Below are 144,179 nucleotides of genomic sequence, written 5' to 3' on the forward strand. Positions count from 1 at the left end.
GCCTATTATTATATAGGTACTAGTAGAGGGTGTAGTAGTCCTTAGTACTTTATATTAAAGGCCTTAGCGCGCTTATAACCATAATAAGCGCCTATAAAGCGTTTAACTAAGTCTATTGTTTTTAGCTAGAAGTAGTATTAGCTAAGAAGCTCGTAGGTTCCTCCTTTACCTAAATAGCCGCTTAATTGGAGGTCGTAGGCCATTTAGATTAGTTGCTGTTATAAATTTTCTAAGTTAGGGATAAATAGAGCCTGTTCTCTTTTACTTTTAAGGCTATTATATTAATCTGGCCTAAGCTTTAGAGGTTAATAGGCAGCGTATAGGCGCTAGCGGTCTTTACGGTAATAAGTTAATATAGTAATAGGTTAATAGAGGTGTTATATGCCGTAGTAATAAGCTTATTAATTTTCGGAGGTAACTTTAGTTTTATAGTATAAAGCTAAGATATAGTTAGCTCTATTATAAGTAGTATGCCTAGGGCCAAATTTCGTGCTTTTAGGATCGTTTATTGTTGGAACTAATTATAAGGGGTATTTTTAGACTAAGAAAGGTCTTGCGAGCGGCGTATTAGGCTATTAGGTTTAGTACCTTATACTTTTAGTCTATATATAATTTTAAAGTTAAAACTAAAGAGGAACTTGTTTTAGCGTGCTTAGCGTCGGTTTAGCTACTTTATAATTATAAAGTATTTAAAATTGCGATAGTCCGTAAGGACTTTAGTTAGCTAATTAGGTTTTATTAAGGAGAGTTCTAATTAGAATTCCTTAAACGCTTATATAATCGCGAGAAGTTCCTTATTATAGATCTTGTAGTTATACTCTTATAGTATAAGCTTAGACGAGTAGAATGCGACTAAGTAGAGAAGGCCGTTATCGCCTATCTAGGAAAGGATGCCTGCGTTAACGTAGTCTAAGGAGTTAGTTTTAAGGTAGAGTTGTTATCCTAGTATAAAGTAAGCTAGGATAAGTGCTTTAGTAAAAGCGTTTTTAAGGTCTTAGAACACCTTGTATTTAGGCGTCTAGGTAAAACATAGGTACGTTTTTCTTCCTTTTACAGAAAGGCCCTTCGTTCATATTATTGCTATAAGTGGTACTATTACGCCTAAGAAGTTATATATAAATTTCTAATAGAAGTTAGCGAAACTAAGAAAGGCTTATACGTCCTTAATGCAGTTAGGGGCTTACTATTCGGTAATTATATATACTTTTTTAGGGTCCATATAGATACCCTTAGTAGTAGTAATTAGTTTAAGGTATTTTACTTCTATAGCTAAAAATTTACACTTCTTTAAATTAATATAAAGTCCTACGTCCCTAAGGCGCTCTAGGACTTTTTAAACGTGCTTAGTATATTTAAAAGGGTCGTCGCTATAGATATGTATATTATCTAGGTACGCAGAGCAGAAGTTATTAAGGTAGTCCTATAAGGCGTTATTAATATAACTTTAAAAGGTGCCTAGGCCGTTATATACGCTAAAGGGCATAATAGTATATTTAAATTGGCCGAAATGTAATATAAATGCGGTTTTCTATTCGTTACCTTCCTATATTTAAAGATAGTTAAAGGCGGCGATAATATTAAGCTTAGTATAGATTTTAGCTTAACTAAGCCGCTTTAAAGTCTTATATATAAGCGGTATAAGGTATTAGTTCTTAATTATAATAGCGTTAAGTCCTCTATAGTTAACGTAAAATTAAATACCTCCTCCTAGCTTCTTAGTAAGAAGGATAGGGGCAGCTATTAGGGATATGCTAGGGCGGATAAATCCTTTATTAAGGTGTTTGTTAATATACTTTTTTATAACTAGAAGTTCGTCTTTAGATATTAAGTAGGGTCTCTTATAAGGTAGTATTTTTCCTTATTTAATATTAATAGTATAGTTATTAGGTTAATGTGGGGGGAGTATATTTACACTCTTTTATAAGCATATATTAATAAAGTTGTAATACCTCTTAGGGAGGAGCTTATAGAGTTCCTTATTAGTAAGTCCTTTTTTAAGCTTTATAAACTTCTTAAAGTCTAAAGGTAAAAGTCTATAGAGTTCCGCAGGGGCGTCGTCTTCTAAAAGGTTAACTATGTCTATCCTATTACTATAGAGGACGTAGTTTTATTCTTTATTAAGCTTATATAGTTATAATTAGGAGGCTATAGTAACGGTCTAGCCTTTCCTATATGCTATGTGGTAGAAGGCCGCGGTACTTACATAGTAGTAGTTAGTCGTAGATAGGGTAATAAGGGGTTTCTTAAGTTAATATCCTAGTAAGTAAATAGAGGCGGCTAGGCTATGTTTTAGGTAAGTCTCTCTATAGTATTTAAAGTTAAAGGTTACTTCTCTTTTTTCCTAGTTAATAGCGGGATTATATTATTTAAGCTAGCTTATTTTAAGGATAATAGGGTAGTTAGTAAGTGGTATAATATAGGCCTAGAGCTCTTTTTGGTACCCGTTTATATTTAAATAAAGTTATATTATATAGGTAATCTTCTATATAGTAAAACTACCGTTAGCGAGTTATAGGGCGTAGGCTTTAGTAAGGGGTAAGGTAGGTAAGCTATAAGTATATATAAATTAGATATCTATAAATTTATTAATAGCTCCGCAGTTAATTATAAAACGGCTTTTATATTATTTTTTAGCAGTAGTTCCTATTATAGGTAAAACTATCTATTTCCGTCCGTTTATTTCTACTAAGTTATCTATTAAGTAGGCTGATATATAGATCCCTCTATTATTAGGGCGTCCCAACCCACAACTTAGGGTAAGAACTTAGTATTTTCCGCTTCCGTATCCAATTTTACTACTATTACTACATCTTTATCTTATATGGTAGTAGCGTATAGTAATATATTTAGTATTTAGGGCATTAGGTTAGGTATTAGGCGGTAGGTACTAAACCTAACTATTAAGCAGTTTAGGTTATTATAATAATAGCCTTTTTAATAGCATCTATAGTAGCGTCCTAGTTTTTAGAGTAACTCACGCTCTCTATCTAGGAGTTTTTACGGAAAGGTTAGTATAAAGAGGTTAATGTTAGCTTTAGTAATACTTAAGGTAGTAGGTATTAGTGGCTTAGTATATATAGGTTTAGTAGGCCCAGAGAGCTTCTATAGAGAGGTCTTTAGGCAAGGGTTAGTAGTAGTAATCTAATTTAGTTGTCGTTTAATCTTTTATAGGGCTGCTACTATCTTATAAATATTGTTGTAGTTATAGCTAACGGCTGCGTAACTAAGGCGATAAGTAACTTTTTTAAGGAGATCCTTTTAGTCTTTAGTATTATCTTAAGTAAGGGCTTCGGTATATTCCTAGAACTTAATATAAAACTTATTAAATAATTTAATAGAGCTTATCTTTAGGGTATATAGTTTAGCTTAGTTAGTAGCCAGTAGGTTATAGTTATGGTATATTAGGTTAAGATTATTAAGGACTTTTTAGTAAGACTATTACTTTTAGGGGCTACTAGTCTCCTATTAGGCGAAGAGTCTGTTAAATAGTATACCCTTTATTCGCCCGATAATATAGCTAATCTTAACATCTTCTATAGGAAAAAGGTAGGCGCTCTAAGTTAGTTTTTTGCGGATTTATATCTTCTAGTAGCTATATTCCTTATAGTCTTTCTAAAAAACTAGGGGATCTAGGTAGCGTATATTAGACCCTATAGTAGCAGTTTAGGTCTAATTATTATAGCTTTTATTATTACTGCTTTAGTAGGGGTTCCTATTAGGTAAAGCTGCTTAGCGCTAACCCTCTATTAAATATTAAGTAGGTAAAGTTGCCGGGGGCGTAGAGACTTAGGTGGCGTTATATATAATAAAGAGGTATCTAGCGTTGTTACGAATATGCTTATTAAGTTAAGATTATAGGTATTTAATTATACCTTCTTTTTTAGTAATTATAGTAATTAGTATAATCTTATTCTTCTTTAACTATTAGATATCGCGTTTAAACACGCGGAGGTTATCTTTAGTTTCTTAACATATATTGTTAGTAAGCGCCCTATAAGCTTATAAGTCTTAGATAATATCGCGATCTTAAGCAGTATATATCTTAGCTTATATAAGCTTTAGGTAGTAGTTCTATAAAAGGCGGTAGTATTTATTAGGGTCTCGTGCTACCATTTTTATAAATGTTTTAGCGTCTTATATTTTAATTTTAATGGGTAGTAGCCCATCTATTTGCTTGTCCGTAGTTATATAGTTAATAAAAGATAAGATACTATTAGTGTCTATCTCCTTAGGGGTTAAGGTTAGAGCTAATAAATTAAATTCTTCTAGGATTAATTAGCGTTGTAGGTTAAGTATAGGTATTAGATTATTCTTTATAGGCTAAGCGTTAGTAGTAAAAAGGCGCAACGTAATGTTATAGAACGAGGGCAGTGGCTATAGAGCGTATATATTCGAGGAGTCTACAAGACGTTGCGCGATCGATTGTAAGGGTCGAGGGCGTAAGGAGGTGATATACCTACGCGTAGCTAATATAAGCTATACGCGAGGTATACGCAAGAGCACGGGGCTCACCTATAGAGGACCCTGCGGTAGGGTTTCATAACACTTACTAATCTTATCCTTATTAAACTAGAGAATAAAGGGCCTAAGCTAAACAAGCTAGCGCCGTATATAATTATATTAATAATATAGGGGAAGTAGAACTAGTATAGTAAGATTAAGTATATAGGCTATATGCGGAACACTAACTCTATTCTCTACCCTCTCTCTATAATAGCCTTCTACTTCTTTAACCGCTAGAATAAGGATAGTGCTAAAAGCTTCTTATCCTTTTAGTAGCTAGAGGACTACTATAACCTATACGTCTTTTTTAGTAGTGTTAAAGTACCGTAATAGCCGTTAAGCTATTATACGCAGTTTAAATAAAATAAGAAGATATTCTAGGGAATAGGGATTTACTTAAAAGAGAAAACCTATAGCGTTTGTAAGTAGAGCGTCTAGTATACTAAGCTTAGCGGTATTAAGGAGACCTAAATTAGATAGGCCGGATACTAGAATATAAACGCGATAACGGGAGCCTACCTTAGCTATCTACCCTATATGTTTATACGGTCAATTACTAGCTTCCTAAAGAAAGGAAAGGACTACTTTCTTCTCTACGCGTAAGAGGTGCTAGAGAAGGCCCTCTATTTAAAGATATAGCCTAAAACTAATATCTAGCTAAAACGTATAGAGATCTATTACCTAGATAGGGCTAATAATAAGGTTATATAGCTTAACCTTATAGGCTTAGGATTTCTATACCTCCTCTATACGCTTAGGGTAATTCTATTATAGGACTTAGTAATCCTATATAAGCAGTTCCCGCTCTACCCCCTATAAAAGGACTCCCTCTTTAGCTATAAGAAGTACTAGAGGTTTGCTATATAGGTAGAAAGCTTACTAGCTAATATAGTTACGCTAAATAAGCTAATAATATGAAAATACTAGCCCGCCTATAAGGCTGTAGCTAAGCTAAGATATAAGGCCGTAATTTTAGAGATTAAAGGTATTTAATTATATATATATATATACGATTTTAGAACGCCTTAGTAAAATAAAAAGGTTATTAGTATTATTTATATCTATACCTATATAGATCTAGTAAGGAAATAGAGGTATTTAGATAAGGCCTATAGAGTTTATATATCTACCTTTAGGCGGGCCTATACTATCTACTATAACGTTTACTATATCCACGCTACCCGCTTAGCTATCTACTCTACCTATACCCCCCACTTAGCTAATACCTATACCCCCCACTTAGCTAATACCTATACTCCCCACTTAGCTAATACCTATACCCCCACTTAGCTAATATCCGCACCCCCTATTTATGTTAGATAACTTATATAGAGCTATTTATTGATAAAATGGGTTAATTAATTGACGATCTTAATTATGTCTAATCGTTTATTGACCTAGGGTCCCTAGGCTTAGACAAAGATATTTACAATATATGTGACCCGTATATGTGACCTGTGTATATCCTACGCTACAGAGAATATAGATTATCTAACACACCCCCTTAGCTTTAACCTGGTTGAGGATGAAGCTAACCACCTTCTTATGTTTGTTAGTGCGTTAATTAAACTGTAATCTTATCTAAATCCTTCCGTCTCGCTCTAATATTCTCCCTTAGGTCCTCTAATTACTTTTTCTTATTTAGCTGCTCCTTAATATCCACCATTCCGATTATATTGACAAAGCTTTAAAACCTCTGCTTGGGTAGGGCCTTTATAAGTCTATTAGCAATTATCTCCTTTATCGCTGTCTATTAAAATCATACTCGTCTTATTGCGTATTCCTAACGTAGCTAGTGTTAATAGATATTAACGTGTCAGAGCTTCGTGATTAGCTTTGCCGTGTCTTTTATAATTAGTTAGAGCGTCTAGGTGTTATTGCATTTAATAATTAAGGGCTTGTTTAGCTGTAATGTTATTGCTTTAAACAGCCTGCTAATAAAGATAGCTTTTTTTACTATCTGTAATAGGGCTAACAGCTTGGCTTTTATGCTTAATATCGTAACTATACCCTACTTATTTGCTCTCTAGGCGATTAGCCCCCTAAATAGCTTTATAATATATCCTTGCAAGCTCTTTCTATTAATAGAGTTGTCTGTAAATAATGCGTCGCTAGTATAAATAAATAATTGCGCTTTACTTCTACCGTCTCCGTCGTCTCGTCCTTAGTCGCGTATTCCTTTATCTCTCCCTCTACTGTTTATTCCTTCCTTATCTCCTCTATAGTAGATTACTCTGCTCCTTATGCTATATAGGTACTAGATAACTCTATTTGCCGCTTAATAGTGCTCTTAGCTTGGGTCCTAATTAAACCTTACTAGCCGTAATATTGTAAAGGCAATATCTGGACGCGTTATAGTGGCTATATAGAGTACTAAACCTAGTTTTCTCTAATATAGCATTATAGAAGCTGGTAGGGATATAGGATAGACTAATAGGTCTATATTAGGGGACGGACGCGTTAGACGGATTATATAGTAATTAGTAGGGAGGAGTTCTAATTCTACCATAGGAGTGTCTAAAAGACGCCCTCTAAGATCTATCTTATACTAGTTAGCTATCTTCTCAATATAGGCTTTCTGGGATAGCTATAGGAGCCTCTAGCTATAATTGTGTAGTACGTAGATTCCTAGAAACTATTTTAGCTCGCTAAGGGTACTTATCTAGTATTCCTTGCTTAGCTCCTTAATTGCTTTTTAAGCTTTCTTCTTATATTACGAACGCTTTAAGTACGATGTTACGACTACTTGGAGAGGAGTCGAAGGAAGCTAGTTAGTTAATACAAGCACGGTCTAGGATAGAACCCGTGGAACCATGTGACGAGGAATAGTAAGCAGAGTCACGTAATGTGATCCGTGTAATCTGTGTGATCTGCGAGATCTGTAACAGAGCGAATAGAGTAGACAGAGCAGACAGAGCAACGACTTTCTTAGGAGTACAGTTGTGTATTTAAGGACCCTCAGTCCCTACCTAGATAGTTCCTTCCTTGTAGTAATTCTCAGAATATAATTAGAGTTAATCTATTAGGTAACCACTCCACCAGTTATTATTTACGTTGTTGACTTACTCGCAATACCTATATACCTAGCCCATTAACGAGTCCATCGTAGTTCCTGCTACAAGGCTCTGTTACATCTTATCTATCTTTTAGTAGCAGAAAACAATATCGTTAACGTAGAAGAAGATGACTATTTTATCTTTTAGCATAACGTATGGCTTTTAAGGGACCTCTTTAAAACCTAATTCGTTTAAGGAGCTCGTAAGGTTCTTTTGCCATAACAGTGGTGATCGTTATAGTCCGTAAAGGGCTTTTCTTAAGCGTAGTACTTTATCTGTCTTTCCTTTATTAAACTCTGGCGGTAGCTTTATATAGACAACCTTGTTAAGATTATAATAAACAAACGCATTAACTGCATCTATCTGTGTCGTCTCTAGGTTAAATTTTATAGTGATCGCTATAAGGGTTCGGAAGATCGTACTAGCTAATATAGTAGCTCTCGTAGGTAGGTCTCCTAGGGCCTGTTAATTTCCGCAGACTACTAAGCGTGCCTTACATTTCTGGAGAAATCTATACTTGTCCGTCTTGTAAACAAATACTTATATTAAGCTGAGGACCTACTATTCCTTTATGTGCTTCTTATCTGTTTCTTAAAACGACTTTATTTAATAATAAGATTAGAGATGGGCTTGTTAAGCCTCTTATAACTGATCTCGAAGAGGATATGTATTAAGGTTGCGGATTAACTAAGGTGGCGGAGGTAAGTTCTTCCTTTGTAATCTAATATTACTTATTTTATTTAATTTAAGCTTGCTGTCGTTAAGTTAACTATTAAGGTTAAACTTCCTTCCTGTTAAGAAGGCGCCGTAATAGGCTAAAGTGATCCTTTTGGTAATAAAGTCTTTAAACCTATAATTGCTGGCTTCCTTAAATAAGTCTTTAACCAAGTTGTTAAATACCCCCTAAGTATAAAACCTATTTCCTACTCGGTTAATAATGTCCTAATTAGTATCTTATATCTCTAACTTTATAGGATACTTAACGTAAAAGGTATATAGAGATTCTTTATCTTCTTCTGTTGGAGGTGGCGTATAATACGCGTCTTTAAGAGCTCTTATAAGCTTAAGATCTACTAACTTATTAAAGGCTTAAACTGGCTTATTATCGACGTTATTATCTTTCTCTTAACTTAACGGTTTAAGTACTTCTTTATTATCTTTTAGAAGAACCTTATTCTTAGTTAGGGTATTAAGGAGTTAAATCTTCTTAATTAGCGTGTCTAGCTTAGCGTGTAGGTCCTTTAAGATATCCGTTCACTTGCCGTTAAAGAACGTCTTCTTGTTAAAGATGACGTCCCTAGTAGAGATAACGATACCTTTATATGGGATCCAGATCCTATAGATATTGGTAGAGTTATAGCCGACGAGATAGCTAATATGGGCTCGCGGATCTAGCTTGCTTAGCCTTTTCTTCTTTAGCTAGGCATCCGACGTTATCGCGTACGCCCTATAGCCGTAGGCTTTTAGGTACACTAGTTATGGTTTTTTTGGTCTTCTATTAGCTAGGAAGGTATAGAACCTCTTATATAGCGATTTCCATCTATTACTTTCCTGTGGCGTTTAATCTTAAAGGTAGATTATATAGTTAACTATCTCGTTCTATAGATTGTGTGGTAGATTAGCAGCAATTCTTATTACTTATGCTCTCTTAATAATTACACCCCCTAAGCGTTTGGTGGTACCATTTTAAGCTTAAGTATATGGCGCCGAAGGCTTAAATATAATCCCTTATGTCCGTAGCTATTTAAGGGTTCTCCTTCTCCCTAGCTTATTGTTTAATCTAATAGTATTAACCTTAAGGTTATACCTTAGACGAATCCACTAAATAAAGTCTTTAAGCACTTATAGTGTCTCCTTCTCCTCGCTATATGTTGTTATAAAATACGGGAAGGATCTTCCTAAGAAAGTGTTATAGATAAGTATAACTTGTATAAATCTAGCATACGCTTCCTTAATATTAGTCCAGTTAATATAGAGGTTAAAATAAGGTTTATTAATTTTCTGTTTTAGGAACCTTCGTAAGATCTAACGCTTAATTTTGGCGAGACTATAATGTTAATATTCCGTTATCTTTAGGCCTTAAAGCTTAACTCCTAAGGCGTTAAGATCTAAATAATGAAGGCTTATAGGTCCTGGATAACCTAGACGCAGATACTATAGATATGCATCTCCTTTTAAATCTAGATAAGCGTCTCTTAACAATACTCTACGCTTCCTTTGGCGTAGTAGTCGGCTTATATTAAACGCTAATAGATTTCCTAATCGGATGTATTTAATAGTCTATTATTTATAACATTCTTCCATTTAATATAGGACTAAGTTATCCTTTTAAACTAGAAGATTGTTCTCTCCTTTATTGTTCTAGTAGTACCCTCGTTTTTAAAGTAGACGGAATAACACTAGATTTATATTAAAGTCCGTATAAAAGGCAACGTCCTTAAGACGTAGGATTCCCTTACTCTTATCTAGTTTTATAACTTAGACGGTAATATTACTATAGCCTAGTATAGGCACTTCTAAGCTGCCGGCAATAATGTATTTAAGTCTTAGAGCTTTCCTAAAGTTATAGAAATAAAAGAGGTTATTAAAGATATGGAGAGTGGTTCCTAAGTTAAGAATAGTTAATAGCTTTAGTGGATAGATTTAACCTATGTGGTACGATTCTAGGAATATTATATTAGCTTCTCCCTTAATCTTAACTTCCTGACTTTTATCCTATTGTTATTAAGCCTTATCTTTTTATTCTTTAAGTCTAATCTTTATAACTTGGTTAGTAAAATCCTTATTCTTTTTTACCTTCTTTAGCACCCTTTTAATGCGAGCATCTCCGATTATGACTCCTTTGGGTCTCTTATCTTTAAATAAATACTAATAGTCCTGTAGGGAATATCCTTGTTTCTTACACGCTAAATATATAGGTAGTAGCTTCTTATAGGACGTCTCCTTATCTACTAGTAACCCGGCTCTCTTTGAGCGTCTAGTACGTACTAAGGTTCCTTTCCCTAGACCTTTAGTAGTATTAAAGTAATCTATTATGGCTTGCTCTGCGAAGTCTGCATTAAAGGTACTCCCTCTTATAGTAGTATTAGCTTTCTTTAAGGGTATTCTAAGTTCTTTTTGCAGCTTCTTTGCTACTCTATGGTATTTAAAAGATCTTAACTTCTAAGGGTTATTTAACTTAGTAGTATACTTTATATAATAGGCGTTGTTAAAAGGTTAAATAACTTCTGCTAATTCTTAAAGCCAGATTCTATTAGATATTTAAGGGATTTTATATTTCTCTCCTAGTACTATTATATATTCCTATTAATCTAACTACTAATTTAATTTTGATAAGTGTTTAAACCCCTTAAGGGCTTCTGTGTATTAGTGTTATACCTTCTTCCTAATAAACAACAAGGTAGGTTCTGTGTTCTCCTTTAGTTAAGATAGCCATTCTTGACCCGCGAAGCCCTACTGCACGCGTCCACGTCGCCGCGGGTGGAAACATCATCAGGAAATCGTTCCTTTTGATGGCCAAGTGCAGAGGCGATGGTAGGGAGCCGTCGCAGCGCGTGCAGCGCGCTGTCGTCGCGGTTCTGTGGTGTTGAGCCTGCGACGCGTACGAAGCATCGCCCTCAACAACACCAGGAGCCCTACTGCCCCCGCCTGGGGCTCCTGCTCTACCATCTAGGGGGGCTATCAAGGGAAACTGGGATACGAAAACCACCCGATGTACGACTACCTGGCTCGTAGCCAGGCCCGAAACTGGCCTTATTCAGCCAGTCGACGTGGACGCGACCTAGACGTACAACAGGACACCCTTGGGCTTGCACTAGCTCTGAGACCGCAAAGGAACGCGGCGAGGGCGTAGGAAACCTCTGCTTATAAGAACTTGTTAAGGTTAAACGCGTCGCAGAATCGTACGAAACTTGTTAAGGCCCCAAGGCCACCGCGAAGAACTTGTTAAGGCCCTGCCTAGAGAACTCGTTAAGGCCCCTCTACGAGGGCCTATCTGGTATCCGGTACACCCAGGTGACTCAGAAGAGGGTCTTAATAGGCGTGGTGCGCGCGACCTGGACGACAGGACGCGACAGCGACGCGACGGCGACGCGACGGCAACCAGACGGCTCAACGAGGTGGAAACACGGGCAAAGCTCTAGGCAGCGGAAACACAGGCCAGCTTCGACGGCCCCATGGCGTTCGACCTACGGTTGACCTACAGGTGACTCACAGGAGGGTCTTAATAGGCGTGGTGCACGCAACCTGCGCATATATTGGGGGAGGCTCTAAGGAAACACAGGCCAGTCGTACGAGGACTTGACAGTTAGAGACACAGGCCAGCTTATACAAAGGGGGGACATAAGCTTGGTTAGTAGAATAGGGTAGGGTAGGTCGCCTGGCACGGGACCTAGTCTATAACCTATTCTGCAAGACACGGTCGGCCTTGTTATGAGGAGACTCTTACAGGCAACGCGAAACGGGAATTAAAACCTCCCGCGGGGCGTAGTGCGTAGTAGCCACTGCTGGCTCTAGGGACCTCACCCCTTAGCTGGGCTCTGACCCCTAGTGCACCTGGTAGGCAGGCAGGATCACGTCCTGGCCGAAGAAACACCTACGTGGCTCGAAGAGAACGGATGGCCGTGTCGGTGTACCAATAGATAGGACTGTTCGCTAGGGCAGTACGACTGCTCGCTAGGGCAGTACCGCTAGTGAGGTACGCTTAAGGAGCAAACAGGAGTTACTCAGGCGGGGGAGGCTTTGGCTGGGCCTCAACCGTAGATGGTACCTAAGGCTTCAACCACATTGCAGGATGCAGCTACGACGCCCTTGTAGGATTACGTCAGTAGGCGCGTGAGACGGAGGTTGCGACCCCTGCAAATGGCAGCTTATGCCCGTGCCGGCGGAAACAATGAAAAGAGGCGTAAAACTAGAGGCTATGGAAGGCTCCCAAGCCGTGCAAAAGCGTACCAACTCTAGAGGAGACTCTTATATAGACTGCTGGGGGGCAGGCTAGTACTTAGGCTAATAGCCTATTATAAGATATCCGAGAGAACTGGTGAAATTTCCCCGTGTTATGGGGTGGTAGCAGCCAACTGCTTGTGGAAAGGCCTAGGCCCTCGGGCCTAGATAAATAGGAAAGCTACTAGAAAACTGGGGTAGAGGCCTGGATAAGCAGGCATGTCGAACTCTACTATATAACTACCCTGCCTGTCTACAGCCATCAAGCTGCAGACGACCTCCCGCAACCTGTCTACAGGCGTCGCAAGCTGCAGACGACCTTCGCAACCTATCTACAGCCATTAAGCTGCAGACGACCTCTACCACAACCTGTCTACAGCCATCAGGCTGCAGACGACCTCTACCACAACCTGTCTACAGCCATCAAGCTGCAGACGACCTCTACACAACCTGTCTACAGCCATCGGGCTGCAGACGACCTTCGCAACCTGTCTATAGCCATCGGGCTGTAGTCGACCCTTTCGCAACCTGTTCTATAGCCATCGGGCTGTAGTCGACCTTCGCAACCCTGTCTATAGCCATCGGGCTGTAGTCGACCTTCGCAACCTGTCTACAGCCATCAGGCTGCAGACGACCTCTACTATCTACAGCCATCGCGCTGCAGACGACCTCCACAACCTATCTACAGCCATCACGCTGCAGACGACCTCTCCACAACCTGTCTACGGCCATCGCGCTACAGACGACCTCTACCACAACCGCCACCACCGCCACAACATACCATACAATACCGCACTATAGGCGTACCGCAGATGCGCAGATAGGGTGGCTATAGTGGGGGGAGGGGGAAGGGCCGGCCCGTGTTACTTTAGCACGTTAAATCTAAGGTGTATAGGCGAATTGTGTTATACCCTATACAAGACAACTTCGTGAAAATTTTCCTATGGGAGTGGGTTTTATGTAACGAGGTTCGCCCTTATAAAATACCATTAGTAGGTTATTTTTAGGGAGAGTACCTATTAATTACTAATTCCCTACCCATTTCTTTAGCAAGGAGAAGAGATAGGGTACAGGATAAAAAGTCGCTTTAGGTAATTGGTAGCTGCTTCCAAGCTAGCAAGCTATTGTAACGCCTCTTATTCTAAGTGCAAAACTATTTAATAAAAATCTTCTTTAGAGCGCTTTTCTACTCTAGGAACGGCAGAATACGGCAGAAATAGATAAAAGAGCCAGGATTCCTTTTCTTGGTGTAAACTGGACCATAGTAAGCAAAATACCAGAACGAAAAAACACCAGTCGCTAGAGCTCCCCTAGCATTTTTAAAACGGGCCAGAGTGTCCACTTAGCTACTAGTACATGTTAAGCTGCCTAGGAAGGATTCATGTATATAGAACTATAGCGCCATAGCCTAGAGGCTGCATGCGCAGTATTGTACGTAGTATAATACAACGGATATAAAAAAAAAAAAAAAAAAAAAAAGATAGCCATTCTTTAACTATTAAGGAAGGGTTAAGCAGTAGCTTCTTCTAAATTAATACTATGGACGTAATTTAGGTGTAGATCTTTTAAAGGTGCTCTTCTTGTTTTAGGAAATACTTTATATCCTAGTTATAGTATTATCTGCTATTCTCGTACGCCCTCTGTTAATTTGTTAAGAGCTATATATATAAGGTTGCATTTTTGTTAAAATCTATAACTTCTAGATAGGCTAGTTCTTATAGTAGACCTTATTAAGGTGCTTCCTTATCTGGGTTAATATGGGCCCAAATTCGTTTGTCTATAAGGGCTTATAGTTGCCAGATCTATTGCTCCCAGTCTTCTAGCTTATTAAGGATAATCGTGGTAGACAAACTTAACCTTAGTGGAGTTATTTAACTAATAGGCAGATAGGAATTGAGATAGAATTCGTCGTTAGGATCGTCCTTGTCGCAGGATCGTCCTTATTATTAGGATCGTCCTTATCGTTAGGATCGTCCTTTGACGATTAAGGTGGAGTCTCGTGGAATCTCGTGGAATCTCGTGGAATCTTATCCTGTAACAATTGAGGTAGGATTTTAATTAGGGTCGTCTTGTGACAATAAGGTATTAGAGTCTGACGATAAGGTAGAATTTCTTTAAATAACTAAGTAATAGCTAAATAGCTTCTTGTGTCGGCGGACCGGGCTTATAACTGTTAGATAACTTATATAGAGCTATTTATTAATAAAATTGGTTAATTAATTGATGATCTTAATTGTGTCTAATCGTTTATTAACTTAGGGTCCCTGGGCTTAGACGAAGATATTTACATTACACGTGACCCGTGCACGTAACCCGTGCATGTCCTACGCCACAGAGAATATAGATTATCTGACAACTTAGCTATCTACTATATCTACACTACCCCCGCTAGCGTAGGCGTAAGTAAATACTTAACTACCTTTCCTATTTATCCTTACCCTATAGGCGCTATTAAAAAAATATAAGATGCTTTAGGGCGGTAATTTAGTATTTTAGCTCTAGGTTAAATAAACTTTAGAGCTAACGGGTGGGCTATTAATTAAAGCTCTTAATTACTACTAGGGGGCGCGCTAGCGGGTTAACGGCGAGGCTATATTCTATAGCCATCGCCATAGGATAATTAAGGATATAAGATAGCGCGTAGAAGATAGTATAGTAAGAGATAAGAAATAGGCTATTAACCAGCTAGAGCAGCTGTAAGGCTGGCGTTCTTTAGATTAGCTTTATAAGAATATCTAACTACTAGCCCTTAGGGCGGGGGGGAGGGAAAGGGAGGGAAAGGCTCCGTATTAAGCAGTATATATATATATATATAATACTATCTTACTATAGGACTACTATAATAACTAAAACGCCTTAATATAAGACTACTATATTAACTAAGACGCCTTAATGTAAGACTATACTATAGTAACTAAGACGCCTTAATATAGGACTATACTTTAGTAACCGAGACATCTTAATATAGGACTGCATTATAATAACTAAGACGCCTTAATATAGGAGTAGAGCGCGTTTAGGTATTGTAAATTTAGAGCAATATTACGCAACCGTCTAGAAGTACTAATCTAACATATATTATATACCTTTTCGCCTAAAATCGCGTGCGAAGGTACTTGGGGGCGGTCGCTACGCGACCTTATATGGGGTTTGGGCGCGTTATTAGTAGGGGTAACTTTAACCTCGTATTAACCCGGGTCGTAACTACGCCAAATTAGCCCCCCTAATATGTAATAGGTATCTATAATTAAGATAATAGAAATTAATTAGAATAAAGGCTTTAAATTAAAAATAATGTAGTAGATGGTCTAGGCTTATAACTGTTAAACGGACGATTAGGAATAAGAACTCTGTCTATTAAATATAGCTTTAGGGCCTCTGTGTATATATAAGGTAGTTATATATAACTAAGACAGGTGGTGAGACCTATAAGGGTAAGCAGCTAAAAATAGTAAGCAAGTCCTATTTAGGTCGATAATATATTATAATTATAGCTATACACTTATCTTAGCAAGCTTAAACGTGATTCTATTAGTGCGGATTTTCAATCAATCCGTAAGCTAACTAACTACGTTTATGCGAAACCACTAGAATTATATCTAAGCTATATTTCTAAGGTTTCTTACGCGTTTTAATAATATCCGTATTACAGAGATTGCGGAGATTAAAATAACTTAATTTTATATTACTTTCTAAAGTTAATTAATTATATAATAGAACCTAGGCTTTTAGAATATATTATTTTTATTACTTAGGTATTTTTAGGTCTTGTAATTATTTTTATTAAAAAAAACGCATTATTAGGAATCCCGTAACTATATATAACTTTATTAAATGCTAGCTAATATATATAAATCCTATATAGATCTATAATAGCTACCTTAAAGAACCTATTATAGCCTAGCGGATATATAAAAGGTTATTAAAAGACTATCGCCAGTTATATAAATGCTCTATAGAACTATTATTACATAGAACCGTCGTATATAAAGCCGTTATACAGAGCCTCTATACGCGAAGCTTTATATAGAGCTTTATATAGAGCTTCGTATAAAGCCTTATATAGAGATTTATATAAAGCTTAGTATAGAGCTTTGTGTAGAGCTTTATATAAAGCTTAGTATAGAGCTTTATATAGAGCTTTATATAGAGCTTTATATAGAGCTTTATATAGAGCTTTATATAGAGCCTTATATAAAGCCTAAGTAGGCGAATTGCCTACGCTTTCTGCTTAACATCGTGGGGGCTAATAGGGTAGATATATTTATTGATTATAGAGCTGCTTCTGCGGATTAATTTAACGGTATTTTTAAGATAATAGCTGCTATAGGGGTGTAGATTAATTTCGTTAAAAAAGGTAACTGCTCTATATATAAACAAAGTTAAATCGCTTAAGAAATGCTAGAAAAGTCTCTCAGACTATAGAATTACCTTTTTAACAAAAAAGGTTAGCGATATCCGCTAATTGATTCTACGGTCTAAGCTTGCTAAGGCAAGCCATATAGCTTATACCAACAATTTTACCTTAGCGAGCTTAGATGTGATTTTTAGCTAGAGTCGGAATAACCTACGCCGTCTTCCGAATTGCAAAATCACGTCTAAAAGGTTACCTTAGTAAGCTTAGACTATAGAATCAATTAGCGGACATACGTATATCCGCAAGCGGATATCGCTAACCTTTTTTGTTAAAAAGTTAATTCTATGGTCTGAGAGACTTTCGCAAGGTTTCTTAGGTAATCCAACTTGTTTTATATATAGAGTAGTTACCTTTTTTAACAAAATTAATCTATACCTCCACAACAGCTATTATCTTAGAAATACTGTTAAATTAATCCGTAGAAGCAGCTCTATAATCGATTAATATATCTACCCTATTAGCCTCCGCGATATTAAGTAGAAAGCGCTACCAAACGGGTAATATATTAACAATTGAATTGCCCACCCCCTCTATAAACATATTATTAGTTAACCGGCGGACGCCTATCTAAACACTAACTGGAGCATCCGCTAAGCGGATATCGCGCTCGGTAATAAAGGAAGAAAAGGTTGGAGTTATTTTAGAGTATTTACGGGACTAGCGATGGTCCTTTAGTGACCTTTCTTTAGCGTAGCTATAGCTTAATACTAATAAAAGAGAAGGCGTAAAAATAGATAAGGTATAAAGAAAGAAGGCAAAAAAGAAGAAGGTAAAGAGGCTTATTGCTACCCTTCTAGGAGACAAAGAAATCTATAATGCGATTATAGAGACTACGGATATCCATTTAGAACTAGTTAATGCGGTCGTAAATATCCTTTATAAAGAGCTTTATAATCTTCAGCAGAAGATAGTTATCTTTAGCCTATAGAAGTTAGATCTAGAGTTTAAAGACGTTTAACTCTCGTAAGGCTATAAGGTAATTAGCTAATATGCCCCTCTACTCTACTAACTAATGGAAGGATTATTGGCATAATTAAGAAGTAATAAATCGCGGAATCTATACCTAGGGTGGGTTATTCTTCTTATATCTATTCTTTCATTAGGCCATACTCGAAACTCCACTAACTGTTTTACTTAGCTTCTTAGTCTCTATCTTTAAGGTATAGGTATAAAGCACTAGGTTCTATTACTGCTTTATAGACTAGGACTTATTAATGGATATAAGACGCTAAACTACTAGAAGATGGGATTAGCTAAACGCTTTAAGGAAGGTTATAATACCAGCGGCGGATATACTAGTGCTAACGTTATTAAAGACTTACCTCTAATTAATGTCCACTCTTAATAATAACTATATTATATACGATAATTTTAACTACCTTAAGCAAATACGATATTAGTTAATTGGAGACACTGGTGTTTTCCATTCCTATACTACTAGAAAGCTTATCCACGGATCTTATATCCCCCCTAGTGGCCTTCTTTAAAGTATACTGTATAACTAAGTGCAGCTTTAGATTAAGGATATTACTAAGGCGCCAGGTAATATATATAATAGCGTTTAAAATTGGATATCCATATTTGTAATTATAGATGCTCTCTAAAGCGCATATCTAACCGCTATAAGTGGTATTTTTAAATCTAATACCGAGCTTAAATATCCGCGTATGCCGGAGATTAAAATTTTACTATTTATAAAGACAACGTATATAAACCTAGGCCCTATTATAGAGAGCGAGGCTTCTATAAATGGCAACTACTATATACTTAAGATAATCTTCCTAAATTAACTATAGCTTAATCGCGACAATAATTTCTAGAACTAATTATATTTAGCATATAGTAACTAGAAAACTGTAAAGCTTATATACGCCTATAAGCGGGAGCGGGCGGAGGCTGCGCTCCCATATAATAGCTATTGTTAGGTACTACCTATTCTAGGTCTTTAGCACCTCCGGTTAAACTTCCTATATACAATTATAAGGACTTTCTTTAGTAGTGAGTAATATACGCAGTAGTACTCTACGCTCTATACTTATATAAATTACCTTAGGCGATAAAATATTCCCGTAGAGCGCCCTCTCTTTTACTATTTTAAAGAGCTAGTACTGCATAGTTTTAATGCCCGCATTGTTGCACTCTTCTTAATATATATCCGCGATAGGCTTAATATCTATAAAGAAGGTGCGGTTAAAAGATATATTGGATCCTTAACGCCTAAGCAGTTTCTATAGCATATTAAGAATATCCGCGCAGCGGGTTTCAGCTTTAAAGTTGGCCGCGAGGCTAATAAATTGGTTTCTCCGCAGCCCTCTGCCCACAGAGGTTCTCGGATTATAGATTAATTACTTATAGTACCCAGCTCTACTACTACAAGCTAGCCTGCTTAGATTGTTAACGTGGAGTTCTTTAATTATATTTAGTATCTATAGGTGGTTAAAATATATAAAGTGTTAAAATATACTATTAAGCATGCGGATATCGGTTTTTTAAAGCGTATAATTACCCGCCTTTGCCTTTACTTTGCTAGATTAAAGAGCCATAATTATATATTTAAAATAATGTACTTCTAGAGGTTAATTACAACGAAGGCGTATAATTTAGTACTTTAGCGGGCTATACTTGTAAATAGGCTAATTAATAATCGCGGAGAGCTAAATAGCTTTTTTAAAGCTGATTAACTCAATAAACTACTAAATCTTTAGCTGAAGGAGTTACTCCGATTACGTGGAAACTCGACCTTTAGAGTAAACTCTCTATTTAGGTAGAGTATTTTTACTATAAGCTATACTGGACCTCTTTGTGCTAAGTTTAAGAACGCGTTTAGTAAGCGGATAATATCCAATTATATAATTAAGTCTCCTGCGGTTAATATCCGGTCCCTTACGGATATAATTGCTAAGGATTTAATTATACGTTAGCGTGTACGGGACGTTGGGTTTAAGGCACCTACTATTCTTTAACTTAGATTAGAGCGGCTCTTATAGGGCAGTATTGCTGATTTTAATATACGGATGTCTTATATTAGCAGTTTACTATACAACCCTTATAAGGACGGATTTAATAAGGCTACAGATAATATACCAGAGGACTTTTAAATGCTTAGGCTTATAGTACATTTCTGTCTTAATATATTAAGCAAGTTCTTTTTATTAATATTAACTCTAGCTAGCGTATAATCTTCTTAGCGCGTAGTATATAACGTAGCGGTAAGCTGTTTTATAGTGCAGATATATAAATATCTTTACCTTAGCTTATGCGGATATCTTTATATTAGCTTATACAGATATTGTCATCTTAGCTTATACGGATATTATAATATTAATTAAATATATCTATTAAATATAAGGTAGAGACTTAATTCCTATATATATAGTAGCAAAAAGGTAAGAGCTACTATTTTATTATTATAAACCAGTAATAACAGCTAACCCGCAGTAATAGCTAACTTATATCTACTTATATTCGATATCTGGTAGCCCAGTATTGCGTATAAATATAATAACACCATACCTTAGGAACGCAAGCTTATCCTTTATCTTACTTAGAGAATCTTTAAATTTATTAAACTGGCAATCTATAGCTCGAACATCTTTCGCTATATTAGTTACCCGTTTATAAACTATATTAATACGCGCGGAAATAGCGATTGCTAAATATACCCTAATAGACCCAGTGCTAGCGGAAGCGGCAGCAGTACCTAGCGTACTAGTAATCGGCGAAAGAGTTAAAGAAGTAGCGGCAGAGCGGGTGCCTCTACGGCCGCGCGTACTGCTATAAGTAGGAGTCTTAATTAGGGGGGAGGTCTTAATGGGGGGGAGGCGTAGTAGTGCGGGCGGGGATAGTGCGAGAATAAAGCTATGCGGATATTATACCTTCTTAGTAGGGGTTTCAGCTAGACTATCGGCAGAAGCTAACTTCGCACGTTTTTTGCCCTAAGGCGTAACCGGCTCTAAATTTAGTAAACTTTCCTATACGCGTATTAGCTAATAGAATAACAGTATACTATTAGCACGTACCTTTCCGCACGACCTGCTACCTATATAATATCTTAAGCACATACCCCTAAAATAAGGCCTAGAGTCCTTCTTATAAACGTAACATTTGTGGTTATACTTCTTATATAGAGCATATAGCGGGTTACGCAGCTTACTAAAGCTACCCTTAATATTTTAGACGTATATTAATATCCGCTAGCAACTTTCCTTTATATTCTCCTAAACACCAGCTTTTAGAGTGTACCATTTATTTGCTAACAGTACTTAGATAGGAAGGCGCTTGTTTATATTTGTGGTATTGCGGAGATTATAAGGGCTATGGAGATTATAGGAGTCGGCGTTATTAAGATTTTCATCTTTGCCGCTGTCTGAAGATTCGCTATCTAAAGAAACCTTATAAATGTCTAGGTTACTATAAGAGGTAAATTAGTAGATAAGACATTAAAACGGTATAACTAACACATACGATTTAATGGCTATTTTAGTCTTTAGATTCGTATTAGCAGCCTTTTTAGCCTACTTTTTAAGAAAAGAAGATAAATAAGCCTTATTAAGCCTCCTTTTAAAGGTATTAGGTGGCGGCAGCAGAGAGGCGGATGGTGAAGAAGTAGACGGCAAAGAAACTAACGGTAAAGTGGTTTATGGCAAAGATATAGGCAGCGAAAAGGTACGCGGATTTTTAGCGGATTTTGCTCTATCTATATTTTTGTCGTCTACTAAATCCTATAAAGAGCGCTTTAGTATATATTTTCTAAAATTATATTAGCTATAGGCACAATTTAGTATTAGAAAGCTTACCCTTTAGGAATAGAGCCTAAAGGCTTAGTAAGAGCAGCTATAGCGTGCTTAATAGCATCCTTATTTATTTTGCGTATATTAAGTTCCTTAACCGCCTAGCTGCTGTTATTCGCATTAATATCGTTTATAGGTGTAAATAAAGGCATCGTAGATAGTAGAATGCGAAGGGATAGTAGATAAAACAGCAATAATAAAGTTTGCGGTGCGGTACTATAAGGTAAACGGTTAGTAGAGGAAGAAGAGGTATAGAGGCTAATTAAAGGTAAATATCTACGCTACTGATTTTATTAAATTAGCTTACTAACAAATAATTGCTACTATAGTAACTTACCTTAGTAATCATTAACGGTGCGGATATATAAATATCTTTATCTTAGCTTATATAGATATATTTATCTTAGCATATACGGATATCTTTATCTTAGCGTATACGGATATTACAATATTAATTATACCTATTAAATATAAGGTAGAGACTTAATTCCTACTTATATAGTAGCAGAGAGGTAAGAGCTACTATTTTATTACTCTAAACCCGTAATAACAGTTAACCCGCAGTAATAGCTAACCTACAGTAATAGCTTACCGGTATCTACTTAAATTCTATATCTAGCACCCGGCGTTATATATAAGTGCTATAATACTACGCCTTATAAACATAAGCTCATCCTTTATCTTACTTAGAGAATCTTTAAGCTTACTTAACCGGCGATCTATAGCCCAAACATCTTTTGCTATCTTAGTTACCTATTTATAAACTATATTAACGCGTACGGAAATAGCAATTGCTAAATACACCCTGACATTTTCCGTACCAGTAGGAGCGGTAGTAGTGCTAGAAGTAGTACTAGGCGTACTAGGAATTAGTAAAAGAGTAGGAGGAGCAGCAGTAGAACGGATACCCCTACGGCTACGTATATTACTGCGAGTAAGAGTTTTAGGAAAAGGGGAGGTCTTTAAAGGGGGGATAGTGCGGGTATAAAGCTATATGGATATTAGTAATATCCGTATTATTAAGATGCGGATATTATACCTTCTTAGTAGGCGTTTTAGCTGGACTACTAGCAGAAACTAATTGCGCACGTTTTTTACGCTAAGGTGTAACCGGCTCTAGCCTTAGCGAACTATCCTATATGCGTATTAGCTGATAGAATAATAGTATACTATTAGCACATACCTTTTTACACGGCCTGCCACTTAAGTAATATCTTAAGCACGTACTTCTAAAATATGGCCTAGAGTTCTGCTTGTAAACGTAATATTTATAGTCTTACTTTACGTATAGAGCGTATAGCGGATCGCGTAGCATACTAGAGCTACCCTTAATATTCTAGACGTAGGTATATATCCGCTAGCGAGCTTCCTTTATATTCTCCTAAGTACTAGCTTTTAGGATGTACCATTTATTTACTAATAGCACTTAAATAGGAAGGCGCTTATTTATATTAATATCCGACATTATAGCTTAGGCCGTTTATATACTACGGAGCTTATAAGGGTTACGGAGATTATAAGAAGATAGAGGAGGGCTTTTAGGAGAGTCGGCGTTATTAAGATTATTCTCTTTATTGTTATCTAAAATCTCTAATATTTTTATTAGGTTACTATAAGAGGTAAATTAGTAGATAAGATAGTAAAAGAGTATAGTTAACATATATAATTTAAAGGCTATCTTATACTAAACATCTTGCGTAGTAGTTCTATTAGCCTACCTCTTAAGAGAAGTAGAAGTATAATAAGGATTAAACTTCTTAAAAGTAGTAGGCGACGAAGAAACAAGCGGCTTAAAGGTAGGCAGCGAAGAGGTAAGTGGTAAAGAAGTAGGCGGTAAAGAGGCTGGCAGTAAAGAGGTAAGCGGATTTCTGGCGGATTTCGTAATAACCTTATTATAGTGCTCTGCTAGATGCAATAAAGAGTGCTTTAGTACGTATTTCCTAAAATTATATTAGCTACAGGCATAATTTAGTATTAGAAAGCTTACTCTCTAGATAGAGATTCTAAAGGATTAGTAAAAGAAAGAGCGTCCTTAAAAGCGTCCTTAATTATTTTATCGTCAACGTCGCGCGTATTAAGTTTCTTAACTAAATAGCTATTAGACGTATTTAGAGGTATAAAAAAAGGCATTATAGATAGTAGTATGCTAATAGACAGTAGATAAAACAACAATAATAAAGTTTGCGGTGCGATACTGTAAGGTAGAAGGTACAGAGGTTAATTAAAGGTAAATATCCGCGCTGTAGATTTTATTAGATTAGCTTACTAACAAATAATTACTATTATAGTGACTTACCTTAGTAAATATTAACTACCTTATATACGCTTATTTATAACGCGCAAATCCTTTATAGTTAAATTACCGCTAATTAAAGTAAGTAGGCGCCGTTTAGTTAACTTGCGAAGTAACATTAATATAAAATTACCGCTTAATTAAGGTGCTGGAGAAGGGTTGTAAACGGATATTAGGTTTACTTAGTGAGCGGATTTCTTACTTTTAAAGTGTATAGACACGTCCTTTTATTTTCTCTTACTGTAAGGGGGATCTAATATTAGCTAAGAGGCTTAAGGTATAGTAGCCTAAGAAGAACGGATAATATCTAGTTAAAAGGATTATAAGATACTTAAACTAAATGGCTAATATAATATAGGTTCTATGGGTTTTAGGAGCTTTAAGTATAAACCTTAGTATCTCTTTAAATAAGAATCTAATAGACTATTTAAATGCGTATATGGAAATCGACACTTAATACCTAGATATTAATTAGAGCTCTGCCTAAGTCTTAGTTAAGTTAATAAATAAGTAGAACTCTAAGGAATATTAAATACTAACCTACTAAAGCTGCGTTATATCTAAAACTGAGGGCGGAGATTAAGCACTAGGCTGTAGGTTCTAAGCTGTACTTAGTTTAGAGAGTGGAGATTAAATATTAGATTATAAATTCTAAGCCGCACCCAATTTAGAAGGCAGGGATTAAGCATTAGTACGCGAATTCTAAACTACGCCCAGTTTAGAGGGCGGAGATTAAGTATTAGTCTACAAACCCTAAGCCGTAGAGTTTCCTAGGAGTAGAGATCTAGTATTGCAACTTAAATCCTAAGCCTTAGGATTTTTTAGGAGCGGAGATCTAATACTATATTACGAATTCTAAATTTCCGGATTTCCTACTACCTGGGAACTGGTGCTACGGTGCAGATCTTAAACTTTAGAATTTTTCGTAATTAGAGATCTAGTGCTATATTACAAATATTAAACCTTAGGCTTATCTAAAAGTTAAGACTTAGTATTATACTATAAGCTCTAATACTTAGACTGCCCTAAGGATTTGGATTTAATGCTGCGCTATAAGCTTTAATATCCGGATTGCTCTAAGGGTTAAGATTTAATGCTTCGCTGTAAGTTCTAATATCTAAATTGCTCTAAGGGCTAAGACCTAATACTGTGCTGTAAGCTCTAATATCCGGATTATTCTAAGGGTTAAGATACGGAGCTGCCTTATAAGCTACAATACCTAGCCTACCCTAGAGACTGGTTTCTAATACTATAATATAGACTTAGATATCCGGGAGCTATAGGGAGTTAATGTTTATTATTATAGTATAGACCCTAATATCTAAGAGGCTAATACTTAATACCTAATAACTAACGCTAATTATTGCCCTAGGGCTGTTAATACCTAGCCTAACTTTGGGATTCTGGATATCCGCTCTGTGTTAAAAACTAGACCTAACCGTCGCGTTACTAGGACTAATATCCGTTATAGGGTATTGGTGTACTTAGCCTAAAGGTGTTCTACTAGCTAGAGTTTAAGCTAGCTAGCTACGCGTTCCTGCTAGATGTAGGCTGAGAAGGTAATAGTGTCGGCAGCCCTACATGCGGATTTTCGGCGGATATTAATTGAGGTAGCTAGGCTACTTGTGTTTACGGACGTTGAGCTACCAATACTATACGCCTCTCCGCTACCCTAGACCGTGGTAACATCCGCTCTACGCTATCTTTTAATTTGCTTATTGACGCTAATAGCTAGCTTTTTGCCTAATTTGCCTTTTCTACCTTTGCCTAAATAAAGGTAATAAACTTACCTAGATTATTACTAAGCTAATTATAATTCTAATTAGGTAGGTTTTTCTTAAGCGCCTTATGGCTGGTTATATACTAGGCGTAGCTATAAAGGGTGGTAATTTGCTTATTGGATATAATGTAGCTTAAGGTTAGATTCTAAACAGCGTGTTAATATTTCTTCTCCATCTAGTTATAGAACTAGTTTTTTATACTTACAGTAAAGGCCTTTTAGTGCACCTTTCTTAGAATCCCCTCTATATATAACTTGCGAATATTAAACTCTTTAAAAGCCCGTAAAGTAGGATTATAGTTAAAGTAATAACCCTAGCCACTAGTGGACGGAGACTATTCCTTATAGTTCTCTAATATAATTTTTTATAAGTAGCCCCTTTCCTTATTTATAAGAGCATATATATAATAGGAGAGGGCTGCCCTTTTCTTAGCTTTAGTTTTTAGGCGCCGCGCTGGCTTCTTTAGTAGAATATCTGTAGGTAGGACTATAGATATTCTACCCGGACTAAGCTTTTGCCCTATATTGGATGCGGATGCATTAGAATTAGTATTACTGCATATAGACACTCTTAAAGATATATTGCTAGTAAAATTAGCAGCCCCGTCCTTTTATAATACCTATTACTTAACACAATATTTATGGCTAAGTTAACTTAGCTAAGATCGGAAGGCTCTACCAGTATAACCGCGATTTTTAGCTGGCCTAGCAATATCCTTATGTAGACCTTTATACTAATCCTTAATTAGAAATATTGCCTTACCTATTTAACTAATACTACAAGTACCGCGTCTAAGTCGTTGCTATAATATGTTAATGAACTTGTCTTTATATATGCAATACTGCGCGATATAGTTAATATTAGGAATATTAGCGCCATAGGTAAGCGCGTTAGAGGAGAGTAAAATGCGGATTTCCGAGTTAGGCTTTCTAAACTCCTTATATAGCCTGTCTTTATCCACAATAGCTAATAATATATAATAAAGCCGAACAGCTCTTCTAGCCTATACTTCCTAGTACCTATAATATACTAACTATAAACGAATTAAGTCCCTGCCTAGTAATATCAGGTCCTTTAAATTAAGAAAGATAATTGTTTTTAGGATCTGGTGGGGAGTTGGCGTATATTAGATTTTTTGCTTAGTAGATATAGCGGTATACGCGCGGTCTATAATAAAGTATAAGCTTTTAAAGGACTTCTTATTTCCTTGCTTAACGTATTCTCTAATAATTAATAGATCTAGCCGGTTAGTTAACGTCCGTACTATATTAATATTATTTTAAAAGCCTGCCAACTCTTAAATAATCTTAAATGTTATATTATTAAGCGTTGTAGTATAAGCAAACTAAGGCTTCCGCCCTAATAATAACCGCACTTTCTATAGCTATGTATACGAATTCCAGAACGAACCCCCCTAATTGGCCATAAGGTGAACCTTATTAATTACTACTAAGCCAATATACGTATAAAAGGTAGGGTTTATAAGAGTTTTATAGAACCTTTTACTAACTAACAGCTCTGGCGATATTAAAATATAGGTATATACTCTAATGCGGATTTCCTATAAAAGACGTATAGATATTATCTTAGCGTATATATAAACCGGCCTTATTCCAGAAAGCTCCTTAATTTTTACCTTCTACTCCGCGCCAATTGCATTAAGTAGTAAGATAATAATTACTACTAAGGCCCGAAGAAGACATAGCATTACTTATATTATTATACTCTTACCAAATAAGGTTTTTACAATAAGTATTATATCTTTTTTCTTAAACAGTAACCACCTAAGGGCTTTAAGCTGCTTTGCACGTCCGTGATACGGATATAAAAAAGCAATAGCCTTATTAACCTTGCTTAGCTGCTGGGCCTTACTCTCTCCGCGAAGCGTAAAAAGCTAATCTTAAAGGTCCTATAGCCGTCGCTCCTAGTCCGTTTTACAACTCCTCTAAGTCTAATTATTTAACACCTAATGCGGCCGCGGCTGTTCTAGTACCTTATTTAACTTCCTCCCTCTCCGCCTAGTAGGTTTTGGTGCTAGCATACGGTAGGTTTGCCTAGATATCCGTGACTTAGTAGTTAGCGCGCGATAAGGTTTTAGTAGGTGTTACACACTATAACACTAACACTATATATCCGCCAGGCTATAATGGGTTCTTTAGGGTGGTTATTATAGATCTATGCGGGTTTTATATATATTAGCTAGCGTTTAATAAAGTTATATATGGTTATAGAATTGCTAATAACGCGTTTTTTTTTAACGAAAATTATTATAAGACCTGAAAATACCTAAGTAATAAAAATAATATATTTTAAAAGCCTAGGTTCTATTATATAATCAATCAACTTTAGGAAATAATATAAAATATTGGTGTTAAGTTATTCTAATATCCGCAACCTCCGTAACGCGGATATCCGTAGATTTACTAAGAACTGTCGCGGAACACGCTTAGACGTAATACTGGTGGTGCATTATAAACGTAGTTAGTTAGCTTGCGGACCGATTGAAAATCCGCATTAACAGAATCACGTCTAAGCTTGCTGAGGTAATCTAAAAGGCTTTAGCGAGATTTATTAAAAATGTAAGCAAAATCTATAAAACAAATATTGCGGATATTTAATTCATTTATTTATATAACGCGTTATTATTACCAAAAGTTAATATAATATTTTTAAGACTTAGGGCTTCTAAATGGTATAAATTTTATAATATAGCTATTGCTTCGTCCTGATATTAATTTTATTAAAGTTAAAAAACGCGTTATTAAAAGCGTAAGCACGTATTATATCTTATTAAATAGTCTACTAATATAGACAAAACTATATAGATATATAGATATCTACTACTTAAAGCTATTACAACACCTAGTAGGTGCTATAGTTAGGTCCTTCCTTAAAAATATCCTCCCTTAGCCTAGACTGCCTCTACTACTACTAGGCATTATATCCGCATAGAAAACCTACTATAGGTTAGAAGAAAAGCACTAGTTATTAGAGTTAGAAGACCGTAGTTAAATAAGAACACTAGTAGGTCTCTTAGAGCTTATAGGAGCTAGATAATTATATATAGGAGAATCTTATATCCCTGGCAGAGAGGTAGTTATAGGACGTATAAGATAAGCTTCTGGCCTTACAGGAGGTAAGTAAAGACAAATAGTTAAGCTTAATAGATAGAGCTATTAAGCTTCTATATCCGTACAGCGGATAACCTAGTTAAATTAAGGTGTTAAGATGGGTAATATATAGGCGGAGGGACTTATTCCTAGCGGTAAAGACATTATAGGGTAAGAGTATAATAATATAGGCGATTCTATTACTAATTTAAGCTTCCGTTACTATTATTATATTGCCTTTAAATATAATTAGAGAGGAGTAGCTGTTAAAAATACGGGCTATTCTAGGAGTAAATCCCGTATTTATATATACGGAGGTAATAAAAGCGTATATAGATATCCTAAAACATATTAAGGCGGGTTAGTTTATATATATTCTAGTATTACTAGAGTTACTATTAAGTAAACGGTTCTATTATATCCTTACTTAGCCCGCTTTTTGCTTATATATTTCCTTAGTTATAATTAAGAAGTATTATCTAGTTACTAACTAGGGTAAGAGCTTCCGGCCCTATTACGCATAGCTCTTTAAAGTGCAATTACTGCTTAGTTTAATAGTGCTATAGGTTATATATACTGCAACACTTAATAAGAAGACGTATATAAAGGTAATAAAGCTAGTAGGGTTTTATTAAAGTATAACGGATTTTAAATAAACGGATATTAATTAGCCTAACCTATTTATTATTGAGGGCTATATTAAGAGGAGGGATAAAAATAATTATAAGGCACTATTCTTTGTTATTAAAGAGGCGTTTAAGAAGGCGGTAGTAGAGGAGGATTATATATCCGCGACCCTTGGCTAAATATCCGCATTATCTAGCTAAACGCCCGTAGTACTTAGTAGGATATCCGCATCTTCTAGTTAAATATCCACTACCTCTATCTATTAATTAGTTGGGCGGATTTAAAATCTAGTAGGAGGTACTATATAGCTAAAGGGAAGAAAGGTTTTAAGTCCCAAATTAATTCCTAAGATAATTATCTTTCTTTATGCTAAAAATTATATTTATAGGTGTATAAATACTATCTATTTATAGCTTATAACTAAAGGCTATACTATAAAGTAGGCTAAAATAGTAGTGCGGAGTTATTATACGATATTATTCAAATATAATATTAGCGACTCAGTTAATCGAGGCATAGGCACGGCAAAGGGGACGCGCAAGCCTATACGATTGGATTGTCTATAAACGAGAATCTAAAGCTAGGGAAAGGAAAGGAGAAGAAGAGTAGCGCCGTTTGATGTTTTATAAGATCTTTACATTACATAACCGCAATATGCGGCAATCTGTAGCAACTTGCTAGTGTGAAGTTCTACTAAGTTCTACTAAGTTCTACCAGTTCTACTAGTGCCGTAACATTACCCCCCTCTCCAAAAAAGCCTGCCCTTAGGCTTTGTTGTTAAAAGTTTTAGTAAGAGGATCTAACTAATTAAATAACTTTAACCGCCGGTTAAAGTTTCTGGATATCTTAAGACCTTACATAACTAAGAAATTTCTAGGGCGTTTTTGTCCTTATATTCTTCTAGTAGCTTATTATCTTTATTATACTAGCATTCTATCTACTTATCTAGGTACTTTAGTGGTCTAGGTTTATTAGGGTAATAGCTATAAAACTCCTAAAGCTTATGGGGACTACCTATAAAGTTCTATATAGGGTACTAAGTGGGGTCTGGGTTATATCCTTTCCAACTAATATAATACTTTAATGTTCCCTTTACAAGTTTACAAGCTAGTATTTCTTTAATTTCCTATTTATTATCGCCATTAACTTAAATTAGTAGGGGAGGTTCATTCTTTTATCTAGGTAGTAGGTTATTTATAGCTTTCCGTAACTTATCCGGTAAAAAGATAGGGTAAACTTTAATTAAGTCTGGGAGCTTAACCTTATACAAGTTGCCTACTTTATTAAGAATCTTATACAGTCCTGCCATCTTATAGTCTAACTTATGGCTAGGCCGTTCTATCTTCTAGTTCTTTATTATAACCTAAACTATATCGCCTATAGTAAAGTTAGGCTCGCGCCTATGCTTATTCGCCTACTATTTCATTAATTTCTAGGCCCTTTTTAGGTTTGTATGGGCTACTTTCTAGGCTTTTTCTAAGCGCTTAGCGTACTGCTGGGCTTCCTTATAAGATAGTTTTTCGCGTATAGTCTNGGGCCCTTNTNGTCTTTTCTAGTTAAAGCTTATATAGGGTAGGTAACCTATTTCTAGTTAAATAGGGATAAATCCAGTAGAGTTATGGGGTAGGGTCGCTTAGGTGTAGTCTATTAAGGGTAATAGTTTGGCCTAGTTATCCTAGAAGTAGTTAATAAAAGGCCGGAGTCTCTAGTCTAAGTATTAATTTATAATCTCCGTTTAACCGTCTATCTAGGGGTAATATGCTATAGAAAGCTTTAGCTTAATACCTAGGATCTAGGTAAACTTATTCTAAAAGGCTAATATAAACTACGGCCCGCGGTTAGATATAATAGTATTTAGTAGTCCGTAAATTCGGTAGACGTAGTAGATATATAGTTGGGCCGCCTTTTTAGTATTAATATTTTTATAATAAGGAATTAAGAACGGGCGCTTGCCGAAGCGGTTAACTAGGATTATAACCATATTATATCCGTTATGGTCTAGAGGTAGCTTATAAAAGTCTATAGAGATATATTACTAGGGGCAGTCGGGTATTAGGAGGGGTTTTAATAATCCTAGGGTCTTATCTTGTGAAATTATAGACCTATAGCAGTTATTATAGTTCCGTATATAGCGGTTAATATCTATAATTATTCCGGGCTAGTAGTAGCGGTCGATAATAATCCTATAGGTCTTATTTTTTTAGGGTAGGCCGTAGAGACTTAGGTATGTGCTTCGGCAATAAGCCAAGTCTATAAGTTCTATTCCTCTGCTACTACTAGCCGTTTGCGGTGCTTAAGTAGTCCACTTTTAAGGGACCATAGGCTAGAAACGTTCTTTGCCTTTTCGCGGTACTCCTATAGAGAAGGGGCCGTACGGTTTACCTGTAGTAGTTTATTAATAAGGTCTAGTTCTATAGAGCCAATAGGGCATATCTTAGTATCTAAAGAGTCTATATTTAGTTCTGCCTATATTTAGGAGTTAAGGTGCTCTAGTTATTGTAGCGCTTAGGTCTATAATAAGATCTTTATAGCTATCTAGTTATTTATATCCTATTTACTCCTTATAAAAGCGTCCGTATAATTGGTGGCGCCTAGCCTATATATAATTAGGAAGTTAAACTAAGATAGGGTGTCCGCCTAGCGCGCCTATTAGGCCGTAAGGGCCTTTATTATTATAAAATATTCTAAGGCCTTATAATTGGAAACTACCTAAATAGACTTAGGGGTACCTTCTAGTTGGGCTCGCCAGTACTAAAAGCTAAAGATAATAGCTAGCATTTCTTTGTCGTGAATTAGGTAGGGTACTATTCTCCATCTACAGTGCCAAGACATTAGTCTGTGCACACGCGAACCAACATCACACGATCGCAATATTGTCACCAAATTCAATCATTTACCACATCACAATGCAACGCTCGTTTGGAACGGAAATTAGTAGAAATTGAAGGCCTGGGGCAGAGCTTTCAGATGCACAAAGAGCTGGAATCCTTAGTGCAGTAGAGGCAGGGGAGGAGAAGACTAAAATCGCGGCGAGGTATCGCGTCAGTCGTCGCGTTATTTACAATACAATCGATCGATAGAATAACCACCACACGCTTAAATCTCTACCAAGACCCGGACAGCCCGAAAAGCTTACTCAACGACAGAAGCGTCTACTTCTTCGAATTGTACGCAGGAACCCTTAAATCGACTATGCAGCTCTTAAGTATCAGGCTGTAGGGGTTACCGTTAAGCATAGAACTTTATAACGTCTATTCAAAAAACACCATATTACGAAGTGGCTCGCCAAAAAGAGACCAAAGCTGACGCCAGCGGTAGCTTAATTAAGGTATCTTTGGGCTCGAAAATATAAGGGATTCCCTTAAAGACGTGTTAAGTTTTCTAATAAATGCTTATACGAACGAGGCTTAGGAAAGAAGCCTGTTTAGGTCTTCCGGACGTCTCTACAAAAGTAAAATTATAACTTTATTACAGAGGTGTCCAACAGAAAGGATCTTACATAGATAATCTACGCCGCTTTTTGGTACGATGGCCGTTCGGAGTTAATTACTATGGAAAGAGACGTTTTAGCGCGGAAGAAAGGCTATAGCGCCCGAAGCTATATTTGGGCCTTAGAAGAAGGTCTTATGCCAGTCTATAAGCCTTTAGATATCTACTAAATGGATAACGCTCTAATCCATATGTCGAATCTTATAAAGAAGTGGTTGAAAACGCACGGTGTTTGGACGCTTAATTTCCCCCTATACTCGCCCAATCTTAACCCAATTAAGTACCTTTAGCTGGTACTAAAAAGGAAGATTCTTAAGCTTTATCTAGAGCTTATATAGATGGGACAAAGTAAGGAGGATTTGGAGCGTTTAATTAAGGCGTGTAAGGAGGCGTAGTTGGCTATCGATTAAGGCCTTATGCGACGATTAATCGACAGTATAGACCGAAGGCTGGAGGCAGTAAAAAAAGCACGTGGCTAGCAGACAAAGTATTAACTATAATTAAACAATCTCATACTGATTTGGCTGCATTTGATTGCTGTGGCGTTGTGCAATTGTTCAAAGTTGTGTCGATTTTGGTGAGAATTCGTGTGTGCACAGACTAATGTCTTGGCACTGTATCTGCTTTTGGGAGTTTTTTTTTTTTTTTTATCCGATTGTATTATACTACGTACAATACTGCGCATGCAGCCTTAGGCTATGGCGCTATAGTTCTATATACATAAATCCTTTCTAGGCAGCTTAATATGTACTAGTAGCTATGTCCTAGTAGTTTATAAACCCCTAAATTAGGAGTTTATAGTTTCCTAGTAAAATACTAAGATACTGCAACTACTAGGGAATGAGAAGATNGTAAGAAAAACTATAAGAAATCCTAACCCCTNTCCNTATCCTTTTGCAATTTATTTCTATCCTTTTGCTCTCTAATATCTTTTTAAGAGCCTAGTAGGAGTTGCCTCCTTCTAGAATCCTATCTGTTTTATTCTTCCATAGAATCTTCTTTACGTACTAGCTTAGCTGCTTTAAGAGTCTTATAGTCTTTACTATTAGCAAAGTGTTTTTCTTTACAATTAATGCAAAGAGGGGTGGTATGCTGGCAAGGCTTGCCTATTATTATACAGGTAGAACAGGAATGGTCTTTAAATAAATATGCAGCCGTACAGTATCTATAGGCCCTAGTAGAGCACCTATCTCCTATATGGCCAAATTTTTGGCAGCTCGTACACTGCGTAGTAGGAGAGACTTTGAGGTATTTTACTACCTTAGTAGCTGTACCTGCAATTGATATCTCTTTTTGCTTAAGGATTTCTTGTCTTTTTTCTTCGTTCTCTATAGTAAAAACTATAGAGCCAAATCTNGTCTNTNNATTGTGTCTTTTTNNACTANATNAGATCCATNTAGGTAGTCCTTGTATCCTTATAGGATTAAAGGTCTCGATTTCTTCCTTTAGGAGCTTAGAGCCCCCTTCTCCTAGGAAAGGTAGGGTAGGAACCCCGTGGGCTATAATTTGAACCCATGGTTCTAGTTTTTGTTCTCTTTAAAAGGTAAAGCAGTTATACCAGATCTCCTTATATTTAACCAAGAAATCTGCATTATACTCTTCTATAGTTATAAGGAGAATATTTTATTTTCCTTTTGTTCTAGCTATAGATGCTAAAACTGGCTTTTTTACTTACAATTTTGATGCAAATAGTTGATTGACTTTGTTTCGTATAGAGAAGGTATTTAGGGGTTGGTCCTTTTCGTCTGTAATTAGGACTAGCTTCCTTTCTTGTAGCTGCTTTTTCTTACTTCTAGTAGAAGTAGAAGGGGTAGGAGATGGTATTAATAAGGAAGGTAGTGAGGATGAAGAAGAAGGAAGGTCCTTCTTTAGCCTCTTTGCGTAGGTTTCTTTAATAGGAGCCACCTCCTTACGGAGAGCTCTTACTTCTTCTACTAGTCCTTTTAGGACATCGTTTGTCTTCTCTTTTTCTTTTTTTTCTTCTTCTTCTTCTTGTATAAAGGGATTTTCTCCTAATAGGATACTTCGTGTATAGTACACTAGCTGTTCAACTTGTTCTTTTATTCCTTCTCTTTCTTCTTCTTCTTCTTCTTCTAGCCCTTTATAGGCCTGGGTTAGGCTTTTTAAAGCGAAGCTTAGATGTTGTCCTGGAGAAAAGGAATAGGAGGGTATATCATCCGTATTATCCGTAGTAGTTATTAGTTTTGTTGTCTTTTTTGCAGGTTTTTAGTTTTCTTTTTCAGGAGAAGACTGAGGATGTCTTCTTTTTTCTCCTGCCCTAATTGGGCCAGGAGAAGGAGAACGGGGAGAATAAGTAGATGTAGAGCCTTCATCACTTATTTCTATAGGAGGTTTTTTTTTTAGACCTATTAGGCCTTGGCACATCGTATCTTATATAGGGGTTCCTAGTTTTACTATCCTTATACCCTTTCTCCTTACTAATCCTACTAGAAGATTTCTGGGGAGATTAGGCTAAAAGGTAGTAGAAAATCTAGCCTCTATATTTTGTAGTTTTGGTATTTAGTTTTAGTGTTCCTGTCCGTGCCTCGCCTACAAGCTAGGACCACCCCTAAGAAGAATTTTCTNTTNGGGGAANGGGAGTAAAACGACAAATAAATCCACCTCTAGCTCGCTAGGCAGTAGGAATTAAGTCTTAAAAGTTGGAAAATCGATTGTTTTTGATAGTAAGATGGGTATGCGTAAGTTTTGAAGTGTGGCGCTACCTTTTAGTAAGGTTGTATGTGCGGTGTAGGTTTTTGCTTTTAGGAGTAAACGCCAGCTATAATACTATCTAAGGCATCGGTTTTTAGCATTAAGGGCCGTTTTAGGTTAAAGTAGGTAAGTAAGGGAGTAGAGACTAGTCGTTTCTTAAGCTCGTTAAAGGCCTGCCTATATATGGTATTAAAGTAAAAGGGCCGGTCCTTATAGGTAAGTAGGCTTAGTAGCTAGGTAATCCTACTATAGTTCTTAATAAAGCGTTAGTAGAAGTTACAGAACCCTAAGAATAACTATACCCCCTTTACGGTCCTTGGGGGTACCTATTAGTTAATTATAGCTGTCTTTTTTAGGTCTGCCTTGATCCCGTTTATACTAATAATAAACCCTAGGTACTTTATATGCTTAATACTAAATTCTAACTTCTTAATATTGGCTTAGAGGCTAGCTTCCTAAAGTTATTATAGGACTTTATAGACATGCTCTTTATATTCTAGTTTATTTTTAGAGTAGATTATAATATTATCTAGGTATACTATATAGAAGTTATTAAGGTAGTTAAATAGTATATTATTTATATATCGTTGGTATGTAGCTAGTCTGTTAGTTAGTCTAAAAGGCAGTACTTTATATTTATACGTTCCGTAATAGGTCTAAAACGTAATAAGGTTTTTTAATTTAGGGTTTATCCTAATTTAGTAAAAAGCCTAGCGGATATTAAGCTTTATAAAGATCTTAGCTTTACTTATTTGGGCTAAAGTCTTATTAAGTAAAGGCAGTAGGTAGCGGTCTTTAAGGGTTAAATTATTAAGCCTATGGTAGTTAATATAGAAATGAAGTCCTCTATTTAGCTTTTTAGTAAAGAGAATAGGTAAGTTAAAAGGGGCTTAACTAGGCTTAATAAAGCCCTTATCTAAGTTATTAATAAGATACTACTTTATAGCCTATAATTTGGTAGTAAATTATTGTTAGAGGGGGCTATAGCTAAGAGTAACTACCTTGTCCGGCTTAATTTTAATTATATAGTTGTACGGTTAGTAAGGCGGGAGTATATTAAATGCTACTTTGGAGAAGGTATTTTTAAATTTCTAGTATTAGCGGGGCAGTTTCTGTTCTACTAGCTCCTTATCTATAAGCTCGCCTTTCTCTTAGGCTAGGGCTTCTTTTTCTTTAATTATTTAATTAATTTTGTATAAGTTAGTTATAAAGGCAACGGTATTAGGCTAAACTAGGTTCTAGTAGAATCCTATAGCGCCAATATAGCAGATATTAACTAGTAGGAGGTCCGTGGGTTTCTTTATGAATATTTATTAAGCCGTATTTTGCGGTATAGGGTTTATAGTCTTCCTTAGCTTACGTTCTATTTTCTGTAAGTTATCCTTCTAGTTTATTAGTTTAGTGTATTATCTAATATCCCTAGCCTTTCTTTATAGCTGTATAGGGCCTAAGTTTTCTATTTAGGACTTAGCTAGGCCACTACTAACTTTCTAAGTCTTTAGTGCGGGTGGTATAATATAAGTAGTCTAGGGGCGGCGTAGTATAGATCTGTTGCGGATTAAGCTATATATCCTTCTTAAAAGCCTAGTCCCTATACGTCGCATTGGCCTAGTAAATGGTGTTTATCTACGGCTGTATAAGGTTTTTTATTGTAATACTAATCTCTTTTATAAAGGAAGGCGTTAGGGGTATAGTTTTGGGCTAGAAAAGCTGCCTATTCCGTACGTTAAGCTATAAGCCTAAATAGGCTAGCCATTTTCTCCCTAAGATTATATTATAGCTTCTAAGGTCTATAATAAGGAAGGGGATATTATACTACCTTTGTCCGTTAACGCGGAGGTAGATCCGCAAGATAGTTATAATAGGTAGCCCTATTTGTCCGTTATAACCGTAAATAGGGATTAGTTTAGGCAGTTCTTTAAGGGGTGCATTTAAAAAGCTAGCTAGTTTTATAGCGTACTTTATGTTAATTAAGGTAAAGCCATTTACTCCTAAGTTAGCTAAAGTAGAGGTTAAAACTTAATATCTATTGCGAAATAAAGTATAAGGGATAGTGTAGCTTTTTCTATTAACTAGTTGACCTAGATTAATATATAATATATTAATCCCTTTTAACCCTAGAGAGGAGTCTTTCTCTAAGGTTCCTCTTTTTCTAGCTTTATACTATTCTTCTAAATTAATAGGACCTTATTTATCTTTACCTTTATTAGGCAGTTCCTTATAGGGTAGCCTATTTAACCGTATAAGAAGTAAGCTTCTTAATTATTAAAGGCCTATATATAGGGGTCGCTATATATAGGCTGGGTATATACTAGGCCCGTAGTAGGGGTAGCTATATAGCTAGCTGCCGGGTTAACTATAGGAGTTGTCGATTATGCTAGGGCACTATAGGCTGTACTTGTAGTACTTGTGGCCTAGTTTATAAGGTTTCTAGTTTTTAGCTAATTAGCGCGTGCCTTAATTTAATAAAGGCCTTAGTTAATAGCTAGGTAATAGTCTATAAGTTCCTTTAATATTTATACTGTAGTATAAGCTAGTAATACGGCCTGCTATAAGTTTAGGGTAAGCTTATTAAAGAGGTCTGGCAGTAGGTCTTCCTAGGGGATTTAGGCCTATTTGGCTAGGTATAGAAAGCGGGTTTAAAAGGCTGAAAAGGTCTCTATTATTTTTATGTTTAGGTATTTATAGCTAAGGTAGGCGTTTTATACTTTAAAGGGGTCTTTATAAATAGAAGATAAGTATTTAATTATTTCTTTTTCTGAGATAAAGGGGTCTACTAAGTCTTTAGTATATCACGGGCGTAAATATATCTAAGCGTCTCTACTAGTACGGCTGAAGACGTAGGCTATTTTGGCTTAGGCGTTAGGGAAGTAGTTTATATTAACTTTAAGCTTATCCTATAATTAAAGCTTCTAATTATTAAATATAGGGTCGGTTCCGTTTATAAGTAGCGGGGGGTCTATAACCTTTACTAACCGCTTTAGTGCTATATAGGCCTTAGTAGGTCTACTAAGGCACTAAAATAGGGCCTAAAGGACTATAGTAAGTCTTTAGTTGTTTAATAATAACTTATTATTAGATATAGGGGTATCTCTAGCTTTAAGTAGCTCTTATAGTTATTTAATTTTGGTATTAGTAGCCGCAAGCTCCGCCTAGGGGGTTAAAACGTTAATTATTTCTTTGTCTAAAGTATTTAAGGGTCCTATAGCTGCTTTACCTACTACTGTGTTTTATGGCATAGTGGTAGGGGTATTAGGTAATTCTAGGTAATTTCTTTAGGGGTTTTAGTCTATGCGTGTCTTATAGGTCCTTTCCTTAGGGTTTTATTCTTTTCTTTTAGGTCCTGTCCTTATAGTCCTAGTAATATCCTTAGGGTCCTATTCTATATTCTTGTCCTATTTATAGTCTTATAAATATATTTAAGTTCCCCCCTAGGAAGAAAGAGTAGAGTAAGCTTTAGATAATATTAGCGACTTAATTAATTAAGGCATGGGCACGGTAAAGGGGACGCGCAAGCCTATACGATTAGATTGTCTATAAACAAGAATCTAAAGCTAGGGAAAGGAAAGGAGAAAAAGAGTAGCGCCGTTTGATGTTTTATAAGATCTTCGCATTACGTGACCACAATATACGGCAATCTGTGGCAACTTGCCGGTGCGAAGTTCTGCTAAGTTCTGCCAAGTTCTGCCAGTTCTGCTAGTGCCGTAACATATAATAAGAGTAGGGAGTATTAAAATTTCTATATAGAAGACTTACCTACCCATATTCTTATTACGTTAGACGCCCTAGCCTATAATGCGGATATTTTAGATATTATCCGTTCTATTATATAACGTATTTTATAGGCGAGCTGGTCAAACGGGCGAGCTGGTTAGTTTGCCAAGACCACGTATTAAAATATTTGACAATATAATGTCTCCACCTACGAATTTACAATCGACTTCTAAAGAAGCTCGAATATAGCTTGCTATCTAGGCTCTCGATATAAAGCAGATTTACGGCATTTAACGCGCTGCACGCACTTTTAACGTCCCCCTCTTAAGCCTACAGACGCGACGCGCCGGAACTACCCCACGACGTAATACTAAGCCAAATTTAATGAAGCTTACAGTAACTGAAGAGGAGGCGATAAAACGGTATATACTTAAGCTAGATTTAAGAGGATTTGCCCCTCTGCTTAATGCTGTTTAAGAGATAGCTAATAAACTATTAGCCGAGCGGTGGATGGACCTAGTGGGTATAAACTGGCCATATAGCTTTATTAAGCGTACCCCAGGGCTTAAAATAAGATATAGTCGGAAGCTAGACTACTAGCGTTATAAATAGGAAGAACCAATAATTATATAAGCCTAGTTTAACCTTATACGTAATATAAAAGCTAAGTACGGTATCTAGGATAAAGACTTATACAACTTTAACGAATCTGGCTTCTAGATGGGTATAATAACCTAGTAAAAAGTTATTATAGGCTCTAAAAGACGGCATTAACTAAAGGCTATATAACCAGGTAATCGTGAGTAGGTTACAGTAATTTAGGGTATTAGCGCGTTGGGCTACGTGCTTCCACCCTTTATTATTTATAAAGATAAAAACTACCTCTTTGCGTGGTACTAGGAAGCTAATATACCATCTTAATGGGCATTTGGGGTCTTTAATAACGGCTGGATAATAAATAAGCTTAGTTTTAAGTGGTTAAAGCACTTTGATAGGCATATAAAGGGGCGTACTATTAGCGCGTATTATCTACTAATTATTAATGGCCACGAGAGCTATAACTTGCTATAATTTACTAAATATTGCGAGGAGAATAAGATAATTACTTTATGTATGCCAGCACATTCATTATATATCCTGCAGCTACTAGATGTGGGTTATTTCTCGCCTTTAAAAATGGCGTATGGGCGCTAAGTTAAGAAGCTAATGCGTAACCGGATTAACCATATTACTAAAACAGAGTTCTTACTAGCCTTTTAGGACGCGTTTAACGCCTCTATTACTAAGAGTAATATCTAAGGAAGCTTTTAAGGCGCTGGCCTGGTTCCTTTTAACCCGGATAAGGTAATATTAAAGCTTAACATTTAATTGCGCACGCCTACACTACCCACTACTAAAGACACCCTATGGCAGTTAAAAATCCCTAGTAACCACCTTAAATTTGTGTCGTAAATAGAGCTAATTAGCAATAAGTTGGGTAGCTCACCATCTTCATTAAAGGAAGGGTTTAATTAGCTTGTTAAGGGCACCCTTTTAATGGCTTATTAGATGGTGTTACAGCGCGATTAAATTACTGAGCTTAAAGCAGCTAATAAGGCCGCAATCTAACGGAAATAGCGTAAAAGAAAGCATATTTAGTAAGGAGGAGTTCTTACCTATAAGGCTGGATTGAAGCTAGTTGCTAAGAACTCTCCTACCGCTGCCTCTAGTAGTAAGAAGAGTTGGGGTAAGGCTAGGGCAGATAGAGTCGAGCCAACTTAAAGGCGCTGTGGGAACTGTGGTGGGACTAGGCATAACGTTTAAACGTGCTAAAATATTAAAGAATCTACTATAGAATCTAGTAGCGATGAGGAATCAGAGGTAGATTATAGTGAGGTGGAATAGTTTGTTATATAGTACTTTTAAATATATTATACGAGCTTATAAATAAAGCTACTAGATATCTATATAATATTCTACTTAAGCCGTATAAGAAGACGAGTTCGTTATTTAGAGGTCTACGCTATTACTCTAATTGCGATAATTTGTTGCAGGCTTATAAGGAGTATAATATTATCGTACTATATATTAGGAATATTGCAAGAGTAAGTACTTAAAGGATCTATTTATAAGTATCAAGAAGTAGATTAAAGGATAGCTTAATATAATATACTAGAATATAGTTTAGAGTTTAATTTCTAGTTATATTATATTTAATAATTAAATCCGCGTGCTCTATATCTAACCTTCGCTAACTTATAAGGGCCTTAAGCGGATATTACCTAAATAGGATTATAGCTTCCTAGGAGATAAAGTAGACGCGCTTATCTACTTTATTTATAAGGAAGAAACGTAATACTTTAGTACTAGTATCTTATAGGCTGCGTCGCAATCTAGTAGACGTATTACTGTATCTAAAAGCTCGTTATAAACGCCTTTACTATTAGTAGGTTAATAGGGACCTATTAGTGCATTAACTATAAAAAGTGCTAGCCTTAATTAACCGTTATAAACCGAAGTATTACTGCCCTTATAGCTATTATTAGTATCTAGCTTATAAACTAATATAACTAAGTTTTAAATATCTTAGCTTATATTAACCTAAGACTTATAGGCGAACTAGCCCTAGACTATATATACCACTCTATCGCAGTTATCTTAAAAGCTAGATATTTAATATCCGCATACTTTAGATATACGGCTACCCACTTAAAAATCGTCTAGTGTATATCTATAGAACCCTTAACTTGACCTTTAGTATCCTAATAACTCCCTATAGCGCCTTTATTGTTCTTAATAGCTTCTTAATATAGCTTTGTACTATCCTTATAATTCTCTACTACCTTAGTTTATATCTTAGAACAACCTAGGTATTAGTCCGCAGTATAGCCTTTAAGCTCTACAGTAGAAGTCTAATAGTATTATTAGCTTGAATATAGGTAGCGCTAGTTTATAACGTAGTGTTTAATCTCTATAGCGATCTCTACATGCGGTTATTGCGAATTAACGTAGCCTTATTAATAATCCTACTGGTAATAGTCTATTATTAGTAGCAATTTACGGTAATCTAGTGTTAACGGCGATGGCAAACTGCCGCATTATAGCACCCTCTATAGCAACTCAGTAGTAAGATACTAAAAGGGAATTAGCCTATGCGGTAGGTATAGACGGATATCTATAGGGTCGGTATAGTGATTTAGCAGCTTATCTATCAACCTAAGCTTATTACTTATAGCAGCTTTTAAATAGTTCGTTTAATTAATTGTATATTAGTGCTTAATAACCGCATACTTTACCTGGTAGCTTACTGGTATAGTTAGGAAGCTTACCCTAACGCGTAGACTTATAGGCCAATATATTAGCCACTATAGAGTTAGCTCCCTTTTAGCTAGTAGAATTAACTAAAGGTAAATCTAGTACTTTCTGCCGCTCTGCTTAAGTAAGAAGTACTACCTCTACTTATATAGCTAGTGCTAATATAACTCTAAACCAGTCTCTTTAGCTAATCCTCCCCTCTAGTACTGCGCTAACTAGCAGTATAACCTTAAAAAGACGCTAAAATATCTATTTACTAATCTTAGTGGCAATATAAGTATAAATAGGCCGCGGCTAAAGCGCCGGATATTAGAGCTTATAGCGCAGCATTAGGTCTTAGCCCTTAGAGCAATCTGGATATTAAAGCTTATAGCGTAGTATTAAATCTAAATCCTTAGGGCAGCCTAAGTGTTAAAGCTTATAGTACAGCACTAAGTCTTAACTTTTAGATAGGCTTAAGGTTTAATATTTGTAATATAGCACTAGATCTTTAATTATAAAGAATTCTAAAGTTTAATATCTGTGGCGTAGCACTAGTTCCTAGATAGTAGGAAATCCGGAAATTTATAATTTATAATATAGTATTGGATCTCCGCTCCTAGAAAATCCTAAGGCTTAGAATTTAAGTTATAATACTAGATCTCCGCTCCTAGGAAACTCTAAGGCTTAAGGTTTATAGGCTAATACTTAATCTCCGCCCTCTAAACTAGGCGTAGTTTAGAATAAGTATATATAAGGTAGTTAATGTTTACTAAGGTAAGTTACTATAGCAGCGATTACTTATTAGTAAGCTAATTTAATAAAATCTGTAGCGCGGATATTTACCTTTAATTAACCTCCGCACCTTCTACCTTATAATATCACGCTATAAACTTTATTATTGTTATTTTATCTACTGTCCATTAGCATACTACTATCTATAATACCTTTTTTTATACTTCTAAATATGTCTAATAGCTATTTAGTTAAGGAACTTAATATATACAACGTTAACGATAAAATAATTAAGGACGCTTTTAAGGACGCCCTTTTTTTTATTAATCCTTTAGGGTCTCTACCTAAAGAGTAAGCTTTTTAATACTAAACCATACCTATAGCTAATATAATTTTAGGAAATATGTACTAAAGCACTCTTTATTAGATCTAGCAGAGTACTATAATAAGGTTATTGCGAAATCCGCCAGAAATCTGCTTACCTTTTTACTGCCTACCTCTTTACCACCTACTCTTTTACTACTTACCTCTTCGCTGCCTACCTTTAAGCCGCTTATTTCTTCGTCGCCTACTACTTTTAAAAGGTTTAATTCTTGTTATACTTCTACTTCTCTTAAGAGGTAGGCTAATAAAATTGCTGCGTAAAATGTTTAGTATAAGATAGCCTTTAAATCGTATATATTAACTATACTCTTTTAGTATCTTATCTACTAATTTACCTCTTATAGTAACCTAACAGAAATATTAGAGATTTTAGATAATAATAAAGAGAATAATCTTAATAACGCCGACTCTCCTAAAAGCCCTTCTCTATCCTTTTATAATCTCCGCAGCCCTTATAAGCTCCACAGTACGTAGATAGCCTAAGCTATAATATTAAGTATTAATATAAACGAGCGCCTTCCTATTTAAGTGCCGTTAGTAAATAAATAGTATACCCTAAAAGCTAGTGCTTAGGAGAATATAAAGGAAGCTTACTAGTGGATATATACCTACGTTTAGAATATTAAGGGTAGCTCTAGTATGCTACGCGATCCGCTATATACTCTATATATTAAGTAAAACTATAAATGTCGCGTTTATAAGTAGAACTTTAGGCTATATTTTAAAGGTATATGCTTAAGATATCGCTTAAGTAGTAGGCTGTGTAAAAAGGTATATGCTAATAGTATACTATTATTCTATTAGCTAATACGTATATAGGATAGTTCGCTAAGACTAGAGCTGGTTATACCTTAGTATAAAAAATATACGCAATTAGCTTCTGCTAGTAATCTAGCTAAAACGCCTACTAAGAAGGTATAATATCCGCATTTTAATAATATGGATATTGCTAATATCTATATAGCTTTATACCCGTACTATCCCCCCTCTAAAGATCTCCCCTTTTCTTAAAACTTTTACTTATAGTAATATACGTGGCCGTAGGGGCACCTATTCTACTATTACTCCTTTTACTCTTTTACTAATTCCTAGTACGCCTAGTACTGCTCCTAGTACTACTACTGCTCTTACTAGCACGGAAAATATTAGGGTATATTTAGTAACTGCTGTTTCTATATACGTTAATATAGTTTATAAATAGGTAATTATAATAGTAAAAGATGTTCGGGCTATAGATCGCTAGTTAGGTAAGCTTAAAGATTTTCTAAATAAGATAAAGGATAGGCTTGCGTTTATAAGGCGTAGTATTAAAGCACTTATATATAACGCCGGGTTGCTAGATATAGAATTTAAGTAGTTACTAGTTAGCAGTTACTATAGGTTAGCTATTACTGCGGGTTAACTGTTATTATGGGTTTAGAGTAATAAAATAGTAGCTCTTACCTCTACTACTATATATATAGGAATTAAGTCTCTACCTTATATTTAATAGATATAATTAATATTATAATATCTATATAAGCTAAGATAAAGATATTTATATATCCGCACTGTTGATAATTACTAAGGTAAGCCACTATAGCAGCAACCATCTGTTAGTAAGCTAATTTAATAAAATTGGTAGCGTAGATATTTACCTTTAATTAACCTCCGCACTTTTTCTTCCTCTACTAACCTTCTACCTTATAGTACCGCATCGCAAACTTTATTATTGTTATTTTATCCACTGTCCCTTAGCATTCTACTATTTATAATGCCTTTATTTATACTTATAAACGATATTAATATAAATAACAGTAGCTAGGCAGTTAAGAAACTTAATATACGCGAAATAAATAAGGATACTATTAAGCGCGCCATAGCTGCTCTTACTAAGCCTTTAAACTCTATTCCTAAAGAGTAAGCTTTCTAATACTAAATTATGCCTATAGCTAATATAATTTTAGAAAATATATACCAAAGCGCTCTTTATAGGATTTAGTAAACGATAAAAATATAAATAGAACGAAATCCGCTAAAAATCCGCGTACCTTTTTACTGCCTGCCTTTCCGTTACCTATATCTTTGCTATAAACCACTTTACTATCTACTTCTTCGCTATTTGCCTCTCTGCTACCGCTACCTAATACTTTTAAAATAAGACTTAATAAGGCTCGTTTATCTTCTTTTCTTAAAAAGTAGGCTAAAAAGGCTGCTAATATAAATCTAAAGGTTAAGATAGCTATTAAATCGTATATATTAGTTATACTGTTTTAATATCTTATCTACTAATTTACCTCTTATAGTAACCTAAATATTTATAAGGTTTCTTTAAATAGCAAACCTTTAAATAGTAGTAAAGATAAAGATCTTAATAACGCTAACTCTTATAATCTCCGCAGCCCTTATAATCTCCACAGCTCTTATAATCTTCGCAGTACTATAAATATAAATAAGCGCCTTCCTATCTAAGTGCCGTTAGCGAATAAATAGTATACTCTAAAAACTAGTGTTTAGGAGAATATAAAGGAAAGTCGCTAGCGGATATTAATACACGTCTAGAATATTAAGGGTAGCTTTAGTAAGCTACGCAACCCGCTATATACTCTATACGAGAAGTATAGCTATAAATATCGCGTTTATAAGAAGGACTTTAGGCCTTATTTTAGGGATATATACTTAAGATATTATATAGGTAATAGGTTGTGTGAAAAGGTATATGCTAATAGTATACTGTTATTTTATTAGCTAACATATATATAGAAAGGTTTACTAAATCTAAAGCCGGTTATACCTTAAGGTAAAAAATATGCGAAGTTAGCTTCTGCTAATAGTCTAGCTAAAACGCCTACTAAGAAGGTATAATATCTGCGTGTTAATAATACGGATATTACTAATATCCGCATAGCTTTGTTCTTATACTATTCCCGCTATTAGGCCATAGAGACGCACTAGCCGTAACCGGCTTAGCGCAGGCGAGGCACAGGCGAGGCGCCTATAAAACGTAGTCGCCCCGCATTAGAGAACAGCAGAATTTAGTTCTATAGTTCTACTTTATCAAGAACTAGATACTCTTTATATCCCGCTACTGTTATTACGTTACTATATACCCTAAGGACCTTGGCGTCCTAACAGTACTAAATTCTTATCCCTTTTTAGGGGTAGTGGCCTAACAATATAGCGGTCTACTAAGGCCACGACTACGTAGCGGCAACCCTCTGTCAAGAAGACGACCTATATTTATTAACTATATTGCAGCCTATTAACCTAATAGCGAGACAAGGGCGTACTAGTGTAGTGCGTACTACTAAGCCTAGGGATTAGCCCTAGGATAATATAGGCGAACCTATGTCGTCCCGGATAGAACCGGAAGCTACGGATAAAGGGGATATATAGGAAGAAATATAACGGCTAGAAAATAAGAAGCTACAACTCCTAGAGTAAAGAAAACTATACTTGCTTAGGAAAAAGGTGGAAGTGCTAAGACGGCGTTAACGCGGTAAGGTAATGTTAACTCCTATTCCTAACCCAGATCTATAACCTCAAACTATCCTATTAGAGTACTTAAATAGTAGCCAGATGCGTTTAAACCTTAAGTAAAAGGCTACTAATATAATAGGCGCTCCGTTAAAACGGGCTGTTAAAATAAAGAAGATTGCTTTATATTATGGTAAGACTATATAAAAGCACTAAGACTTCCACAATAGCTTAAAGCTAGTGTTCCGCCTAAAGTATAATAGCTTTATGGATAAGGATACTAAAGTTGCGTTTACTATATAATATATAAAGGGGATTAACTAAACCCTTTAGCTATAGTATAAAGATAACCACCTAGATATGTAGTTTACCTAAAAGGAGCTAATAAAATTCTTAATTAACTAAATTAAAAGTCCTATTAATTAAGAACTCTATATAGCCCTAATATATATAAGGGCAATGCAACGAACTAATCAACCTATAAATGAGTTTGCTGCTTACCTAACCTCCTTAGAAGTATAAATTAATTCTCCCTATAATGTAAAGCATCTAATAATACACCTATTTGCGAAGCTACGGCTAGAGCTATGGCTTGCGGTTATTAACTATTAGGAGTTTTTATAAACTTAAGATTAGCTAGTTTCCCTAGCTGCCCTATTAGAGGAAAACTAGAAAAGCGCGAGCGCCCTATAGGCTAAAAGTAATAGGCGCGCCACGAACTTAAATACAAAGACTACCCTATTAGGTAACTCAGGGAAAGCGGACTCTAAAACTACCGCTAGTAACGCAATAGCGGGGCGAAGTAGTACCGCTAGGGGTTTAACCTAACCTAAGGGGAACTATAAAAATTGTGGTAAGCTAGGATATTAGTAGTGATAGTACCCGGAGCCACAACAGTACTAGCCGTAGTTAAGCAGCGTAAACGCCATCTTAACGCTGGGAAAAGGTAGGCGCCCTTGGAGCCCCTTATACCTATAGGGCGCAAGCTACTACTAGATTGTGAGGAAGCTATTACTGTCTTAAGAGAAGTCCTATCTAAGCAAACCTAGAAGGAGACCTTAGTAATGCTTAATCTTGGCGCCGAAGTAAATGTAATTAATTAGCGATTCGCAATAAAATATAACTTTAAAACACTAGATATAGAATTGCTTACCTACTTTTAGTTAAATAAAACTTAGGTATATTGCTATAAAGCCTATAAGGTACTATTAAGGATAAAGGACAGCTAGGGTAGGATAAGGGAAGTAACCCTTATCTGCTATAGAATGGCTAACGTATCCCCTACTATTACCCTAGGTATACTAGGGTTAAAGAAGGCCTAACTTCTTATTAACTGCGAGGTAAAGGCGTGGCGATAGAAGCTAGATGGCTTATCTTTATTGCTATAAACCCCTAAGGGTTTTGCGGAGTCTCTCTAGAGGGAATCTAGGGTCTTCGCCTTAGTAATTGCTAAATTAATACCTAGTAAATAAGACGACGGCAGCTTGCCGGTCTTTTCCCTACAGTTAAAAGAAGCTAGCGATGTCTTCTTATATAAGGAAGCAGGAAAGCTACCCTAATACCACTAAGGCGACTATACTATTGACCTAGAAGAGGGATAGGAGGTCCCGTATGGGCCGCTTTATAACCTCTTGGTTAAGGAGCTAGAGGTACTAAGGGAGTACTTAAATAACGCCTTAGCTAAAGGCTAGATTTAATTAAGTACTAGTCCCGTAGGGGTACCTATCCTATTTATACCTAAAAAAGATAGGAAGCTATAGCTCTATATAGACTATAGAGGCCTTAATAAAATAATGATTAAGAATCGTCTTATACTACCATTAATTAGTAAGACCTTAGACCGCTTAATAGGTTCTAAGATCTTTACTAAGTTAGACCTAATAAATACGTACTACCGTCTTTATATCCATTAGGGCGATAAGTAAAAGACGGCATTCCGTACGCGTTACGGCCACTTTAAGTATTTAGTTTTACCTTTTAGGCTAACCAACGGACCAGCGACCTTTTAGGGCTATATTAATTGGGCCTTATTAGGACTAGTAGACGTCTTCTATATAGTCTATTTTAATAATATTCTAATTTTCTTTAAAAATCTAAAGGAACACTAGCGCTACGTACTAGAAGTGCTATATAGGTTGTGGCAATATTAACTATATATAAACCTTAAGAAGTGTAGGTTTGGCGTATAAGAGGTTAAGTTCCTAAAATATATTATTAGTCCTAAAGGCGTAGCAATAGATCCTAGCTGGGTAGAAGCTATTACCAAGTAGGAGAGCCCTTAATCCTATAGGGATGTCTAGGTTTTTCTAGGTTTTGCTAACTTCTATTACTGGTTTATTTATAAGTACTTTATTATTATAAAGCCTATTACTAATCTCCTTAAGGGAATAAAGAACGGCCGTAAAGCTAGGCCTCTTAGTTAGCCTGAAGAGGTAAAGTAGGTGATACGCTAGCTCTGTAACGCCTTTATAACGGCGCCGCTTCTATAATACTATACGCTAGGCTTACTAACCCAGTTAAAGACGGATGCCTCTATATAAGGCCTAGCAGTAATTATATTACAGCTGTTTAAAGATGGTCTTTAGTATTTAATAGCCTTCTAGTCTAGGAAGCTTTCGCTAGTAGAGCGTAATTATAAGACCTATAATTAGGAGCTACTAGCTATTGTAGAGGCTTTTAAGCATTAGAGATACTATATTAAGGGGCTATTAAGCCGCCTAGAAGTGCTTACAGACTATAATAATTTAAAGGGTTTTATAAAAGTAAAAGCCCTTAATAGACGGTAAGCTAGATAGGCTATAGCATTAGCTGCCTATGACTTTGTTATTAAGCATAGGGCGGGAAAAATGAACCCCGCAGACGCGCCGTTAAGGCAACCCCTAGGCGCAGGGGGTCCGCCAGAAGAAGACACTATACTACTATTACTCTAAAGGACTTTGGGAATATAGGGCTACTAACCTAAGGTAAAAGTTTTATTAGGTATATAAGAAAATGAGCCTTTTGTAAAGGTATTGTTTTTACGGCTATAAGCTAGCGACCTAACGGCGGTACGCCTGGGCTATATAGCATTATGGTTTAACTGGGCAACCTATATATATGCCGTTAAGCAGCGTATAATGAGGACCTAAGTTAGAGAAGCTAGTACTTAAGAGAGTGCTTATAAGTCTAGTACGGAAACAGTTGTTAAGCTTATTAAAGGACTTTAGACTAAAGATGACTTTGTACTATAAAAGCGTAGCAATAGCGTAGATACTATAAGACGCTATTAACGCGCCCGCTTAAAGCTAGTATAGCAGTTTAATTCCACTAGACTACTTTATTACTGTGGGAGGCTATACGTGCCCCTAGACCTAGCGGTTTGTGTAGAACTCCTATAGATCTACTACAATAATGCCCTAGCTGGGCACTTTAGTAAGAAAAAGACTCTAGATCTACTCTTACGTAAGTACTACTAGCCTAGTATAAATGCGGACATTATAAACTATATCTCTACCTATAATTTATACCAATATATGCGTGCGCCTTAATATCGCCCTTATGGCGAGCTCTAAGCGCTACCTTGCCTAGACCAGCCGTAGTAGGAGATTATAATGGACTTTATTACAGGCCTACCGCCTAGTAAATGAGGTAATAAGGTATATAACGCAATATATATAATAGTTAACCGCTATACTAAGATGGCCTTATATCTGCTTATAGTAAAAACTATTACTGCAACTAAACTCGCGGATCTCTTTTTTAATGAAGTAGTACGCCGTTTCGGAGCCCCTAGGGGGATTATATCTAATTGTGGTAGTATCTTTACTAGTGAGTTCTAGTTAGAGCTATGCTTTACTGTAAAGATAAAACGTAGGCTAAGTACGGCCTTTTACTCATAAACGGACGGGTAAATAGAACGCTAGAACTAAACCTTAGAGTATTACCTCCGTGTATTCTATAATAAAAAGTAGAGTAACTAGGTAGGCCTCTTATTGCTAGCCGAATTCGCCTATAATAATGCTAAATATAGTAAGACGGGTATAAGCCCGTTTTATACCTGCTATAGGTTTCACCTACGTCTAGAATATAAGGTTAAGGCGGACAATAGTAGTTCTATTCTAGCCGCCTCTAAGAGGATTAAAAGGATATCCCTTAAACGCGAAGCGCTAGTGAAACGCTAGGAACACGCTACTAAGGCGTAGGCGAAATACTATAATCGTTATTACTAACTATAGGCATACAAAGTAGGGGATCTAGTCTTACTATTAACTAAGAACCTTAAACTAAAAAGGCCCAGTAAGAAACTTACAGCACGCTTTATTAGACCTTTTAGTATAGCTAAACCAGTTAGAAAGTAAGCATACTAACTATATCTACTTATGTCTTACCATATCTACCTAGTGTTTTATATTAGCTTACTAGAGCCATATAAATAATATAAGAGCATTATTAGAGACCCTCTACCGGGGCCTATTAAGCTAGACGATTAAGCGGACTAAGAGGACTAATACGAGGTAGAAGAAGTACGTAGAAGGAAGGGATATAACCAGACCCTATAGTACCTAGTTAAGTAGAAAGGCTAGCTAGAAGAATATAATAAATGGGTCTTAGTAGAGGACATTAATAAGGACGTAAAGGAGACATATAATAGTTACTTTACCCTAAGGGGCAAATGGAAAAGAAAGTAGGTGGGAGAATAAAAAAACTTTTAATTGTAACTAAGGTTATACCCTACTAGCGGGGCAATAACGGAACAACGGCAGAGTAATGGTAATACGCCGATAGAAATATAGATACTCTACAGCTCCATTAAATCCTCTCTTTTCTCCCCTCCTTTCTTATCCTCCTCCTCCTTTCCCTCCTTATCCTCCTCCTCTCCCTCCTCCTTATCCTCCTCACCCTTATCCTCCTCCTTATCCCTTATAATAGGAGGTATATTAGCCTATAGGTACTATTAGCATACGCTATAACAGCGAAACACCTGCACTACGACACGTACTAAAGCGCGTATTACGTTAAGAATTCCTTTAAGAGTATAACGGATGGCCTATAATTCCTACACTTAGAGTAGGGGAAAGTCTTCGCCCTTTGGGCGCTGGTGGAGACTATGCTTGGCGCCGGTGCGCACTAAGGCCTTAATATCCTTTATAAAGGACTTCTGGGTGGCAGCAATGCGAGCGTTAAGGTTAGCCGTGTCCCCGCCAGTAACCTGCTGGCGCTTAGCCCTATTAATAAGGGCGAGTAGCTCGTTTAGGCGGCTATAAAAGGCCTTAGGGACCTAGTCTATTAGCTATTAGAACCTAAACTAACACACTTAGACGTACTAGTTGGCACAACTTATTTAGTCGTCAGCAGTACCCGCAATTACAGTTGGCCTACTTGCCGCAGGTGGCCCGCCTAGTAGTGGCTACACGCTTAGTGTAACGGAGGCAGATTAGTTCCAGCAAAGCTAGGGGAGCGGCTTGTGAGCGGCGTGGGAGCTTTAACGGCGCCTAGTAGGGTTAGTAATAGCTATAAGCTAGTATAAAGAATACTTATAGAAGACTTGTAAGTAGGCAAACTAACGGCTTAGCGCTTGCAATTTATAATTAATTAGAAGTTATAAAGAAGGCAAGTCGCAGGCTAAATAAATTAAAATGAAATTAAAAGGGAAATCTAATATCTTACCTAGGTGGGAACTCCTACCTTTATAGATCTTTATAAGGTCCTATTATTATATTATCTTATTATTATATTACCCTATTATTATATTATTTAATTTACTTAAAATTATTAAAAACTTTTTATTTAGAGAAGGGTAATAATAGCACTCCTATTGTATAATAGCGTCGGCTAAGAATAGCCGCTTAAGAAGGGGGGGGCAATTGTTAGGCTATAGAGACGCACTAGCCGTAACCGGCTTAGCGCAGGCGAGGCGCAGGCGAGGCGCCTATAAAACGTAGTCGCCCCGCATCAGAGAATAGCAGAATTTAGTTTTACAGTTCTACTTCATTAAGAACCAGATACTCTTTGCATCCTGCTACTATTGTCACGTTACTATATACCCTAAGGACCTTGGCGTCCTAATACCCGCCTATACTACTACGCCTCCCCCTACTAAGACCTCCCCCGCTATTAAGACTTTTACTTATAGTAGTATATACAGCTATAGAGGCACCCACCCTACCGCTACTCCTTTAACTCTTTTGCCAATTACTAGCACGCTAGGTATTACTATTACTACTACCGCTTCTGCTAGTACTAGGTTTATTAGGGTATATTTAATAATTACTATTTCTATACGCGTTAATATAGTTTATAAATAGGTAACTAATATAGCGAAAGATATTTAGGGTATAGATTGCCGGTTTAATAAGTTTAAAGATTCTTTTAGTAAGATTGTTACGGCGCTAGCAGAACTTAGTGGTAGAACTTAGTAAAACTTTACGGTTACGTAACTAGAGGACCATATAAAAGAACCCTACTTTAACCGGCGCTGCTCTTCTTCTCCTTTCCTTTCTCTAGCTTTAGATTCTTGTTAATAGATAATCTAATTATATAGGCTTGCACGTCCCTTATACCGTATACATACCTTAATTAACTAAGTCGCTAATATTATCTAAAGCTCGAACCACCCTTTCTTTTTAAAAAGGAACTTAAATATATCTATAGGACTATAAATAGGACAAGGACATAGAATAAGACCCTAAGGACATTACTAGGACTATAAGGACAGAACTTAAAGGAAAAGAACAGAACCCTAAGGAAAGGACCTATAAGATACGTATAGACTAGAACCCCTAAAGAAATTACCCAGAATTACCTAACACCCTAGCACTATGCCACGAAACACAGTAGTAGGCAAAGCAGCTATAGGACCCGTAAACATCTCAGACGAAGAAACAATTAATGTCTTAACCCCTTATGTTATGCCTAAGCCTAACCCACTTGACCATACAAACCACCAAAAAGGTAGTAGCAGTGTCTCGCGACTGGACGGGCTGCCGGTTGGAATGCCTTATAAGCTCTCCAGCCCATACCACAGGTATGGGTAGCGCATCGCATGATAACTGCACCCCCTCCTAGGGCGCATGTCCTTAGGCGCCTGGACTGCGACAAATGGCTGGCCTTTCGCCAGGTGGTCTTGGCCACGCAGCGCGCGAGCTGCCCGCAGCACCCTAGCTGCAACGCGAGGCGTCCGCTAGCACCCTAGCTAGCGTATTGAGCTTTCCATAAGGGTGACCTCCAGCAAGCACGTGCGATACCCCGCACTGACTGCAGAGAGTGCAGTCGCTTAGGCTGTCCCGTACTCGTAAATGCTCAACCCCGCACTGAATCGAACACTAACCTCCAGGTAGTCGCGAGACACATTGTTATGCCTAAGCCCAACCCACTTGACCATACAAACCACCAAAAAGGTAGCAGCAGTGTCTCGCGACTGGACGGGCTGCCGGTTGGAATGCCTTATAAGCTCTCCAGCCCATACCACAGGTATGGGTAGCGTATCGCATAACACCTTAGGCAGAGCTCGCAGCAGCTAATACTAAAATTAAACAGCTACGAGAACTGCTTAAAACTAGAAGCACCTCTGCATCTAGCGAGAACCTATTAAATAGACTTGCTATAGTCCTTAAGGCCCTAGCCTAACGTACAGCATTAGAATTATTATGGTCCGCGAAGGTTGCGGACCCCCTATTACTTATAGACGGAGCCAACCCTATATTTAATAATTAGAAGCTTTAATTGCAGGATAAGCCCGAAGTTAATGCGGACCACTTCCCTACTACTTAAGCCAAAATGGCCTACGTTTTCGGCCGTACCGGCGGAGACGCATAGACGCATTTACGTCCGCGATACGCCTAGGACTTGGCAGAACCCTTCCTCTCTAAAGAAGAAATAATTAACCACCTATCTTCTATTTATAAGGACCCTTTTAGGGTATAGAACGCCCGCCTTAGCTATAAAAGTCTAAATATAAAAATAACGGAGACCTTTTCGGCCTTTTAGACCCGCTTCTTATACCTAGCTAGACAAGCCTAGATTCCCTAGGAAGACCTACTTCCAGACCTCTTTAATAAGCTTACCCTAGACCTATAGCAGGCCGTACTACTAGCTTTTACTACTATATAAACGTTAAAAAAACTTATAGACCACTGCCTAGCTATTAACTAAGGCCTCTATTAAATTAAGGCACAAGCTAACCGGATAAAGGCTAGGAATCCCCTAAATTAAGCTACAAGCAATACAAGAACGGCCCGTAATACCCCAGTTCAACCTATAACGCCTACTACACCAGCCGCCAACCTAGCAACTAGCCGCGTAACTAGCCCTACTGCGGGCCAAGCGCTTACTTAGCCTACCTACAGCAACCCCCGTATATAGGCCTTTAGCGATTAAGGGGCTTGCTTCTTATACAGTTAAAAAGGCCACCCTATAAGAAACTGCCTAATAAAGGCAAAAGCAAATAAGGTTTTATTAATCCAAGAGGATAATATAAAGTCAGAAAAAGAGGAACCCTAGAGAAAGACTCCTCTTTAGGGTTAAAAGGGATTAATATATTACATATGAATCTAGGTCGGCTAGTTAGTAGAAAAAGCTATACTATCCCTTATACTTTATTCCGCAATAGATATTAAGTTTTAACCTCTGCCTTAGCTAACTCTAAAGCAAATACCTTTACCCTAATTAACACCTAGTATGCCGTAAAGCTAGCTAACTTTCTTAATATACCTATAAAAGACCTACCTAAACCAATTCCCATTCGCGGGTATAACGGACGGGTAGGGTAACCTATTATAAGTATTTTATAAATATACCTCCGCATTAATAGGCGAAGGCAGTATAACATCCCCTTCCTAATTACGAACCTTAGAAGCTATAATATAATCTTAGGGAGGAAATAGCTAGCCTATTTAGGCTTATAGCTTAATATATAAAGCAGACGGCTTATCTAGCCCAAAACCCTACCCCTAACCCCTTCTTTTATAAAAGAAATTAGTATCATAATAGAAAACCTAGTACAACCCTAGATTAATACTATCTACCAGGCCAATACTATACGTAAAGACCAGGCCTTCAAAAAGGATATACAGCTTAACCCATAACAGATCTATATACTACGCCACCCCCAGACTACCTATATTACGCCACCCGCACTATAGACTTAGAAAGTTAATAGTAACCTACCTAAGTCCCCAGTAGAGAACCTAGGCCCTATATAGCCACAATAGAAGGCTAGGAATATTGGACAGTATACTAAACTAATAGACCAAAAGGATAACTTACGGAAAATAGAACGCAAGCTAAGGAAGACTATAAACCTTATACCGCAAAACATAGCCTAATAAATATCCGTAAAGAAACCTATAGACCTCCCACTAGTTAATATCTGCTATATTGGCGCTATAGGATTCTACCAAAACTTAGTTTAGCTAAATACCATTACCTTTATAACTAGCTTATATAAAATTAATTAAATAATTAAAGAAAAAGAGACCCTAGCCTAAGAGGAGGATAATCTTATAGATAAGGAGCTAGTAAAATGGAAACTACCCCATCAGTACCGAGAGTTTAAGGACGTATTCTCTAAGGCAGCATCTAATATACTCCTACCCTACCAACTATATAACCATAAAATCGAGATTAAACTAGATAAGGAAAACGTCCTCGGCTATACCCCCCTTTACAAACAATCTATTGCCGAATTATAGGCCACTAAGTAGTATATTGTAGATAACCTAGTAAAGGGGTTTATTAAGCCTAGTTAGGCCCTATTTATCTCCCCTATTTTCTTTATAAAAAAGCCAAACAAAGGACTTTGTTTCTACATTAACTACTATAAGCTTAACAATATAACCCGCAAAGACCGTTATCCGCTGCCCTTACTAGATAAGACGCTAGCCCAAATAAATAGAGCTAAGGTATTTATAAAACTTAATATCCGCCAGGCCTTCTACCAAATTAGGATAAACCCCAAATCTATAGACCTTACTATATTTCGGACTTAATACGGATTATATAAATATAAAGTACTCCCCTTTAGACTAACTAACGGACCTACTACATACCAACGATATATAAACGATATACTCTTTAACTACCTTAATAACTTCTATACAGCCTACCTAGATAATATTATAATTTACTCCAAAAATAAGTTAGAATACAAGGAGCACATCTATAAAGTCCTACAATGGCTTTATAAAGCTAGCCTCTAGGCTAATATTAAAAAGTCAAAGTTTAATATAAAGCGAATAAAGTACTTAGGGTTTATTATCAGTATAGATAGAATTAAGGCAGACCTAGAAAAGACAGCCGTAATTAATTAATAGGAACTACTATAGACTATAAAAGGGATATAGTTATTCCTAGGCTTCTATAACTTCTACTAACGCTTTATTAAGAACTACAGCAAAATTACTTAGTCCCTTAACCGCCTTACAATAAAGGACCAACCCTTCTACTTTAACACCGTATATAGGCAGGCTTTTAATAAACTTAAAAAACAGCTAGTCTCCACTCCTTTACTCACCCACTTTAACCTAGAACGGCCCTCAATACTAGAAACGAATACCTTAGATAGTATTATTGCTAGCATTTATTCCCAGAAGCAGACAGACAGGAAATAGCACCCTATTACTTACTACTTAAAGACTATAGTAGATACTAAGCTAAACTACCCAATTTATAATAAAGAAATATTGGCTATTATCTATAGCTTTTAGCATTAGCAAGCATAGCTAGAAGGGACCCCCAAACCTATCCAAGTAGTTTTAGATTATAAGGCCTTAGAATATTTTATAATAACAAAAGCCCTTACGGCCCAGCAGGCGCGCTAGGCGGATATCCTATTTTAGTTTAACTTCCTAATTATATATAGGCCCGGCATCATTAACCGTGCGGACGCTCTTATAAGGCGTAAACAAGACCTAAATAACCAGATAGCCGTAAAGATCTTATTATGGACCTAGACGCTACTATAACCAAAATACCTTAACCCTTAGATATAGGAAGAACTAAATATTAAATCTTTAAGCGCCAAGATATATCCTATTAACCCCACGGAATTTAACCTTATTAATAAACTACTATAAGTAAACCATACGGACCCTTCTCTACAGGAGTACCGCGAAAAGGTAAAGGATATTACTAGCCCATAGTCCCTTAAAAATGGACTACTTAAGCACTAGAAACGGCTAGTAGTAGTAAAAAAACAGAACTTATAAACCTAGCTTATTATTAAAGCATATACCTAGGTTTCTACGGCCTACCCCAGAAAAAATAAGACCCATAAGATTATTAGTAACCGTTACTACTGGCCCAGAATAGTTATAGATATTAACCGTTATATACGGAACTGTAACGACTGCTATAGGTCTATAATCCCACGAGATAAAACCCTAGGACTATTAAAGCCACTCCCAATACTAGAGCGCCCCTAGTAGTATATCTCTATAGACTTTTACAAACTACTAGTGGACCGTAACAGTTACGATATAGTTATAATCTTAGTTAACCATTTTAGCAAACGCCCTTTCTTAATCCCCTGTCACAAAAATACTAATACTAAAGAGGCGGCCTAACTATACATCTACTATATCTACCAAATTTACGGACTACTAAACACTATTATATCAGACCGCGGACCGTAGTTTATATCGGCTTTCTAGAACAAGTTCACCTAGATCCTAGGGATTAGGCTAAAGCTTTTTACAGTATACTACCCCTAGATAGATAGCCAGACGGAGATCGTAAATTAATACTTAGACCAAAGACTTTAGCCCTTTATTAACTACTTCTAGAACAACTAGGGTAAACTACTACCCCTTATAGACTACGCCCAGGCGACCCTACCCTATAACTCTATAGGATTTACACCTATCTAACTAGAAATAGGGTATTTACCCTAAACAAGCTTTAACTGGGATAGGCCAGAAGGACCACAGACCGTACGTAAGAAATTATCTTATAAGGAAGCTTAGCAGTACGCCAAGCGCTTAGAAGAAGCCTAGACGGTAGCCCATACAAACTTAGAAAAGGCCTAAAAATTAATGCAATAGTAGGCAAATAAGCATAGGCGAGAGCCTGACTTTACCGTAGGCGATATGGTTTAGGTTATAACAAAGAACTAGAAGACGGAACAGCCTAGCCATAAGCTAGACTATTAGATGGTAGGGCCGTATACAGTCCTTAAGAAAATAGGTAACTTATATAAAGTAAAGCTCCCAGATTTAATCAAGGTTTACCCTATTTTCTTACTAAATAAGCTACGGAAGGCCGTGAATGACCCATTGCCTGGATAAAAGAACAAACCTCCCCTACCGATTTAAGTTAGCGGCGATAACGAATAGGAAATTAAAGAAATACTAGCCTATAAACTAGTACGGAAAACGTTAAAGTACCGCGTTAGTTAGAAAGGCTATAATCTAGATCCTACTTAGTACCCTACATAGAACTTTATTAGCAGTCCCTATAAGCTCCAAGAATTCCATAGCCGCTACCCTAGTAAACTAAAACCCCCAAAGTACCTAGACGAGTGGATAGAGTGCTGGCATAGCGAAGATAATAGGCTACCGGAAGAGCATAAAGATAAAAACGCCTTATGGGTATAATACGGACATACAAAGCCTAAGGGCAGGCTTTTGCGGAGGGGGGGGTAATGTTACGGCGCTGGCAAAACTTGGTGGCAGAACTTGGCAGAACTTTGCGGTCACGTGACTAGAGGACCATATAAAAGAACCCTACTTTAACCGGCGCTGCTCTTCTTCTCCTTTCCTTTCTCTAGCTTTAGATTCTTGTTAATAGACAATCCAATTATATAGGCTTGCACGTCCCTTATACCGTGCATATGCCTCGATTAACTAAGTCACTAATAAAGATAAAGGATAAGCTTACGTTTCTAAGGCGTAGTATTATTATACTTATATATAATGCTAGGCTACTAGATATTAAATATAAGTAAATATAAGTTAGCTATTGCTATAGGTTAACTATTATTACTAGTTTATAATAATAAAATAATAGCTTTTACCTTTTTACTACTATATATATAGGAATTAAGTCTCTACCTTATATTTAATAGATATACTTAATTAATATTATAATATCCGTATAAGCTAAAATAATAATATCCATATAAGCTAATATAAAGATATCCGTATAAGCTAAGATAAAGATATTTAAATAGAGAGTTTATTTTAAAGGTTAAGTTTCTGGAGTATAAGGTGTTAGTTTTACTATATTTTTATTTAAAAGATTATATATTATAATACCATTTTTAATTTTTATAATATCCGCATAGAGCTGTTATATAAAATTAGAATATCTATAGATACTCCGCTTATATTAGAAGTATATCTATAATTAAAATAATACATTACTATTACTCTTAGTATTTATTAAGCAACTTATACACTAACTATTATATATATTAGCAAAGGTATAGGTATAATATTAGGACAATAAACTATATAAATATATTTAGCAGCTTCTCCTAGTACCTTTATATTCTTATTAGTATTACTAAAGCTGTATATAAGGGGATTAAATAGTAAACCAGCTGCAGTTAATAAGAAGGCGTTAAATGTATTTACGCCGTCCTTCGCGAGTTTCTTATATCTACGCTATAGGAGTAAAGAAGCCTTAAAATCCGCTAAGCGCCGCCTATATTATATAATTAAATCCTTCCTAATCTAATCTATAAAATAGCGGATATCCAGCGCTAGAGACTTAGTTGTATATTTGCTGTTTATACACTTACTAAATATACGCTTAAAAATATTGCGGAGTATACTAGTATAACTTATTATAAGAACACTCTACTTAAACAGCTCGTTTATGCTAAACATTAAATTCCCGCGCGCCTAAAGCAACTCCTTAAGTTAAAGATTTAGCAGCTTATTAAGGCGATCTGTTTTAAAGAAGCTATCTAGCCGCCTTTAAAGGTTAACTAAACTATTAGTAAGGATAGCCCGTTAAAGCACTAGATTATAAGCGCTTATTTTAACTAGTTATTATAGAAGCAGTATATTATATATATAGTTCTTTAATAAGCTTCTAGCGAAGTATAAGCAAAGGTAGGGTATTATATGCTTTAGTAGTCCGATATCCGTATGCTTAATAGCGTATTTTAGAAGTTTATAAGTATTAACAACCTATAAAAACCGGATATAATTAAAGAACTCCGTATCGCTACTTTAAGGAACTTAGTTATTAGTAGTAGAACTTAATATATCCATAAAGGATAATATTACTGCTAGCTAATATCCATTAGTAGATAGCTCTAAATAATTTAACGTGCGCTAATTTGCATCGCGGTATATATCTCTTAAAAAAGCCGCTATATAGATATCCTTAATATATTCTAGAAATTGCTATAGAGATAGGTTTTGTATATACTGCTTAGCCTTGCTATCTACTTTAATGTTATACTTATTGCGGATATAGAGTAGGAATAACGTAATAATACAAGTATTAAAGTTATAGAGGATTAGCTCTTCTATATAATAAAATAAAGCCTTTTTCCTAGGAATATTACGCCGTCTTAGGTGGTTTATATAGGTATAGAGCGCTAAAAACTGCTGCGCTGCTTTCTTACCCCTATAAAATATACGCATAACTATATATAGGAAGTTTAATCGTATATACCATAGCCCCAGAATAGGCAATACCCACTTATAGCTATTATATACACCTTCCACCTTAACCCGCTCCTCTTTATATAATTAAATAAGCTTTACAGTCTTCTAATTTCCGTATATTAGGAAAAGCTAGTTATTAAAAGCGGTTTTATAATTATACTGCAGTTATTCTAGGAAGATATTCTCTATTATATAATAGTTGCCGTTAATAAAAGCCTCGCTATCTAGAATAGGTCCTAGAGTTATATACTCTATCTTTCTATAAGGAAGAATATTAACTACTAGTATACGCGGATATTTAATATCCGCGTTAGAGTCGAATATACTATTAACCATAGTAGAATACGCGTATCGGATAGCGTCCGTAATAAAACTTATAAATATCCGCTTTTAGAGGTTATTAAATCTATTCCTAGCTGTATTAATAACCTTATCTAGCTTAAGTTAACGGGTGTTATTTAACATTAACTACTTAAGGCCCCCTTTAGACATGCATACTCCGCGTAAAATCTTTCCTATAGTGTATAAATTAAACTTATTAATCTCGCCGATAACCTAATATTAAGTCTTTTAGTAATAGTTAAAGTTATTATAAATAATACAGACATTATTATAAATAGATAGAGACTTAATTAGTTTCTTAAGGCTTATTAGCGCTAGAAGGGCTAGTAGAATTAATAAAACCTTTCTTAAAACGTTTAGCTAGCCTAAGCTTTTTAGCGTTAAGAGTTTTATAACTATTAATTAGACTAAGGCTATATAGGAAAGATAATATATAGCGCTTTATACTAAGTACCTAAAGATATAGACTAAGTAGACGGGCGAAACCATTTATAGAGTTCTAAGCGAACCCTAGGAGGAATATAGAGGCAACTATAACTATACGCCTACTATGCGGATCCCAACTACGTTTTTCTCTATTTAGTATAGATATCTCCTTAATAAGCTAGAATAGTAGCGGACCGTACTACTAAATAAACTTAGCTGTATTCTTAAGGTTAATATTCTAAAACTCTATATTTAGAGTCTACGTATTAAAGGGGCCGTGTTATAATTATAGTTAATAAAGCTCTTTTTGGATATAGCGGATAGTATAGGTTACTAGCGTTATATAAATATTAGGCATATTAATAAGTTTCTCTTAAATTTCCTTATCCTCTAGCAAAGGAATAAGCAGGTCCCCTACTTTCTTTTTCTTTTTTATTACCTCTATACCCGTTCTCGCTTTTTAAGTACTTAAAGACTAGCCTATAAAAAGACCAGCCCTATTAATATAGAAGGTCCTTAATAATGTTAACCTTTTCTTCCTTTAATGTCTTTGTCTGACTAGTAGATAGAATATCCGCAGATAGAATATCCGCTGGTTGTGGAGAGGGCGGGCATAGGCGTAAGCGTTTAGTATTAGTGGTTACTACGCGGCGAGGTGGTATAGAGGTGGAATTGTGGCCTCTGCCGGGGCGACTTACTCTTAATATTGCGCGGGTATAAGGAGCTAAGGATCTTATAACTTATATAGTAGGCTTTTCTCTATAATTTGGTGTAATTTTTATGTCGATAGGTATTATGGGAGGGTAGATTAATTTTGTTAAAGTTAATAAGGTCTTCTTATATAAATAGTGTTTAGGTTTCCTATAAATCTCGCCAAAGTCCCTCAGACCAAGAAAACGATTGCCGTCCTAAATTAGCTTAGCGGACGTTGCGGATATTCCTATATCCGCACAATCGATTTCTTGGTCTGAGCTTCTGAGGTAACCAAAAATTGGTTCTTGCGCGGCACGCGCACGTCCTTTAGCAAGTCTGGATCCAATCGGCAATAAGCTCGGGCTAGTAATGCATTCTATCCCGGCAACCCTTGGGAGTTCGTATATTCCTGGATTTTGCCGGAGATCAGCATGAAGCATGACAAGTACACAACCTCGGCGCAGCCGGTTGAAAGCGTGTGTTGATCGCGTAGATCAAGCTACGCGGATTTATACCCAACAATACGTTAAAATACGTCAAAATGGCCGGGCTTATTACTTTAAAGGTACACAATTGTGCCGTTTAATCGCCAATCCGATGCGCCAAGGTGGTGTAGATGGTAGGAACGGCATCAGCTCCCCACTTGCCCATTCAGGAAGGCAGCTTCCCATGTCGTCCTTGAAAACTGGAACTGGAAATATTGGTATAACCCAGCCTTCGTATTCCGTCAGCAGGGGAGATATTTCCCTGCACGGTGAGACCAACGGTCGCGAGTTCGGTTCGATGTATTGTAATTCTAAGGCATGCGATACTCCAAAGATCGATTGGCGCCTGCCCTCAGCGCCACTGCCGTCGAACGTTTCTCAACACCAAATTCTATCACTCAGATCAAATCTTACCGAAAATTAACGTCGCGAAAATCTGCCTTGTTGACCGCCTTTAATTTGGCAGGGATAGACTGCTATCCTCCAGTTCCTTGAGCTTCGTACCTTCCGGAAGCAGGTTTCGCCGCGGTCACACGACAAACGCCGATGTTGTGACTTATCAAAACGATATGCCCTTTCTCCACAATAGCATGATGCCATATGCAGGTAGGCTGGTGCTTCGCAGCTGCTGTCCCTGGAAGCTATGATGGGATTGTGTGATGGGTAACCTAGTATACGCATGGATCTAGGGCTACCTTGGGTGCCCTTAGGCTACGTCATTTCATATATTTTTTCAATCTCGCAGCTCTTTTTTTCTTTTGAATTTCCCGAAGGCCCCTCTGTCTTCATTCATTCCATGATGCCTGCAAACATGTTTGCCAAAAATTTGCGATTGACTGCTGTTCTCGCGCTACTTTCGGCGTGGACTGCAGACGCCTTTTTAAGGATTCCAGGCCTTGATCCAAGGCAATTGCCTGCCAATGCTACGGACGTAAGGACTATAACCTCGCCGACTGGAGTGACAATTCGATATAAGGAGCCGGGAAAGGCTGGTGTGTGCGAAACCACACCTGGCGTCAACTCGTACGTACCTAGGTGAGCTGTAAAGCCTTATCAGTTAGCTAATTTAGTGTGCTAGATATTCTGGTTACATAGATCTTTCGCCTACCGCTCACACGTTCTTCTGGTTCTTTGAGTCTAGAAACAACCCAGCCACCGACCCTGTTACCCTGTGGCTGAACGGCGGTCCAGGCAGTGATTCTCTAATTGGACTCTTCCAGGAACTTGGCCCATGTGCAATTGCAGAGAACCTAACCTCTTACGTCAATCTCTATGGATGGAATGAGGTCAGCAATCTCTTGTTCCTCTCACAGCCTCTAGGCACAGGCTTCTCGTACTCAGAAGAGGAGGCTGGTTCTTTCGCCAATTATACTGGATCGTTTGTGAATTACACCGAAGCCCCAGCTACTGGGCGGTGGCCTGTCATTGACCCAACAATACTGGACACGACCGGCTTAGCCGCTGTAGCTGCCTATCATGTCCTTCAGGGTTTCTATAGTGCTCTTCCACAGCTCGATTGTGGTGTCAAGTCCAAGGTCTTTAATTTGTTCACGGAATCCTATGGAGGGCATTATGGGTGAGCCCGTTCAAGCTGTGGCATGCTTTGTAGCTAACAGGTAGTGAAGGCCTGCCTTCTATAATTACTTCTACGAACAGAATCAGTTGGTCGCTGATGGCACAATCGACGGAATTGAATTGAGGATGAACGCACTTGGTGTAAGTTTTATTCTCTTTGCACTCAACTCATGCTTCAGAACGGAACAATTATGGGAGATACTCTGTCATTTATCTCCTGTGGATTCCTGTAAAAACGCACACTTATGAAGACTTTTATTCTAGATCGGCAACGGTATCATCGATGAAGCGACCCAAGCGCCATTCTATCCAGAATTTGCTGTCAACAACACTTACGGAATTAAAGCTGTCAACGACACCGTTTACAACTACATGAAATTTGCTTGCTACATGGAGAACGGGTGCCTCAAGCAGATCAGTTTCTGCCGATATACGAATCGAACAAGTCTTGCAGATCTGGCAGTTTGTACGGAAGCGGAAGATATGTGTCGTGACAATGTCGAGGGCCCATATTATGCCTACGGAGGTCGTGGTATTTATGATATCAGGTTTGTCTGTGCTTAAAACATGGATTTGTATATTGCTGATGGTGAATATTAGGCATCCATATGCTGATCCAGACCCGCCAGGCTATTTTGAGGATTACCTCAACCTTCCTGAAGTGCAAAATGCAATTGGTGTCAACTTGAATTATACGGAAGCGAATAACGACATATATTGGGCATTTCAAGAAACTGGAGACTTTGTTTACCCTAACTTTATTGAGGATCTCGAGATGCTTCTCGATGCTGGTGTTCGGGTTAGCTTGTATTATGGTGACGCAGATTATATTTGCAATTGGTTTGGCGGGCAGTGAGTATTCCCAAAATCCCTCTGGCCTACACTGTGATGTCCATCACTCCCTCTCGATACTAATGTGCTCTTACGTGCAGAGCTGTCTCCTTGGCAGTAAATTATGCCCACAAAGCCGAATTCGCGGCAGCCGGATATCAGCCAATGACCGTTGATGGCGTCGAGTACGGCGAAGTACGCCAGTATGGCAACTTCTCTTTCTTCCGTGTCTACGAGTCTGGCCATCTCGTCCCGTTCTATCAACGTAGGAAGACCGGTTTCTTTATCTGATTTTGTTCTCTTAGCTGACATTTTTCCTAGCGGTCGCCGCGCTAGCCATGTTCAACCGTACCATTAATCGCCTCAACATTGCTGACGGCAGTGTGCCTGTAACTGCGAATTACAGCACGTCTGGCGAAGCTAGCGCGACGCATACCGAACGATTTGTACCACTGCCTGCATCCACAAGCGGTAGTGTTGCAGCTAGCTCCAGTGCAGCCTCCACTGCGCCTGAGCCAATTACTCCGAAAAAGAAACCCAGGCCCCGATTTTAGAATGAGCTGGGGTTAGGAAAATTGGGTATTAACGTTAAGAAATACGAAGATTTGATGATGTGTGATGCGAGAGAAGTTTAAAAACCCACACGCTGAAAGGTGTTGACGCGGTAATCAAACGATATCACCAAAGCCCATTAATATTAATGTAACACTAGCCAATCATTTGCCAAAGGCTCTTTCTAACATGCAAATCGTTCGAAAATATGGTCATCGATGAAGATTTATCGAACACTTGACATATCTCGAGATACTACTGTGTTTGAGTAACGAGTAGATGCGAAAGCAATTATAGATGTGCGGAGTGTTTGGCTGTCGGATGCTGTGGGCAACAGTGCCTTATTCTCTCATTCCTTGCATCCACTTCCCATCTATTTTCGTCCTGTCACGGCCCGTGCTGCCCGATGATGTGGGGGGCTGGGCGTTCCCCTGCCAAAGCCCCGCAACCAAGCCATACTGTAAACGGAAATGACGTCTGCGAACAAGCCTCACAAGCCTCTGCCGAACTTCTTGGAAATGCTTGTTCGGGTGATCAGCACGAGTTTATTTTCCTGTTCTCCGCACTAATTCGCTAAACACGACGTCATTCTTGCCAAAGCTATGGCAAGGGCCCCTCCTCCCACCATGTCCAAGCCTGCTTTCGGGAACGACGACAGGTTCATTGCGCGTCCTTCTGGTTGTTAGCAGTCAACAGAGACTGGAATGTGAGAAAGCTGGCTGGCACGCATCATCGGAACCTACCATCTCTCGATTCCACGCCCGATGTGAAATGAGCTGAGGGGACACTGCGCTGAATCCGAACCTTAAACCGTGCAAGCAGGCGCGATAATGAGCTTCTCCCCCGACGCAGCTTTTTCTGAACCTCATTCCTCGACCCTTGTCTCAGCACTACCTCTCCTCACCACCCTAGCCCTGCTCCCCCTTTCTCTTCTGTATCTCTGGAGTCTGCAACCCTGGGTCACGAGAGCGAAAATGGCGACGACGATTTCGGATAAGGTCTACAACCTGTGCCGGGCCGAGGCCACGGTGTCGAGCGAGTACGCGCGCGACCCGGCGCAGGCGCCCGGTGAGATTGCGGCCAGGCTGTACGGCAGCGAGGGCGTGTCGGTGGTGGAAGGGAAGCCGTCAAAGAGCCGCACACCGGCGAGCGCGGAGGAGCTGGAGCGCGCGTACCAGTGCGGCAGGTTTGGCAAGACGCGGCCGAGCGAGCTCTTTTTGAGGGTGTTTCATGATGCGCTGCTCACGCTCGAGCATGATCCGCTGATGGGCTGTGTGAGCCCGCCGTTGATGGGGAGCCGGGGCGTCATACCACTGACGGTCATTGGGAGTATTGGGGATATTTGCAGTCATATGGTGAGTGGGGTGGGATTGGGGTGGGCATTGGTTTTTTGGGGTGGTGCTGATGCTTTGTAGTCGAACCTCATTGCAAGGGCAGATAAGGAGGTGTTTCTGGCGACGAATTTTTGTGAGTTCATGGACTGGCCTTTTGAAGGAGTACATAAGGCTAACATTAGTGTTAGGGATGAATTCCGATTCGTCGCTTCTCATCACTGATGCCATACGAGAGCTCTCGCGCCGTGCAGGAGCTCGAGGCACGAAAGCTGTTGTAAAAATAATGTATGATCGAGGCCATTTGAAGCAGGTTAGTAACTTCAGTCCCTCCGAGGACATTCTTGGACATTTAAAAATTGACGCCGCTCAGGTCGTCGACAATCATACAGTGGTCAATGAAAATGAGTACACCGGAAAGGCTGTGAACATACCGCATCCGCTTGAGATTCCCAATGTTGATTTACAGGTAATGAACTACCACCGACCCATGCTGGGAACCTTCCACAGCAAATTTATGGTCGTGGACCGGAAGATTGCAGTCGTCAGCTCAAATAATATTCAAAGCAACGACAACTGCGAGATGGCAACGCACTTGGAGGGCCCGATTGTTGATTCACTCTATGATTTGAGCTTGATTTCCTGGGACAAGAACCTGGGTCCACCACTACCTCTTCATAACACTCCTGTTGTCGAAGATGATTACCCAACCTTCAAGGAGAAGTCTTTCCTAGACTTGTTAGATAGCGACGAAGAGTTGCGTGCGCCAGTGCGTGATACTGGTGTAATGTCAGACAATACAAATGGCAATATCGGACGGGAACCCAAACATACTGGCCCCGACTCTCACTTTGATGTTGACTGCGCCGCTGAGATTGTTCGAAGTCAATCAACACTCTCACCTCGAGGAAATGAGAAGACAATGGACCTAGTTGCCGCACATCTCAGTAAGCCCCCATTCCCGAGTCTTATTAGAAAAGCTGGCTGATATCGCTGGAAAGACGAACCAACGCACCTCGATGTGCAAGCAGCAGCACTAGAATGCCCACCAGAAGAAGATATGGCACCTTTGATTCCGCATGCTCCTCACGAGGCGTTCCCAATCGCATTGGTGAACCGGAAGCCATGGGGTGCTCCTAACCACTCTTGCGTCAACACACCACAAAACGAGGCATGGCTGTCCGCCGTTAGGAACGCAAAAAATACCATATTCATTCAAACCCCGGATCTAAATGCTGAGCCATTGCTTCCAGAGCTTGCAGCTGCGGTACGCCGAGGCGTCACGGTTGTGTACTACGTGTGCCTTGGATACAACGATTCCGGCGAATTACTACCATTCCAAGGCGGGAACAATGAAGTAGCTGCGAGCAAGTTGTGCCAAGATCTCGATGAAGAGCACAAGAAACTGCTGCACGTGTTCTACTACGTTGCAAAGGACCAGACTCAACCCATCCACAACTACTTCAAGAAACGGAGCTGTCATAGTACGTTTCGAAGCCCTTCCACGTTGCAATCCCATTATGCTAACACCAAAACCTCAGTCAAACTAATGATCGTCGACAAAACCCTCGGCATCCAAGGCAATGGCAATCAGGACACGCAGTCTTGGTACCACTCGCAGGAGACGAACATTATGATCGACTCTCCGCTCATCTGCAAAGCTTGGCTCGATGGCATCCGTAGGAACGAGAACACGCATCTGTACGGTGCCGCGTCACAGGAAGATGGTGTTTGGCGGGATAAATATGGGAATGAGGCTGAGGGCGCGATTGGGAAGAACCCCGGGAGGTTTGCTTGGGCGAAGGGATTCTATGGTGCCGTGCAGAGGGTTAGGGGGGCCGGAGGATTTTAGGGAGTGGTTGGAGCTCTGAGCTGGGAAGTGGGGGGATAATGCAGTAATTTTCTGAGAGGAGCAGTAGATCTTACATGGTTTTTGGAGTCTGGTCGGGCGAGGCGACTGATTCTTTGCAATAGAGATTTCATGGTCTATTTTGCTTGTTTGATAACTAGATAATATTAGGAGCGCAAAATCAAAATTGAGTGCTTTGAAATAGCTAGGCCTCAGACTTTTCGATTCAATGATTGAGATTATATTATGTGGGAAAATACGGCTGGTATAAAGAGAAATTATTCATTTAGCCATCTGCCTGACCCTCTGACCATATCTATTACCTCTTGCTTCCTTTGAATCTCAATTCCTCACGCTTCCAATACCAGGAAAAACTCTCTCCGCGCTATTAGATTCTGTCGGACGTACAAGTCACTCATAAGAACTCTGTCGATTGAAGCTGGCTCTAGAAGCTCTCTATATACATGAAGTCGGGGCAAAGGACTGACGACGACGCTGACGACGATTCTAGAACTATTACTCAATCGCCACCAGGTCGATATTGCCACTCAGTCGGTAATAGGTAATAGAAACAGGGTGTGAGTCATAAGGTGGTACCTGACAGTGACCTCAACGTTCGACAGATTCCATCAACCGGCATTATTCCTACGTTAAGCATTCATCCGCATTTAAGCGTCAAGATTGGTACATAAATCTAGCTCATGCAGGTGCTGTTGAGCAAGGCGATCAAGAATGAGAACTCTGTCGATTGAAGCTGGCTCTAGAAGCTCTCTATATACATACGGTAGGTGCAGGCAACAGAAACAGGTGGTAAGACGTAAGCAGGGTGGTGAGACATAGGCAGTGCTTTTATCGGTATTCAATATTAGTATAAGGCCGTATTGATATTGATATTGAATAGTAATTTAGTGTTAAAAAGATATTGAATATTAAATATAGTACAGTCTTAGCATAGTGTTTTAATTGAAAGAACGCTCCACGCCCCTGGGCTCTGGTAGAGCTTCAAAATAGCTGCTCTCTCGCGACTGCTCTCTCACCACTATCGTCACCTTCGTGATCCTTGGCGTGGTGTAGCAGATGTCGGCTGCTCTCTAGACTCTGCCAAGAACTCAGAAGCCTCTCGTACTGCATTCGTCGCCATAAGCCTCCCCCCAGCGGTTATATTACTTTATAGCCAGCTCTTTAAGCACTCCGTACGTTTAATATTCGTACTCCCTAATAATATGCGGTCCCATGAGATTGTTCGCCGTGCACCTAAAAAGACTCGCTCGGCCTCTGCCGACATTAACGGTATAGATAATATATTAATTGCCATTTGAGAGAGTCGTGGGTAGTCGGATCTGCAAGTTGGGTTAAGTCACTACTATAGCGCCGTGCCTTGGATTAAAATAGGCTTTGAGTTAATAAAGTCTTTATACTTAGGGGTGGTTACGGGTAGTGTATTTAGTGTAGAGTCGCTTAACGCGTTGTTGTCGCCAGAGTGGGTAAACTGATTAGAATTAAGCTTAGAAATGGTAAAGGAGGAAGTATCATCGTCCTTAATTATAGTGGTAGATAAGGGAGGCATGGCGTTAATTAAAGGGTGGGTGTATGGGGGATTGTGAAAATCGTTAAAACTAAACGATGTTGTGCGCGACGTCTTGTGAGATCTAATTTAATACTTGGTAATTTTTACTTCCTATGGGTTTACCTAATAAATCTAAAATGCGCACGTATTATAAGGAGGCCCGAGAGTTATTTACTAATATATCTACCTTACTTTTAACGTGTTCTACCAGTGAGCTGCGCACCCCAGTAAGCTGCGCACCCCATCCCCCACCAAAAATCACGAAAACCATAGTATAATATCTTAGCAACCACTTAATAAAATTTTATAAAATTTTATATTTAAACTTATATATATACTCTATTTCTTCTTTTTTAATTTATAAAGTAATTATAAAACTATAGAGATTAAAACATAGTTTAGGGGCCAAACCTATATATCTTTATAACCACTTTATAAATTTATTTAAAATTAAAATTAAATAAATAAAGTATATATATAAGCTTAAATATAAGTTTTTATAAGTTTTTATTAAGTGGTTGCTAAGATATTATACTATGGTTTTCGTGATTTTTGGTGGGGGATGGGGTGCGCAGCTTACTGGGGTGCGCAGCTCACTGGTGGAACACGTTACCACCTCGACTCTAAAAATCTTTAATATTCAATATCTTTCAGTATTGAATATATCGTATTGATATTGATATTGAACGTTTAATATTTAATATTTAATATCGCTAATTAATATCGAATACTAATAAATGCACTGGACATAGGGTGGTAGGCATCAAAGACGGTAGTAAGACGGTGGTAAGCAAATCCGATTCAGGTCAACAGATGCCCTATTCTTATCCCTCTTTTCTTCTGCAACAGATTTCCGGCCCACTCGTTAAGATATGGACTCCCCTGTATTCTAAATCGGGGTTCTCAGCTACACTCTTTTTTGGGGTAGATTGCGATCAATGCTCCGACAACCACCAATATGTTTTGTACACGTTTGTATGCTGCTGCAGGGATTGGTAATGCACTTGCTGCAATTGATTTGAAACATGTTAGGTGGTGGTCACAAATTATGGGTTCAATCAGAGGTAGTAGCTAAGGTCTTAAATATTAAGGAAGGACTTGGCGATACCGGCGACATTAATATTGACAATATCCAGGTGTCAAATAAGGGAGACAAGAGCGTTTGTGAGGGTTCCTAATCACCAAGAGGCTATCACAAACTTTTGGATAAGCCCCGCAGAGCCTTTTACTACACCAAAAGTCAGATCTTGACGTCAAATATAAGTAATCAATATACCGAAAAAAGTTAGCGCAGCGCAGGGGTCCGAGAAATAAGGTTTCTGTAGAAAATCGCCTGAAATGCTTGGTAGATCTTCGGTGGCTGAGGCATGGGTCTGAGCCGAGCTTTTAAACCAGGTGAGCCCAACTGATCCCTCCTGAGGCATCAATCTCCAAAATCCCAGCTTTTGCCAAAGCTTCCCAGACAACAACAAGCAACGGCAGGGAACGTAGAACACGAGCCGCTCGCTCTCCGGACGTGTGCTCCAGCTTGCCTCGAGCCAGCTCTACACTTTCCGGCACCAGAATCGCTACTCTAACACTTAGCTCCGCCATACGTCGTTTGAGCAGAGCGATTTCCCTTTCCTTTTTGGGACTAGCGGTTTCCCCCCCATAAGGATGCTGACGCTTGGGGGTCTTCGGCAGGCTTTGGGGGCAGAGACCACCCTGAGGGAAGGCTACGGCGTTGACCCAGCTCGATTGCCCCTCGAGCGTCTGTTGCTCTTGGCCCGACCGCGCATCCCATAGCCTGACGGTATTATCCCTTGATGCCGATGCCATTACTGATCCGTCTGGCGAAAATGCTACAGCGTCGACCGGGTGTGAATGCCTCTTGAGCGTCTATTGCTCTTGGCCCGACCACACATTCCACATCTTGACGGTTTTGTCGCCCGACGCCGATGCCACTCCTGGCCACCGTTTTTGGTGGTTGATGACGCCGTTTTCGGTGGTAAATATGCCGTGCTCTTCACCAATCATCACCTAGCGCACGGATCCCTGCTCAGCCTATATTCCCATGATGACCGTCTGAGGCATTTTCCCCCAGCGAATCTTTTCTCCCGCCCCCACACACGGGCCACCTCCGGATCTCCACGTTTCAGCGCCTCTCAGCACCGGGGTGCAGCTGACCAAGGTCACGGAAAAGTTGAACAAGGTCACCGATGGGGTCGGCGAAAGTTGAACGGGGTTACCGATGGAACCACCGGCAAAAGGTCGGCGGGGTCACACTTTTACCCATACAGAACGCGCATCGGTAGCCACATTTAACTTAAGCGACCGCACAAACCAAATACCTAGGGCATATGCTACGCATACGCACACAGACACGTAGACACGCAGACACACGGATATATAAATATACACATACACACACACGTATATAGACGCGCATTTATATATGCCTTGCTATATCAATAATAACTAAAAACAATACTGAAGCAAACGAGAGTATAGCAGCGTGGCTAAACGGCTTACTAGTAAGTTTGCACCACTATATGCCACGCATATGCTAAGTATACGCAGGTACTCTAGAGCGTACCTAACATCGAACACGAAGACGATAGTTCTTAAGATAATATAATTAATAAAGAGAGAATTAAAGATAAAGAAGCTGAGGAGGGCAAGGGTTAAGATAGTATGTAATAGCGGCTTCTATTTTATATGGGTCTCTCTAAGGTAAGACTATATACAACACTATATATAGGCTATGCATATGCTTAGAATAGCCAGAGCACACTCCGAGATTATGGAGCACTTGTTAGCTCCAACGGTAAGCATTAAGTTGTTGTTTAAGAGGTAATAGACCATATTATAATGCTAGAATATCCAGTGACTAGAAAAGAAGGAATTGTATACTTTATTTATAAAGCAACACCTTTACTATCTATAGATGCAGATAAAGAGATAGTATGTGATGTTATTAAGGAGTATATGTCGAAGGTAAGCTATGCACATGCTAGGTATATACTGTATTTATACCTCTAGTAGATTTAATTCTTATTTCATTAAACTAGTAACGCTAAGATTATATAACTAAAACTCCTTAGAGAAACTAATAATCGGGAAAGTGGAAAAGCATTCTACTAAGCATTTAAATGTAGCGGTATTAGACACTACGAGTACGCCTATAAGGATATACTCCGCATATGCTCGGCATATAATTAGGTTAAGCTTGAATTAATTAACGACCTCTAAAAGCGTAGTAGTCGTCTATACTAGGTAGTAAAGATTAATAAAAAGCTTAAGCAAAGCATAGAGAAGTAAGCGTCGTCTATATATATTAGGCATATGCTTATAATATACAGCTACTACCACAGTATTCTATAATTATGGTAGTAGTATATCTACCCTAGTATATAAGAACGTGTATGTAGTAAAAGTAGACTAATAATGTTTTTTCGGCATAGAGTACGTATATGGCCAGCGTATGCACAACATATGCTTATTATATGCAGGTAGAGTTTATCGGTTGTTCTAGTAGTAGTGATACTAAAGCATAGCATACTGCCTGGCCTTTATTACCAATAACTGCCCGGGTAGATATTTGATACCTTCGTCTACTTATTAAACATAGAGTTTAGGAAATTAAACGAGAATGTACCTATATTGGACATGCAATATTAAAGCGAAAATATTGCGGTACGTAATGTATATATTTTGCATATACTATGCATATACTAAGCATACACAGGATTCAACCACCCGCAAGGCTAAGGCAGGGTAGTAGGCCGCGCATGCGGTGCACAGTTAGATTGTTATATTCCTGTTAATATAGCACAATATCCTTATATTTGCCTTATTACACGGAATTCTTATATATATCATCCACCGTACCTAATAAAGCTACTAATCGACCTTGCTAATGACGTAGTTAAGGCAATAAGGTAGGTGGAAGTCCTAAGCCTTACTACACGTATGCCCTGTATATATATAGTATATGCGAATAAAACTACTTACTATTATATAGGTCGATTTATCCTATTACCACAGTACTATATTTTATGTAGGAAGTATAGGGCGCAGACACTACGTGCAGTGTATAGTAGTCTTAATATTAAGGATTGAATTACTGCTCTAATTAGAAAGGAGAGGATGGTATAATTCCTAGAGGGGACGGCATATGCAGGTGAGTATAGGTTAGATACATGCTAAGTATATACAGAGACTAAGCAGAGCAGGTATACTACGTAAGTTCTCTATTAATTAACATAAAGAGAACACTAAGTAATGGATTTGGGCAATTTATAACTTTAACGACAAGTATTTCCTTATTATATGCTGTATGTATACGTAAGCCAAGACATTCTAACGCGTAACATATATGGAAATGGACCTATTATTTAAGATAGTTTAAGGCAAAACGAATCTATTCTTAATTACAGGATAGGATGAGAATTCTAAACGTATGTATGCCCTATGCTATATATATACTATATATACGCTAATACCGATAATAGGAATTAAGGTGTAGGTATACGCCTTTCTTAACCTAGAAACACGTGCTGCGTATACAAAGACGTTTAAGCTAGTATTTAAGGTTTTAGGTAATACTGCTCGATTATCTATACAATTTATATATATTTACGGAACCGGACTTCGCACAGCTACCGTTAATATGTATAAGAAATAAGCTGGCGGTAAGTATACGTTTGGTATACGCTTTACATACGCCTAGCATATGCTTATAACATATAGGCTTTAGGGACTACCTATATACACTTAACCTATCCCGTAAATGGGATGAACACCTTCAGTATATACTTGTATTCTGCCTAGTACACATTAAATGGAACTTTACTAAGTGCTTTCCAACTTATAAAGCAAGATATATTATAGAGCAGATATAGGAAGCGGAGATAGAGCAGAAACTAATTGCGCGTATACAAAGCATATGCATACTGCATCCGGAGCTTACGTCTTAGATAAACAATAAGAAGAAAATATGGATACTAGCTGGGCTTGTAAAGGAAAAGTTAAAGGTCCCTCACGAGTAGTGGGCATATGCACGGAAGCATACTGGAATTGGTAAAAGTAGTCACTTTTAAGATAATAACTTTACCGGTCGAAAGTTATGCGTACTTGCCGCAGTGCTACGGTAAATGCATACGCTCTATATATGCACCGCATATTCTAATATTTTAGTAAAGGCTTAAACTCCGTATATAAGAAATGTTCAATATATAAGAGCTATATAAAGAGGCGGGAATAGATAATACATAGAAAAATTATTGCGACTTAAAGCGGATAGTGGTATAGCTACGGAAACAATATATGTATATACGATGCAAATATAAAGTATATACTAAGCTTAGGCAGCGTAGAAATAGCAGAAAGCAGCCAAGCAGCAAGCTAGAAATCCTAGGCTAAATCTTCCCTAAAATCCTCGGAACCTATTTAACACCCCTAAACCTACTATATTTAGTAGACAGAATATATCATAGATAAGTACAGTAGATAATGATATTGCATTAGTATCGGATACGTCGCGCATATCCACCGCATATGTAGCGCATATGCCACCACCATCTTAAAGTTAAACCCCCCGGACTGTAGGCAAGAGGTATAGGTCTTACCTATCTATAGAGGAGCTAGAAAAGGAGGTATATACGCTACATATAGAAAATATAGAGTAATAAATTAACGAATTAAAATAGGCTAAAGACGTATATGATAAAGCAAAGGAACTAGCAGAGCTTAAGAAGTGGGCGTAGGAATATAGTGTTAGCATATAGGTGTATATGCAAGGTATATGCATAGCAAATGTCACATAGAGTTCTGTTACCATAAATAAAGAATTGATTAATATGGGCCTATCGGCCGGTGCCTTATATTAGGCATATGCCTAGCCTATCCGCCAAATAAACTCCACTAAAACTCCAACTATGTGTACTGCGCACTGCGCATGCAGTATATAGGCCTAGCGTATACTAGGACTTAAAGATTAATACTAGCTTCCCGTATAGTGCGGGAGAGGCGGGATAACTAGCGGGTTCTGCCCATGGCTTATATAAAGCATAAGCATAATATACGCAATAGAAGGAACTAGACTTACTAGAGCTCTTACTACCACCACAACGACGGCCGGCTGGTTTTCTGCCTCCTGCTGCTAAACATTAGTAGTGTATATATAGGGTATATATAAGGAAAACTTGCCCCTTTAGCGGCGGGTAGACGGCAAGGGAGACTCCTTGCGGTCGCCCGGGGGAGTCAGGCCACGCTGCGCATATGGTTAGCATATGCCAAATATATGCAGGTAAAATACTAACCTTACGCTTTAAGCCGGTTAAAGGAGTGGACGGGCCGATACGCTGTTTCTCTTATATTAGCATACGCCTAGCATAAGCATATATTAATCTATAGTTAGTAGAAGACATTAGGGGTTTATATATACGTAGTGTATGCGCGTATAAGCTAGCAATATAACCAAGTAGTGGTGTTGGTGACGTATATACAGGGCCTATATAAAGTCGGACTTTGCTAGTATTCTAAATATAAAGACAAGTATTCGTTTCCAAATCGGGCAGTAGTCCTAGTGGTAGCCGTGGTTATCCCTCACACACGCTACCCTTAGGCCTATAAGTACCATTGGGTCTAAAATTAAACTTAGGGGGAATAAGTATATAGATATATAGATAGATAGATATATTGGGGTATAGTGCGTATATGCAGAAGCGACACTAGTGCTCTTACCTTGCGATAGAATTGCCTACTAAATTAGGCGGCAAACCCCTGGTCTTGGGCACTATATCTAGTTAGTTTGGGCTAGGTATATACTGGGTATAGAGTAAGCATACGCGATTAAAGTGCAGGCGTCTATATACTCCGCAATCCTTAACCCCAAAGGGCCACGGCTATATTCAGTGTTAGTACTGCATATATATTACATATGCATAACCTACCTAGGCTTATATAGGTACCTAGCATCCCACTAGCCGCCGGACAAAATAAAACACTTTAGGGCGCTATATTGCATTAGCGTTATATATACATAGCATATACTAGGCATATACTTCTCTCCCGTAATTAGCTCCGCGGCCGACGTGTTAGTAGTAGGAGAGTTTATCACTATATATGGTAAGTATATACCTTAGCTGCTATTATACGGTAATACGTATAAGCACCGCTGTGCTCGTTACGGACATGGCGGCAGTACTATAACTATATTAGTGGATAAAGCAGATGCTATACGTATGCGGAATATACGCTTAGCTAGGCGGTAAAGACCCAGCCGCACATCTGCATACTATTTACTGCAATATCGCAGCTATGTTTTTTGTTAGTATATACTATATAGAAGGTATAGATATGCAACCTACACTATAGAGTTAATAGCAAACAACACGGACGCGGGATTAGGTGGGTCTAGTTTACGCTTAGCATATGCATACTCTTTACGTTAAGCTCTTCTAGCACCTACTTGCGTTATCCTGTACCGTCATAGCTAGGGCTGTATAAGGTTAGTATATGCTATAGATATGCGGCGCTTAGTTTACTTACGCCTTCCACCAGCTGCTAATGCTACGGCGCGTACTTTGTCTATTATGAGCATATGCCTTATATGTGCGTTCTCTATAACTAACCTAGTGTTACCTAGTCGGGGTTAGGGTTAGGGATTGGGCCTGTATACTTCTATTAGTATATGCTTCTTATGGGTATATACAAAGCATATGCTTACCATAGTAGTAGCTAAAGGTGCTAGGGTTATTGGCGCCAGCCACCTGCGGATTATTAAAATTAACAATTAAGAGGCTTATGGTGAGCGTAAGCAGGGCATATACGAGAATGAAGTTTAGTGGTTAAATTTAACTAGCACTATATCAGCATATACAACGCTTATGTGTGGGTTATGTAGGATATACCCGTGGCGTATAGTGTTGTGGAGAAGTTATAGTGCGACTGCTGTTATTGTGGATATGCGACGCGTATACACGGGCCATGTTTTAATAACTTAGCTCGCGTATTTTATACTGCAGCTAGGGGATGCATATGCCCTGCATATGCATATGAAGTGTTTTATTATATTCGTTATTTATTAAATACTTTAAATACTTCAAATTCTATATATTAATTTTTTTGGGTATATGCGCTGCATATGCATAAACTCGGCGGGGTCGGAAGCTGAGCAGGGTCAGAAGTTGAGTAAGGTCACAAAGTTAAACTTAAAGTTCTGACCCCGTTGAACTTTGTGACCTCGCCGAGCTTTTCCGTGACCTTGCCGAGCTGCGACCCCTCTTAGCACCACGACGCTAGTTCGGGTTAAGCTTCCACAAGCTCCAATTACCGACGCAAGCAGCGTCGAGAATGGCTTTATTGTCCAATCCCATCGTGAGACCTTATCGTTGCTTTGTTCGTCACGTAACGTGCTGCAGTCGTAAATACCGGTCCCTTGATAGTCTGACCGAGCGACAGGTACAGGCAGGCCAAAGCGAACGAGGATATGATCTCCCACGGACCCTACCAGTGTTCTGGTCGCACTGAGCATCATTGCTTCGTTTGTTGTCCGTAATTAGCATTCTACCTTTCGCGATACTTTGCTATGCTCTAGTCTTCCCCTTTTGCTAGACCGGCATGGCAGCTGACAATGGCGGCCATATCAACTTTGTAGGACAGGAGAAGCACGTTGGGCACGACATCGACTCGGTCTACGACGAGGAGGAGGTCATTAAGACTAAGGAGAGCGACTTCAAGCACAAGCAGGTATGCGCGTTTGGTGATGCCGGGATTTATTTTGATGACTATGGCTGACCGTACATGCAGAAATTCAAGGGATGGACGCTCATGTGGCTGTCCTACCAGGCGACTGGAGTCATCTACGGCGACATTGGGTAGACAATTCTCTCACAGAATTAGCAACAGAACACTGACAGTTTCCAGCACGAGCCCGCTCTATGTCTACTCGAGTACATTTAGTTCCGATCCATCGCATGACGATCTGCTCGGCGCTCTTTCGCTCATCATCTGGGCCCTTACCTTGATTGTCACGGTCAAGTACGTTTGCATCGTCCTGTTCGCCGACGATGAGGGCGAAGGCGGTACCTTCGCCATGTACAATCTTATATCGCGCTATGTGAGGTGGTCGCTTGCTATTCTTATTCCGATAAATTAACCAGTTGTCAGTGTAACATTTCAAAGCTGGACCCGAAGACCAAAAGTATGGTCAAGATGGAACGATACCTCACCAATGAGCTGCGCCCATCCAGCCGCGGTTTCCGTGACGTCCTGGAACACAGCAGCTTCATCCATGGCCTGCTCAAGGTTCTAGCTGTGTTTGGAGTCAGTCTGATCGTAGCTGACGGTGTTCTTACCCCAGCCCAATCCATCCTCGGCGCTATCCAAGGCATTGAAGTTGTCAGCTCGAGCCTCACGTACCACACCGTTATTGGCATCAGTTGCGCCACCCTTGTTCTCCTTTTCGCAGTTCAGCCGCTAGGAATCACCAAGATCTCGGCTGCCTGGGCTCCAATTGTCATAATCTGGCTTCTGTTTAATTTCTGTTTCGGTGTATATGTAAGACTACGAACATCGATACTGCCAAATCACATGGCTAAACATTAACAGAATCTTGCAAAGCACGATTGGACCGTGCTCAAAGCATTTTCGCCATATTTCGCCGGCGTATGGTTTGTCCGCAATGGCACTGAAGGTTGGAAACAGCTTGGAGGCGTTCTTCTTGCTTTCACTGGTGTCGAAGCACTCTTCGCGGACTTGGGCGCCTTTTCCCGAGCGTAAGAAGAAATATGTCGATTCTCCCTAATGCACAGACTGACCATAGCTTAGTGCCGTTCAGATCTCGTGGGTTTTTCTAACTTATCCATGCCTTCTCATGGCATACATCGGCCAGGCTGCCTACATCTCCGACATTCCTTCCGCCTACGCGAATCCGTTCTTCTTGACAGTTCCTCCAGGCACGTTCTGGCCGTCGCTCGTGATCTCGATTCTTGCCGCAATCGTGGCCTCTCAAGCTACTATCACCGCGACTTTCCAGCTGCTTAGTCAGGTTATGAACTCGTCATATTTCCCCCATATTAGGTAAGAAGTAGTCTAGAATTTAATGGGAAATCTTGCTAATGAAAGCAAAGCATGACTTATACTTCTAAGAAGTTCCATGGACAGGTTTACATCCCCGTCGCTAATTGGCTCTTGATGATCGGTACTATCATTGTCACGGCGGTGTACAAAAACACGACGTCTCTTGGCAACGCTTATGGTGTCTGTGTTATTCTCGTCACCTTTATCACCACTTTCATGATCGCTCTTGTGGCTCTGATCGTCTGGAGAATCCATTGGCTGCTGGTATTCGCAGTTTGGCTGCCTATAGTTACTCTTGATGGGCTCTTTTTGACTGCTGCGATGACAAAGGTTCCTAATGGTGCCTGGTCCACGCTGATGCTAGCTGTTATTCTCTCTGGTATCTTTGTCTTGTGGCGCTATGGCAAAGAGAAGCAATGGTCGGCTGAGGGACGGGACCGCAGTGATCTTACAACAATTGTTTTGAAAGCCAAAGATGGAGAGTGGAAGCTGGCGCCGGAGATGGGTGGCCGCCAACTTACTCACATTAAAGGTGCGTGCTTTCCGACATTAACGCCAATGGGGTACTCACAATTTTAGGCATTTCAATCTTTTTCGACAAAGCCGGCAGTATGGTCCCCACGGTTTATGAAGAATTCCTGCGCAAATTCGAAGCCCGCGCTGAGGTCGAGGTTTTCCTTCATTTTCGCGGCCTTATCATTCCTCATGTCCCGGACGAAGAAAAATTCAGCGTCGCTCGCACCAGCCTGCCAAACTGCTATAGGATGATCGTCCGCCACGGCTACAATGATGTCGTCGTTACCGAGAATCTCGGCGACTTAGTCTATTCTGAGCTGCGCAAGTATATCGTCCAGTCCTGGGCTCAGAATGAGCCAGCCATCGCCGATCTCTCATCGGGCGCCGAGCCTTCTACTGCCAACTCTGCCGGCACTTCTGCTGATGATCGAAAAGTGGCCAAGCGGCTTGAAGTTCTGGATCAAGCATACGCGGCGCAGACCGTGTATATTGTGGGCAAGGAACAACTGAGGCTGCTCAGGACCACGAATAACATCTTCAAATGGACAATTCTAAACGTGTTCTTGTGGATTAGGGATAATACCCGTGCTAAGGTTGCGAGCATGAAGATTCCAGTTGAGAAACTTGTGGAGGTTGGCTTTGTGAAGGAAATGTGAGATACCCAGTCTCGTGGAGCTTCAAATGACAATAGGGACATTCATTTAGTAAGGAATGAAGATTTGATTTGATGAGGGATGATGAATTTGGGAGGCGCAGCGAACCACTAGTTTTTGCCTGCTTGAAGCATGGAATAGCTGTAACAACTCTTGCAAATATAATTACGAACTAAAATGGAATATCGATTTCATCTCCCGACACAAACACTAGAAACTGTCTTCCGGCTATGGTTACCCATTCCAAAATCGCAACCCCTGAACCACACATTTTTCTTTGAGTTGGAAGACGGAGCCAGAACTTCTGACTGTAATAACTTTCGCCTTTATTATCTCACTTTAGGATAGAAATGGCAAAGAAGAAGAGCAGCCAGCAGTCCTGACGTGCAGGATCCAGCGCAAGTCACCCGCAAATCGAAGGCCTCTGAAGCTTCATCCTCCGCGCTAGTCATCTGTCGTAACAAGCAGGTAGGCACCTGTAGTTCGTTCGCGTCGTCCATGGCTTAGAAAAGACCTTTACTAACTGAATGTTCACTTCTCAGACACTGGCGGTACATATCCTGCTTCTATGGGCCATGGCTCCAATTCCCGAAGTCCCCGAAACCCTAGAGAACAGTACCTACACCGCGCCTCGTCCCCATCCCACTGATCCTTCAGTTTTCTTTGATCTCGTAAAGATACGAAAAGCCGTTGATGAAGCGACGAATCTCGCGGTGCGCGCGGCAAGCGGTGTCACAAGCGCACCCCTTTCTTCCTCCTTGAATGCGAGCAATGGCATGATAAATAGTGCTGGCGCCACCGCATTAGGTCTCGGTTTTGGCGGGAACAGTGGTGGCCCAAAATTAAGTAGGAGCTTGTGCAAGTGGTAGGGAGTCGCAAGAGGGTGCTTGTGTGAGAACTCGTGTGAAGATTGATCTATGAAGAAAAGAGACTATATATACATAAGGTATGAGTCATAGGTAGGGGGGGACCCCCCTCCCCGTATGACTTATAAACTAAGCCACACTTGGCGTCTGACAGCTTGACGCGGAGCATGCGGACACGCTGAGCAGCATGAGCAATCTTGCGTTCATATGGAAAGATTAGGGTCGGGATAAGGAGGCTATCGTTTTAATACCAGAATGCGTGCAGCTCAGAGAACGCGTCTTTGGTCCAGATCATCCCTTCACATCTTCTACGCGCGCAGTTTTAAACAGGTGGGAAAGTGTCAATCGGATGTCCGTGCACCAATTGTAAGAAAGGAAGAACTCGTGTAGAGATTGATCTATGAAGAAAAAGAGGCTATATATACATAAGGTAGATGCAGGTACAGGGGGGGGGGTACGTAATAGGGAGTCGGTGACTGAGTCGGTGACCGAGTCAAGGGGTGGGTAACTGAGTCGGCAGCATGACACCCGACTCAGGTCGGCAGAAAGAGAATTTGGGATTAGGGTCTTCGGACGCCTAATATTGTAACTTTCTTGCCAAACCATTGATGTCGAACACAGTCTTCTTTTGGTAGATGATAAAGATTCCTCTGGCTTAAATGATTCTAACAATAAGAAATCCGAAATATAGACGATCACACGGTTGAGGGGGCTAGCTTTTAGTAAAGCCTTTACAGCGTCCCATTATATTTAATAACATAAAAACCACCACACATGCAACCTTACCAAAAGGTAGCGCCACACTTCAAAACTTACGCATACCCATCTTACCATCAAAAACAATCGATTTTCCAACTTTTAAGACCNAATTCTTACTGCCTAGCGAGCTAGAGGTGGATTTATTTGTCGTTTTACCCCCTTTCCCCCAACAGAAAATTCTTCTTAGGGGTGGTCCTAGCTTATAAGCGAGGCACGGATAGGAACACCAAAACCAAATACCAAAACCACGGAATATAGAGGCTAGATTTTCTACTACCTTTTAGCCTAATCTCCCCAGAAATCTTCTAGTAGGATTAGTAAGGAGAAAGGGTATAAGGGTAGTAAAAACTAGGAAACCCCCCTATAAGATACAAAATGCCAAGGCCTAATAGGTCTAAAAAAAAACCTCCTATAGAAATAAGTGATGAGGATTCTACATCTACTTTTTCTCCCCCTTCTCCTTCCCCTGGCCCGTTTAGGACAGGAGAAAAAAGAGAACATCCTCAGTCTTCTCCTAAAAAAGAAAACCAAAAACCTGCAAAAAAGATAATAAAACCAATAACTACTACGGATAGTACGGCTAATATGCCTTCCTATTCCCCTTCCTATTCCCCTTCTTCAGAACAACATCTAAGCTTTGCCCTAGAAAGCCTAACCCAGGCCTGTAAAGGGCTGGAAGAAGAAAAAGAAGAAAGAGAAGAAATAAAAGAACAAGTTAAACAGCTAGTATACTATATACGAAGTATCCTATTAGGAGAAAACCCCTTTACACAAGAAGAAGAAGAAGAAGAAGAAAAAAAAAAGGAAAAGGCAAATGAGGTCCTAAAAGGACTAGTAGAAGAAGTAAGAGCTCTCCGTAAGGAGGTAGCCTCTACTAAAGAAACCTACGCAGAGAGACTAAAGAAGGACCTCCCTACTTCGTCCTCTCTACCCTCCCCACTACTACCATCTCCTACCCCTTCTCCTTCTAGTAGGAGTACTACTTCTACTAGAAGTAAGAAAAAGCAGCTATAAAAAAGGAAGCTAGTCCTAATTATAGACGAAAAGGACCAACCTCTAGATACCTTCTCTATACGAAACAAAGTCAATTAACTATTTATATCAAAACTGCAGGTGGAAAAGCTAGTGCTAGCGTCTATAGCTAGAACTAAAGGGAAACAAAATATTCTCCTTATAACTATAGAAGAGTATAATGCAGATTTCCTAGTTAAGTATAAGGATATTTAGTATAACTGCTTTACCTTTTAAAGAGAACAAAAACTAGAACCCTGGGTTCAAATTATAGCCCATAGAGTTCCCACCCTACCTTTTCTAGAAGAGGGAGGCTCTAAGCTTCTAAAAGAAGAAATTAAGACCTTTAATCCTATAAGGATACAAGGACTACCTAGATAGATCTTATCTAGTGAAAAAAGACACAATCTACAGACCAGATTTGGCTCTATAGTTTTTACTATAGAGAACAAAGAAAAAAGACAAGAAATCCTCAAGTAAAAAGAGATATCAATTGCAGGTACAGCTACTAAGGTAGTAAAATACCTTAAAGTCTCTCCTACTACGCAGTGTATAAGCTGCCAAAAATTTGGCCATATAGGAGACAGGTGCTCTACTAGAGCCTGCAGATACTGTGCAGCTACACATTTATCTAAAGACCATTCCTGTTCTACCTGTATAATAACAGGCAAGCCTTACCAGCATACCACCCCTCTTTGCATTAATTGTAAAGAAAAACACTTTACTAATAGTAAAGACTGCAAGACTCTTAAAGCAGCTAAACTAGTACGTAAAGAAGATTCTATGGAAGAATAAAACAGATAGGATTCTAGAAGGAGGCAACTCCTACTAGGCTCTTAAAAAGATATTAGAGAGCAAAAGGACAGAATAAATTGCAAAAGGATAGGGACAGGTGTTAGGATTTCATAGTTTTTCCTACTGTTTTCTTATTCCCTAGTAGTTATAGGAACTTAGGGTTTACTAAGGAACTATAAACTCCTAGTTTAGGAGTTTATAAACTACTAGGACATAGCTACTAGTACATATTAAGCTGCCTAGAAAGGATTCATGTATATAGAACTATAGCGCCATAGCCTAGAGGCTGCATGCGCAGTATTGTACGTAGTATAATACAATCGGATATAAAATAAAATAAAATAAAATATTTAATAACGTGTTTTACCACTCAACGCCGCGCCCCACCAAGTCTTCGTGTAAAAGTAATTATAACATCAACATTAAACACTCGATTACTTTGGAAAGAAGCTAAAATGCTTCTTATAAAGCAGGCCTTTTAAAAGAATTAATTTTTGACTTAATAAAGGGCCGCAGAAAGTGGGTTGCGGCGTTGAGTGGTGTGGCGTTAGGTAGTATAACACGTTAATATTATAAATCTTACTTATAAGGCCTCTCTATTATATAAGATTAAATTTGACTTAGTTGCTTACGCTAATTATAAAGTATTAAAGCCTTAATAATAAGATTAATAATATAGCTAATATACTCCTATTGGCAGTGTCAATTAGGACAATATATAGCCTCAAGTTCCAGCTGACAGTCATAATTACCATCAGGAAGCACTAAAGAGGTATATACATAGGAATTGCAAGATTATGGCGAGACCGAAGGAAACAACATCAATATATAGACACATACCTAAACGCCCCTTCCCAGCGCCATAAACCAGGCTATCCTCCCATACAAAATACGGAAGCATACCCCTACATATCGACTTCTCTATCTACATCAGTACCCTCATTCCCGTCGTGACCGTCCCTATCATCAAACCCATCCTCCACCCCAAATCCAATCTCATCATCCACACTACACTCACTCTCATAACCATCGTCTGCTCCTCCGAGCTCCTTCCCGCCCAGCTTCTCACTCACGCTATGGCCCATCTTCGCTTTTTCAATATCACTTCCATCTCGTTCTGCTTTAACCCTTTTTGCGAAGAACGGATGACTTGCTTTCAATGCCTTCCCTTGACACACATGTCCCATAGGTGTATGTACGAAATCCTGCCCCTTGCGCCTAATAGCGAGCCACTCCTGTAGGAAGGTTAATGGTTTAGCTGTGAAGCTTTGTCCATGGCTCCTTCTAACATTATCAGCGACCTTCTTGCCCTCTTCGTTAGTAGCAAATTTATCAATACCATCGACTGAGGATATTGGCGAGGGAGTATCGTTCCCTCTATCAACCGTAAGATCTTCCAGCTTGGCAATGATACCTTCATCCGTGTCCAGAAAGCCGAGGTACTTCCTCAGCCCTACATACTCCTCAAACCCGAAGTACAAACGGCCGGCGAAGATGCCAAGTTCGATTGTAAGCCATGTCGGGGCTTTCCATTCGTCGGGCAGAGTCGGGATAGCATAGAACGTGAGATTGTTGAAATGCAACATCTTGCGCGTGACAGGTGCAGAGTAAGTTAGGAGATATGTGCAGACTTGTTTGGTTCTACGGAGGGACGGAATCAAGATTTCCGCTTCTTCGGGGACGACGATCAAAGCTGTGTCAGTGACGGGACTCCAAAGGAGCCAATTGACTGGGCGCTGTGATATGGATTTTAGCTTATGCTTCCATCACAAATTTAGAAGGGGCCAACATGAGCAGGGGAAATGGTCGGATGGGTTCAGACGTACCAGAAAATTATCATTCGGCCGACCAGTCGGCAGAAAGACTGTCCTCGTAAACTCCACTGACACATAGAACCGAGAAGCCATAGCCTTAGTATCAATGCCATACTTCGAGCCCAGCCCGGTCCGCTTCAGAGCTGCAAAAGCATGCAGGTATCCCTGTGAGCCTGCGGGGAGTCGACCAGTCTCCGCAAAGATGTGTATATCCCTGTGTAGTCCGGTAAATGACATGGGCGAGAAGTGAACCTGCTTCTGCATTTCCCGCACAGATTCGACCTCAAATGCAACTTCTCTCTCCTGCTCAACTTCTTGTAATGCAGAGCCGTGAACAGCATTTCCATTGTCTTGGAAGCCCTTCTTCCGGGCGTTAAGCTCTTTCATGAATACAGCAATTTCGGGACACCATGATCCACTAGTTATAGTCGCCTTCGAGTTTGTTTTCGGTCCGTATAGCTGCTGCAACGTCTGCTGTTCGCGCTGTTGCAATGCGCCAAGATATTCATCACGTTGGTAGGGGTCAGTGAGAAAATCAGCGTTGTTAGATGCGGCTTGTATGCGGTAACAGAAGTCAGCACCCTGGGAGAAGAACAAAGGCTGAAGCTGCTCGTTGCCACTGCATGTCTGCTTCAGAAGCCAGCAAATGACGTCGTGCGAGTCTATCGGGTCACCATCCTTTTTCTTCTGCAGGTCTAGAATGCTCTGGTGGACTTCTGGGGGGGCGAGGAAAATAATGGACTGCGAAGTGCCCAATTGTCGTAGTCTCATTGCAGCTATGTACTAGTTAGCCAACCGAATAATAAGCTGAAGATCATACGAACCTTGTACTGTATGGTCCTTCGTCTGACCCAAGCCCAGCGTCAGAGCTCCGCAGGCACGAGGAGGCATTTTCAAATCTGTTCCCCTAGTATGGGCCTCGTCTAGATAAACCAGGCAGCCTGTTAAATCGTCCGCAAAGGGAGATGCTAAGAGCGGCATTCGAGTGCCATTCCGGTACAGGACCCATGGCTTATTTTCCTCGTCAAAATAAACAGCAGCGGAAGCTTTATAGTCGACAGAAAGCCACTCCTTGGCAAGAGTGCGGTTGTCCATTTCTAAGACGTGCGCGCCCGCATCAATAAAAACTCGGATTCCCATGTTGTGAAGTCTTTGAAGCAAGTCGACCTCGGATAAGTGCTTCCCATAATAATCTGCAGCAAGGACGTATCTTCGATTTCGGGGCTGAAGTAAATACGTCAAAACTTCTGCATTAGTATGGGAGAGAGTTTGAAGGTCCTCCTGCTTAATGGTCAGCGGCAACATTCTTCTGTTATCATTAGTCCCACTAAATCCTGTCGTCAGCGGCTGAGAGTTTTTGCCCCATCCTTGCAGTTTCGACTTGCTAATCGAGGACTGATTGGGTTGGGAGAAAAGTGGAATATCCCACCCCGATGCTGTCAACTTGATGCGGAACTGTTTAGCGTGCTTAGGAAAGACGAAGTGATTTAAGTAATAGTCAATCACGATGACAATAAATCGAAGATGCTGCCAAAGCTCCATCACTTGGCCGTCGTCATCAACGTTGATTACATTCCATTCTCGCAATGAGTCTGGAAGCGTTTCCGAACTATGGGTCCAGCGATCATATTCGCTCGACGGGTCGTCGGACTTCAGGACATGCTGCAGGCCTTGACGCAACTGCCCCATATTCAGCCCGGAATAGTAGAACGCGAGACACGTGAATAGAATTGCGACATCTGGATGGCCCCATTCTGCCTGTTCAGATGGGACGCCCTTGGCATGGAATGGAACTGCGATTGGGTCACGACCCGGGTGAAGCCCATATTGTACATTCCATCTCTTCTTTAGGCAAAGTAAGAGTATCCTGTGAACGAGCAGTCCACGGAGAAGGAAGGTGTTTTGTTTGGCCGCTCGCTTGTCTGGAAATATCTGATCGATACGTTCAGCAATCGCCGGGTGTGGCTTTGCCTCGGAGATGAACTGCTTAATGGCCAGCTGTTCGTCCTTGGTGCATTCCCTACTTGGAAGAATGGACGTCCTACCACCGCAGATATCGTTAACTAGTCGGGCAATAAGAGCATCTTCAACATTCCTACGAAGGAAATGAACGACGGGGTATCCACCCTTTGGACGCTTGACGACTTCGATGCTTCGTGGAAAATCGGTTTGAAGATTCCACAGATGACCTTCCACTAGCTTGAGTAATGCCTCAGCTGTCTCCCACCGGTGGGGATGGCCATCAACAGTAAGTTGTGATCCGCTTGGGTAGATCAGCTGCGTTCGTACGGCAAGCGTGTAGTCACACTCATCCAGTACATCGCGGCACACTCTTCTCATCCAAGCCTGGACCTTAACCATCTGACTTGCTTCCGTTATCTGTGCATCTGACAGGCGCTGAAGTCCGCTTAGCATGAAGGATAGTGTGTGTTCCGGAAGAGCAAGGATGACGCCTGACGATTTGAGAATATCGTAGTGCATGCTGTAATATAACTTAATGGTATCTGTGGTAGTGGGAGTCCTTCGTGCGAACGGAATATGCCTCACCTCGCGACCGAGCAAGCCTCCAAGCCGAGACTGCAGCAATTGTGCTGTCTGCAGCAGCAGGGCCCTCGGAACAATGAGTCTTGTGAGCATCTTGGAGTCTGCTAGCACAGTGGCAACCATTGGCATAATGCAAGATGTTTTGCCTTCGGCCGCGGTTAGTTATGGCACGTCTATATCGATGCGGGAGAAGAAGTTTACCCTGTCCCATGTTCATCTGCAAAACCGAGTTTGATTGAGAAGCCGGCGAGATAGTTGCAAGGGCAACATCAACCTGGTCATTCCGGATTTGGATGTTTGCATCTATCTCCAACAGGAGCCAGTCTGGGTATTCGAGAGGCCGCCAGTTACTATGACCTAGATTCTTTTGTTCTCCAAGCAACATCTGGTAATTATCTTTTCGATAGGCGTCGGTTATTCTCAATAGACGTTGCAGTGCTGTGATTGAAACAGCGTATGCCACGAGACTTTCCTTCATGCAGCTTCCAAACGGGAGGCTCAACGTCGAACGCAGCTGCTCAAGAAGGGTTACTGGTGTTATGTATGGCCACAAGTCTCCAGCCCTTAGCCATTGAGCACGCGCATCATCTTGTTCAAATGCTTTGCAAAGTTGATTGAAGAGGATACGTATTGCCTGCTCTGCAGTAGCGACTTCTGTAGATAAAATGGCCTCATTGACTAACTTGGCGGGTGGGTGTGGCGCGCTCTTGAGCATCTTTAGTGCGTTTAGACTCTGCTTGAGGTCATCTCCGTACTGTTTCTGCACGGTCGACTTTGATCGGGTAATGCCATGGATGATGCCCTCAAGTTCCTGTATTTCCCTGGGGAGGAATACTGTGTGCTTGACATTGATCCGTTCCTGCAGGAGTGGGGGGGAATTGCAATTCATTAGCGTGTTGGGGTACTTCCCGTCAACACCATGTATATTCAGCCTAGGCGTAGGCAGCTGCAAATTGGAGTCTACATCTGGGCCCATCTTGCATAAGAGATCCTGTGAAAGTGTAGGCAATTCGCCACCGCGACATCGTGTCGGAAGTATAAGTTGCTCATGGAAAAGGACCTGAGGACACTCGGCTTTCGCATCAGTATGGTGAAGACTCAGAACTTGCTGCACTTGCTGAATATGTTCCGAAAGTTCCGAGTTCTGAAACAAACGTAGCCATTCGGGACGAATTATAATCATAGCACCGGTAATGTCAATCCGGTCAGATCCCGGAGCCCCCTCAACCGTTGGCTGAGCGCAGGGCCATTGATCTAATAGGAATTGTGCGAAGGCCTTGGCGTCTTTCTCGCACTCTTCCTCATGTTTTGCCCGAGCAGTTTCAATTGCTCTGCGCTGCTTAGAGCTTGGGAAAAAGCCTAGATTATCGTATTGTTCTTCGAGAGAGAGTTTATAGTAGTTTTTAATTAGCTGCATTAGAGTCCCCACACTTGGAGCTTGATTCTGCCGAAATTGTGAATAAGAAGAGTGCCTAGGTGGATCCAAAGATTTTAGGTCTCCTAAGACTGCAAACGCAATCATGGTTCGTACGATGTCCATGTCACGGTCATTTCCGAAAGCAATAACGCCGAAGAGAAACATTAACCGGTGCTTATTTTTTATCTCCGTATTCTTACAAAAGTGGATTAGTGCACCCCATTCGACGGAAAAGTCGACAGCGAGACGATCGCTGATGAGGATCTTATCAAACACTCTGTCGTAGCCCCCGATACGTGGCCAATTCTGCAGAATTGAGGCTAAATCGCGGGACGTGGGTATGGATGAAGGCCACTTTCGTATCAGTATTGTAGCCTCGTAAACTCTCATATTCCTCTGAGTCTCCAGCAGGTGATCTCGTGCTTCATATGATAAGTCAGGGGTGGTTTTGTGCCAGTCGGAGTCTGAGTTTTGCCGTAGATAAAGGGAACGCCGAAAGTAACTACGCAAGCGAAGATGAGCGTCTCCTGCAGGGTCCAGGGGAGAAAGTTCGGTCTTGTGAAAGGCAAACGTTGATAGTTGCTCTGATTTTCTACATATATCTTCCACAATTAACCTGAATGCCTCATGTTGAATCGTTTCCGTTAAGTTTGCGTCCCACTGAACCATCTGCTGGCATCTCAAATTCTTTGGGTAATACTCCCTCTTCGGTGTAAGCTTCGCAATAGACATTAAAACATTGTAAGGGTTAGATTGAAGCGGTGCCCACGGCTGGCAATAACCGGACATTAGGCAATGCAGGGCTTCTTCTGTTCCAGTTCGGCCTGTCAAAGGGTCTGGAATGATAAACGATGTGTAAGCATGCAACTCAGTCTTCTTATACAGCAACCATGGTTCAGATGGACAACTGAGGCGCCCGAGAACGGCATCAATCGCGAACCGCCCATATACGCCAGTATTTTCTAGGAACACCGCGACATGCATCCCATTCCGCTTACATGTTAGCTTTCCCATAGGAACCAAAATGCTCCGGTTCAGTGGGTTCTTAGTATCTCGGAGGACAATCTTGCTGTTCAACCCATACCATGTTCCAGCATCTTGATTAGGATCGATTTCTGAGCGTAGCTGTCGTGATTCAAGATGGAATTGTTGATTAACGGAAAAGCTCAGTTCAAGACGCTTGAACTCGACTGTCAGACTCCCTCGCTCCGGCTGAAACACCGTCAAGTGATGGCGGTACTCGAAATGCTCGAATATGTTCGCAACCTTGTCGAATATCGGGCTGTGCGGATCGACTAGCGTTACATTACGGCGATAAGTGAAGCGGTTATGGATATCGAGATTCCAATTCGATTGCTTCGATTTCCATATATTTGGCCTCTGCCTAGCTTCTAGAATTCCGGTCTTTAAGTCGAGCCAATGCACACAGTTTTCGACTAGTGATCCAGGCAAGTCAAAATTTGCGGGACTTCCGAATACCTCTCGCTCAACATGTTCCAGCACAGTGTCGCGCAGACAAGCTCTGACGATGAGCCGGTTATCACGGAACCCCACGTGGACTTGATGCCCATTCATACATAAGCCCAACATATAAGTCATGCCGGGTAGCCCAGATGGGAACGTCAACAGATTTTGATTGCCGAAAAGCTCGTCTAAGACTTTCGATTTCCGATGCTCAGGCGGCAATTTCCCCAAGGGCTGGCCATCCACGAGTAAATAGCCTTCGAGCAAATGATACCATAGAGTTTGTTGCTTCATAATCTGTGTGGCCTGGACGGTCGATTGGACCCAATGATCATAGGGTACCGGAAGTAATTCCCATTCCGAAAATGATCTCTGCGGTGCGCCCTCAGGTTCCGGCCACACATTGTTGATTGCAGATATCAGGCTATTTGGACTCGATTTAATTGATCGCCGCAGAAGATTTTGTATTTGATGGACCTTTTTTAGGTCTCGGATAAGTGCATGTTTTAGGGTTGATGGAAAAGCGGCGGGATTACCAGCTACGTTGTCCTGCAAGGCGATGGATGATTCGATGAAAGAGCTGAAAGCGATCGGCTCAAGTTCATCATCTTCGTCCGTCCAGATAGCGAAGGTCCTCCTGCAAAGCAATGCCGCCCAGAATGCGTATCTGGCTGATCTCTCCACCGTTTCGACATCTGTAGCATTATAAACCTCGTTTCGTAGAGCACGAATCCACTTGAGGAGGACAGCACGCGCATTCTCGAGTAATTTGGCGGCCTCCCGAATGGTGGAGCTGGACCCGAGAGACCATAACCTGAGGATCAGGGTGAGAAGTAGCTCCATACAATGTGTCTCACGCCAATTGGAAGAGATGCCGTCTAAACGTTGACGTACTTGTTCGAGCAGCCTCTTGCAGAATGCATTGTCTCGGAAGACTACGTGAATTGAGCGGAGATGGTCATTTGGATGATATGGCCCAGCCTGTGAAGATAAATGACAGAAAAGTAACATAGTTGCTTCAGCGCTGAAGTTCAGATTTGATGATCCAAGCTCCACTAGCATGGAGAGCCATCTGCGGGTTTTCCCAGAGAAAAGTGCTTGATAAGCCATGTACTCATGGACGTTCAAGCCGGCCGGACATTTCGTGTGCGTTGAAATTACCTCGTAAGAGGATGGCCCGTTTGCATCTACAGCGAAGTTTGGTTCGCACTGAATGGAGGAGAACGGCGAGTTTGCAGGGATAGTCATTCCACAGTGATGGGCAAAAGTTGGCTTCCGTGCCTGTTGTCCCGGCCATATTCGAGTTGTAGGATCGTAATACATGAAATCGAGACCATTCGCAAGGCATACCTTGTCCAAGGATACTGGAAAGTTCACCCGTGACCAATGTGCATGAAATCGAGACCATTCGCAAGGCATACCTTGTCCAAGGATACTGGAAAGTTCACCCGTGACCAATGTGCGTTAAGGAACGATTTGGTAGTAGATGCAAGAGAGACATTGTAGTTCTGGCGCACATAATGTTGGAGCCCAGAGTAGTCGTACAGATGCATTCGAGGTTCAAGGTGGAACGCGTTATTTCCTGCTCGCGGTGGATATGCCAAGGTATATAATATCCTCCACGTCGCGTCACGATATGCCGCTAAGGCGTGCGGAATACCGAGTTCGAAAATTACTGCCTTCTTCGGGATATCTTCAGATGGAAGAGGATGCTCGTGAACTTGGATCTGCATTCGCCTGGCACAGCGAATGCGATAGCATTTTGTACAGTTGCGGTCGTCATGGACTAGTTCAAAGGGGTAGATATCGCTTGTAGCGTAGACACAAGCACTAGCAACAACCTGCTGCATCAGGTTCTCGTACTCTGCGCTGAGCCTTACCCACTCCTCTTCTTTTTTTATACGCGCCGCTTCTGCCGCGGATTCGATACATTCTTGAAGTTCTTTGAGCTTCAGAGAATCCTTGGATTCGTTAAAGTATCTCTCTGCAAAGCATCCTCTCATTGGGTCAACGAAGATTGTTAGATTAGATCCACATGCTGAATAACGCCGGTGAAGATATGTCTGTATTTTCTGTAGACGACACATATCCTCCAAATGAGGCAACTGCAAGACATCCAAAACTTCAGGACGAAATATAGGGACATAGTCCTTAAGCAAATTGCAAATTTTGATAGCAAACTCATCCATCGAAACCCAAAGCTCCATCGCATTAAGTATAACGGAGCTCATTTGCTCAGGATTGTGATCGTAGGCGCCAGCTACACGATTCAAATAGCTGCAGATAGTTTCGGCAAGCTTCATGCAGTGTTTCGGGTAATGATCCGGTGAAACGTTTGCCGCTCTAGCGCTGGACTTGGTTGACACATCTAGGTTTGTCAGTGAGAAGTAGCGGTCGGCAAAAGCCCTGAGATTTTGGGTGGCTGTAGGAGTTGGTGGCAAGATAGAAGAACGGAGGTTGGGGCTGATGTGTATCGGCTGTGCAAGAACATTACGCAAATATGGCCCACAGTTTGGAAGACTCAGCAGTAAGTCGCGACGGTCGGCATAGCGAGGTAGCTCATTGGGTTTGGCTGGTATAGGTCTTCGAATTTTGTGCTTAAAGGCGGCCCAGGCCGACGCTATATGATCATTTACATTTCGGATAGTTTGTTTGAAAATAGGGCTGACAGCTGCGAACGTATGTTCGTATGCCGCTCGAATAGTAGCTGGAGCTCTGACTTTGTCCATTTCTAGCTTTGCAAGACGCCGGCAGAGCTTTCTTTTGAGGAAATCGGATGCCTCAGGACTAAGATAGCCCAAGGAGTCGCTCAGAAGCCGGGACAGTACGAGACAAATGAGGAACTTGTAGTATACTCGTCCCACTTCACTCTTAGTTGCTCCAGCCAAGATACACAGATGTCGTTGAACTGCTACCCGGAGTAACAGCCAGAATGGGCATCGTCGCCAAGGCATCTCAGCATTGGCCCAGGAAACATCATCCCGCACATGCTTGCGCAGTAATGGAGGAAATATGCGTATTCCATTGGCTTGAAGTAATGTCATAAGCATCTGCGTAATCAAAGCAGGGTCGACAGTATCGCGACTTTCGACGACAGATGACCCCGCTTTAATGGTGCTAGCGGCAAACTGCTTGATTGATTCTGTACTCGCTTGCTCGAGGAAGGCTGCGAGATGTTCCTGGAACGCAGGGTCGATGAATTCTGAGAAGGGAATTGCAACTGCGGAACCTGGAAAGTTCCATTGTAGAGCGTTCTTGGAAGCAAGGACTTGCTGAGACATGGGAGACGCTTCAAATGCTTCAAAGATGACGCTCTCGCTATCAACACTAAATGGTGAAAGTATCATGTCAGAAAGTTGAAATTAAAGCACACCGGGCTCGCCTGGGTGACATACGCATTATGTCTTCGGATAAGTAAACCCGCATTCTGCTGGGCCACATGTAATATAAGAACTTCTTTACGTTCCAGTCCTCGAAATGCGTTTAGAAGAGATGACTTGTTGAGTCTGCCGCTAGCGTTCATTAATTTGCACGTCTCTAGCGAACGGCGAATGTAATCTAACATCTCGCCAGCATCGTTATCTGTTAGCGATCTGAGATAGCGAGTAGCGTCTAGGAGGCGAACAGTCAGAGCGAGCCCAATCTCCTCGATTCTACTCTCATGCTTGCCTGGAAGCTGGAGAGGTAGGGCGAGGTGATTGAAGAGAGAAGTGAGCAAAGGTATAGATGGATGATCCATCGTTGAGAGAGAGGAGATCCGACAAATGACGCGCAAGAGCAGTTACTAGTAGTGGTAAAAGTCGAAGCATGTCCGAACTGTGGACTGTCGGTGATGTGGAGGAAATATCGGTGGTGCCTCTTGCCTAGTGTTGAAACGCGCACGGCACTTCAGCAAGCTCATTACCTGATTTCGGTTTACCTCGCTACCAGACGTTTACCCAATTATACTATGGTATCCGGCCTAACTTTTGTAAATGTGGCGTCTGCAGCAGGGACCCCCTGCAGCGCATGGACAATTCAATACACCAATCAACATACTATTTTATATACAATATAATGTACCCTCTTCCTTCCTTCCTTCCTTCCTTCCTTCTCTTACCCTTTCCTATTACTACATATTAACTTGATTTACTAATATATAGTATAAATAGCTGCTTAGGGGGGCATACAAAGTTTTAAAATATATATTACCATTTGTCACTAAAGCCACTGCACAGTCCAACATGCACGGTGCAGTTACAAAAGTTCGGCGGATACCATAGTAAGCAGCTTATATCCCTTGCATGGATAGATACGCTCTATAAAATGTGCTTCGTGCGCACCAATCAAGAAGCTGCATGCACGGGCGGTAAGTTGTTCCGCCAAATCAATGTGATTTTGAACAAAGCCACGAATATATTGTATTTTTGTCGTAGATTATATATAGGGCCTCATGCGAGGGCGTTGAGTCGACCGACGCGCCCCTGCCAATACGGGCCATCTTTGCATAGTGGTATTCGACGGTGTCGACACCCGTACGTCATTTCTATGCGAGAGTGTTGTGTTCTTAATGTCGCGCACGGGCCATAAAATATACTACCTCATCTAACGTATTCCACAAGCGAGTTACCGAAACCAATTCCTCACCAAAATCTATAAAATTTAATACTACTATATATATTAAAATATGACAGACCCTACTGTAATTAAGTGTAGCAAGTGCCATATCTATAAGCCCCGCCTTAACTTTATTAAGAACGGCCCTTTAAAGAAGATTTTAAAGCTGTGCCAGTTGTGTCGATTAAAGGCGCGTCTTCCCTATATATTACTTCTACTTCTGCTTGCTTTTCTAGGCCTCTAAATATAATTTAAATAAGCGGAGAGCTCTTATAGAGTTAGGTTCTACTACTGAGAATCGTCTTATAAGGCGCTAGCGAACTACTCTACCTAAAAATAATACTAAGAACGCCTTCCTGCCTCGCGGCCAGAATAGTTAAGATACCCCTAAAATAGCTTAACGGTGGAAGATAATTAGGGTAATATAACGGGAGCACCGTATTTTTAATTGGCGTGGTAAAGCTTACTTATCTACTCCTCCACTATATACCATAGATAAAGCTCTATATAGTAGAAGAGGCACTCTAAATAGCCTAAATGCGTCCTTGTTAGAGCTAGCTTCTATACCTACTCTACCTTTAATACCTACTTTACCACTAATACCACCTTCCTTGCGGTAAGCTCCCTCGTAGTAAACTCCCTCGCGGCAAACTCCCTTATGGTAAGCTCCCTTATGGTAAGCTCCCTTACGGCAAGCTCCCTTACGGCAAGCTCCGACTACGGCTACACTATTACCTATTTCGGCTGTTAATTGGGAGCGAATTAAGAAGTTTAGGAGTATACTATAGGCTAAATGTATAGAGACGTGTAATTGTTATAAGGAGTAGTGGTTTTAAATAGGCCTAGCTATAGAGGGTAATAATATAGGTATATATAAAGCCTATATTAAGGACGCCGATAGCCTTTTTTTTTTTTTTTTTTTAAAAATCATATACCGTTTTAGCTGCCTTAAGGGCGCTATGCCGGGTCTTCTATTTTATAGAGGTAGGTCCTAGGTAATTACCCGTCTTACCTACAGCAGTGATTTTATAAGGCCCTCCTCCGCCTATCTACCGCGTGCTGTAGGTATATAGTGCTTAGGAGAGAAGTAAATGTTTAATATGCAAGGGAACTAGAAAAGAACGCCGTTATAATATAATTATAAAGATATATATAAGTAGGGTAATTTTCTGTGTAAAGGAGATAATCGAAATTAAATAATTAAAAAGTAGTAAATACACAAAATACCTCCGTTCTGTACTGTATATTAAAGCTAGGCCTTTTTTATAGGCCTGTTTTCTTACTATAATACTATCTGTCTGTTACGGAGTAAGTATAAGCGACGATAATATATAGCAAGGTAGATATTATTAAGCCATATATATAAACTGTATAAGGAGGTCAAGACGTTGCGTAAGGAAAGAAGGTAGGAAAACGGGAAGAAAGGGCATATATTGTTAACTTAGTTGCTTAGTTAATACGTATATAGGCAGAATAGGGTTTAGGTCATGGTCCTAGCAGAACTTAGCAGAATTTAGTAGAACTTAGTAGAATATAGCAGAATGCCATAGATTACCGTTAGATTGCTATTAGATTGCCGTTAAATTACTATTTCGCGGTTAGTCTCTAATTACTAAGTTAGTGGAAATAGGTAGATATATGCAAGGTGTTACGGGGGTGTCCTATAACAGTACCCCCCCTTTAAACTCGAGCTTCTATAAGATGGGGCTGTGGTAGTTCTAAGTAGAGTTTATAAAAGTCTTCTGCGGCTTATATAAGTCCTATAGAGTTAACGGGTTCCTATAAGGACTTAGTAAAGCCTCTCCATTTTATAAGATACATATATTAGCGTTTCCGTTTATTATACTTAATATCGTTAATTCTTTTAATAAAGTACTTATTCTCACCATCCACTTCAACTAGTAGGGGAGGGTCTTATATCTATTTAGGCAGGGCGTCTAATACGGGGGCAGTAGGGCGGAGGACTGACGTATAGAATATAGGGTGGATTTTAACCGTATTAGGGAGCTTTAGTCGGTAGGTATAAGGAGAGATAACCTTTTCAACCTTATAAGGGCCAGCGTTCTTCCAATTAAGTTTCTTAGTAGGTCGTTTTATATTTAAATTTCTTGTGTCTAGCTAGACGAAATTACCAATTTAGTAGGCTAGTACTAGGGTTCATTTCTTATTTACTGCGGCTTTATAAATAGATTAAGCCTATATTATCTCATTAGTAAGGAACTATTATAGTTCCTCCATCTTCTCTATAAATTTATTTGCTTTTATAACTTATAAGGCGTAATAAGCGGGGTAGAGAGTATTACTAAAGGGTTTAAAACCCATTTATGGGTGCTAGCCGTAATTAGCTAGGAACGGGGAGACTTTCGTAGTTTCCAAGACGGAATTATTTACGGTAAACTTAGCGAATATAAGCTAGTTAATCCAGTTATCCTATAAATATAATGTATATATCTAAATATACTATTTTATTATAGCATTTACGCGTTCTATTTAACTATCCGTTTCTAGGTAATACGCGGTAGATAATAGTACTTTAATATAGAGTTGAGTAGTTAGTTCTTTTTAGAATGCTAAGATAAACTAGTTACCTTTATTAGAGATAATCGTTTTAGGGAGTCTATAGAGTTTTTATACGTGATTTAGGAATAGTTGGGTAATAGCAAGCGTTAATATATTGGGGTAGGCGATTAAGTGTCTTATTTTAAATAGTCGGTCTATAACTACTATAATATCCATACAGCCTTTACTCTTAGGAAGGTTAACAACAAAGTTAATTAAGATATTCTTCTATCTTTAGTCCGGAACAGGCAGTGGCTTTAAAAGACCGTTATATATCTTATACGAGGCCGTCGAAAACGGACTCTGCACCTGTACGTGGTGACGGCTACGAACCTGGGTCTTTGAAGTTCAGACCCAGAGCCAACGCAGAGACGTCGCATAGCGTGCGGACAGGACCTGGTGGTGGTTATGGGCGTTAAGGGCGGTAGTGAAAAATTTTCGGATGGTGAGATCTTGAAAACCACTACTGTTGGCCCTCTATAATACGACGACTACCACTATTCTCCTATCTGGGGCACCTATACGATCCAACGTGGATATGTGGCACTCAATAAACATCCCCAAACCTCGACTGAAAGCATTAATAACCTTATATTAATGAATAAACGCGCGCACGAACAAACGAACGAACGAGCAAATATACGGCCCCTCCTAACCCCTAGGGCGATCGCCCGCGGAGCATACGGTCACTCGCCGTCTTACTACTAAATACTACCTAGCAGCCTAGATTGCGACCTACGGTTTTCCCCATTGTCTTCTTTCGACGGAGTGGTGACCCTTAGGAAGGGCCTAGCTGGGGCCTAGGCACAAAAGATACCCAAATACAATATATCCCGCTCGCTTATTAGTATTACGGTAGTTAGAACGGATAAATCCCCCTTACGCCTTCGGTGGCTCTAGGGGGGGAGAGGCAAGGCGTATATGGCAACGCAATAGTTATAGGAGATAGCATACAGGGGGTGGTTAAGATATGGGAAACGACCGTACGGCAATCGATTAGCAAGGCCTAGCTGGGACATAGTGAACCCTAGCTTTGGATAAGCTAGAGAAGGAAGTAGTGGTTCCCAAGGAGTTCGAACATCCAAGGAGGACAGGACGTAGCCATAGGCCCGTAGGGCCGCCGCTACGGACGGACATGGCAAATCGGGGTTTTTCATCCTACTGAGGTGGCTCATAGGGTTTTTCCTCCCCCCTAGCAGCAAGGGTTTTTTCCCGTTAATATTACTTTTCCCTTGTGTACGGAGTAGTCTGCGTGGGGCTAGATAGCATCCGTATCAGACGTTAATCAAAGAAGAATTATTATATCTTATACGAGGCTTTAGCTCATCAGCAGGTATAATAGCTAAAGACGTACCTTCATGTTATATTATGCATGTTTGGCTAATAATACTCCCATTAGAGTAGTTCTAGGGTCTTTCCTTAGCCCAGGTGGCCGGCAATAGGTAGGTCGTGTACGTGTTTAAGGAGTTTAAGCTTAAGCTTATTATAATTAGGGATAACTAGGCGGTTTTAGTAATATAAGCGGTTTCCGCAGGCTTTGTATTTATTTAGAGAAATCTTTTAAAGCGTCTAATGCCATCTTACATTAGCTTAAGCGTCTCTTGGATAAACTTATTATTTAGGTATTTATTAACTATAATCTAATTAATTAATTAATTAGTTATTTTAAGGACGTATACCGTAAGATCTTTAGTAGGAGGGTTAAATAGTTTAGGGCGAAGTAGGGTCTAATTTTAGTAAGAGTACGCTTCTTCTAGGGCTGGCGCGTCTTATAAGCGTTGGGTTAGGGTATTAGGCTTCTAACCTTAGATGCCTAGGCGGTATATAATTAAGAATTAGAAATAAGATAGATATTCTAACTAGTAGGCCTAATAATAACTTAGCTGTTTTATAGTTATAAAGTACTATAGGTTCTTATAGTCGCTAAAAACCTTAATTAGAAATCCAGCGCCTTCTAGTTTAGGTCGCTATTGTTTAAAATATCTAATAATAGCTAACAATTCCTTATTATAGATCTCGTAGTTATATTCGGCTAGGCTTAGTTATTTTAAGAAGTATGCTATAGGGTGTAATACTCCATCCTTATTATATTAAGATAGGATACCTCTAGTAACATAGTTAGATAAGTCGGCTTTTATAACACTTATTCGGTTTAAGTTAAAGTATTAGAGTATAGGCGTAGTAGTAAATATAACCTTTAGGTAAGTAAAGGCCTTCTTATATTCCTTATTAAAGATAAAGACTCTATCCTTTTAGGTTAGAGCTATAAGGGGTAAAACTAGGGCGGAGAAGTTATTAATAAACCGTTGGTAGAAATTAGCAAATCCTCTAAAGGCTCTTACGTCCTTAACGTTCTTAGGTTTTTGCCAGTTTACAATTACTTTAACTTTCTTTAGGTCTATTTATATACCGTTTATAGAAATAAGGAGTTTAAGGTATAGAACTTCTATTTTATAAAACTCGCATTTATTTACATCTAATTATAGACTAGCTCCGTGCAGGGCTTATAAAATAAGGTTAATGTGTTTCCAATATTTAGTTAGGTTATTACTATATATTAGGATGTCGTTAATATAAGCAGTATAGAAGATGTCTAGGTAGGGTGTTACGGACGCTTTAAGTACGATGTTACGACTACTTGGAAAAGAGACGGAAGAAGCTAGTTGGTTGATTCAGGCACGGTCCAGGATGGAGCCGATAGAACCATGTGACGAGGAATGGTAACCGAGGTCACATGATGTGCTACGTATTGAACGAGAGGAACGAGAGGAACTCACGTACCTCACGTATAAGACGTACATCACGTATAAGAAGGATTTCATAGGAGTACGGTTGTGTATTTAAGGACCCTCAGTCCCTACCTAGATAGTTCCTTCCTTGTAGTAATTTTCAGAATACAATTGGAGTTAATCTGTTGGGCAACCACTCCACCAGTTGTTATTACGTTGTTGACTTTTGTACTTGCATTTCCTACACACCTAGCCCAATAACGAGCCCATCGTAGTTCTTGCTACAAGGTTCCGTTACATAGGGGCGTAGGGTGTTATTTATATAATGTTAAAACAAGCTTGGAGCGTTTATAAGGCTAAAGGGTGTTACTAAGTACTTAAATAGTCTATATTAGGTACGGAATACAGTAAGCTATTTGTCCCCTTTTATAATATAGAGACGGTTAAATGCAAAGATAATATTAAGCTTTATATAGTAACGAGCCTTACTTAGTTAGTTTAGTGTCTCTTATATTAACAGGATCGGATATTAGTTCTTAACGGTAACAGCGTTAAGGGCTTAGTAGTTTACACAGAAGCGTAGACCGCCGCTAGGTTTCTTAACGAAGATCACTAGTACGGCTATAAGCGATAAGCTTACTCTAATAAATTCTTTACTTAGGTTCTCGTCTAAATACTTTTATAGCACTTAGAGTTTATTTTAGGACATCCCGTATAAGGGTCTAAATCTAGGCTGCTTTCCTTCTTTAAGTATAATCTTATAGTTGTATAGTTGGTATTCTAGTAGCTTATTAGCTTCCTTTTGTAAGAATGCGTCTAGGCGATAATAATACTCTATTAGTACCTTTATAGTAGGGTTAGTATGCTTCTTTAGTACTAAGGCCTTCTTAATATTGGCTATCATAACAGCAAAGATTGTATGCTTAGGTTTCTTAGTGTTAGCGACTTAGTCAATCGAGGCATGGGCACGGCAAAAGGGACGCGCAAGCCTATACGATTGGATTGTCTATAAACGAGAATCTAAAGCTAGGGAAAGGAAAGGAGAAGAAGAGTAGCGCCGTTTGATGTTTTATAAGATCTTCGCGTCACGTGACCGCAATATACGGCAATCTATGGCAACTTGCCGGTGCGTAGTTCTGCTAAGTTCTACTAGTGCCGTAATATTACCCCCCCCTCTAAAAAAGCCTGCCCTTAGGCTTTGCCGCTAAAAGTCTTAGTAAGAGAATCTAACTAATTAGATAACTTTAACCGCCGGTTAAAGTTCCTAGATATCTCGACACCTTATATAACTAAGAAATTTCTAAGGTATTTTTGTCCTTATGTTCTTCTAATAGCTTATTATCTTTATTATACTAGCACTCTATTTACTCGTCTAGGTACTTTAGCGGTCTAGGTTTATTAGGGTAACGGCTATAGAACTCTTAAAGCTTATAGGGGCTACCTATAAAGTTCTATATAGGGTACCAAGTGGGGTTTAAGTTATATCCTTTCCAACTAACACAATACTTTAACGTTCCCTTTATAAGTTTATAGGCTAGTATTTCTTTAATTTCCTATTTATTATCGTTGTTAACTTAAATTAGTAGGGGAGGTTTATTCTTTTGTTCAGGTAGTAGGTTATTTATAGCTTTCCGTAGCTTATCTAGTAAGAAGATAGGGTAAACTTTAATTAAGTCTGGGAGCTTAACCTTACAGTGGGGTGTCATAAGTGTCCGTGCTCCCCCCATCAAAATTTTTTTGCAATCCTCCCCCTACTTATTCTACCCTATTATACACCCATGCCACGTCGTGCGTTAGCTCCAATTAGCGGTAATATTCCTCATTGTAAGGAGTTGACTCCATATAACAGAGGAGTAGTTGTTGGCTATGGTCTTGTAGGAGTTACGGCCCCTCAAATCGCGATCGCATTAAACCTCCCTAAATCGACCGTACGAGACACCCTATGAAATGCACCTCAACGTCCACAAGGCTTGTCCATTGCTCGAATTGGACGTCCTCTAGAGTATTTAGAGCGAGACGAACGTACCCTCTTAAGGATTGTTCGTATAAATCCTAGGATTGTGTATAACAAGCTGGCGTTTAAGGCAGGCCTTCCTATAAGCTAGAGCACGTTACATTAAATACTACGTAAATACCACATTAAAAAATGGATAGCTAAAAAGCGTCTTATGCTTACACACGACTCAGCAAGCGCTCGACTGAGGTGGGCAATTAAACACTTAGCGTGGGAGCGCTTAAGGTAGAGCAAGATTATATGGAGCGACGAGTGTTTGGTTAAGAGAAGCGCGGGCAAGCGACCTTTTTATATCTTTCGTACACTACAGCAGAAGTGGGATAAAGATAAGATCGATACATATAAAAAGGACAAGGGGTATACTATAATGGTATAGGCAAGCTTTTCTGGAGCTCTTAGAGTGTCCGATTTAGTAGTTATAAAAAGGGACGAGGAGGCACCTAAGGGGGGGTATTCTGCTAAGTCATACATCAAAGTTTTAGAGAATCAGATACCCAGAATCTACGAGCTAGGCTTCCAATTTATATAAAACAACGCTCCAATACATAAAGCAAAAATTGTGGCCAAATGGTTTAAGGAAAACGTTGTGGAAGTAATTAATTGGCCTCCCTACTCGCCCGATTTAAACCCGATTGAATACGCTTAGGTATAACTTAAAGAACGACTACACAAAAGGTTTCCATATATCGCTCAAATGCACAGGTTAAAGGATGAGGTTGTTAAGGAGCTATCTAGAGCTCTAGCGATTTGTTGGAGCGAGGTTGCACCTAGTTTCTTTGAGTCGTTAATCGCGAGTATGCACGAGAGGTATATGGCTATCAAGGACGCCGACGGATGGCATACAAGATTTTAGACTCCAAAAAAAAGGTCGCGATAGCTAGATTCTATATGGCGATAATCCTTATAAATATTAAAGCTCTAGAATTGATCTTATGGTTACTGCGTAGTAATTTAGCAGGGGGTGTCACATTTGGTGTGGCCCGGGCACGGACACTTATAACACCCCACTGTATATAAGTTACCTACTTTATTAAGAATCTTATACGGTCCTGCTATCTTATAGTCTAGCTTACGGCTAGGCCGTTCTATCTTCTAGTTTTTCATTATAACCTAGACCATATTGCCTATAGTAAAGTTAGGCTCGCGCCTATGCTTATTCGCCTACTATTTTATTAATTTTTAAGCCTTTTCTAGGTTTATACGGGCTACTTTTTAGGCTTCTTTTAAGCGCTTAGCGTACTGCTGAGCTTCCTTATAAGATAGTTTTTTTGTATACAGTCTGGGGCCCTTCTGGTCTTTCCTAGTTAAAGCTTATATAGGGTAGGTAACCTATTTCTAGTTAAATAGGGGCAAATCNGGTAGAGTTNTAGGGTAGGGTNGCTTAGGCGTAGTNTATTAANGGTAANAGNTTNGNNTAGTTATCCTAGAAGTAGTTAATAAAAGGCCGGAGTCTCTAGTCTAAGTATTAATTTATAATCTCCGTTTAACCGTCTATCTAGGGGTAATATACTATAGAAAGCTTTAGCTTAATACCTAGGATTCAGGTAAACTTATTTTAAAAGGCTAATATAAACTGCGGCCTATAGTTAGATATAATAGTATCTAGTAGTCCGTAAATTTAGTAGACGTAGTAGATATATAGTTGGGCTGCCTCTTTAGCATTAATATTCTTATAATAGGGAATTAAGAACGGGCGCTTGCTAAAGCGGTTAACTAGGATTATAACTATATTATATCCGTCACGGTCTAGAGGTAGCTTATAAAAGTCTATAGAGACATATTACTAGGGGCGGTTAGGTATTAGGAGGGGTTTTAATAGTCCTAGGGTCTTATCTTATGGAATTATAGACCTATAGCAGTTATTATAGTTCCGTATATAGCGGTTAATATCTATAATTATTCCGGGCTAGTAGTAGCGGTTGCTAATAATCCTATAGGTTTTATTTTTTCTAGGGTAGGCCGTAGAGACCTAGGCATATGCTTTGGTAATAAGCTAAGTCTATAAGTTCTGTTCCTCTACTACTACTAGCTGTTCGCGGTGCTTAAGTAGTCCACTTTTAAGGGACTATAGGCTAGAAACGTTCTTTGCCTTTTTATAGTACTCCTATAGAGAAGGGGCCGTACAGTTTACCTATAGTAGTTTATTAATAAGGTCTAGTTCTATAGAGTTAATAGGGCATATCTTAACATCTAAAGAGTCTATATTTAGTTCTGCCTATATCCGGAAGTTAAGGTACTCTAGTTATAGTAGTATCTAGGTTTATAATAAGATCTTTATAGCTATATAGTTACCTAGGTCTTATTCGCGCCTAGTAAGAGTATCCGCATAGTTTATAGCGCCTGGTTTATATATAATTAAGAAGTTAAACTAAGATAAGATATCCGCCTAGCATACCTACCGGGCTATAAGGGCCTTAGTTATTATAAAGTATTCTAGGGCTTTATAATCTAATACTACCTTAATAGGTTTAGGGGTCCCCTCTAGCTATATACGCCAGTGCTAAAAGCTAGAGATAATAGCCAACATTTCTTTATTATAGATGTGGTAGTTTAGTTTAGTATCTATTATAGTCTTTAAATAGTATGTAATAGGGTGCTATTCTTTATCTAGTTGCTTCTAGGAAAAAACACCGGCTATCACGCTGTCTAAGGCATTAGTTTTTAGCATTAAGGGCCGTTCTAGGTTAAAGTAAGCAAATAGGGGGGCCGATACTAGCCGTTTTTTAAGCTTATTAAAGGCCTGCATATATATGGCGTTAAAGTAAAAGGGCTAGTCTTTCCTAGTAAGGCGGTTAAAAGGCCGGGTAATCCTGCTATAGTTCTTAATAAAGTATTAATAGAAGTTATAGAAACCTAAAAATAATTATACCCCCTTTACGGTCCGTGGGGGCGTCCACTAGTTAATTACAGCCGTTTTCTTTAGGTCGGCCTTAATTCCGTCTATACTAATAATAAAACCTAGGTACTTTATATACTTAACACTAAATTCCAACTTCTTAATATTAGCCTGGAGGCTAGCTTTGTGGAGCCGTTATAGGACTTTATAAACATGCTCCTTATATTCTAGTTTATTCTCTAAGTAGATTATAATATTATCTAGATAGGCTGTATAGAAGTTGTTAAGGTAGTTAAAGAGTATATTATTTATATACCGCTAGTATATAACTAGTCCGTTAGTTAGTTTAAAAAAAAGTACCTTATATTTATACGTTCCGTAACAGGTCTAAAATATAGTAAGATCCTTAAACCTAGGGTCTATCCTAATTTAGTAAAAGGCCTAATAGATATTAAGCTTTATAAAAACCTTAGCTCTATTTATTTAGGTAAAAGTCTTATTAAGTAAAAATAGCGGGTAGCGGTCCTTGCGGGTTATATTATTTAGCTTACAGTAGTTAATACAGAAGCGTAGTCCTCTATTTAGCTTTTTAATAAAGAGAATAGGTAAGTTAAAAGGGGCTTAGCTAGGCTCGATAAAGCCCTTATTTAGGTTATTAATAAGGTACTACTTTATAGCCTATAATTCGGCAATAGACTATAGGTAGAGAGGGCTAAAGCTAAGGGTGCTTTCCTTATCTTGCTTAATCTTAATCTTATAGTTATATAGTTAGTGGGGTAGAAGTATATTAGACGCTGCCTTAAAGAATACGTCCTTAAATTTCCAGTATTAATTAGGTAGTTTTTATTCCACTAGTTCTTTATCTATAAGCCCACTTTCCTATTTACTAAGCTCACTTTCCTTTTCCTTAATTATTTAGTTAATTTCGTATAGGCTAGTTATAAAGGTAACGGCATTAAGCTAAACTAGGTTTTAGTAGAATCCTACAGCGCCAATACAGCAGACATTAACTAGTAGGAGGTCCGTAGGTTTCTTTAGCGTCTATTAGGCCATAGTTTACGGTATAGGGTTTATAGTCTTCCTTAGCTTACATTTTATTTTCCATAAGTTATCCTTCCTATTTATTAGTTTAGTATAGCGTCTAATATCCCTGGCCTTCCTTTATAGCTGCGTAGGGCCTAGGTTCTTTATTAGGGACTTAGCTAAGCCACTACTAACTTCCTAAGTCTTTGGTGCGGGTGGTGTAATATAAACAGTCTAGGGGCGGCGTAATATACGGATCCGTTACGGATTAAGCTNTATATCCTTNTTAAAAGCCTAGTCCNTACGCGTNNCATNNGCCTAGTAAATAGTNTCTATCTNCGGCCGTATAAGGTTTTCTATTATAATACTAATCTCTTTTATAAAGGAAGGTGTTAGGGGTATAGTTTTAGGCTAGATAAGCTGCCTATTCTGTATGTTAAGCTATAAGCCTAAATAGGCTAGCTATTTTCTCCCTAAGATTATATTATAGCTTCTAAGGTCCGTAATAAGGAAGGGGATATTATACTACCTTTGTCTATTAACGCGGAGGTAAATCCGCAAGATAGTTATAATAAGTAGCCCTATCCGTCCGTTATAACCGCAAATAGGGATTAGTTTAGGCAGTTCTTTAAGGGGTATATTTAAAAAGTTAGCTAGTTTTGCCGCGCACTTTATGTTAATTAAGGTAAAGGCATTTGCTCCTAAGTTAGCTAAAGCAAAAGTTAAAACTTAATATCTATTACAAAATAAAGTATAAGGGATAGTGCAGCTTTTTCTACTAACTAGCCGACCTAGATTAATATATAATATATTAATCCCTTTTAACCCTAGAGAGGAGTCTTCCTCTAGGGTTCCTTTTTTTCTAGCTTTATACTATCCTCCTAAATTAACAGGACCCCGTTTATCTTTACCTTTATTAGGTAGTTTCTTATAGAGTGGCCTATTTAACCGCATAAGAAGCAAGCTCCTTAATCGCTAAGGGCCTATATATAGGGGTCGCTATATATAGGCCGGGTATATACTAGGCCCGTAGTAGGGGTAGCTACGCGGCTAGCCACTAGGTTAACTATAGGGGTTACCAATTATGCCGGGGTACTACGGGCCGTACTTATAGTACTTATGGCCTGGTTTATAAGGTTTCTAGTTTTTAGCCGATTAGCGCGTGCCTTAATTTAATAGAGGCCTTAGTTAATAGCTAGGCAATAGTCTATAAGTTCCTTTAACGTCTATGCCGTAATATAAGCTGGCAATACGGCCCGCTATAGGTCTAGGGTAAGCTTGTTAAAGAGGTTTAGCAGTAGGTCTTTTTAGGGGATCTAGGCCTATCCGGCCAGGTGTAGAAAGCGGGTTTAGAAGGCTAAAAAGGTCTCCGTTGTTTTTATATTTAGGCTTTTATAGCTAAGGCAGGCGTTTTATACTTTAAAAGGGTTTTTATAAATAAAAGATAAGTATTTAATTATTTCTTCTTTAGCGATAAAGGGGTCTGCTAAGTCTTTAGTGTATTACGGGCGTAAATGCGTCTAGGCGTCTCCGCCAGTACGGCCGAAAACGTAGGCTATTCTAGCTTAGGCGGTAGGGAAGTAGTCTATATTAACTTTAAGCTTATCCCGCAATTAAAGCTTCTAATTATTAAATATAGGGTTGGTTCCGTCTATAAGTAGTAGGGGATCCGTAACCTTTGCCAACCGCTTCAGTGCTATATAGGCCTCAATAGGTCCACTAAGGCGCTAAGATAGGGCCTAAAGAACTATAGTAAGTCTTTAGTTATTTAATAATAACTTATTATTAGATATAGGGGTATCTCTAGCTTCAAGCAGCTCTTACAGTTATTTAATTTCAGTATTGGCAGCCACAAGCTCCGCCTAGGGGGTTAAAACGTTAATTATTTCTTCGTCTAAAGTATTTAAGGGTCCTGCAGCTACTTTACCTGCTGCTATAGTTCGTGGCATAGTAGTAGGGGTGTTAGGTAATTCCGGGTAATTTCTTTAGGGGTTCTAGTCTGTGCGTGTCTTATAGGTCCTTTTCTTAGGGTTCTATTCTTTTCTTTTGGGTCCTGTCCTTAGGGTTCTATTCTTTTCTTTTAGGTCCTATTCTTAGGGTTCTATTCTGTGTTCTTATAGATATATTTAAGTTCCTTCTTAGGAAGAAAGAGTAGAGTGAGCTTTAGATAATGTTAGCGACTTAGTTAATTAAGGCATGGGCACAGTAAAAGGGACACGCAAGCCTATATAATTGGATTGTTTATAAACAAGAATCTAAAGCTAGGGAAAGGAAAGAAGAAGAAGAGCAGCGCCGTTCGATGTTTTATAAGATCTTTGCGTCACGTGACCGCAATATACGGCAATCTGTGGCAACTTGCCGGTGCGTAGTTCTGCTAAGTTCTGCCAGTGCCGTAACACTTAGCAAGTTGCGCTAGCGGGGTAGCTCTAATTATACAAATATCTAGGGTGCTAAGCTTGCTTAAATTATCCATAGTTTCTTATTTGGGTTTAGGTTTAGTATTAGGTATAAAGTTAGTATTAGATTTAAGTTCGGGTTCTTTAAAAATCCTTTTTATAGTAGAATACTAGTCCTTCTAGTATTTTTGTATATAGAGCTTAAGCTTTTACTTGGCTTGGGGTGGTATAGTGCTTAATAATAACTTATAGAATTTAGTAGAGTTTTTAGATCCTTAGTGGATGTTAGTAGAATTCTTAGGCGTAAAGTAGGCATTAGTGAAAATCTTACGTTAGTAGAATTTGGTAGAATTCCTAGGTTAGTGGAATCTGGTAGATTCCTTAGGTATAGGGTAGACAGTCGTAGAAATTTTAGACTAGTAGATTCTAGTGGATTTTTTAGATTTTAGTTTTAGGTCTAAGTAGTAAGTTATAAGGCACTTCTACTTACAATAGGAGGCGGTAAATAGTAGCTTAAGGTTGTTTTAATTAATAGTTACCTTATATAGCTTTATCTAGGGTTATTTAAGGATCACTGAGTAACCTAGGGTAGTAACAAAAAGTTTAATTAATTCTTTGTAGTTTAGATATCGGAGTCTTAGGAATACTACGTGGGTAATACGGCCTAAGATAGTGCGTTTGCTATTAAATCCAAATACGTTAATATACCGGTTAAGGGGGGTTAGGGTAAAACTATTATCTTATATAAAGATCTTATTAATAAATCCTATACCGCTAGCTCCTGTATTAATTAGGATTTAAATATTAGCCTATTAACTATTCTACTAAAGACAGCAGTTAATAGTTATGCTATGGTCCTAAGAGTTAGAGTTTATAACGTTAAATGCGTTTAATAAGATCCTATAGTAGGGCCGTCCTAAAGAGCGACTTAGCTCCAGGACCTTCCTTTTAGAGGTAATTAGGGTAGGGTTCTTATAGGATGTTGGCTATAGCTTTGTCTTTATAAATAGTGCTTACTAAATATAGGGCTGGAACTAGGTAAAGATTAGGGACGGTAACCGGAAGATTAATATAGTAAACGGCTGCTGATGTTGGCCGTTTATAATTTGTATTTAGGCATAGGGACAGAGCAGTAGTTAGAGAGATAAGAGCTACTTCTATATTTAAAGTAGAGGCCTAGCTTAATGCGTCGTTCTTATTTAAAGGACCCTAGTGGGGCGTACCCTAGGGCCCTAGTGTTAATATCCATAACGTTAGGGTGCTTAGGCTAAGATAATGACTTAGTAGACATTTACGGGGTTGCCGTATTATATTAAGGAGCGGGCTTCAGTATTAGGCGTAGTATATTATTATATTATTTATTAATAACGTTTACGCAGGCAATAAGGGCTCCTAGTAGGTCTACGTTTATTAAGGAGGTTTTTAGTTTAGGGCTTAGGGATTTAATAAGGCTGTTAATTAGTACGGAGTCGTTCTAGCCTATTTCCTTTATATAACGGTTAAATTTAGAGAAGTATATTAGGAAACCTTTTATTCCTTAAGTTATGTGGTTTATCTTTCTTTAAGCAGTAGCTTAGCGGTTTAGGTTACTATATATGGCTTTAAGAAGTATAACTAGGCTTTATACTAAGTTTAGCTAAAGAGGTTTAATAAGGTTAGCTATATCTCCTCCTAGTTAACTTAGGGCGTAACAGAGTTAGTTAGCTTTAGTTAAATATTAGTTAGCGTTACTAGTTAGCTTATTTTTAAGCTAGCTTAGAAATAATTAGAGCTTTTATTATTTACTAGTAAATACTAGGGGATCTAGTAGTCTTTCGGATCGTTTTAGTGTAGTAGTCGGTTTAGGGTAAGTAGCTACTACAGGTTCGGGGCTTGCGTCCCGCGTATTTATCTCCGGAGATAGCGTTTAGTCTTAAGGTCCTAGCGTAGGCATCTTAAGGGCGCGGACTTCTTCTTAGAGGTCCTTAATTAATTACTAGTATTGTGCTTCTTATTTAGCTTATTACATCGGGAAAATATTCGCAGGATGAGATTCAAGTAGACTTTGGTTTTCGCGTTTCGCGTAATTGACATGCAATTTAACCAACTCGACACGCAATTGACCAACTTGACACGCAATTGACCAATTTGACACATCTAAAAGTCAAATAACACGCAGTTGACCTATTTAACAACTTTAAAAGCTAACTATATATTCCTTGACACGCAGTTGACCTACTTAATAGCTAACTGTATATTTCTTAACACGCAGTTAACCTATTTAACAACTTTAAAAGCTAACTGTATATTCCTTGACATGTAATTAAGGTAAAGTTATATACTAATTACGCAAATGAATTTTTACACAGTTTTATTACTTAGAGGCTCTGCATAAGGCTCTACACGAAGCTCTACACGAAGCTCTACACGAAGCTCTACACGAAGCTCTACACGAAGCTCTACACAAAGCTCTACATACAGAGGCTCTGCACGAGCTCTGCGCGAAGCTCTGCGTACGGAGGCTCTGCACGAAGCTCTGCACGAAGCTCTGCACGAAGCTCTGCACGAAGCTCTGCACGAAGCTCTGCACGAAGCTCTGCACGAAGCTCTGCACGAAGCTCTGCACGAAGCTCTGCACGAAGCTCTGCACGAAGCTCTGCACGAAGCTCTGCACGAAGCTCTGCACGAAGGCTCTGCACGAAGCTCTGCACGAAGCTCTGCACAAAGCTCTGCACGAAGCTCTGCGTACGGAGGCTCTGCACGAAGCTCTGCACGAAGCTCTACGTACACAGAGGCTCTGCACGAGGCTCTGCGCGAGGCTCTGCGTACGGAGGCTCTGCACGAAGCTCTGCACGAAGCTCTGCACGAGCTCTGCGCGAAGCTCTGCGTACGGAGGCTCTACACGAAAGCCCTGCACGAGGCTCTGCGCGAAGCTCTGCATACGGAGGCTCTACACGAAGGCTCTACACGAAGCTCTATACGAAGCTCTATACGAAGCTCTACGTACAGAGGCTCTGCACAGGCTCTGCGCGAAGCTCTGCGTACGGAGGCTCTACACAAAGCTCTGCATCGGGTCCCGCTATATTCCCGATAGCGTCTACACGTGTCTCTGCCTATGTAGCCGCTTATTTTTTACCCTTCCTTCCTTCCTTACATCCTCCCTACCTAGGGAGCACTAGAACGGCAGCCAGCGGAGAGACCGTTGCTAGAACTAGATGACTATCGCTAGAACTAAACACCGTCGCCAGAACCAGACGACCGTTACTAGAACCAGACGACCGTCGCAGAGCCAGACGACCGTCGCCAGAACCAGACAACTATCGCCAGAGCCAGACAACTGTCGCTAGAACCAGACGACCGTCGCCAGAACCAGACACCGTTACCAGAACCAAGACGACCGTCGCCAGAGCCAGACGACCGTCGCTAGAGCCAGACGACCGTCACCAGAACCAGACGACCGTTACCAGAGCCAACGACGTTACCAGAACCAGACGACCGTCGCCAGAACCAGACAACTGTCGCTAGAGCCAGACGACCGTCGCTAGAACCAGACGACTGTCGCCAGAGCCAGACGACAACGACTAGCCAGCGAACACTATAAACGATTCAATCGATTAATCGAATTAAGGTAGCACAGACAGGTAGGCACAAACAGGGAGATGCTGACGGGTAGGCAGATGTAGACAGGTAGGCAGATACAGACAGGTAAGCAGATGCAGATAGGTAAGCAGATGCAGACAGGTAGGCAGATGCTNACGGGTAGGCAGATATANACAGGTAGGCAGATGNAAACAGGTAGGCGATGCAGACAGGTAGGCAATGTAGACAGGTAGGCAATGCAGATAGGTAGGCGATGCAGGCAGGTAGGTAGATAGGTAGGTAGGTAAGTCAATAGGTAGATAGGTAGAAGAGAACCATCGCTATATTATATTAAATTATCTAAAATAATAATATTTATTTTGCTAGCCTTATAAATAGCTTTAAAATAGCTTTTATTTATTTAAAATATACTATTAGTATAAAAGAGGTAAATATAATTATGGTTGCCAAATGCGCAGATTGCTAGCAGGTTGCGCGCAGGTTGCGCGCAGGCTGCGCGCAGGCTGCGTGTCAAAAAAACACGACATAGGCTAGTCGGTCGAGTTGCCAAATGACCTCAACTGCGCGCCAATTGCGTCAACCACCAGCCATTGAGGCCATTGAAAGGGTACCATATTTTGCCGATGTATTAATTTAAAGTGGCTTAGTTCTATTTAAGGGCGTCTATAAAAGACTTCTATATTCCTACTAATTGCTTTTAGAGTATGGATATAATACTAGCGGCCGTTATAGGGGCTTTAGGTTCGTTCTGCATATTAATAGTAGTATAGGTAGTTAACGCAATGTAGTATTATGGAGTAAGTATAAGCGACGATAATATATAGCAAGGTAGATATTATTAAGCTATATATATAAACTGTATAAGAAGGTTAAGACGTTATATAAAGAAAGAAGGTAGGAAAACGGGAAGAAAGGGCATATATTATTAACTTAGTTACTTAGTTAATACGTGTATAGGTAAAATAGGGTTTAGGTTATAGTCCTAGCAGAACTTAGCAGAATTTAGTAAAACTTAGCAGAATATAGCAGAATGCTATAGATAGCCGTTAGATTGCCGTTAAATTGCTATTTTACGGTTAGTCTCTAATTGCTAAGTTGGTGGAAACAGGTGGACGTATATAAGGTGTCACGGGGGTGTCCCGTAACACTGTCTTCTACTAATGTTATATATAATATGTCTGCCGTTAAGAGAAACTTAAGTAGTTACTTTTAGTTTGTTCCTAGCCTCTATAAACTGCCCTAGGAGGCCTATTTATACTATATAGATTGCTACCTTTTTTACTAACTATGTCTCGTTTAAGATCTTCTAAATGCTCTATAGTTAGCTATTATACAGCTATATTTCTTTTCTTAGTTCTCTAAAATTAGGACATTTAACTAGGACGTGCCGTCTAGTTTATTTATCCCCGCACGTATACCTTAAGTTAGGCGCACGTTTAATCCTATAAAGGTAGCTCCTTAGAGCTACCTTTCCTATTTAGATCTGGGTAAGTATAGCTAAAAGGGCCTTTAGTAGGTTGTTATGTATTTTAAGTCTCTGCTTTAAAATCTTTGGTGCTAGTCTATAGAACTCCCTTCCAGTTTTACCTCTCTCCTATTCCCTCTCCTAGTATGCCTCTATTTAGGCTTTTGTGTGTCTTTTTATTACCGCTAATAGGCTCTATAAGGAGGGAAAGGTAGGGGCCTTTTATCCTATCCCTTCTTTTCTCCATCCTATTGCTTACTTTGCTAAAATATCTACTTATTTATTTCCTTTAATCTCTACGTGCGAAGGGATCTAGTGTATTGCGACTTTTATATTTATTATCTATGCTGCTAAAAGTCTTTACCTTATTCTATGTACTAAGTACTATCCTAATTAGTTTTAAGGCTTTACTACTACTTAAATCGCCACTTAGCTATCTGTGAATATTATAAGTCTTCTAATTAGTAGTAAATATTTTAGTATCAAGTCTAGGGCTAGTTAAAGGCCTCTTAGCTCTCCGGTATATATACTGCTGACTTAGTTTATCTTTATATAGTTAGTTGCCTTTATTCCTAATTAAGGTATATATACTAACGCTTTAATCTTCCCTTTAATTTTGCTTTTATTAGTATACGCTAGGAAGTGTCTTAGGTCGTCCTTAACTTTCTATATAATCTAGTTATACTCCTACCTTACTGTTTTTTTATCCCTAGTGATATAGGTATATAGTGGTGCGATTTATAGGCAGAGCCTCTTTAGGCGGATCTCCTCTATAGGTAGTATTCCCTCTAGAAGGCGTAGCCTAATACTGCTTTCTAGCTTCTAGAGTAGGCTGTACTATTTATATTTGGTTAGGGTAGATCTTCTTAGTTATAGGATTTTATTATATAGTAGTAAGCCCCTAATTTAATTTAGGGAAGATTCTACTATATAGTAGAGCGCAACTTTAATAGGTAGGGTATGTATATTAACCTCTAGTTTAGCTTTAGCTATAGTCTAAAACGCTTTTATTATAAGGTAAAGCGCTTTATATTAGATCCTTGCAAGCACCTAATAAACTTATTTAGCTCTTTTAATAAATCCGCGTCCTCCTTCCGGTATATACTAGTAGGAGGCTGTATATAGTATACGTAGTACAACTATAGCAGTATACAGCTATCTTATATATCTGGTCGTAATACCCTACGTAGATCCTACGATGCTAGATAGGCATATAAGCTAGCCTGTTAATTATTTAACGACGTAGTCTAGGTGTGCCTTTTTAGAGAGTTGGTTGTCTAGGATAACTCCTAAGTATTAGGCCTTTGTAGTTGGCTAGATTGTCTATATCCTTCTATTCTTTAGTTAAAGTACTAACGGGCACTTTCTGTTCTCCTCCAATATCTTCTTTCTTAGTAGGATAAAGTGTATAAGCAGGGTTGCAAATTAATTAATAAGACTTTAATATTGAGTTTAGTTGGGTGCCAAGACTTAATTAATTCAACTAACTAAGAGTTCGCTAGCTTGGCAACTTAATCAATTTAAAGGCTCCAATTGAGTTAAGTTAATTAAAGAATATTAAAGCTTTAATATTATATAGAAAATATTACTAGAGTTTATATAGAGTAATGCTCTAAACCTTATTTTTCTTAGTCTTACCTACTAAAAATAGTTTACCCGAGTATTGCCCGTTGTTTACACCGTTGTATTACCGCCTGAGCCTTTATAGGTAAGAGTCTTACCCCTAATTCTACGATATTAGTTCTACTACTACTATAGCTTCTAACGCGTTAGATAATGGCTAAACAAATACCTTAGCCCTTTCTACTGCTTGTTCTAACCCTATCGTACTTACCGACCTCTAGCGTGTCTTAGATTATAGTATAATTGGCAATACCGACGCGTTAACTACCGAATTCAAACTAGGAGATTATGCAGGAATTAACTGGACGTGTCTTCTTAGCTATTATATTCCTTATTTAATAACGGGCAAACGTTATGGGCCTATATGGCAGTATGGATATAATATTAAGTATAGCAAATCGGGCAAGCGGTACTGGGTATGCAAGCTCTGCTATAAAAAGAAGGCTTATATACAACACCTATATTTAGACACTAGTACCGTAAATTATTCTAGGCATATGCTAAACAAATATAATATTAGTAATTCTACTGTAAAGAAAGTAAAGTAAGGACGGTTAGTCTTTAAATAGCTATAGCTTTAAGTTAATAAGCTAGAGGATTAAGCCCGAATAAACACTATTATCTAAAGCCTTTATCCGGATTGATTTACTTAGCTTTTTATATAATAGGTTATATATAACAATATTCCATTTTATAAGCTTAAAAGCAGTATATTTTATAATCTTATAGGGTATACTAATTAAGCTATTCTGACCGCACGCCTCCTGCCTTTTTATTTAACAATAAGAGAATTAATACTTACTAAGTTTAATTAACATAAGAAAGTAATTACTGCTCTACTACATAAAGCGCCAGGTAAGATTTATCTATTATTTAATCTTTAGACATCTCGCAATTATTTATTACTGCTTAGTAAGTTTAACTCTAAGGCCCTTATTATATTAATTACTAACTACTATATAGGAATTGTTGTTCACTTTATGGACGCTATAAACTAGCACCGTTCCTTCCTTCTAGCCCTCCCTCATTAAAAAGAGTAATATACTGGCGTTAATATAGTAGCAAACGTTAAGAATATCCTTACTAAGTTTGGAATTAGTAAGCGGCAGGTAGGCTACTTTATCGCAGATAACGCGGATAATAATAACACCTGCATTGATAAGCTCTCTATAGAGTTTAAATTTAATCCTCTATATTGTTGCCTTTATTATATAGGCTATATTATTAATCTAGTTGCTTATATGCTGCTTTTTAGCGCAGATTTAAGGGCTTTAGATAAGGAAGAAGAGAACAAAGATAAGATCCTGCGTTAGATACTAGCTTAGTGGAATATTAGGCCTATTAGCAAGCTTTATAATATTATCTTTTGGATATTTAACTCTAAGCAACGCTTTAAAAAGCTCCTCAAGCTTTAAGATCTAGAGCTCGCATTAGTAAGCGACGACTTATCGCAAGCCAATATTAAGCTTCTTCTAATTAAGCTAGTAGAGACGCGCTGGAACTCTATAGAGTTAGCAATTAAACGCGCGATAAAGCTCCGAGACCCTATTGATCACATTGTTGGCGACGAAGTCCTTAAATGGACGATATACTAGGCTAAAGTTACTAAGAACGGTACAAAGGATCTACCTGTGAGAGTTTATAAAGAGCCTAATATTGTTAGGAACTATCTAACGCAGGATAATTGGGCTATATTAACTAAATATCTATCTATTTTAAAGCCTCTTTAGATTGCTATAAAGCGACTAAAAGAACGCCTAAAGGAAGGTCTATATAAACAACGTTATAGATTTCTATTAGCACTAATTAATATAGGCAAATTCGGATCTCTATAGGAGGTTCTTTCTATATTTAAGTATCTACTTAATTAATTTAAGCGCTATAAAGTATAGTACAAATACTACCCGGAGCCTTACTTCCGCCATAATATTAATGCAGCTTAGCTAAAGCTAACTAAATATTACGAACTTACTAATCGTTTACCTGCCTATATTACTGCCACGGTCCTTAATCTAGCATATAAATAGACTTTTGCTAATAAATACTGGACGGGCGAAGGCCAAGCTGGTTGGAAGGAAGCAGCTAAGTAAGCTATTCGCAATCTATAGCTTAAGTATAAATATCTTCTAATTGAATTAACTACTAATAGTAAACCTCTTAAACAGCAGCGCGTCTTTTTATCTAAAATTAATGACTACTTCGCCGGCGGCTTTGCCCTACCTACACCTACAAACGATCGCGACAAGTATAACGATTGGCTGGCCCGAGCAGGTCACCCTAAAGACGCTTAATATACTGATCCGATTTCATATTGGCAAGCTAAAGTAAATAGGAATCTATATCTATAACTCGCTCGCATAGCTCGTAATTTAATAACTACTCTACCAATGTTATTAAACCCCAAACGTATATTTAGCCTTACTGGCTTACTCCTTACTGCTAATCGCGCACGACTATAATCTGATATAATTGGAGCTTTAATGGCGCTAGGGTTATAGGATAGAGAAGGCGTTATTAATATAGTAGATGGGCGGTTAAAGCGGCCGGTAAAGGAAGAGACAATATTGGGCAGGAAGGTTAGTTAACACTATGCCAAGACTTGTAATAGACCTGTATTGAGAGCCAGGCGACAGGAAGGATAGTAGGAAATAATTTAGGCGTCGCTAGGTAGGCCGTCCTACATTAGCTCTATGTTAAGAACTCATAATAGCTACTAACTACTACACTAGTTAAACTTAGTTGAACTACTTGCTAAGACTTTAATATTAATTTAATTAATTTAATTAACTAAGGTCTCTACTTACAAAGCTTTCAATTCAATCAATTTGAAACTTTAGTTGAATTAAGTTAATTGATTTGCAAACTTGTATATAAGCTTGTATTTCTATAGTGCGAATACTAAGGCGTGCTAGTTTGCCTATTTTTCCGCCCTTTCGTATAGCATTGTTAGCGTCTTTGTTATTTCTTTTATAGTTCTTCCGTTTACTATAATGCTTATATTGTTAATATAGCCTATAATAAGTCTATGCCTAAGCCTGTCCTTATCTATAGCTATATTTAAAAGGTTAGCGTTATAAAATAGATAGAGAATTAGTAATATTGGTAAGCCTTATAGGATCCCTATTAGTATAGGGAATCTTTCTAATATACCTTCTGGTAATTTAATACAGGTAGATCTCTCTATAAGAAAGCTACTAATCTACTTAACTATTAGGGTAGGTATTCTTTGTTTCTAGAGGTAGTAAATAAGCCTATAGTGTAATACGTTATTAAAGGCTCCGCTTACGTTTAGTATAAGTAGGCTTACTATATCTTCCTCTCCTATTTACTATAACGCATATATCTTCTCTAGGAGAAGGTGCACCGCATATTTATAACTGGCTGCTGCTTTTTTACCCGTATAGGTGCGTAGTAGGAGGCCGTAGGCGTCCGTTATAAAGAGCAGCCGTTTTACAAGCACTTTGTCTATTACTTTTCCTACTATATTTAGTAAGGCAATTAGTCTATATATCTTAGGATCTCTAAAGTCCCCTTTCTTTGGTTTTTAGAGTGTTACCGTAGTAAATCTTTTAAAGTATGCTAGGCAGTATACTGCTATAAGGCAGTAGTTAAAAAGTTAGGTAAGTGGTTTTTTTAGTTTCTAAATAGCTTTATAAAGTATATAGCTTAGGAGCTAATCCTCCCCTAGCGCCTTGTCCGGGCTAGTTGTTTTAATAGCTTCTTTTACTTTCTATATTATAATCTCTAGAATCTATATTAGGTTTAAATATTAGTACTTATATATATCTTTTAGATTTACTGCAGGCGGCGTAGGGAAGAAAGAGTATTTTAGGGCTGCTATCTTTCCTTCTACTATATATTGTGGGGTACCTATTATATCTCTAATATTTGGTGTAAATATGGTTCTTATAATATTCCTCCTTTTAGCCCAAGTATATAGGGACTATAGTCCCTTTATATCCTTAACCTTATTAACTCTATCTCTATATTCCGTTCTTATAGCCTTTTTAATAGCTTTAGTCTTTTCTCTCCTTACTATCTATAATGTGGTATAGTTCTCTTTTATTAGGAACCTATTATAGTATCTTTATACTCTTCTTTCTGCTTTAATTGCTTTAGTATATTCTTCTATTTATCCTAGTTCAGATCTTAGGCTAATCTTTACTATTAGTATAGATAGTTCCACGGCCTTTATAAGTATATTAATAATTTTAACAACTGTTATATTAATCTAATCTTATAGTAGGGTTAGTGGTACTTTAGGTAGCTCTTAGAGCAGATTATAGAATATTTCTTTATTTATTTTCTTAAAAATTCGCTATATAGGCTCCTAATCTTGTTCTAATTAGTATCTAAAAATAGTCTTAACTAGGAGATAGTTGGATCTTTTATCCAGTTCCATATTAACTCTTAATTAAATTAGGTGGTTAGCTATATTAGAAGTAATAAGGCTAAGATTAATTATGGAGGGGTTTATGCCTACTTTTTTAGCTGGCCTTGTAATTAATCCTATTTTAAAGCTTAGTTTAAGTTTATTATTCTCTACTACCTTAATAAGGTATTCTACTACTACTCTATAGTTAGGCCTAGCTTTAGGCCCTCCCTATTTAGGGTAGTAGAGATTAAAGTCTCCGACTACTATAGTGCTGTAGTTTAGTCCTCTTATTCTTCTTAAGGCATTATTTAGTTTTAGGAGTATATAGCCCTTTAGGAGCCCGTCCAGCCTATTATACGGCGGGAGGGGGTTTAGGTTATAGACGTTAAATATAATAATTATATACTGCTAGTCTTCTCTTTAGTTTATAATTAATACTATAACTAGGTTCTATCTATAGTCTATAATATAGAGATATTTAATTAGAATGCTTCTGTTAATAAAAAGGTATACTCTTATCCCTAAATAGGGGGGGTAGTATAGGTAGAACCTGTTACTGATTAGGTTAGTAGTTATAGGGAGGTTCCATTCTGGTCTTTCACTGCGCTATACTTTCTGTATAGTAAGTACGTTATACTACTATATCTGTTTATCCCGGAGGAGCTTTTATATTTATAGGTAGCTCTTTCCTATATTATTGTCGGGAATAAGGCAAGCGGTCGTCACGTGTCAACGTGGCCCTAGCGCGGTGAGGAACCTTTAGTTCCTCACCCCTTTCCTTATTCCTACAATATCAATCAAGAAAACAGAACAATCATCATACTATCTACGAACCGTAGCTACGTGATATCCCCCTTGTGTAACCAACACTAATTAGTGGTTAACTTCACTGTTATACTACAGAACAGCAAGGTCTTTACTAAGAAGAGACGAGCTACTGTACCAGTGCTACTCGTGCTAGAGGAAGCTGTCTTTTAAGGTTAGAACTGGTCCTAAACCTTAAATAGAACTCTTTCACAAATCTAAGGATCTAAAGGCCAGAACTGGTCCTAAGCCTTTCTAAGATTACGGATTCTTGCGTCTATTACGCAAAACAACACGCTTTATAAGTCTTTATAATTTAAGGCTAGAACTAGTCCTAAGCCCTATAACCGCAAATATACGTTACGAACGCGTACTAAACGATAAACGCGTACTAAATAATAAATATATATTACGAACGCGTACCAAACAATAATCCCTATACTAATAACACTTCCCTCCCTCTAAAAACATGGCTACGCCTACCTTAAATAACTGGAAAGACTCCCTACCACTAGGGGTAGCTGCATACGCGAAACTTATTAATAAAAATTGGGATAAATTTACTATTAATATAGCAACTTGTACCGCAAAATAAGTTAACGGCTTTCTCCTATACCGTATTCTATTTTACTAAAGTAGATACTACGCCAATTTATAGCTATCGGAATATTTTAGGGAGGATTTTATAAGATGGACTGCCAACACCTAGGCACTTGGTAATATTTATATTATTTAAGATTTTCGAGACTTCCTTTGGAAGAAAGGAGTATTTGTCCCTATAAACGGGGGTACTATTAGAGATAATATTTAGCAAGTCTTTAATATAGAAGAAGAGCATAAATGGACTCCACAAGAGATTAAGCACTAAAAGAAGTTTAACTCTTAAGGGAATCCTAATAATAGATAGCTATAAGCAACACTATAGACAACCTTAGGCTATTAAACACCTTAAGTTCCTTAGGCTACCGTATCTTAACCCGTGCCTTAAGCTTCGCAATAAGCTCTAAAGCAACCTCTACAGTAACTATAACCTCCGCAGCAATCTCCGCAAGAACCTCCGTAGCAACTATAGTAGCCGTAGCAATATCCGCAGTAACCTCTATAATAACCCCCGCAACGTAAGTAAGCGTAAGATCCCCTTGCTTTGAGATCTAATAACCTCTAAACCCTGCCACAGTAAGATTAGGAGAAGAAGTTTAGCGGGGAATTAGAATACGGCAGAGGGTACAATTAATGTTAACCACAAAGCAATCGTGGAGGTCCTTGTAGAGGTCCTCGTGGAGGTCCTAGTGGAGATCCTCGTGGAGATTCTCGTAGAGGTCCTCGTGGAGATCCTCGTGGAGATTCTCGTAGAGGTCCTCGTAGAGATCCTCGTGGAGATTCTCGTAGAGGTCCTCGTAGAGATCCTCGTGGAGATTCTCATGGAGGTCCTTATGGAGGTCCTCGTGGAGGTCCTTATGGAGGTCCTCGTGGAGGTCCTTATGGAGGTCCTTATGGAGGTCCTTATGGAGGTCCTCGCAGAGGTTCTTGTGGAGGTCCTTGTAGAGCATTAAAAACTCTTTAGGATTTAATGGATTAGTGGCCAAGATAACCCGGTAGATGCGATAATAAAGGCAATTTAAGAGCATTCCTATTAGTTGACTGTTGTTCCCATTTACTTAAGCTAGCCGTATCTAGTTACGCTCCGCTAGCTCCGCAACCCTATTTTAATGATATAGTTTTTTAGGGTGTACTACCTACTAAATTCCTACTATACTCTGCCGACCCTAACTTCTGCTAGCCAATTAGGATTTTCTATGCCTGGTATAAAAATTCGCTATTAGCTCGCTTACTACTAGCGCCTTAGCAACTCCCTTTATATTCTTATTAAACCTAACATCCTTCTTTATCTTCTTCTTCTCCTTAGCTTTATATCTTTATATAGTAGTAATCTATAAATATATATAGATGGCAACCACAAAAGAAGAGTTGCTAGTGTTGGGAATGAGGCAAGCGGTCGTCACGTGTTAACGTGGCCCTAGCGCGGTAAGGAACCTTTAGTTCCTCACCCCTTTCCTTATTCCTATAACATCAATTAAGAAAATAGAATAATTATCATACTATCTACGAACCGTAGCTACGTGATATCCCCCTTATGTAACCAACAATTATATTATAGTACCTTAATAGTGTAGATACCTAGGTCGTCTATTATTAGGAATAACCTAAGATATTTATCTATGGTGTATAAGTTTTGCTTTAGCTCCTTATAGAGTACTGAAAGCTTTAAAAGCTTTGGCTAAGATCTAAGCTATTATCCTTAATATTAGCCTATTTATCCATTTTAATCTTAATTATCTCCTTCTGTATTTAGCTTTGTTTGCTTCGGCTACGGCTATAGCTAGATATTACGTCTTCTTTTATTTTTGCTTTGCCCTTCTTTTTACTAAACTTTGGTTTAATAGTAATATATTTGTTTAGCTTGGGATAGATTAGTAATACATTTCTTTATAGGCTTTTAGCGCTTACTGTCCTACTTACTTCTCTTTTTTATATTGCTCTTCCTATTGGGCTTTCTATGGAGCCCTTTGCTGGTCTCTTCTGTCTTTATATTCCGTCTATTTCTATTAGTCTTATTCTATTTATGCTATTTATTATATTTACTAATAGCGTTGCTAATAGGGGTAGGGAGCTTAACTAGCTACTGTTTTAACTCCCTATTTTTAATAGCCTTAGTGTAATATATACTGGGTTCTTAGGCTAGTATAGGTTTATACGGAGTCTAACTTTTGCCTCCTTTATACGAGCTGTCTCCTTTTTATATTTGGGATAGGTTAGTAACTAGGAGTTATACTTCCCTTAGTAGAAGGTGCACTTCTACTAGTCAGCCTTATATTCTTTTATGTTATGATCTTAAGCAGAGTATTTTCCATATATTTTTTATTTACGACATTAGGTTCCTATATATCTATAATAATAGCATTTAAAATATCGCTTTACTAGGTAGGCTCTATTAAACCTTTCGGTTCTCTTATAGGTGCTATCCTAGCAGAGAACCTCTACGTATATCGCGGTATTTATACCTAGTGTAGTCTTAAATTCTAGCACTAAAGAGGTATCTCTTTACTTCTCTTTTGGGGGCCTAAGCTACCTCTAGCTAATAATCCTATAACTACTAAGTACTCTCCAATTTTCTGGCTTAAATTTCCTAATAACGGCCTTTTTCTTTATATTGTTAATTAAACGTATAGGTACGCCGTATGTAACTACTTTATATATAGGCTTAATTACCTAAGCGCTCCTCCCTAGGGTTTTTCCCCATTTATCTCCGTATCTACGCAGGTCGTTTGCCTACGCTAGTGTTTCTATAAAAACGATAACGTCTCCTAACCTAAGGATTTGTGATATGGTAATCCGTGCCTTATTTATAAGTGCGTTTCCTAATTTAAATAACGCGTTATTTAGTTTTTCCTAAATGTTTTTATAAGGCTCCCTAAGTATCTAGAAAAGCTCCGCGTCTACCTTCTTACTAAATTTAATAACTACGCATCGGTATTCTGGTGCTGCTAGCGTTAAAGCGACGCTAGGTAATAGGCGGGACTATATAGACGGGGGCGGCGGTGTGGCTGTAGTAACGTTTGCCTAGCTTTAAATGGCTAACTATAGGCTTCTGCTTTATGCAGTAGGGGGGGTAGCTATCTCTTAATTATATTTAATATAATCTACCGCGTTCTTAATGGCTTTAGTTTAGCGTTTAAGACGCGTAAGGGTCTCTTCCAGTTTCTTTTCTAAGGGCTATTTAATGGCTGTTTCGATATATTTTAATACTAAATTAAAGAAGGGCTTGTATACCCTATACGGGAGGGCCTTCTTGTCTGCTTTTTCGTGTGGTAGAGTGCTGAATTTAAGTATTTTGGCGATTTTAACCGTGATGTTTTGACCGTGCGCGTTATGGTTTAGGTTAACGCGTCCGATATTAGGCCAGCGGCCTTTCTTTTCGGCTATCTCTGGGTATTAGATAATAGCTAGAGGGCTTGTAAGAAGAATGCAGCTTGATTTAAAACGCTAGGAGTTGTGGTTGTAGAGTTATTTCAAAAATTTAATTTTCGCAAAGATTCGTGTTCTTACGCCGATAGCCTTAAAGACAGGGTGGGCGAAATCCCGTATCGATAAGATCAATACGATACGCGAGATCATATTATATTATATTATATTGATTGATTTTTTTAATCCGCTACTAAATAAGTGAGTAATCTACTAACGTCCTTAGCTTCCCTACTAATTAGGTATCTTCTTTCTACCCTCTATTTATACTTTTCTTTATATAAGATACTATAAAATAAAATAAAAATAGTAAAAAAGAGAGGAGATTAAAATTAGTAACTTTTATCTATTTCTTGTTATCCTCTAGTTTTACAATTTAATCCTTACCCTCTAGTACTCCCGCTACCACCACTATAGGCTGAGAATTTTTATCGTATGACGAATACCGAGCTCCATAATCCCGCTACTTATAATTTCCACAGCACCTACTATAGAACCCTGGGAGACTCTAATACTTAGTAAAGGGGTAAGGGCCTACTAGACGACGCGGAGTCGCTATACAGGCCTTGTAGGGCTAGTGTTAATTAGCTCTCTACTTTATATAAGTAATATAGGTTACTTATAATTATATTTAAAGATCTACAGCTCTAAATTAGAATTGCATTTATATATAAAGGCCTCCCTATCCACACTTGCTTCTCTAATACCCCCCTTACCTAAGCCTCTATATTAATCGCTGGTAAAGCTTCTACCCTCTCCTACTTATTCTAAGAGTAGTTAGTTATATAGGTATATTATACGGAGAAAAGAGTTTACTTATAGTATGGCAATGTTACCGAAGAATCTTTTATATAGTAGGACGGGAAGTGTACTAGATAATTATATTTCCCAATTCTTAATAAGGACGACGTTAGTGGGATTTAAACTTATAATCTATTAAGTTTAAAGTTAGTATATGTTTACCTATACCACCTACGCGTCTTTAGTGGTTACCTTTTACCTAAAATTATTTTATTCATATATCTTATACCCCTACCCCTTAGTGTTATATAATATACCTCTTATATACCTTTCTTTATATAACTACTATATTCCTTTTAAAATTCTACTCTAGTGCTAGCTCTTTATACACTCCGTCTTCTTAAGGTTCTATAATCTAAGCTATATTCTCTCCTATAATACCATACAACGCCCTCCTAAAAATACTCTCTTTGGTTCGTTACTTATGGCTAGAATTAAAAGTACCTCTCTTATAAAGAGTAAAAGCCGCGGCTAGCGCTTTATTTATTGTTTTTAAGACCACTACTAAAGTGGAGAAACTTTAATTTCGTACGGTACTTTAGAGCAGTAGTTATTATACTTATTCTGGCTTGCTAGTCAAGTAACCTTTTTATTTAATTCGTTTATAATTTAATTATACTTATTAAGTTCCTTAAACTTATCTTATAATAGCTTATTATATAATACTGTTTAAGGAGAGGTAATAGGCTTTTTTAATTCTTAGTATATTTCCTAGAGCCGTTAGACCTTTAAAAGTATTATTTATTGTTACTTCTTCTTTTAAAATGTCTTAATATACTTTATATAACGATTTAGGTAAAGAATAAGTGTAGCGGCGTGAAGAGGGGAGTTATCTATTCTCTGGTAGTACTTGTTAAACTTCGCCTATACATTCTTTACTTAAAGTAAGAGAGCTTTATTTGGTTTAAAGAGTGCCTATTATATAATATTAGCTTTAGCTTAAATAAAGTAACTAAAAGAAGAGATATATAAGAGAGTTCTCTATATATTTAATAAGTATATCTATTATAAAGAGTACTTAATTAAGTGTTATATAATCTCCTTATATCTCTAATATTGCACAGTAGAATAGCTTTAGAAAGGTATAAATCGTATAAAGAAGCTTTTAGTCTTACGGCGAGATATAATCCTCCTTAAACGTATTAAAGTTGCTTTTAATATAGTTATTAATTTCTAACTCGTGCTTAAGTAAAACGCTTAGTATTTAATACCAGCTATTCCATCTTATACGATTATTAAGTGGAACTTATCTTCTAACTAAAGTCTTAAACTCCTTTATACGACTTACTAAGGTATAAAAGTGTACTATAACATTATAAAGCTTACTAAGTAGGCCTATTGCTCGGAAGGCCTATTTCTACTTAATCTCTTTTTCATAACTTCGCTTCTTTCTACTTATATTATTTCTTTTATATAACTCTATAGCCTTAAATTTAAGAGTATCTTTAAAGAGGAAGGCCTAGATGGCAAGATTAATTATATACCCCTAGTAGCGGATACGTTATTAGATAGGATTCTAGGTAATATCCTTATTATTAGTAAGATACTTATAGATTATACAATAAAGAGTATCATTTGTTGTAGAATTATCTGCAATAATAGCTCTAAGCTTTTATATAATCCCATACTCCTTTAGGACTAGAAGAAGAGTATTCTATTATTTAGCTTTATTATAACTAGGTACCGTATAAAGGGCAAAAAGAGCTTTTATTTGGTTTTCCTAGCTATTAATAAAGTAGGCGCAGACTATGAGAAGAAGGTAGTTATTTAAGGACGTCTAGATATTAATAAAAAGATAAATACTTATTAACGCCGATTAAACTCTTCTTCGTATAATATCTTTCTGTAGCTAAAAGGAATGGGTAATTATCTAAGAAATTTCTGTATATATTATTGTTATTAAATTGGATGACTTTGGGTTAAAAGCCTAATAGAAGATATAGAACTCTTTATACTTTATAATCCGGAATAAAAGGTTTTATATAATAACTAAGTTAATAAGAGCTTACTAGATAACTTCCTTATTTAAAACCTTTATAAGAATTATAGAATTAACTTCGTCCGTTTTAAATTCTAATATTATTTATACCTAAAGTTCCTAAAGCTTTTTAAGCGCTTACTCCTTTATACAAGTATAAGGCTATTTTAAATTAATAGAGATTGCGTGGTCTTTTATAAGGTGTTTTTTTATATTTATAGTTAATAGTACTAAGTAGCTTTTATACTGGTTATAGTATATAAGCCTTCGGTTCTTTTTATCGTATATTAGCTTGTTTTTATATAGTAGGCGAGTAAATTTATAGACTGGAGATTAAAGCTAAGCCTGCTGTGTGCTAGAGCTCTTAATTAAGCTAGGAGTATTTTTAAGAAGAGATGAATCTGCTTCTGAAGCCATATTTCGTACAATATTATAGTAGAAAAGTAGTAAATTTAATGGGGAAAATTTGATGGGGAATGCCAAGGAATATCACGATACTTTGATACGATACGAGATATCGTATTGATAGTGGATCGTCGATCCGTATCGCGATAAGATTAGACTTCGCCCACCCTGCTTAAAGATCTAACCCTTTCTCCCCTATTTAGTGAAAGCAATGGGTTTAATCTGGGGCCTATTCCTGGCTTCCTACCTATACTTACCACGGTAGAGGAGCTTCTAATTGCGTGTGTATATATTTATCTATAAGTCGTACGTATACGTGGCCAGTAATATTACTATACTGGCTATATCTACTACTTTGGCCAGAATATATTAAAGACTTAAAAGTAGCTACCACAGCTACCTACTAAACTCGATATACTAGTCGTAAGGCCTATAGCAGTAAAGGGTGGCAAATACCTAAGTTGGCGGTTTACTAAGCGGTATGCTGTAAGGCGCTCTACTATAGTACAGTAGCTTTACTTTCTAAAGATTAATTATCCTAATTATCGCGATGTTGAAATATATAGTACCTGGCTTACTAGCCTACCTAAAAATAGCTCTATATTAGATTAGCTACCTTATATTAATAAGTTAAAGTCTAATTCTAGTAGCCTAACGGCTTACCCTACTGCTCCTATATAATATCCTCCTGCTATTAATCCTTTACTTACTAAGCTTGGTAGTAATATACTAGACGGCAAATTTAATAATAATGTACTAGATACTTTGGTTCCTAATCTAGTACCTAACCTTAATAAATTAGAGCTTTTAGGTTGTAAGGTTTAATACTAATAAGACCTATAAGCGGGCCTAGAGGTTCCTACTATATAATAAATACCTCTCTAATTGATTAGCTAGTTTTATTATGCGTATTACCTTTCCTATTTTATTTCCTTATAGTAAAGCTAATTTTAATATACTACAAAGCCGTATAGTTACCCTGGCTGCATACGCTAAGTATATGCTTAAATATTAGGACGGTTGGTTTGGCCGCTACCCCTTATTTCGCTACTATGTGTTTAATTAGATTATAAGAGAGCAAGCCCTTAGCGCTACCCGCTTTCTTTACGGTTAATTAAATAAAAATAGTCTATCTTTAGATAAGCTTAATAATCTTATAAATAGTAATAGGGGTAGCTAGTTGCTAAATAAGATTGTACGGTCAGTGTGTCCAACAGTCAGCTTAGCTGCGATCTTGAGAAAAATAGCTGACTGACTGCGTCAATTAGATCGCCCGCTGTCCGCTGACTGTCGAATAACGTACGCTGACTATGAAGCTGCCAGCTAGCTGTCCCAATTAGGAAAGTAGTATAGACTTTATAGTATTTTATTGCGGATTTTAGTAGTACCTCTTTATATATAAATATTAATATTACTTAATTAAAACTTGACCCTAAGTTACCTAATATAGTATTTAAATATAGCTAAATTTATCCTATATACCTATAAAAGCTTTTTAAAAAAAATGCGTAAAATAGTTAGTATGAAAGGCTCTAAAGACTCTATTTCTCTATTAGATTTAATTAAATATAAAGCTCTATTAAACACATCTTACTAAGCTAGCCTTTCTACCTCTATAGTTAGCTTATAGCTAATAAGATTAATATTTAAACTTATTAACTAGGGTATAGTTAAAGCTCTACTAGAGTTAATATAGTGAATTAAACCACTTAATAAAAAGCCTTTAATTAACCGCTACTTCTAATATTAATCTACTTTAATTATATCGGCTAATAGTCTACTATACTTATTAATAATAATTCTTTTATCTTAATTAAAGGCTTAGTTATATATATAGAGTTTATTACTAGTATAGAGAATATATTAAAAGCAATTTTAGTAAGTATTAGATAAAGAATTTAACTAATTTTAAGCTACTAGTTAAGAGGATTAGAAATAATAATATTCCGCTTATTACTATTATTAAAATTAATCTTAATAGACTTAAAGCCTATATTATAGTAGCAGTTAAGCTTACTAGTAAGCTTAATACGCTTTTAATTATACTTTAAGGAAGTAAAACTCCTATCTATAGCTAAGAATTGTATATTTATTACTTAAATTATTATTAGATTTATAAGGAACCTTTTTACATTATTACTTAACTAGTTCCTTATCTTTCTTATTTACTTATTAATATAGCTATTAAATGGAGTCTCTGTATACCGCTTGGCGTACTTCTATTACTAGGGTTACTATTTTTACTTAGTAAAAGTAGGCGCGTCTAAAAAATAGATAAAGGATTACTATAGCAAAATAGTAAGGGCTCTTAGCCTTTATTTTATTAAGATATTTATTAATCTTTTTAATAGTTATATTAACGCCTAATTTAAAGAAGATGTTATACTTATTTTTAAAGCTTTATATTAGTAATTAACTTCTATAAAGCGTTATATAAGCTATTACTTCTAGGAATATTAATATTGCCTTTTATAGACTTAGTAGCTAATATAAAAGGCTTTAAGATTTTAATAAGCTACTCTAGTTACTACTAATTTTTATTAGTAAACGCGTCCTATAATAGATTATAGCTAATATTAACCAACTTTCTTTAAGCTTAAGGTTAATAATATAGCTGTAATAAAGCCTTGTAGTAGGAACTACGGTGGACTTATTAATGGGCTAGGTATATAGGTAAACAAGAAGTCAACAACGTAATAATAACTAGTGGAGTAGTTGCCTAATAGATTAACTCCAATTATATTCTAAGATTCACTATAAAGGAGAGAACTATCTAGGTAGGGACTGTGGTCCTTTAAATATATAACCATACTCCTAAGAAATCCCCTTTATACGTAAGGTACGTATTATACGTGTTATATATACATTCCCTTTATACACTGCGTATACTGCGTATAATGTTATATAACCTTAGTTACTATTCCTTATTATATAGCTCTATCGGCTCTATCCTAGACTATGCCTAAATTAACTAACTAGCTTCTTCCGTCTCTTCTCTAAGTAGTTATAACATTGTACTTAAAGCGTCCGTAATACTATCTTCCTCCTCTTTATCTTTGTTCTTAAAGATCCTAAATATCTTTAAGTTATTTACTAGAGGTGTAATATCCATCTAATTAATTTAGTTAATATCTTAACTTATTATACCTAAGGCTCCTTCTTCTTTGTAGGCGCAACGTTATGCTCGCACTGTTGCTACGATATTATCTCTTAGTAAGATTATATTATCTCCGTATTCTTATTGTTCGAAAGAAGAGTTAGTTTATATTGCATTAGCAAGTCCATCTTCGCAATAACCGTTCTCTTACTTAGAGTGCACTAAAGCAAATATTTATTTGTTTTATAACGTTTACTCCGTCTCTAATACTAAATATACGCGACCTATTACTCTTAATAGTCGTCTAGTTCCTTGTTTAATTTGTTTTAGGGTCTTATATTTAATCCGCTACTGCTTAGCTAGATAGTAAACTGTTTTAAGCCCTTGCTAAGTTAGAACGTTCTCGTAACGTGGAGCAGAAGGCTCTTAAGGCCCGCATTGCGGCGTCCGCTTAGTTACTCCGTCTTAAAAAGGTTTATAAGAAGGTTTGTTTTAAGGAGTAAAAACTTATAAAATAAGGTTTGTAGGAACTTAGTAATAAAAGAACGGATTCTTCTCTAATAGAGAAGGAAACAGATCTAAGTAGTTCGGTAACTGCTCTTCTTAGGTCCCCCTTAGGTAACTTATTCTTTAGCGATTCTTCTTTATTAATACTACCTAACCTAATCTCTTCCGATACTCCTATACCTTTCTTATAGCATTCTTTAAATTCTCTAGTAGTTCCTAAGTAGTCTTATTATAGCCTATCTACTTAACCTTATACCATATTTTATTGTTAATGTCCTTATAACTAATGATCTTTAAAACTTACTATTTGTCTTCCTCTTATCCTCTATACGTATCTGCTTTGTAAACTAGTGGCTTAATATTTTTATATACTAGCTCTAGCATTGCGATATACTATATAGGGTAGATCTTTATCTTAGCTAGTAGGTTTAACTTAAATATAACCGGTGAAATTCTTTATATAATTTTAAAAGGTCCTAGCCTAACGTAGTCTAACTTCTTGCTTAGCCGTTAACTCTTAAAATTTTTGTATAGTAGCTATACTTTATCTCCCTCCTTAAGATCTAGTCCCTTAGATCTCTTAGCATTATAGTACTTTTTTATTCTCTCTTATACTTTCTTTACTAATTCCGTAAGGTCTATATAAAGATTTATTAACATCTTTATTCTTTCTTTAGCTGTACTACTCGTTTTCTTCGCTTACTATAGTAATAATAATGTTCTTAGCTTATATCCATAATTCGCCTTAAATAGTAATATGCCTATTTCTTCCTATAGTGTTATATTGTATATAAACTATATAACTAGTAATAGTAATACCTAATTATTCTGTATATAATTAATATAGTGCCTTAGATACTATTCTAGCGTCTAATTTAATCTTTCCGTTTAACCGTCTGTCTATAAATAATATGCAGTAGAAGTTGCTACTTAAACTCCTTACTCTGCTAAGAATACCTCCTAGAATGCTGCTATAAATCTTAGATCTCTATCCAATATAATTTTACTTAATGCTCTATATTTTATAAATACTTCTTTAACATAGATTTTAGCGATATCCTTCGCTAATATTTCTTTTATACATGCTATAAAGTATCCCCACTTTATAAGCTTGTCTACTATTACTAAGATCGCGTTATAATCTTGTCCGGTAATAGGATTTTTTAACTTTAGTAACTTAATAATAAAGTCCTATAATATAACCTCCTATAGTCTCTCTAGTATTTTAACAGGTTATAGCCCTCTATATAGCTTATACCTCGTTAGTTTATTTTTTTTAGCAATCTAAACATTCCTTTATTACTTTTCTTATAATATTCTAGATTCCGTTAATAATATACTCCTCCTAAAGTCTTAACACTAAGCCTGTTACTCTATTATGTCCTTAAGTTATTCCCTTATAGAAGTCTTTTATAAAATACTCTACTATACTTCTTAAGATGTACTTCGCTTCTCAGTTTTTATATATATCTATCTATAGATCTTCTAGCTATACTTTTAGAATTCTCTATACCCAAAAGCTTTCTAGTATCTCGTAAACTCTTTCTATTCCGTTATCTTCTTAAGTTACTACCAATTTAGGGTAATTATATCTAATTAATCTATCCTTATCTCTACGTAGTATTACTCCTAATAGTTTTTTGTTATTTTATAGTTTAGCTTTCCTACTAAGTGCATCTACTCTTATATTCTTAGTTCCTTTAGTATACTAAATCTTAAAATAGTATTCTNTAAGNATNTNTNCCNATNTAACNTATCTNTAATTAAGTTCTTTTATTATTAGGAACCCTATTAGGTTCTTATAATCCGTTTTAACTATAAATAGTTTCTCTACGCCTTATAAGAATGCTCTCTATTCTTTAAGTGCTATAACTATACCTAATAACTCCTTATTATAGACGTCATAGTTTAACTCTAGTAGTGTTATCTTTTTACTATAGTATGCTACTAGGTGCTATGCGTCCTTATACTTCTATAGTAAGCATACTCCTATTACATAGTTTAATGCATCCGTTTCTACAACCGTGTCTAGTCCTAGTTAATAAATCTTAAGGATTAGCTCCTAGGTAAACAATTCCTTAAGTTCTTTAAACAACTTCTTTTATTTATCTCCCTATACCTATAGTTCCTCTTTCTTTATAAGCCTTATAAATGGTTTAATATTCTTTAACTATTATACTATAAACCTTCTATAGTAGTTGCAAAACCCTAAAAATAACCTTAACTATATTATATTCTCTAGTTCTTACCAGCTTACTATAGCTTTAATTTTCCTTAGGTCCATACTAATATAACCTAGTTTAATAATAAATCTAATAAAATCGGTCTTCCTTATAAAGAACTTATATTTCTTAATTGCTACTAGCATCTATTCTTCTTATAGTCTCTTTAAAACCCATTTAACATATTCCCTATGTTCTTCCTTAGTTATTAAGTAGATAATAATAATATTAAGGTATGCTATAACAAACTTATTAAGGTGTTCTTCTAATATACTATTAATTCGTTTCTAAAACGTGGCTAGTATATTTATTAATCCAAATTACATTACTAATGGTTTATATAGTCCTTCTCTTAACCTAAAGGCTACCTTCTATTTATTGCCTTCCTTAATTCTAATTTAATAGTACGCCTATCTCAGATCTATCTTTGTAAAGATTTACGCATTGCTTATCTAATCCTAAATTTCGCTAATTAAGGGTAAAGGATACCTATCCTTCCAAGTGATACTATTTAACTATCTATAGTTAATGCATAGCCTAAGCTTTCCATTTTTCTTTGGTATAAATAGTACTAGATATCCTGCTAATAACTGCGATGGTCTAATATATCCCTTTTATAAGTTTTTCTAGATAAACTCTTTAAGTGCGCTTAACTCCTCTTAAGTAAGCTTATAGATTGGAAAAAACCTTAGACTTATTCCTAGTTCTAATTCTATCTTATAGTTCTATACTGTATAATCTGCTAGCTTTTTACTCTTTAGTAACCATAGTTTCTTGCCATACTTATGGTATCTCTTTAGTACATAACTTAAGCCTCGCTTAGTCTCTTTATATATCGCTCCGACTTAATACTATACTAACTTAGTTTGCTATCGCATTTTACAGCATTAAGTATCTCTAATATTAACCTAACCTATAATCTAATTAATCTTTGGATTGTATTCCTATAACTAAGGCATATCTAACACTACCTCGTCCCGTCCCAATAGTAGGATATTAAAAGACATCTCGATTCGTCTTCCTTTAATAGTTATCTAAATAGGTCCTGTTTTAAGATTAATAATCCCTCCTCTATAGGCTATTAAATCTCCTAAAATTGTAACTAATAGGTAAGGTTGCTCCTTCTGTCTATAAGGTAATCCTATTCTCTTAACTGCTGCTAATAAGATATGGTTCCGCGTTGCTTCACTATCTATTAGCGCTTTAAACTGCTAATATTGCCAATTAACTCTTAAATTTAGGTATCGTCCTTAAATTCCTTTAAGGGTCTAAGGCTCTACTACTGGCTCCCTCTAGTCCCGTAGGCCTCTACTTTTCCCAACTATTAGCTGCTTAATCCTATTATACTTAGCTTACTTTTTAGCTAATATCTAGTTTGCTTTTTATCTTTAATATGCCATAAACACGTGTTTTCTAGGCATTCCTACTACTATTATCCGTCTAAGCATTCTTCCGTAAGGAATCTTCTTGGTTAAAGTATTAAGTCTTCTTCCTCTTAGACTTCTGCTAGATACCATCCGTGCATATACTTAGCATTTTTATACTATCGCTTACCCGTTACCCAGTATATCCTTATAGGGTATTTCCGATTCTTTTCCTTCGGATTCTTATATATCTTATATATATTGTCCACATATGCAATCCATAATAGCGTATAGTGCGCTAGGTGCTTTAGGTTAACTCTTAACTCGTCTTTATCTTTAAGTTTAAACCTTTGTTATACTGATCTAAATGTTATAACTTTATTTGCAGGTACTAAGATACGTCTCTTACTTCTTTAGTCCTCTAATCATTCCTCTAGATCCTTTAACGTTATAATTAAGGCTCCTTTAATGTAAGTTATAGCCTTCTCTATAATTGGGTGGTTCTAGATAACTTTTTCATCTAACTATATATAGAAATCTTCCCACTTATTATTGTGCCTTTACCTATACCACTTTTGGTACAGCTGCTGGAGTATATACGGCTTATCTATAAGGAAGTATTTTCTTATTACTGCGTCGTAATAGCCTTTTATATGTCGTTCTTCAAACCTAATAGGGATCCCTAAATCCTCTTCGTCTTCTAGTTTGGTAAGCTACTTAACTCTTAGTATGCCTATTCTCGGCCTATTAGTAATTCTCCGTACTAGCGCTCTGTCCCTTATACGTCCTAATATACTAGATCTCTTATCTAGTTTCTGGTCTTGCTATACGATAATTCTTTATCTAAATTCCTCTATGGTTTCTTTCGGTTTACGTCTTACGCTTAAATCCTTAAAGTCTTCTTACTTCTTAATCTTAGTATCGACATTTCAATCTTTAGGTCTAACACTGTGTTTACCTAGTAAGTCTTCTAGGTCTATATATCTATCTCCCAGTCTAGTTACTATTTATACTACAGATTCTCTAGTTTATGGCGAAGCCTCTTACTTCTTAGTCATAGGTGTCCTTATTCGTACTCCAAATTCTTGGCCCTATAGAATTCTCAATCCTAAGCTTGCTTCTGTCTTAAGCTTTGCTCTAGCCTTAGTCCAACTAGGCTTATTTAGTGTTCTCATCTCATCTTAAAAGTCTTAAATCTCACTCATCTTATCTTAAGAATCTTATGCTTTTAGGAAACTTCGTCCTAAGCTCATTTGTATATCGCTAAACTAAGCTATTACTTAACTCTATTAGTTATCGTCCGTTGTAGGTCCTTAAGCTTACCTTATCTCATCTTAAGAATCTTAGTCGTCTTATATCTTATCTTAAGAATCTTAAGCTTATGGCCTTTTGCCTTTATTAAGTGCCAAAGTGGTTTACTATCTTACTTCTCTTATGTCTTATAAAGCGATAGACATCGTGTCTGGTAGGGTCTTAATCCCTATTAATATTCCCTATTCTGTAGTGGAATTATCCTCTACCTCTAGTGTAATATCTCTAAGGTCTACTCGCTCCTAGTAAGCGGCCTTTATCGCCTTATTATTACGGAATGTTTCGCCTACATTAAATTTATTGTCCTTAATGTCCGATCTACAAACTGGTTCGTTAGTTCCTCTATATCCTGTAGGTTATAGCTCTTATAGCTAGTAGCTTACGCCATACTTAGCGTCCTTATAAATTTAGCATACGTTATTATAATAAAACGCAAAACTTTTAATTAAACACTCTTTTATTCCTCGCAGCATATTATTGTCCCTCTATACGTATATATCGTCTGCTAATCTTATACCTTTTACTATATAGTAACTCTGCCTACTTCTACAGTCTCTAATATAATAACCCTATTTTCCGCAATTTATGTAAGCTTCTTCTTTAAACTATTTTTCTTACTATAGAGTCCGCCTAAACGTCTTCTGCTGTTAAGATCCCTAGTTTAGCCTTTACTCCTTAGACCTTTAATCACTTAATCCTTGTCCTCTAGGTTTCTATAATTTCTTATTCTATCTTCTAGATTCTTTAGTACCACTTAGGTCCATTAGCTCTGCGCTATACTATAGTTTTTAACTTAGCTTTAATCGTTGCGTACTTTACGCCTTATATAACTATAGAACTCTATCCTAGCCTCTCTTAGCCTGTTCCCTTTAGTAGATCCAATTGTTAATCTTAATTACTTAATCTATTAGTTCCCTTAGGGTGTCCGCATCTTCTATTAGAATAATCGCGTCCTAGACTTTAGCCTTAAGTCCTTACTTATACTATACCATAAGCGCCCTATTATTCCACTCTACTTACGTCGCTAACATCTAGAACTGTGTTATATACTTAATTACTAAGGTTTGTTATATAATGTCTTAGAGCTTTCTTTCCGCCGTGGTTATTGCCTTTAGGTCTCTAAACATTTATATAAGTCGTTTTATAAATCCATTCCAGCTTAAGAACATAAACTATACCTCTTAGTTAGTGGTTGTTATGCCGTTTGCTTATATCTCTGTAAAGTAAGGCTTAAACTATTTAAGTGCTCTTTCTGTTAAGAACAGTCCTGCGTATGCTATTTAATCTATAGGTGTTACCAGCTTTGCTCCCTCTTATACTACCTTAAAGTGCATTTATATAAGGAATCCTTTAAGCTTTAATCTTTCTCCTAAGTACCTTTTAATTAATAGTAACTTTACCTTTGCTGCACCTATCCCGTTAATCCTATTTTCTAACGTCACATTATTTTCTATTAACTAGTCGACTATCTCTTATAGTTGTCCAACCGTTATAGGTTGCTATAAGTTAGTATCTGCCATACTAGTGTCGTTACCTAACCTTGAAGTAGTTGCCGCCGTCAATAGCGTTATAGTGGCTGCTTTTAGTAGCATATTATTCGACTTTGTTAATACTATAACCTTAGTAGTAAATGTATAATAAAGCCTTGTAGCAGGAACTACGGTAGACTTATTAATAGGCTGGGTATATAGGTAAATAAGAAGTTAATAACGTAATAATAACTAGTGGAGTGGTTACCCAACAGATTAACTCTAATTATATTCTAAGATTCACTACAAAGAAGAAAACTATCTGGGTAGGGACTGTAGTCCTTTAAATACACAACCGTACTCTTAAGAAATCCCCTTTATACGTAAGGTACGTGTTATACGTATTATACGTACGTTCCCTTTATACACTGCGTACACTGCGTACAACGTCATATAACCTCGGTTACTATTTCTCGTCATATAGCTTTATCGGCTCCATCCTGGACCGTGCCTAAATTAACCAACTAGCTTCTTCCGTCTCTTCTCTAAGTAGTTATAACATCGTACTTAAAGCGTCCGTAACAATAGCTAATACACTTAAGCTACTCCTTTTTAGCTACTAAGAGGCTTTATATAAAAGGGAGTTATAGAGCTTACTATTATTACTAGTATTATTAGCTATTAGGAGGCTAAACTTATAATTAAATTAATACCTTTAAATTATTAGTGCTAGGGCCGTTAATATATTTTTAGTAAAGTATAATCCTTATAGTTATAAAAGGCCTAAAAGTGCCAATTAAAGCCTTTTACCTTTATTAATAAAATAAGCTATAATACTAAGTAGTAATATTCTATTTATAAATATCTAGATATTATAAATAAGATTAATTTTACTATGTATAGTAAGAAGGAGGTCTTTATTATTAGTGCGTTGCTATTTAAATATAGTTTTAATCTAATTGCTTAGTAATATAGGCGCCTTTATAATATAGTCCTAGATCTAAAGACGGTTAAATATTAGTAAAGCGCGTATAAAAGGACTTATAGCTTAACGGAAGGTAATATTTATAGAATTATTTAATTAATATAGGCCTAAATATAGCTAGCTATCTAAAACGGCTAGCGTTTATAACTACTATAACTTTTAAAGTTGATAGTAAGGTTATACTTTAATTATAAATAGCTATTATTATAATTATTATTACTAATTATAAGTAAAGCGCGTAGTATTTAAGCTAGAACCTCTTTTTACCTAAAAGACCGTATTAAAAAAGGATTACTTTATACTTTTATATTAGTAATATAGGAGCTTTACCTAATAATAACCGCTTATTAATAACTTAATATTTATATTTACGAGTAAGCTTAACTAAATCTTAGCTAAAGGTCTAAATATCCTTAACTTCTAATAAAAGCTTTAACTTACTACCAAATCTTACCGCCAAGACAGCGAGCTGCCAGCTAGCTGCAGTTTTATAGCTAACTGACTGTCACAACTCTATAAGCTCGCTGACTGCTTACATTACCAGCCTCTTGGCAGCGAAGCTAACAGCGTAGCTAGCTCTTAAACACACTATATACGGTATATATAGAACCTTAAGGGCACTAGACCTTACTAGAGGCAGAAGAGAAATAAGCTTATAGCTTATGCTAAGAATATTAAAAGCGGGTCTCTATTCTTTATACTTAGCGCTACTAATCTATATTAGTATAATCTATATTCTTATATACCTCTGTTTAATAAATATAAGACTACTAATAAGGCTTAGCGTTACCAGATTGCTTCTTAAAATCTTAATAATAATCCGCATATTACTGCTTACTGGCTATATTGCCGCTTTAATCTGTTTAGGAAGCACGTGCTTATAGGCCTATTTAATAGCACTAACTTTTAGTTCTAATATAAGTGGTAGGTATAAGGTAGCGGCTATATATATAGCTTCTTATAGAGTTTAACAGCCCTAAGGCTAGATCTGTTAGCTAGTAAGTTAAGGGCGGCTTTTACTAAGTACTAGACTACTTTTATATCCGCAATTAATCCTAATTAATTTAGGCCTCCTAATCTCTAATATCCTTCTACTCTTAGCTATAAAGAATAACTTAATACTAGTAAGCTTCTTACTGCCTACCTTAATTGATTTTAACAGCACTATAATTATACCAAATCTTACTGCTTAAGATTAAAGAAAGGCTCTACTGGAGTAAAGGAGTGCCGCTTCTATTTTCCACGCTCTCTTTATAATAAGGCCGCTGTATTAAAGAATTAAAATCTATATTACTGGACGTTCTATCTACAGTATAATAATAAGCTTCTTAATGGTTATAACGCAGCTATAATATTGGCGTAGATGGCGAATATTAATACATTACCCGCTATAAGCGTATTAGTAATAGTTAACTATATAGGTAAATATTGTAGTAAGGAAGAGAAGAAGTTAACTTCCTACTAAGAGCTACTCTAATTAGTATAGCCGTACGCCAATAGCCTTTATACCTTTAGTTTAGTAGTGGCTAGGTTTATAAATAAGCTTATTACTAAACGCGATTAGTTAGCGCAGGAGGTATACTATTTGCTTCTTAATATTCCCCTTTATAAAGGCTCTAGGAATATAGTAACCTTAAACTACTACTAGGAGGATAATTAGAGCGTTATATATAAGCTTAAGGATAGGTAACTAAGAGGGCATAGACTGTCTAACTATAAGAAATATAAGCGCCGCCTAGATAGAGTAGAGGACGTTACTTTCCTTAATTTTCTACTCTATTTTAATTACTTTACTTATAAGCGTCGGCTAAGAGCAAGGCCTTAAGTTATATTATACTTTCCGCGATATAAAGGCGATCCTTTTTATCTATAATATCCTAAGTTCTGCTATATAAAGCTTATTCTTTATTACCTATAGAGGGAGTATAAGGAAGTGGCTACTTATACTAATAGATTTGGGGCCCCTAATTATATAGCTTCCTATTAAGCTTGCGTTAACTCTTATTAGCACCCGCCTAACTACTTCTATAATTAGAAACTAGAGGAAGGTTACAAAACTGCTAATATTAATAAGTTTAAGGGCGATTTCGTAGACGACTTAGAGCTATACTAGTCCTTTAAGGCCCTATATACCCGCGTTTAAAATACTAATAGAGTTAAAATTAAGGATCCTAATAGGCTTAGTGATAGGGAGCTTAATTATAACTACGACTAGAGTATATATTGGGGTACATACCCGCAGCTTAATAAGAGGACTTATTAGCAGGAAGTACGGCTATAGCCTCTACTATAGAGCCGCCTATCCTAAATAGTAACTCCATCCTCCTTATAACTAGGTTAGCGTTATATCTATAATATTATAGTTAATCACTATAGGCAGATTTAAGTGGGCCTTAGCCCCCCCCTACTGCAAATTAATATTAATAGAGAGGTAGGAACCAGCAAATCGTATCTTATTACTGTTCTTTTTACTACACTCTATAATATAGCAAGGGCTAATAGCAAGCCGTCACTATTAGCTTAAGCTACCCCTACTAGGGTAGCTGCCTTTAGTATTAATAGCAGAACTATATATAATCTATTAA

At 38.2% G+C, this 144,179-nt stretch overlaps 8 protein-coding genes across 8 annotated transcripts; 4 read left to right on the forward strand and 4 right to left on the reverse strand.

The window, feature by feature from the left end:
* Positions 1-53,794: 53,794 nt before the first annotated feature.
* K441DRAFT_663648 (uncharacterized protein) lies at positions 53,795-54,666 on the forward strand. The gene has a single exon (XM_067649229.1). The coding sequence runs from the start codon at positions 54,079-54,081 to the stop codon at positions 54,292-54,294; it is 216 nt and encodes a 71-aa protein (XP_067501490.1). The 5' UTR covers positions 53,795-54,078; the 3' UTR covers positions 54,295-54,666.
* Positions 54,667-64,623: 9,957 nt separating this feature from the next.
* Positions 64,624-66,784, forward strand: K441DRAFT_679218 (putative carboxypeptidase S1; the record flags this gene model as incomplete). Its single annotated transcript, XM_067651239.1, has 7 exons — positions 64,624-64,847; positions 64,903-65,400; positions 65,450-65,540; positions 65,664-65,947; positions 66,000-66,251; positions 66,332-66,495; positions 66,552-66,784. The coding sequence occupies 7 exons, from the start codon at positions 64,624-64,626 to the stop codon at positions 66,782-66,784; spliced, it is 1,746 nt and encodes a 581-aa protein (XP_067501491.1).
* A 538-nt stretch (positions 66,785-67,322) lies between these two features.
* K441DRAFT_663650 (IQ calmodulin-binding motif protein) lies at positions 67,323-70,176 on the forward strand. Its single transcript, XM_067649230.1, has 6 exons — positions 67,323-68,137; positions 68,198-68,249; positions 68,305-68,426; positions 68,487-69,060; positions 69,115-69,597; positions 69,655-70,176. Exons 1-6 carry the CDS (start codon positions 67,757-67,759, stop codon positions 69,963-69,965), a joined length of 1,923 nt encoding a protein of 640 aa, XP_067501492.1. The 5' UTR covers positions 67,323-67,756; the 3' UTR covers positions 69,966-70,176.
* Positions 70,177-71,106: 930 nt separating this feature from the next.
* On the reverse strand, positions 71,107-71,605 carry K441DRAFT_191785 (uncharacterized protein). Its single transcript, XM_067640438.1, has one exon. The coding sequence runs from the start codon at positions 71,527-71,529 to the stop codon at positions 71,326-71,328; it is 204 nt and encodes a 67-aa protein (XP_067501493.1). The 5' UTR covers positions 71,530-71,605; the 3' UTR covers positions 71,107-71,325.
* Positions 71,606-73,227: 1,622 nt separating this feature from the next.
* K441DRAFT_502631 (uncharacterized protein) lies at positions 73,228-73,404 on the reverse strand (the record flags this gene model as incomplete). Its single annotated transcript, XM_067642023.1, has 1 exon — positions 73,228-73,404. A coding segment is annotated over one exon (177 nt), but the record flags the coding sequence as incomplete, so codon positions are not given.
* Positions 73,405-79,971: 6,567 nt separating this feature from the next.
* On the forward strand, positions 79,972-82,968 carry K441DRAFT_640584 (putative potassium transporter). Its single transcript, XM_067646621.1, has 8 exons — positions 79,972-80,262; positions 80,323-80,390; positions 80,440-80,632; positions 80,683-81,072; positions 81,124-81,290; positions 81,343-81,594; positions 81,645-82,126; positions 82,174-82,968. The coding sequence occupies exons 1-8, from the start codon at positions 80,134-80,136 to the stop codon at positions 82,764-82,766; spliced, it is 2,274 nt and encodes a 757-aa protein (XP_067501495.1). The 5' UTR covers positions 79,972-80,133; the 3' UTR covers positions 82,767-82,968.
* A 4,025-nt stretch (positions 82,969-86,993) lies between these two features.
* Positions 86,994-97,254, reverse strand: K441DRAFT_640587 (uncharacterized protein). The gene is made up of 6 exons (XM_067646622.1): positions 96,829-97,254; positions 94,855-96,751; positions 90,754-94,783; positions 88,833-90,698; positions 88,021-88,784; positions 86,994-87,930 (listed from the first exon to the last, which is right to left on the reverse strand). Exons 1-6 carry the CDS (start codon positions 97,170-97,172, stop codon positions 87,100-87,102), a joined length of 9,732 nt encoding a protein of 3,243 aa, XP_067501496.1. The 5' UTR covers positions 97,173-97,254; the 3' UTR covers positions 86,994-87,099.
* An 8,206-nt stretch (positions 97,255-105,460) lies between these two features.
* Positions 105,461-106,181, reverse strand: K441DRAFT_727773 (uncharacterized protein). Its single transcript, XM_067654161.1, has one exon. The coding sequence runs from the start codon at positions 105,800-105,802 to the stop codon at positions 105,620-105,622; it is 183 nt and encodes a 60-aa protein (XP_067501497.1). The 5' UTR covers positions 105,803-106,181; the 3' UTR covers positions 105,461-105,619.
* Positions 106,182-144,179: the final 37,998 nt, after the last annotated feature.

Source organism: Cenococcum geophilum (genome assembly GCF_001692895.1).
Source record: "Cenococcum geophilum 1.58 unplaced genomic scaffold K441scaffold_34, whole genome shotgun sequence".
In the NCBI taxonomy this organism is placed as follows: domain Eukaryota; kingdom Fungi; phylum Ascomycota; class Dothideomycetes; order Gloniales; family Gloniaceae; genus Cenococcum; species Cenococcum geophilum.

What these genes read in the sequence shown, in the direction of transcription:
- K441DRAFT_191785 (XM_067640438.1), bottom strand. Translation starts at nt 71,529, where the DNA reads ATGCCTCCCTTATCTACCACTATAATTAAGGACGATGATACTTCCTCC.
- K441DRAFT_727773 (XM_067654161.1), bottom strand. Translation starts at nt 105,802, where the DNA reads ATGTATGACTTAGCAGAATACCCCCCCTTAGGTGCCTCCTCGTCCCTT.
- K441DRAFT_663648 (XM_067649229.1), top strand. Translation starts at nt 54,079, where the DNA reads ATGCCACGAAACACAGTAGTAGGCAAAGCAGCTATAGGACCCGTAAAC.
- K441DRAFT_640587 (XM_067646622.1), bottom strand. Translation starts at nt 97,172, where the DNA reads ATGGATCATCCATCTATACCTTTGCTCACTTCTCTCTTCAATCACCTC. An exon ending in TTCCAGTATCCTTGGACAAG is followed by an intron (nt 94,784 to 94,854) that starts GTATGCCTTGCG and finishes TCCTTGGACAAG; the next exon opens with GTATGCCTTGCGAATGGTCT. An exon ending in GGCCGAATGATAATTTTCTG is followed by an intron (nt 87,931 to 88,020) that starts GTACGTCTGAAC and finishes TCCATATCACAG; the next exon opens with CGCCCAGTCAATTGGCTCCT.
- K441DRAFT_640584 (XM_067646621.1), top strand. Translation starts at nt 80,134, where the DNA reads ATGGCAGCTGACAATGGCGGCCATATCAACTTTGTAGGACAGGAGAAG. An exon ending in GCGACTTCAAGCACAAGCAG is followed by an intron (nt 80,263 to 80,322) that starts GTATGCGCGTTT and finishes CCGTACATGCAG; the next exon opens with AAATTCAAGGGATGGACGCT. An exon ending in CCAACTTACTCACATTAAAG is followed by an intron (nt 82,127 to 82,173) that starts GTGCGTGCTTTC and finishes TCACAATTTTAG; the next exon opens with GCATTTCAATCTTTTTCGAC.
- K441DRAFT_663650 (XM_067649230.1), top strand. Translation starts at nt 67,757, where the DNA reads ATGGCGACGACGATTTCGGATAAGGTCTACAACCTGTGCCGGGCCGAG. An exon ending in GGGATATTTGCAGTCATATG is followed by an intron (nt 68,138 to 68,197) that starts GTGAGTGGGGTG and finishes GATGCTTTGTAG; the next exon opens with TCGAACCTCATTGCAAGGGC. An exon ending in CCTAGTTGCCGCACATCTCA is followed by an intron (nt 69,061 to 69,114) that starts GTAAGCCCCCAT and finishes ATCGCTGGAAAG; the next exon opens with ACGAACCAACGCACCTCGAT.